At 39.7% G+C, this 144179-nt stretch overlaps 3 protein-coding genes across 4 annotated transcripts; 2 read left to right on the top strand and 1 right to left on the bottom strand.

The window, feature by feature from the left end:
- The first annotated feature begins 14672 nt into the window (after window positions 1-14672).
- NXT1 (nuclear transport factor 2 like export factor 1) lies at window positions 14673-17796 on the top strand. The gene is made up of 2 exons (XM_054572899.1): window positions 14673-14927; window positions 17109-17796. The coding sequence occupies exon 2, from the start codon at window positions 17169-17171 to the stop codon at window positions 17589-17591; it is 423 nt and encodes a 140-aa protein (XP_054428874.1). The 5' UTR covers window positions 14673-14927; window positions 17109-17168; the 3' UTR covers window positions 17592-17796.
- Window positions 17797-64035: 46239 nt separating this feature from the next.
- GZF1 (GDNF inducible zinc finger protein 1) lies at window positions 64036-73981 on the top strand. Of its 2 annotated transcripts, none has more exons than XM_054572898.1 (6): window positions 64036-64079; window positions 66263-67635; window positions 69008-69102; window positions 70628-70795; window positions 71557-71714; window positions 72361-73981. In XM_054572898.1, exons 2-6 carry the CDS (start codon window positions 66284-66286, stop codon window positions 72709-72711), a joined length of 2124 nt encoding a protein of 707 aa, XP_054428873.1. In that variant the 5' UTR covers window positions 64036-64079; window positions 66263-66283; the 3' UTR covers window positions 72712-73981. The 2 variants fall into 2 exon arrangements, with proteins under 2 accessions (XP_054428873.1, XP_054428872.1); XM_054572897.1 differs by lacking the exon at window positions 64036-64079 and adding an exon at window positions 64156-64283.
- A 2405-nt stretch (window positions 73982-76386) lies between these two features.
- On the bottom strand, window positions 76387-127950 carry NAPB (NSF attachment protein beta). The gene is made up of 11 exons (XM_054572896.1): window positions 127776-127950; window positions 104460-104539; window positions 100698-100814; window positions 98254-98300; window positions 98037-98114; window positions 90758-90819; window positions 90548-90632; window positions 81864-81968; window positions 81022-81090; window positions 80600-80650; window positions 76387-79631 (listed from the first exon to the last, which is right to left on the bottom strand). Exons 1-11 carry the CDS (start codon window positions 127871-127873, stop codon window positions 79521-79523), a joined length of 903 nt encoding a protein of 300 aa, XP_054428871.1. The 5' UTR covers window positions 127874-127950; the 3' UTR covers window positions 76387-79520.
- Window positions 127951-144179: the final 16229 nt, after the last annotated feature.

Genomic DNA, 144179 nt, shown 5'->3' with positions numbered 1-144179 from the left:
TGGGCCACACATTAAATTAAAAAACACGAACAAAAACTGATAAGCAAAAAAAAAAAAAAAGGTTTTAGGTAAATTTATGATTTTGTGTTGGGCCACATTCATAGCCATCCTGGGCTGCACACCTGATCCAATCTGTTTTGTGTTCTAAGAAGAGGAAATTAGGAACTGTTGGCGGTGTCACTAAATGGTGACACAGGAGGCCCCTCAACCAAGATAAAAAATTAAACTATCCAAAACAAAAATAATCCAGTTCTGGAACTGCTCTAGAGTCCACTTACAAAACTTCAGCAACACATCAGAACAAAAATACCTGAGAATAAGCACATAAAAAGAGAAGGAAGACAGCTACATTATGGCTGTATCATACCATCCCCAGACTGGCAAACTCAGCACCAGGAAGGATATTCCCAGCTAGAAAAGGCCTCTCCCAAAGAAAGGAAGAGAGGCTTTTGGGCACTGAGCTAATGTTTCACCTCAGTTTTACCCAACCCAGACCACTAAAGCAGAAGCACATAGAGAAGATTTGGAAAAGGAAAAAAAAAAGCAGGGTACACGATATCACCCATGCAGTGGGAGCAATTGCAATTCACAGGGATCTGCTCTACAGACAGACCCAGCAGATTATACCACTGAAGAAACTAATAGCCAGCACATCTTCTCTGGAGATCTAACCAGCTTTTGCCTCACAGGTCTTCAAGTTTGCTGACACATTCACCTGAGTCTCTCCCATTCCACTATGCTACCCTGCCAGAACCCAGGAACAATGCCATCCGCCATCCCAGGCCACTGGGCAGAGAAACTGGACAGAAATTATTGAAAAGAAGACACTCAACATCACTAATCATCAGGAAAATGAAAATCACAACCACAATGAGATATCACCTTCACACCTGTCAGAATGACTGTCAGCAAAAAGAATACAGAAAACAAGTGTTAATGAGGATGTGGAGGAAAGAAAATCCTTGTGCACTGTTGGTGGGAATATAAATTGGTATGGCCACTATAAAAAACAGTATGGAGGTTCCTTTAAAAATTAAAAATACAACTGTCATACAACCCAGAAATTCTACTTCTGGGTATGTATCCAAAGGAAATAAAAATTGCAGCATTATTCACAATACCTAAGACATCAAAACAACCTAGGTGTTTGTCAGAGAATGAAAGGATAAATAAGGAATGACATAAATAATATATATTATATATAAAATAATATGTGACCATAAAAAAGAAGTAAATCCTGCCACTTGCAACAAGAGGGATGGACCTTAAGGGCACTGTACTAAGTAAAATAAACCAGACATAGAAAGACAAATACTGTATGTTCTCATTTATATGTGGAATCTAAAAAAGCCAAACGAGGAGATATTGATCAAAGGGCAAAAGCTTCTAGTTATAAGATGAATAAGTTCTGGGGATTTCATGTACAGCATGGTAATTATAGTTAATAATACTGTATATATACTTGAAAGTTGCTAGGAGAGATGTTAAATGTTCTAATCACAAAACAAATGGTCATTAGGTGAGGGAGCTAAGATGGCAGAGGAGTGAATAGGAGTCATGCTGACCTCCTCCTAAGACCAAACTGGAATTGCGACTAAATAGTGGAGAAATCACCTGGAAAACTATGGAACAATAGAGAGAGAGGAGCCTTGGAGGCGGGGACAGACAGTGGATTCGACTCTCACACATCCCAATGGGTGAGAAGTGCGGTGGAGGCTCAAGAGGGTGGGCTGGGTGCCCACGGGAACCCAGAGGGACACTGAAACGGCCAGTTGGATCCCACTGAGAAGAACAGGGTCTGAACCATAAACAGGGACCCCTAGACTACAGCAGCTGAAACTAGGAAAACGCATAGACAAAACACAACCCTGAAAAGCTTAGGGGCGCTCTCTGCCAGAGACAGGCTGGCTGGGGATGCAAAGAGACATTTAAAGGGCCAACGAAAAATTTGCAGTGGCAGCCACCCTCCTTGATTTCTGGGTAGAGGAGGCAGCAGAATGGGCCAATGCCTGGGAAAAGATTGGTGAGGAAAACTTTGTGAAGAGAACTGAGATGGTGACTGGTGAAGCCCCAGTAACAACTCACCTCCCACTATGCAGCTACCATCTCGCTCAGGCATAAGGGAATCAATTAACCTGCCTTTTGTGCGTTCCGCACACAGCTTGTGTGCGTGTGACCTGCGGGGCTAAGTGCAGACAAGCTGGAAGAAATAACAGATTCTTGCCCAAAGGGGTCACACAGCTGCATAGAGAGCCTAGAGGACAGACTAGAGATGGAGGCACTGGGAAAAGAACGGGAGGAGGAGCAGGGGAGTCCCAACTCCCTCCCCATTCAGTAGTCTCCATTTTGTGCTGGAGGAAGCGCCTCCAAAGAGGCAGAAGCAGGGCATGGACGAGCCAGACGGCCCGCAATTACAAAGTGGTCCACAGAAATAGTGGACCCCTGGCTGAAGGGGTCACAGAACTGCCCAGAGACCCCTGAGGAGAGACTGGAGACAGAGGTGTTGGGGAGAGAATGGGAGGAGGAACTGGGGAGTCCAGACTCCTTCTCCTTTCCATAGTCTCCACTGTACGGGAACAGAACACACCCCCAAAGAGCCAAAAACTGAAAAGCACACAATAGACATCCCAAAACCACCCAGCAGAGGTGAGCATACTCGCACCGAGTGGCCGGCGAGGGTTGGTGAGCATGTGTGTGGACCTGCACGGGCAGGCGAGGACTTCTGCAGGTTGGCACTGAGGGGGCCTGCAAGGGAGTGCACAGATCGGAGGGGGGCAGGCGTAAACCGACCCATGCAGGCCCCCAAATGCAGGGAAATAGTGGGTCCCAGGCCGAAGGGGTCACAGAGCTGCCCAGAGTCCCTGGAGGAGAGACCGGAGACAGGATTAACCGGAGAGTCCTGGAGCTGACTTCCTCCCATTTCCGTAGTCTCCATTTGGCGAGGGCAGGCAAGCAACCAAAGAGCCAAAAGCGGGGAAAGCACACAACAGAAGACCCTAAACTGACCAGTGCCAGGGTGTCTGCCAGCCTGGGGTCCACACGGGTACCCGAGGTCGCGAATAAGCCCCCTGGGCTGGGGCAAGCACGTGGTAACCCAGGCAGGCGGGGGATCCTACCAGGCTGGGAAAGCGCTCAAGGACCTGGCGGGAAAATGCAAAGCAATCCACAGAAATAGTGGATCCCTGGCCAAAGGGGTACAGAGCTGCCCAAAGCAGGAGTCAGACACAGACAGTAGACTCCTGGAAGGTTCAAACAAACGACCCAAGGACATATAGGGTCCACAACTGACGTCATCAGAGGCAGGCCCCGAAAGAAAAGGAAAAAAATTAATAAATAAACAAATAAATAAATAATAAAAAGACCCGCCTACTACCATAGAAGTTTAATCCACAAAGTCAGGAAATCTAGACGGATCAATTGAAGCAGAAGAAAAAATAAATAAATAAATAAATAAATAAATAAATAACTTAACAGACTATCACAAAAGTGGGAATAATCTTGGACGACTTTAAAAAAGATATAGACAGCAACACAATGATAGTAGGCGATTTCAACACCCCACTGTCAAAAATAAACAGATCTTCCAAACAAAGCATTAAGAAGGATAGTGTGGAGCTGAATGATGCACTGAATCAAATAGACTTAACTGACATATATAGAACCTTCCATTCCAAAGATGCAAAATACACATTCTTCTCAAATGCTCATCGCAGTTTTTCAAAGATAGATCACATGATAGGACACAAAGTAAACCTCAGCAAATTCAGGAAAATTGAAATAATACCAAACTTTTTCTCGGACCACAGGGCTTGAAGCTGGAAATCAACCTCAAAGAAAAACTTCAAAAACCTGCAAACTCATGGAGACTGAACAGTACACTATCGAACAATGAATGGGTCAATAATAAGATAAGAGAAGAAATCAAAAAATTTCTGGAAACAAATGAAAATGAACACACAACAGTCCAAAATCTATGGGACACAGAAAAGGCAGTCCTGAGAGGGAAGTTCATAGCTATACAGGCATACATAAAAAAGAAAGAAACATTTCAAATAAAATTTCTACCACTACAACTTCAAGAAATGGAGAAACAACAACAAATAAATCCCAGAGCAAGGAGAAGGAAGGAAATAGTCAAGATTAGAGCATAACTGAATGACATAGAGACGAAAAGAACAATTCAAAGGATCAACCAAGCAAGGCTGGTTCTCAGAAAAGATAAATAAAATTGACAAGCCTTTAAGCAGACTCATCAAGAAAAAAAGGGAGAGAACCCAAATTAATAATATCAGAAATGAAAGAGGAGAAAGAACTACTGATACCACAGAAATACAAAGGATTGTCAGAAACTACTATGAATAATCATATGCCAAGAAATGTGAAAACCTGGATGAAATGGGCAAATTTCTAGAAAAGTATAATCTTCCAACGCTGAAGGAGGAAGAAACAGAAAGCTTGAACAGACTGATAACAGCTGGGGAAATGGAAGCAGTAATCAAGAAACTCCCGGCACACAAAAGCCCAGGGCCACAGGAATTCCTGTAAAATTCACAGGAGAATTTTACAAAACATTTAAGGAAGAGCTAACCCCTGTCCTTCTCAGACTACTCCAAAAAATCCAAGAGGAGGGAAGACTCCCAGACACTTTCTATGAGTCCAGCATCACCCTGATCCCAAAACCAGATAGAGACCCTACCAAGAAAGAAAACCATAGGCCAATTTCGCTGATGAACATAGATGCCAAAATCCTCAACAAAATATAGTCAAACCGCATCCAGCAATACCTTAAAAAGATTATCCAAGGGGGATTCATCCCAGGCATGCAGGGATGGTTCAATATACGCAAATCAATAAACATAATGCATCACATAAATAAAAGACAAAAACCACATTATCATATCGATAGATGTAGAAAGAGCATTCAATAAGGTACAGCACCCATTTATGATCAAAACACTCAGCAAAATGGGAATAAATGGGGCATTCCTCAACGTAATAAAGGCCATATATGAAAACCCTACAGCCAATATCATACTCAACGGGCTAAAACTGAAAGCTTTCCCACTAAGATTGGGAACACAACAAGGATGTCCGCTTTCACTGCTTTTCAACATTGTATTGGAAGTCCTAGCCACAGTGGTCAGACAAGATAAAGAAATAAAAGGCATCCAAATAAGAAAGGAGGAAGTAAAGCTATCATTGTTTGCAGATGACATGATAAGGTACATAGAAAACCCTGTAGACTCTACCAAAAAACTACTCAACTTAATAAGTTAATTTGGCAAAACAGCAGGATACAAAGTCAATATTCAGAAATCAAGGGCATTTTTGTACACCAGCAATGAAATAAAAGAAGAAATCAGAAAAAATATATCATTCTATATAGCCAGAAAAAAAATAAAGTACCTAGGAATAAATTTAACCAAGGAGGTAAAAGACCTATATGCAGAATACTATACAACATTAAAGAAAAAAATTAAGGAAGACACAAATAAATGGAAGCATGTACCATGCTCATGGATTGGAAGAATTAATATCATCAAAATGCCCATACTACCCAAAGCAATTTACAGATTCAACTCAATCCTTATTAAGATATCCATGACATATTTCACAGAAATAGAACAGACATTTCAAAAATTTATATGGAACCATAAACGACCCTGAATAGCCACAGCAATTTTGAGAAAGAAACGCAAAGTAGGAGGGATCCAATACCAGACATCAAACTCTACTACAAAGCCACCATACTCAAAACAATCTGGTACTGGCACAAGAACAGACCCATAGACCAGTGGAACAGAATAGAAACCCCAGAAATAAGCCCAGGTCTCTATGGGCATCTAATATTTGACAAAGGGGGCAGAAGCATAAAATGGAGCAATAATAGCCTCTTCAACAAATGGTGTTGGGAGAGCTGGACGGCTACATGCAAAAAATTGAAATTGGATCATCAGCTGACACCATACACAAAAATAAACTCAAGATGGATAAAAGACTTAAATATAAGTCGCAACACCATAAAAGTCCTAGAGGAGAACATTGGCAGGAAACTCTCAGATATCCCATGCAGCAGTTTTTTCACCGATTTGTCTCCTAAAGCAAGGGACTTAACGGAAAGATTAAACAAGTGGGACCTCATCAAAATAAGAAGCTTCTGCACGGCAAAAGAAAACATCAACAAAATCAAAAGGGAGCCAACCGTATGGGAAAATATATTTGCTAATGATACATAAGATAGAGGATTGATCTCCAAGATATATTAAGAACTCACTCGACTTTACTCCAAGAAGACAAACAATCCAATCAAAAAATTGGCAAAGGTCCTGGGCAGACGCTTTTCCAAGGAATAGATACAGAGGGCACAGAGACATTTGAAAGGATGCTAAGCATCACTAGCCATCAGAGAAATGCAGATCAAAACCACCATGAGGTACCACCTCACACCGGTCAGAATGGCCATCATAAACCGATCAACAAACAACAGGTGCTGGAGAAGCTGTGGAGAAAAGGGAACCCTAGTACACTGTTGGTGGGAATGCAGACTGGTGCAGCCACTGTGGAAAGCAGTGTGGAATTTCCTCAAAAAGCTGAAAATGGAACTGCCTTTTGATCCAGTGATTCCCTTGCTGGGACTATACCCTAAGAATTCCAAAACGCTGACTCAAAAGAACCTCTGCACCCCAATGTTCATAGCAGGACCATTTACAATAGCCAAATGTTGGAAGCAACCTAAATGCCCATCAGTAGATGACTGGATCAAAAAATTATGGTACATATATACAATGGAATACTATGCAGCAGAAAGAAAAAAAGAACTACTAAACTTCGTGACAGTATGGATGGAACTAGGGAGCATTATGCTAAGCAAAATAAGCCAGGGGGTGAAAGACAAATAACATACGATCTCACCTATAAGAAGAACCTAACCAATAATACAAAGATGCAAGGAAAATAAGCCCAGCAACAATGAAAGGGAAAGAAACCAACAGAGACAAGAGAGATGGAGGGAGGGCGGCACGGGGGGCGGGGGGGAAAGGAAGGGAAGGGGAGGGTTGGGGAATGTGTAGCAAGGTGTCATGGACAAAACCAAAGGGGAAGGACTGAGGGAGGGAGGCCGGGAGGGGGAAGGTGGTCGGGGGAAGGCAGAGACAAATATATTTGAAAAAATAAAGAGAATAAATGAGAAAAAAATGGTAATTATTTGATGAAATGATGGCGTTAGCTAATGCTATCTACAGTGGCCATCATTTTGCAGTAAGTTGCAAATGTTGTACACCTTAAATTTAAACAATGTTATATGTCAATTATATCTTGATAAAAGTTGGGAAAAAGCAAAAACAAATTTTAAGAAATAAAAGATTGTACAGACACATACCAGAGGGAAGACCATGTAAAGATAGAGAAGACAGCCATCTACAAGCCAAGGAGAGATGCCTCAAAAGAAACTAATGCTGCCAATACCCCAATAAATTTCTGTTGTTTAAGTCCAAGGTACTTTGTTATGGCAGCCTGAGTAGACTAATATACCTCTCAAACTAATGCCTTACCTTCTTAGCCTGAGTTTTCTAATCTTCAAAATGGAATAACCATGAAACCCATTCATAGAACTGTTGTGAAGATTTCTGTAAATTATGTATAAAGCCATACAATGATTACTTAAGACAGTAAAAACAGATTTTAATTCAGAATCTTGAGAAACAGTGTTCAGTTTAGAGCATCAACTTGCCCTTCTAAGAAAAATCTGGGAGGTGTTGCCAGTCAGGAAACCTGTCAGTGCATAATGATACGTTTGCAATCATTTTATAGTTCTTTAAAGTAAAATATTCTCTGATCTGATTTCCAAATTATAGGGTTTGTTTCTAAACAACAGGCATTTAAGAAACACTGACAAGAACAAAATCAGGGCTTCTGAAAGGGGATTCTGCATGTAAGTGGGAGTTGTCCTGATTGAGGTAAAAGCTGTAGCTGAGTGTAACCACCTTTATCACCACTGGCTACCTTCCATCAGGGATACCTTCTGCTCTTCTCCAGGGAGGCAATGGACCCCTGAGGCAGGCCCACAGAACTGGTGAACCATTTTCTTAATTATCTGAGTCCCAAGAACAAAGTCACCCAATGTCCCTACTTCTCTAAGCTCCTGGGACCCCGAGGCCCAATGAGGCCCCTTAGCTCCCAGCCATTGCTCCTGTTCCCAAAGTATCAGGGTTTCAAACACCACACTGTTATTAAGGATCAGGAATGCAGAGTCCATAGTGCTACCTCAGGCTTGTTGACCTCTGGTTTGTCAGGGCTTATGGGTTGGACAGACTTCCTCCCATGGGCTCCCCCAGCATCAAGACACATGCCCCCTCCCAAACTGAGCTGCCCTTGTGAAGCCTCCCAGATATCATGCACCAAGGTCCCACTGAAGCATTTCCCCTTCCCACCCTGTACCTTAGGAACTCATTCCTTCTTCATGCCTTCCGGGTGCCCCAGCAGACTCCCACTCAGTCCTCACCCCCTTCTCAGGCTCCCAAATCCATATTTTCAGTCCTCTTCCTCCATGGAAGTTCATTACATGTGAAGCCAACCAAACCCCTTTTCATTGCTGCTAAATTCAACAATGGACTCCAACAGTATAAAAAATGAGGTGAAATGAGGATGGGGCCCTTTCCTTGGGTAAGATAGATGCCTCTCCTTTGCCACCTTACCATGTACACCTATGCATTTATTTGCCATCTTCAGAAAAGATCAGGTCTTAGAGGGCTGACACAATACCTCAGTTAAAATTTTATCTGAAAAAGTGAGATGTTATTCTTGGTTCCATGATACATCCTGGATTCATTTTTTGTCACTACCACACAAGGCCTGAAGTTGGAAGAATTTCTCCATCAAAGATAATTTTGTGGAACTTAATCTACACTCCATTGTCAACAGTCTGGCACACATAGTTCAAGGCATAGTAAAACTTCACAAAGTGTAATGAACCTCATGGTGGTTTACAATGTCCCTGATGACCACCCACACACAGGCTGGCCATACTCGGCCTTGCTCCTTCCTCTCTTTTCATATTTTGTTTATTTTCCCCTTTATCAAATATTTATGACACGAAGCTACTTTACTCAGAGGCTGAGCTAAGCTTGTCTCCCACAAAGATGAAAGAGTTACCCATCCTCTCCTCAGATATGCTCTAGAAAGGAGAACAAACTGGGTCCAGAACTCAGAAAGCTGAAGCAAATCAGTGTCATCTAAAGCCTATTTCTTAAAATTCAAATCATGTGGATGGGAAGGGGCTTATTAAAAATGCAGATTCTAGGCCCTGCCAAGGCTGATTAAAAGAAAATGTCAGAAACGGGTGTTGGAATCTACAGTTTAAGCAAGCCCTTTGTGTAATTTGTTGGCCTACAGTTGCACACCACAGACAGTTTGAGAACCAAACTGTATACATGTAGGAAAACGCACATATGTGAGGGAGCTAATAGAGCAGCTCATGTAAAATGTATTAAATAGGAGGGCAGGGCTGGACTCCTGAAGATCAAAAAAAGCTTGCAGTAATCCAAGTGTGAGCCCATGAGGGGGAGGAGGGAATGGAAAAGATTGGGGACAGAGGTGAGAAATATGAAAAAGAAGGGGCTGAAACACCTATTTGAGTCAGGTCTCACAGAAGTACAGCCTGAGATGGGGATGTGAGTGCCCATGAATAGAGGGAGGACTCAGAGAAAGGAAGGCAGGGCAGGGCAAGATAGCAGCCAAATAAGGTCTGCAGCCTCAGCCTGGACTCAAAGGAGCACTGGGCATGAGTGCTGTCACAGTGTGATGCTTCTTGGGATGTGGGTGCTCTTTGCTGTCCTTTTGGGGTTGCTTGCCAACACAAAGAGCAGCTAGGGAGTGGTGTAATGACTGGTAAAAAAAAAAAACAAACTCAGGCAGGGCATCAGCAGTGTCTACAACATGCCCCTGGGACAACCAGGGCTTTCAAACTACCAACAGGCCCAGTTAGCAGCCAAAACACACTCCCCAAGATCGTGTTGGTGCTGGCCGAGCAAGGGGCACTATTGGTGTTAGGAGAAAATACTCCTTCTTCTAAGATCTGATGGTTTTGTTTGCATGTTTTTTCTTTGGTAGTTTTTTCCTAAGCAAAATATACTGGAAAATACAATATGAGATCCATGAAGCATACTGGAAAAGGGATGGAGGGAGAAGTGACCAATGAAATGTTTTAGGTGTAAGTGACTGGGATGACAAAGATTTCATTAGCAGAAATGGATGATACTCACATTATTTTCCTGTGTCTGAGATTCTCTCTAAAGCCATATCTGACCTGCTGAGGACCTTCCCCCAAGAACCCAATCCCCAAAGTATTAATTCACCCTTTCCAACCAAAAGCCCCATCAAAAGTCATCATAATAGAATTCTGACCAATACTTATTACTTCGTATTATAAATCTTAAAATACAGAAGACTCAGTCTCTTCATTTCTACATAGAAGAAAAGAGGTAGGGAGACAGGGAGATGAACAGAGAGAAAAAGTGGGAGAGGGGCAGAGAGAGGGAGAGAGTCTGGGAAGGCACAAGGAGAGGGACAGGGACAGGACAAGGATAGAGGAAGAAGGACAGGGAGAGGGAGAGGGACAGAGACAGGAAGAGGGAGTAGGATAAGGAAAGGAAAAGGGAGAGGGGCAGGGACATAGGGAAACAGAGAGAAAGGGAGAGGGACAGGGAGAGGCACAAGGAGAAGGATAGGGCCATAGGAAGAGAGAGAAAGGGAGAGGGATGGGGGAGAGATAGGGAGAGGGAAAGAGAAGGAGAGGGACAGGGAGAGAGGGGGAGACAGGGAGAGGGAGAAGGACAAAGAGAGAGAGACAGGAAGAGGGTGAGGGACAGGGAGGGTAGACAGGGAGAGGGAGAAAAGGAGAGAGAGTGATAGGGAGAATGACAGGGAGAGAGAGGGAAATCAACAGGGAGAGGTAGAGGGAGAGGGACAAGGACAGGGTGCAGGAGTGGGGCAGGGAGAGGGAGGGAGGGAATCTGGTAGAAGCCATCTCATTTTTTTGAAACTCGGCTGGCACTTCTGCCTAGATTCTATAGGAAAGAATACAGAGGCTACTTCTTTTGGGAGGAATTTCAGTCATGTAAGAGCAGGTAACATGAGAGGTCTATAACAGTTTGTCCACACATGACTATGAAATCTGCCATAGCACTTGCTGGAGATGCAAGGTAGTAACAGTTTTTGCATGCACATGCTGTCTTCCCGAGACTGGACACTGTGGGTGTCAATTTCTGCACAAGCTTCACACACAAGGCAGTTCTTTGATTTTGACAACAAATGTTGGCAAGGGTTTGTCAGCATGCTTGTCCCAAAATTTAAAAGCTAGGTATTGGAGGAATTATTGGCAAATAAGGAATGTGCTGTCAATGCAAAATGCCAAAGCATTTTAACATTTCTGAATGCTTCTTTTGTGGTCTGTCCTACACTAAACACCACATATTGTTTCATTAGCTCTTCACATCAACACAAGGAGATATATATTATTACTGTCCCCATTCTACAAATGAGGCAGCTGAGCGTCAAGGAAGTTAACTCACTTGCCACAATCATTCTGCTAGTATAGTAAGGCACAGAAGTTACCGTATTTTGCCATGTATAATGTGCACTTCCTGCTCACATTTTTGAGGGGGAAATAAGGATGTATATTATACATAGGTAGTACTAATTCTGTATCTATATAAATATTTTTAATTCTTCTATTTATGCTTATGCATTAAAAGTGTAACTCTAGGCAGCAATAATGATATCTGTATGCAAAATAATACCTTGGAATATGATAATTTGTTTTGTTTCTAAATATAAATAAATAAAAAACTGAATTGAAAAATTAAAAAAGGCTTTTTCCTGAAAGTTTGGGCCCAAAACATGGGTGTGCTTCATACATGGGAATGCATTACACATGGCAAAATACTGTAAGTTACAAAAGTACCTTTATGTTTATGGCCCAATTTAAGATAGTATTTTGAAAAGGAATTTGATGGCTCTTAAAACTGAGATATCCAAACTTCAGGGCTGATTTCATCCCCAACATGTCATCAAAAGTTTCATTTCTCCTTATCTCTCCTGTCTGTCTCATCAAGGGGCTTCCCTCTCAGGGAATAATATGGCTGCAGCAGCACAATCCACACATCACATGTACAGAAGGGAAACAGAAACAGCATCTTCCCTAAAATCCCCTATAAAATCCTCCAAACTTGGTAGTCCAAACTAGGCCCCTCACCACTCCACAACTGTGCTCAGGACATACAGTGCCTGTGTTTTGCTCCACAGAGCCAGGAATTTCTCTAACCTCCCAAAATCAAGGACCAGAGTGTTTTTAGAATAAAACATACTTGCTTCTAAGAGTACAGGAGTGACTTGTTAGAGGGGAATAATTACAACTAGAATGTTGTGGACCAGTGATTTGGACCCAGACTTGTCTATTCAAATAGTATTTATTGAGTTCTTGCTATGGGTCAGGCACAATTTTAGATGATGGCAACACAAATCAGAAAGGTTCCTGCTCTCCCATCATCCTGCTATTGGCTCTGCTGGCTCTCAGGGCTAAAGCCTTGCATTTTTACTAGATCTTGGAGCTAGACAAATGTTCTCCTAACCAGCTTTTTCAGCTTTGAAACAGGTCTCTCAGCCTCCTCATCTGTAAAATCGGTAATAATGATATCTCCACTAAAGTCATTAAAAACTAAATTTTGGGTTCCAAGAAGAAATATGGCCATCTGCCAGGAAGGGGTCCTCCTGGTTAATTGGCCTCAAATTCATAACCCCAATCTGGCAGCCATTGCTGACAGAAGCCTCTCATGCACACTGCATGTCAGGGAAGCACAGCAGATCAGGCTGCCAAGACTTTGTGCCATCAGAGCCAACCTTTATAAGGAAGTTTCTGGAATCATATTTTGACCAATGGGCCTGCCTGCCTTGTTCAATCAGAACTGTGCAGCTACATCCTCATTTACATGTTTACCAAACAATCAGAGAATCTCCATAAAGGTCAGTTAGGATGCATAATTCCAACCAATCAGGGCAGTGCTATGTGGACCAATCAAATTGTGTGGAATCCAATCAAATTTGGATTCACCATTTGGATAGAAATGGACTAATCAGGGACCAGAACAGACACTCTCTCTAAAAGAAGTGTGCCTTCCCTTTGGGAGGGGGTGGGGAGCACACTTTTTGGTTTCCTCCAGTGGCTGTATTTCCCAAGTTTGCAAACTGTTCACCTGAATAATGTCTCTCCTTTTACCTACCCCAGACTGTAGATTCCTGTTGGCACTGGGTTGGTGGCAAGGGCCATTTGTTAATAAAAAGGGCTATGTGGGAAAAATGAGGAGTCAAAGCAGTAGACATCCCATCAAGTGGGCATGTAATAAGTCAACTCTCATTCTCATTCCATTAATGCTATGATTTTTTTTGTATATTACATCCTAATTTTATTGTTTCAGGCTTTAGAAAGACATTTTAGTGTCAATACTCTCCGTAGATGCTAGTTTACCTCCTCTACTCAGCAGACAACTTAGTTTTTTATAATCTCAATTTTTCACCTACTGATTTAAGTGGGTGGGAGGGGTCACCCGTGTTAGAAAGCCCACCCAGTTTCTAAATATGTCCTGAAGTCAGAGAGCAAGAATTCTTAGAATGCAAGCAAATGTATGCCATTGGGTAGTTAACGAGGTATGAGCTGAATGCATGCACACTCTATGGATGCAGCAACATCAGTAAAAATTACATGCCCAGAGGGATCCCACAGATTTGCAAAGAACTATTCAGTCTTTCAGGCCAGTAGACAGACATGCGAATCTTGTCTGAAAAAACCAAAGTTTTAAATTTATGCTGTAAACTATAAGTTTCCCGAGTCCCATAATTGGTTGCATTCTATTGAGCCTGCTGTTTTCAGTCCAGGTTCCACATTAGCTGAAACGCAGCTAGTTTCAAAGACAGGGAACAGAAAGAATCATATACTAACCACGTTCTGAGCCAGAGCTGGAGGTGGTCTTCTTTGGCCCTTAACTCACAGGACACAAAAAGGTTAAGTTTCCCTATTTGGCATACTTTGGTTACCTCAACCCCAACCCACACCTTCGACTCTTGCACTTCAGTTTAATTTCCGATTTAACATAAATTGGTTTTCCTCAATGTGTACTTGATTGCCTAGAACACAACAGACGCTCTGAGCGCTTCACTCACAGACTCGTGGAGTCTCCCTGGTGGCCCCGCAGGACATTCTGATTCCCCACATGTTATTTTTGATGGAAAACGGGGGCGGGGAGGGGGGACATTGTGAGGGTGCACACACATTCCCCCATTTCTCATCAAGCCACCTCCTCCAGCAGGAGAGCTGACCCCTCACCCGCAATCTTCGTTCTCCAAGGACGGAACTTGGAAGTTTTATCCAATCAGGAATCCTACCTAACCAGTTGGCCGGAATCTGTGATCCGGTTAGACCAATGAAAACTCCAGTGATGATTTGCAGTGGTCTTCTGGGAAAGCGCCCTTCCCGGAAGTCGCCATCTCCTTTGAGCCACACCTAGGTGGAGCTAGCCTCCGAGAGCACCGTCCCACTGGTTGGCACAGCTGCCCTTTACCGGGACGTGGGAGCGGGCGGGGTGGGGGGGGTCTCCTGAGCGCAGAGCACCTTGGCAGCGTGGTGGAACCAGCGCAGGGTAGTGTCAAGTTCCCGTGCTCACAGTTCCTGCCGCCCAGGCGGGGCCTCTTCTTGAGAGAAGGGGCGAAGGGAGATTCTTCCGGTCTGTAGAAACGAGCCCGCCTGGCGATCTTCAGGGGCGGGCTCTCTGTAGAGCTGTGACCCGCGTTCGGGTCGCCGGAGAAGGGCCAGTGCAACCCACAGTGACCGGGGTGACCGAGGTCGCCACCCACGCCAACCCCGGCCTTTGCCGGCGCAGGTAGGTGATCCCCTGCCGGGCACTTTGAGGGACTCACTAGCTATCTCTCATGTGTGTCTCCCACGCACTCTCCATTGTCGGAATTAAGCCAGGTTTTTATCTTTGTCCAGGTGGCAGCATTTTAGTTCTGTATCAGGCTTTGGCCTGTGCGAAAGCTAGATCGTAAATTTGCATGACGACGAAGTGTCCCTGCAGAAGAGCAGGTATCGGTCCAAAAGATGGCTGGAGAAAGCGTGCTTTATCTTGTTTGGGTAAAAGCCATTCACTACCAGAAATGAGGCCTGTTTCATATTTTCTGGACCAGCTCCAAAGAACTATACGGCGGGGACCTTAGAAAGCGGCGACCTTCACAATCTCTTATTTCACTTCTTTTCGGTCTCGTTATCTCAGATTTGATGAACACGAGTTGGCCATAATTAGGTGACTGAACCACAGCAAATGGAGGTGGTCGTTTTATTAAACATCTAGCGAGGCAGGTTGTTAAAGCTGTTTTTGGAAAGCACACTTCGGCTGAACCGAAAATGTGAGCCTGGAACTGGGGTGGAGAAGAGGGGCCTTTCTGAGATTTAACTGAGATGGTGGAGAGACTGAAGAATGTCAGGGTGATGGATAATGGGGACCTTTGGTGGTTGTGAATTCCTGCAACAGAGAAACGTGGATCCTTGAAAGGAAAATTTCAAACTAGCAGTCCAGAAACTGTGCTCTTAGGGACTTGATTTCAGAAGTTCGGGAACTTAAAAAATAAGTAAAAGGACAGCATAATCTTGACAACATTTTCAAGGCCCATGCACATTCTTATAAATGACAAATTAGGAGTGTGCTTACTGCCAAGACCTTAATCCAAACCTAAGTTTTAATTTTCTTATTAGTATAGTTATTATCATAGTAATACCCTCTCTCATCCATTTGTGGAGACCATTAAATGAGGTAATGCGTGTAAAGCACTTAGCAAAATAACCAGCTCAGTGTTTGTAGAGGATTGACTTTAGGTTCATGAAGGGAACCAAAAAAACCAAAGTCTCCATCTGCTCCTGGAGCCGCTCATTCCTAGTACCATGCTCCTTCCCAGCCCCTTACAGTTCTGGACAAGAGGCAGAGGCCTCCACCTTTTTTAACTCTTAAGAGTATCTGACTCCTTCCCAGCCCAATGTGGAATTTTATCCGTCTCACTAAAAAAGATATGTGAAATGAAAACAATTGTTCAATATTTAATTTTGTAAGTCTAAACATATCCACTATTTTAGTAATGTCTTCTGTTGGATTTTTTTAGTGAAATATTTTAATCATGCAAAAAAGAATAGAGAACTATAGTTGTTGTACCATACCCTGGGTAGGAAATATATTTCTTTATGCTTTTGGACTTTTTAGAGGAAATCTGGCATCTTATCTATAGTTGAAATTCTTTTTTGCCACCCCTACTCCCCACAACCACCCCTTAGAACTTCTTCAATTCTGTCTTTCCATAGTGGCTCACAGGACATACCTGGTGGGTATTTGTGCTCACAGATGCTAACTTTTCTCCATTCTCACTCCCAGTCATCTGCTAGGTTTGCTGCTTATAGCTTATCATGAGGAATATGGCCATCAATTTGGTTCTGTCCTTGTGGCATTTGTTCTCTTACCCTCTTAAGAAACCTGCCTTTAAAAAACAAACAAAAAAAAAAACCCTCCAATATCTGTGGAATGACCTCATGATAGGCTGTTGCAGACTGTCACAAGCTGATGAGCATATGTCATCTGATTGGCTTTTATCAGGCCACTGTTCCCTTCAACAAGGTCCACTGTCTTTATCTAGGATAAATTTTCCTCACTTCTCTAGGGACAGGCACAATTGTTCCACACTTTTAGGAAAAAGTGACCTTCCAATAGTCAAGTGTACTATTTTATAAAATGAGATTTTTAAAATTCAGAGTAATAGCAACCATTTTCTGAGCATGTAGGTATCAGGCTTTTCTAACTAAGCACTTAGTATAGTCTTTAATTCTCATTACAACTATGCCACAAGTGGTAAAACTCCTATTTTAAAATGAGCAAACTGAGTAACATTAGGTGTCAACAGCAATTTCAGCCTAGAATGATCTCTGTACAGTATGTAATTATTTTGCCACCAATAGGAAAGTTGTCAGTACAGAATGAAGTTTGGCATTGACACGGGTTCTTTTCGACCTTCCTGCCCCACAGTCCCGGCTCCCTCAGGTGCAGGAAGCACCTGGGAGGAGGCCTCCTTCAGCATAGCCAGAGATGGCATCAGTGGACTTCAAGACCTACGTGGATCAGGCCTGCAGGGCTGCTGAGGAGTTTGTCAACGTCTACTACACCACCATGGATAAGCGGAGGCGACTACTGTCCCGCCTGTACATGGGCACAGCCACCCTAGTGTGGAATGGAAATGCTGTTTCAGGACAAGAGTCCTTGAGTGAGTTTTTTGAAATGTTGCCTTCCAGTGAGTTCCAAATTAATGTCGTTGACTGCCAGCCTGTACATGATGAAGCCACCCCAAGCCAGACCACAGTCCTCGTTGTGATCTGTGGAACAGTAAAGTTTGAAGGCAACAAACAACGGGACTTCAACCAGAACTTCCTTCTGACTGCCCAGGCTTCACCCAGCAATACGGTATGGAAGATAGCAAGTGACTGCTTCCGATTCCAGGACTGGGCCAGCTAGTAGAACTGGAGGGAAACACAGATCTCAAAATGTGGGTACACAAGTTCTTTTCTGTTGTAAGCTACACTGCCCAGGCTGAACTCTGCATTTATTTGAGTTCAAGGAGCCCCTTTCTGAGTATACTTACTTGTCATAGTTGCCTTTTCATAGTAGTAAAATTTTCTATTTTTCTACTTGTCCAGTAGAGACCCTGGTTCTGGAAATTCTGACAAATAAAACATTAATATAAATATTCCTTTTCTCTTGCCTGATGTGTCTGACTAGGTTTTAAGGAGAAGGCAGTAAGTTAAAGGCAGTAAGCTTTGTAAAAGGCACTTGCAGAAGTGTGAGATTCAAGGCCAAGCACCTGCACCAGGCACAGGTGTGGACCCAGGTGTAGTGGAACTGGGCTTCACAGCCATTCCCACACTGTAATTTCTTGAGACGTACTGAAATTATCTTTGCTCAGGCCACACATCTCAGACCAGTTATCCTGAATATCTGAAGGTAGAACTGGGCACTGGCATTTTTCAAAAGCACCCTAGGTGTCTTAATGTGTAGTTCACTTTAGAATATATTAGAATCACCTAACGGAGGTGGAGTGAGAGCAGGTGAAATACTAAAGAGCTCATAACTGCTTGTAAATGAAGCAGCTATATTAACTAATCTCTTATAAAGAGAAGGTGAAGAACTGCTTTTATGAGGAAGAAGTTCTGAGGTTGGGGTGGGAGAGGCAGCAGAATTAGAAGCTAGTCTTTTTGACACTGAAGAACAACTGTATAATTGCATTACTCCAAAGTAAAAAGAAGGGATAGAAAACTAGAACGTTTCATCATCCTTTGACCAGTAAGTGAGATCTTGTGGCTACATGGCTTCTCCAGTTAAATTTTCTTTGCCGGGTTTGGGGTGGGGTTGTGGGTTAAGATGTGGAAAGGGAAAATTGAAAAGGTAAAGAATACTGATGTATACAGTGGCACAGATAACAGTTTTCCTCCCAATACCCTTCCCCTTCTGTAGTTACTAAAAACCAATGTTTAGTGAGACAAAGTACCTACGTAAAAGAGGACTTCCCAGCTTGGTTTATAGCTGTTTGACATGTGACCACCCAGTCCCAGCCAATAATGTAGAAATCGAAGGGCTGGATTGGTAGGAGAGTCTTGCTTCAAAAGACTCTTTTTCCTCTGTCTTGCTGCCTGGAAGACAGCAGTGATGGCTGAACCACTGGTTTGTGTTGAGCTGGAGGGAGCCTAGGTCCCTGGTGATCATGTGAAACCACCAAAAAAATCCTATCTTTAAGCCATTACTGGTTCATGGCCTGTGTCATATACTGTAGCAAAACCTATTCCCAAGTGAGAAAAAAGGTGTGCAATGGGCATACAGTGGGTATGCCCCAGTCAGGGAATTGCTCTGCCAAGGCACTGTGGGGAACCAAAGTAGGCACAGGTGTGTTCCTTCCTGTCAAGAGGTCCGTAATCAGGAGGCAAGACACTGAAATGGTAAATTCAGTTTCAAAGCCACATAAAGGTTCAACTAGTCACATAGATGATGTGTGCATAATAAGAAAAGACAAGCAATTCGGCTGGGATACTGGTAAAATATCGTACATTAAGGAGACAGGAGAGTGAGGTTCCAAACCAAGATGTAGAACTGTCTGAGATCTTGGAGCACTGTCCCTCAGGGAGGAAGTTGGAGTGGGGTGGACACATTAGTGCAGAGATTGATTTGGAGGGAGATGCTGCTAGTCTTCAAATCTCAAATTCCTCTCCCCTTAAGGGACCAGGTAGAATGCCACCTTCATTAGCACAGGCCTGGATAGAGGACACAAGTCCCATCAGGCCCTGAAAGAGCTTAACATGAACTCCCTGGAGTCTGAGTCACTGGCCTGAGAAGCTTCAAAACAACAGCTGTTGTCTCCAAGGAGCAATAGATTTGGGAAAGATATAGGTGGCATATTCTGAAGGGCACTAGGATAGGCCTCAAGTGCCCCCCCCCCCGCCCCCAGTATCCATTTGCCTCTCCTTCAGGAACAAGGGAAAATGGGTTTTTGGCTCAGAAAATATTGAGAAGACAAGCCTTCCTTCAACCACCTAGTTAGGGTGGCCCTGCAACTCTGGACCAAGTAAGTTGTGACACACTTGAGGGAAGTCTTAAAAGATTGGGGCAGCCAATCTTCCCTCCCAACTTTAATACTGTTGTTTGGGAAGCAGTTATGAGGACTGATGTTCTAGCAGTTGTACAGGGTCATGAGGCCCATTTTGGCCACATGAAAGGGATGGAGGAATGGAAAGCAGGACCTACAGGACCTGTCAGCCTCATGGAGCTCCTCTAGCTTCTCTCAGAGGAGCAAGAAATACATTTATATCTTATTGTAGCCAGTGTTTTTCAGGGGCCTTTTTTAATATAGCAAAACCACCGGTGATAAACCGGAGAAGAGTATGTGCAACAAAGGACAGGCCCTATTTCCATAATGGCACAAGAAAAGAAATAGGCAAAGGAAATGATACATAAATTCAGTCAAGGTCTGCAATGGACACTGGTAGTTTCCCCACATCCATCCTTGTCACCATTGCATAGCAGCCACCTTGGTGATGGCAGGAGGTACCACACTCCCATCTGACTGACAACAGCAAGGAAGCCTCCAACTCCCCAGTGCTTATCAGGATGGGCCTCAATGCCAGTGTCTATTGCCTCATAAAGAGGGGAGGCAGGGTGTTTCAGGGAGAGATTTCCTGGGAGAAAGCCTTTCCCCTGCTCCAAGGTCCCTATACTATCTCCTCAGGAGGGGAAGAGTGGTGAGGTGCCATCTCCCTCGCCTCTTGTGCAGAGAGAAGGGACTTAAACAGGACCTGCTGAGTTAAGGAAAAATGGTCTGGAGTCTACGTGATCCCAATGAACACGGGACATAAAATGCAAACACCCCGCTACTGTCTCTTAAGGAGAGGATTTCTTGGGATGATAAGGACCACTGAAACAAGGCTGGAAAGACCTTGCTTTGACTTCCCAAGAAAACCAGGAGCCTAAGCATAAGATGGGTTTAAAATTACTCTTGAAAACAACATCTAATGTAAATGCAGATGTAGTTTATAGACATGAAGACATCTGCCCTGCCACCCTCCATTAGAGCCAGGACTCTACTGCTGCCTGCTTTCGGCCACCATCCTGCTCAAGGCTTTACAATTACTATTTAGTTGTCATCTCCCAGCTCTGGGTAAGGTGAGCCAGGTGGTCACTGGCTAGCATGAAGTGTATAAGATGACCCTATTCCCAGAACATTCTGTCTTTTAAGAGGAGAAGTGGGGCCAGAAAGGATAAAGTTTTAGACTTTAATCTCCCGCTTTAGGCTGAAAATGAGCTATTTCACTCTCTCTACGGTGGTTTGCAGGTCTGTGAGTGTGCGTGTGTGTGAATTCCTGTGCATGCAGTTCAGCCAAGGAACTTGGCCTCCTCTTGTCCCACCACAGGAGTCCCTCCCCAATACAAACCCCCAACAACCCCCAATCCCAAATACATAAAGCTGGCAACATTTCCACTGTATTTTTATTTTCAGAATTTCAGAACTTAGGCCTTTTATAGGGCAAGGAAAAAATAGGTTGGTAAAGGGAAGTAAACATAACATCAGACAGGCTACTAGTATGCACAGTGTGAACTGTGGCAGCCCCTCCCTCCACAAGGAAAACGTGGCTTCTACATTAGAAACCACAGGGAGGGTGCCTGGCGCCCACCACCTCCCTCAGCTGGGAGTAACCCTGCATGACCTCCTATTTCTGTGTGGTTAGACCAGGTAGCAGTTTCAAAATGAAGGTCTGGTGGAAGGTGCATTGTGAATGGCCCTCAAACTTCACTGTCCCACAAAGCACAATGAGGATCCTCATCTTGTCCATTTCTGAGTGCTTCACAGTGGACTGTGCTGACATAGAATGAGTTGGAGAGCAGTGAGCTGAAAAACTCACCCAGAGCTGCCTGCCTGGGGACTGGGCGTTCATCCCACATCAGCATGGCCTCCTCCACCTCCAGCAAGGACAGCTTGTCTCTGCTCATCCATGCTGGTGCGGTAAACATTGACAAGCTTGGTGGCAACCTTGCAACACTGGCTTGTGCATTCTTGAAATACAATGAAAAGATCACAACCTTGGGTGCTGGACAAGGCTGCCTAGGAAAAGCTTCCCATTTGGGACGTTAGAAACTACAAGCCTGGATGTAGCCCCAGATGGCATTTTCAAAGCCTGATCCCTATTTCCAGATGCACTCTAGAGACCTTCTAGACCAGTGCTTCTATAGACCATCACCTGGACATTTGCTAAGGATTCAGGTTCATGAGCCCCACCACCAACCAAACAAGCCATCCATGAAAGCTCTGATGCTCAAAAAGGCTGGAGGACCACTGATTTATTGGAACATTCACTCTTTTCTTTCACTGGGAGACTGATTTGTCAGAGAAGTGTGAAGGTTAAAAATGGGCATCGCAGAACCCCAGCTAGTGTCGCTCAGTGGGTTAGGTGCTGGTCTGTGAATGGAAAGGTCACTGGTTTGATTCCCAGTTGGGGCACATACCTGGGTTGTGGGCCAGGTCCCCCAGTTAGGGGCATACAGAGGCTGCCAACTGATGTTTCTCTCACACATCAATGTTTCTCTCCCTCTCTTTCTCTCTTCCTCTCTAAAAACAAATAAAATCTTTTTTTAAAAAAGTTAGGCATTGAAGAGACACCAACAAGGCCCAAATTTCAGCTGCTGCTCAGCATCTGAAGCTTCAGTTTCCTCTTCTGCATAGTGGGGCAGTATTATACCTGGCATAAGTGTTTGCAGTATTTGTAGGACAGAGCCTGCTATATGGATCACGGTCAACAAAGGTAGCAGGATCAGTGTGCACCTGCTGAGCCTGGAACTGACCACATTTAGAAGCTTCTTGATTTCTGGCACTTCCTTAACATTGAATCTGAGTTAAAATGGTTCACCAGCTCCCCCTCAGTTTTTCTCACTGTCCATTTCACACCCCACACCCCATTTCACTTCTACCAGAATGCTCCAAGTAACTGCCCTTCACCCCTTACCCTCCCCAGACCCAACTCTTGTCCCTCCCACCTCTGCCCATTCAGGGACTTACAACTTCTCCCTCAGACTACCCAAGACTTCCGTCAGCTCCCTGGCCACCCTTCTGCTCTGCCTCTGTGGCTTTTATCAAACTGAAACCAAAGCCACGGTAAGAAACCAACAGACTTTGCTTTGTCACAGCCTCCTAGCTTCACTGTTACCTGAGAGCTGATCTGTCTCAGGGACCTGGAAGTAACCAAAACCAGGAGAGAATGAAACACAGAAAAGTGAACCCTTCCCCTCCCCTTCTCCACACCATGTTACCATTAGTATTTAGCTAGGAATGGGGAGCAAAAGGAACTAGATTTTGAGCTTAATAAAATGGGGAGCACAAGCCTGTTTGCTTCCCCAGGAAACTACAGGTTTTTACACTCCAGGGGACCACAGCATTTCACCACCAAGGGGATTAACTCTCCTTCCTTTCCCCCTCCAGTACCAGATTGTCAGGGGGCATAAAGGGAGGTGCTTAACCAAAGAGGCTTGTCAGTCTAACTAGGTGGTGTAAACGCATCCATAACCCATGAAAGCTTGGGAAGATGAGTTCTTTTGAGAAGGCACCTGGTTCATCCCAAGCCCAAGCTAATATAATCCCAAGAAACAATTCTCTCTCAGACTTGCACCTGCACCATGCACTCACATGCCCTCTCTCCATAGCCACATGGCCTTAGGGGTCACGTGGCCCATGGCTGCATGGTCTCCATACACAGGATCAAAGAGGAGCCTGAATATTGTAACATAGCAATGGACTGCAGCTGGAAACACACAACTAAGCTCACAAGATGCTGGACTAGACACTGGCTTTCGTGCTGGCCTTGCTGGGGACAAGATTGGATTTTTTTCCATGGTGAAATGGATAGAGATGACACATTGGGAAGTCAGGAGGGGAACCCCCTTAATTTTACATCATCAATAAAGTTCAGCACGGAGCCACATCCTTGTGTGTGGGTCTTAGGAAACTCTTCTTCCAGACACCACAGGAACTTGTTTTCCACCAATAATAAGGTTTGTGGATTTGGGCCAAAATTAAAATGAACCCATATAGGGATTAACATCGCTCCTCAGCACAATTAATTTTTTAAGTAAACCTCAGAATTAGAATAATGTAAAATGTATAAAAAGTTGCAAAAATAAGAAAAATCATAACCACTTCATCTAGATTTGGCTTACAATTAATTTTCTAAACCAAATTTATAAATTCACGTCCACTTTTATCTGTATTCAAAGGCTACAAATATAAACGTGTGCACACCATTTGTTTCAAGGTTCCATTCCTGGGATGATGGCAATGGAAGGGGAGGGATGAAAAGACAAAATTCAGTCTTTCACTCCAAATTTTGTGAAAACCTTTGCCTGAATGTCCTGTAATCTCAGGAATGATGGAGGTGGGGGCAGAACTGGGCTACCAAACTGTATTCCTTTCTCATCCTGCTAGCTCCACTCCAACTTACAGTCCCTTCCCTGGCTCCAGCCCTCACTGGGAAGGACAGGGCTCTCTCCTAGGAAAGGCTGAAAAGCAAAAGGCTCTGGAAGGTCCAGCCTGGAGGCAGAGCACTGGGTGGATGGAAGACATGAAGGGACTCCTCCAGGTGGGCATCCCTGCTAGGTGGTATCTCTGAGGCTCCTAGGTGCTCTGTCTGGGTGTGTCCATGAGGAGTGGGCTCAGTGCATGTCTCTCCTGACTTCTGGTGTCTGGTCATGGCCAGGGCTGATCCTGTAGAAGGCTGCTTGCCTTCTGCATACCCAGCCAGATGGGAAGTGGGGACCCTTAGGCATGGGGTCTGACCCAGACCCTGGGGGGCTTGTGGCCTGGCCTTCCCACCACGTGGTTCTGCAGCCTCCTCCACAACCCCACAATTCATGGAGTTGTTGTTCCAAGCTTCCCTCCTCATAGTGGCCTCCCAGAGCACTACTCAGAACAAGCCTCTGACTGCCTGTCTCCAATTTTACAGGTATCATTTTGTAAAACAAAAATCTTAATTTCCAAGCCTTAAAGTCTCCTTAAAAAAAGGGGTTTATTGGGCCATTGCTAACAAGAAAAAGGACCAGGTCCTGGGGCATGAAGTCCAAACCGCCACCACCAGCACCAGCACCAGGTGGAAAAGGAGACATACATGTCCCCTGGTTCCCCATCCCGGAGTTGATGAGTTCTTTTATATATTCTGAAATATGTAAGTTGTTTTGAAAGATTTCACACTGACTACAGAGAAAGGGGGTGGGAAAAGGTAAAGCACAGTCTGTGGGAAAGAAATATTTAATACATTTGATTGGCTACAGGAAATAGTCCTGAAAGTTCATTCATATGAAGGATGCTGAGGCTTTTCATGGTCAGTTAATTGACACCTGGATGTTGATTCAAAGCTCCCATATACATTCAGGAATGTGAGCAGTCTTGCTAGCTGGCCCACAGCTCCTAACTGGTTAATTATTCCTGCTTCTTTCTCTCACTCTCTGGATACTGTAATTTAATTTAGAACATCTCAGAATTTTTTTTCTTGTGACCATTTTAGCTTTTCTATACATACTGTCCTATTCATCATGCTGTGGTCACCCAAGCCAGAAAGTGACACTGAGGGCCAAGGACTTGTCTCATATTTTGTTCATTTGACAGACACCTGATAGGTCCATGGGGAGTCATACATGCAGAAAACCTGCCCAACAGATGCCAGGATCCCTGGGCTGTACCCATAACATGTTCAGAGACCAAGCTGAGTACAGGGACCCTGGGCACAGGCTCCCAGCTTCACACCATACCAGCAGCTATGGGGTAGCGCCCACCCAAGTGTCTATAAAATCAGCAAGCCTTGGCAAAATGGAAAACTTGGAAAAGGACTAACACATGCAGATCACAAAATACAAAGGGCCTATTGATACTGAACAAGGTGCTCACCTAACCTCATTTTTAAATGCACATTATAAAGGAGGACTATAGTGGATGTTGTGGCAACTTCCTGGGAATACCACTTTGTAACATATTTTCAGGGGACTGAGCCCCTGCTCAGTTTTGAGTTGACTTCCTGAGTCTCAGGTAGAGTAACCCTATTGTCCTTGTGAGAGTGGCAGGCTCAGGAACCCAGGCTCAGCAAAAAGAACCAAAGAGCAGAAGGGAAAAGGAAGCTTTGAACCACTATAGGACTAAATCCCAAAGCCCATGTACACCTCTAGGTCTTTTGAGAGTCAATAAATCCCTTTTAACCTATAATACAGTTTGATGGGCCTTTCTACAACTTGCAAAGTTGTCCAACCAATATGAATCACCACTTTTCATTTATCACAGTGATAATGGACCAAAACATTTTGCTGTACTCCATGTTGGCCAGGGTCCATGAAAAGGAGCACCCCTGCTGTTTTTGTGGTGTTTATTGGTACAAGTTCTTCTGAGGGCAAATGACACTTAAAACTCATCCCCTTTATCTCTGCAATTCCATTCCTATATGTATTTTGCACATGCAATTGCCTGTAACACCCATCTTTATACAAGATATTTTAGTCTTTGTTATAATAGTGAAAGCACCCTAAGAGTCTGCCAATAAGAGATTAAACAGGTTACTCTATTTCCACAAAATGTCTTATTGTGTAGCCTTGAAAACAAGAGGCAGACCTGTCCATGATGTGAATATGAAACAATCTTTGAGATTCATTAGTAGTCAGAAAAGCAAAGTTCGAACTCTTTTAAAAATATTAACAATAGTTGTCACAGGCAGTAAGAACATCTCAAGAACTCTTCCATGTATTCTACACTATTTTTGACCATGTTTTATGTATGAAGAAATTGATTTGTTTTAAAAAGGGGCAGTGCTGAGATTCTGTATAGTATAGGCTTGCTCTGCATGCATGGACATTCTGGTAATACTGGCAAAAACTTAATGATGGCTGTCCTTAGGGATTGGATTCTGGGAGTTTAATGTGAGGACAAGGCATTTGTTGCCGTATGTACTCCTAAACTAGCAATTTTCATCTGGTGTGCTGCAGAATTTTAAAAATATGCAATACCTGACTATTTAGTCAGGGGCACTACCCTCTTTTCCTTTAGAGTGTTAAAAAAATGACAGTGGCCAACACAACAGTATCTGTCAGGTGTGAATGCCCTGTCTTGTACCATAAATATATAGGTCATATAATACAGATACATCTTATTGGTCACATCACATAAGGTTGCATCTGACTGGTTAATCCTTGGTACCAGATATCCTTATATACAAGTATAGGCACTGTTTTTAAAGTATATTTTATTGATTATACTATTACAGTTGTCCCATTTTTTTCCTCCCCTTAATTCCCCTCTGCCCTGCACCCCCCTCCCACCTTAGTTCATGTCCATGGATCATACATGTAAGTTCTTTGGTTTCTCCATTTCCTATACTATTTTTTACCTCCCCTGCCTATTTTGTACCTACCGTTTATATGCTTCTTGTTCCCTGTACATTTCTCCCTGTTCTCCCCCTTCCCACTCCCAGCTGATAACCCTCCACATGATCTCCATTTCTGTGATTCTGTTCCTGTTCTAGTTGTTTGCTTAGTTTGTTTTGTTATTGTTTTTACATTTAGTTATCGATAGTTGTAAGTCTGTTGTCATTTTACTATTCATAGTTTTGATCTTTTTCTTCTTAGGTAAGTTCCTTTAACATTTCATATACTAAGGACTTGGTGATGATGACCTCCTTTAACTTTACCTCATCTGGAAAGCACTTAATCTGCTCTTCCATTCTGAATGATTGCTTTGCTAGATAGAGTAATCTTGCATGTAGGTCCTTGGTTTTCATGACTTTGAACACTTCTTTCCACCCACTTCTTGACTGCAAGGTTTCTTTTGAGAAATCATCTGATAGTCTTATGGGACTCTTTTGTAGGTAACTGTCTCCTTTTCTCTTGTTGCTTTTAAAATTCTCTCCTTAATTTTAATCTTGAGTAATATAATTATGATGTGCCTTGGTGTGTTCCTTCTTGGATCCAACATCTTTAGGACTCGGAGCTTCCTGGGCTTCCTGGAAGTCTATTTCCTTTTCAAGATTGGGAAAGTTCTCCTTCATTATTTGTTTAAGTAAGTTTTCAATTTCTTGCTGTTCCTCTTCTTCTAGCACCCCTATGAGTCGGATGTTGAAAAGCTGTCCCAGAGGTTCCTAAGCCTCTCCTAATTTTTCTGAATTCTTGTTTTTTCATTCTGTTCTGGTCGAATGTTTATTTCTTCCTCCTGCCCCAAATCAATGATTTGAGTCCCAGTATCCTTCCCTTCACAGTTGGTTCCTTGTATATTTTTCTTTATTCTGCTTTGTGTAGCCTTCACTTTTTCCTCTATTTTGCAACCATACTCAACCATTTCTGTGACCATCTTGATTACCAGTGTTCTGAAGTCTGCATCTGATAGACTGGCTATCTTTTCAATGTTTGGTTGTATTTTTTTTGGAGTTTTGGTCTGTTCCTTCCTTTGCGCCATATTTCTTTATCTTGGTGCTCCTGTTACGCTGTAAGGTGTGGAGCCTTAGTTATTCACCAGGGTAGGGCAACCCAGGTTGCTGTGTTCAGATCTGTATGTGGGGGAGGAGTCAGAGAGGGGATTCTGCCACTTGTTCAGCTCTCGCCCCATTTTAAGTAACTACCCCCACTTCCCACAAGCAAACTGGGCCCTTCTGATTCTGGAGTGGATGGGTTTGTGTAAGTTCTGGGACCCTGTGGGTCTCTCCAATGAACACTCCTGTGAGAGTGGCAGTTTCTCCTGCTGCTGTAACCCCCACAGATTTTACAGCCAGAGGTTTTGAGGCTTTCTTTCCCCACACTGGATCCCCTGGTTGCATGGTCATTCTTGCTCCCCAGTTGTCCCTCCTGGTTTATCCACATGCAAATGTGGGACCTCTTGGTCCACAAGCTGCTTGCCTCACCTGCCCAGTCCTCCAGATGCCTCTTTGCCACCCATCCTCTACACCCTGGCTGCTTGTCTCCACCCCTCCTACCAGTCTGGATGAATGTTTCTTCTTTAACTCCTTGGTTGTTGGACTTCCATACAGTTTGATTTTCTGGCAGTTACGGTTGTTTTTTGGTTTTAAATTTGTTGTCCTTTTGGTTGTGTGAGGAGGCAAAATGTGTTATCTACCTACCCTTCCATCTTGGCTGGAAGTTGGCACCTGATTTTTAAAAAAGTCACTTTGAGATCTAAGAGGAATGGTGATGTGATAGATCCCCTTGGTCTTTCCCCCATGAAATTTCAACAAGTTGATCAGCTATGACTCAACAAATGATTCCCTGCTCAACAAAAAGGAACACCTGAGATATACACATTGAAGCATCTAAAAGTGGGCAAACAGAAACAACCATGGGATGTGAGAAGGCAGGAAAGCTCAGATGGCCATAATCACAACCCTGCAGCCCAGAATTTGTGGTGGGTTTGGTAAGGAAAATGGAGGAGGCCAGCTGTAGCTGGTGCTTCCTTCAGCCAGCTGGGAGGAGCAGAGTCTCAGTGTACACTCCTGCTGGAATGAGTGGTGTGAACTGCCTGAGCCAGCCAAAGGACATAGCACACGGCTTCTGCCACAACTAATAGCTACAGAGTGGTCAGTGTTCCAAACAAAGAAAGGGAGCCACAGAGCACTGATGCCTTTCAGACCCCCAAAACTCACCTCCTGTGGCCCTTGGTGTCAAGTTTCAGTACACATTACCTCCAAATCTGAGAACTTTTGTGTCAAATTGCTATTTCCCTCTGTGTCTGATCCCCAGCTGTGGGATGTGGCAGGGGACCCTGGGGAGGTCTGCGGTTGCCATTACCAAGAGGGCAAAACAAAGCTCACCCATACTGTGGCTATATGGGCTATAGTGATGGAAGACTCAGAGGTCAGCTTTGGGACTTCACAGAGCCTAAAAACTTGTGATTCAGTGCCATCTACTGGAAAGTAGTAGAAAGACCTCTTCATAGAAATCTAGTGAAGTGCAAATTAATACAATAGATGCCTAGACAAAGAAACCCATCCAATACCATGAATAACAAGGCAACAAAGGAGCTCAAAAAACATATGAACAATATCCAGAAAGCAAACTGGAACACATGGAAATATGTGATATAAATGACAGAGAATTCAGAGCAGAGAGGTAAGATGGCGGCAGAGTAGGAAAGTTTATCTCGCTCCACCTTCCAGAACCAAGCTGAAAGAAAGAATGAACAGGGGAATATCCACATGAAATAAACAACTGAGGACTGGCTGAGGAGGATATACTTAACCAATAACAGGCAGAAACCAACTCATGACTGGTAGAAAGTAAAAGGACATGAAAGGGGCCAGCACCACTTTCACAGGCAGCCAGCAGCCAAGGAGGTCAAGGAAGCTGCAAAGCTAAGGAAGCTTCCTGAGAGAGGAGTGGGGCCTGGACCTCCGACCACACTCTGAAACACAGAATATCAGTGTTGGGATCATCCGCCCACACAGCATCCAGCTGTGAAAAGGCCACAGGTCTTTTTTTGCCCATGGAGAAAGTGTCTGCCAGAGACAACATCACTTTTTTCCCCCTTCATTTTGTCTTAAGGGGTCAATGCACAGGTTTTGCATTCCCAGCCACTCGTCTTTGGCTTGGGCAAAGGGAGGACAGCAAAGTCTGCAGCCACATGAACAGAGTCTGGAGCGGAAGGCTTGGGGAAAAGAATGGGGAAACAGCCACTGAGTTCCCAGGCCTGGGATATAACACCAAGCCATAGCAGCCATTTTTCTTGAATAAAGCCAGCCTCTCCCAGGAGAAAAAACAATGACCTTGCCCTGTGGGAAAGCCTATTGCACCAGCCTCTGAAAGTCTCCTAGCCCTATCCTCTGGAATCCTGCTTGCCACACCCTTTGAAATCTTGCCTGCCCCACCCAGCATCTTTATTACTTTCCCCAAACTGTGTCTTATCCCCTTTTAAGGAGACAGTAACATAGGCAGACTGAGGGGTGTTAGAGGCTGGATTTAGGGCATGGTCATTCTATACACTTTCCTGGGAACCAGATGGGTGACTCCCCCTCACATGAGAGCCTAGTACAGCCATCAGACCCAAAGTCTGGGCCCTGGAGGTCCTACCTACTATCCTACTAGGGGCACTGCCCTGCTGAGTTCAAGAAAATAATCTGGAAAAGACTCAGATATTTGAACACACCCACCCTCTTCCCTGAAGTCTGAACAGCACCTGCCATAGGAGATTCAGGGGTCCCATCCTCCTGATTGCACCAGAAGCCCTCCCAGAAACAGACACCTCAGCACGTAGAATAAAACTAACAGGACTGAAGGCAGAGGCAGATGGAGGCAGTACCTTTGGTGATTTTTTCATTGGTTGATCCACCTGTGGGTCTTGTGCTGCTAAAAAGCCAGCAGTGCAGAGCAGTGAGGACCACCCCAGATGCAGCCAAGACAAAGGAGACAGCCACAGACTGTGAATCACCTGTAGCTTCAAACAGGCTTCCTAGAGCTAGACAAGGGTATCATCCAACAATGGCTTTCACCAGAATCACAACACCAGAGGCAGAGCCAGAAGGAGAAGCCAACAGGCAAGCACTGAACTCCGATGAGACAAATTCCACCTCAACTTTTTCATTATTTGTGTTATTTTTTCCTCTCATACAGCTTTTAAATATTTTTCTTCAATTTTTTCCTATTCTTCATTATTTTTAAATGTCAAATCTCATATTTTACTCTTCCCTTTTCATACTCAATTGGCCTTCTTCCTTCTCCTTCTTATTCTTGTTTTGCATTTTACTTTTTCCCTTTTCTTGTCTTGTTTCTTTTACTTACTCTTATTATTTCTCCTTTTATCCTCTCAAAATCATTTCTTTCTTGTAGTCACCTCATATTCTTCTTTTTCTTATAATATTCTTATTCTCTTTCCAACTTTATTAGTCTTGGTTAATTTCTCACTGATATTGCTGTTGCTGTTTTTCTTCAACTTTGTTCCTATTTTTCACTATTTTCAAATTACAAATCACATATTTTATTCCTTTTTTTACTTCATTTTGCCTTCTTCCTTCCCTTTCTTATTTTCATCTTAAATTTTATTTTTCCTCTTTCTTTGCCTTGTTTCTATTCCATACTCTTAATTCTCCTCCATCTATCCTTCCAAAATCATTTTTCTTTCCTTTAGTCATTTCATATTCTTTTTTCTTATAATATTATTACTCTCTTTCTACCTTTACTAATCTGTGCTAATTTTTTGTTGATATTGCTGTTGTGGCAGGGGGTGCATTACTGCTGGTGTAAGCTTTGTTTTTTGGGTTGTCTTGATTTATTCTGGAAACACCTGTACAACAGCATATAAGGCATGGTGAGAGTTGAGACTCTCAGCCAGCCAGCCAGAGGAGAGAACCCAACAATGAATGAGCCAACAACAATCAAAACCCAAATACAACAGGAAGTCCACATAAACTGCATAAAGGGCCTCTCTAGAGCATCCAGCTCAGGCGATCAAGGAGGCTGTACCATTGAGTCCCACAAGACTCAAACCACAGAAGGCCACTGATGAAGAAAGGGAGTCAAAGCAGATAAATCTAACACGTAAAAACAACAAAAAGAAAGAATCATGTAAAATGGGGAGACAAAGAAACTCCTAATCAAAAGGAAAAGAGGAATCCCCAGAAAAAGAGCTAAATGAAATTGAGGGAAATAATTTATCAGACACAGAGTTTGAAGTAATGGTTATAAAGATGCTCAAGGAACTAAGAACTACAAGGAACTTCATGGTAGGAACAAGGAACTTAGTGGGAATTACATCAGCATGAAAAAGGACATAGACACTATGAATAAGAACCAAGTGGTTCTTATTCTGGAAGGAATTAAAGGAAGGCTAGATGAAGCAAGCAATGGATTGAATCAGCAAGTTGGAAGACAAGGTAGGAAAAAACACCTAGTCAAAGCAACAAAATGAAAAAAAAAAACTGAAAAAGAATGAGGATAGAATAAGGGATCTTTGGCACAACATAAAACAACAACATTCACATTCTGGTATCATAGGGATACCAGAAGAAGAAAGGGAGCAAAGTATAGAAAACCTGTTTGAAAAAATAACGACATAAAACTTCTAAAGCACAGTGAAGGAAAAAGTCATCCAAGTCCATTAAACACAGAGTGCCAAACAAGATGAGCCTAAAGAAGCCCACTCCAAGACATATCTGAATTAAAATGGCAAAATCAAAAGACAGAGAATCTTAAAGGCAGCAAGGGAGAAACAGCTAGTAACATACAAGGGAGCTCTCATAGGGCTATCAGGTGATTTCTCAACAAAAACACTATAAGCCAGAAGGGACTGGCATGAAATATTCCAAGTAATGAAAAGCAAGGACCTGTAACAAAGACTACTCTATCAAGCAAGGCTCTTACTAAAAATGGAAGGTGAAATAAAGAGCTTCCCAGACCAAAAATAAATAAATAAATAAATAAATAAATAAATAAAAATAAAAAAACAGGGCTAAAAGAATACATGTCCACTAAACCAGGACTGAAACAGATGCTATGGGAATGCTTTAAGAGGAAGAAGAAATAGAGAGAGGAACACAAGCATAAAAGGGAAAAAATGGCAATGGATAAGTACCTATCAGTAATAACATTAAATGTAAATGGATTAAGTACTTCAATCAAAAGACTACATTGGGTAGCTGAATGGATAAGAAAACATGGCCCACGTATATATTATCCATAAGAAACCCCCTCAAAACAAAAGATCTTCACAGGCTGAAAGTGAACGGATGGAAAAAATATTCCATGAAAATGGGGTAGCAATACTTATGTAAGACAAAATAGACTTCAAAACCAAGGTCATAGCAAGAGAAAAAGAAAGTCACTACATAAGACTTAATAGAGCATCTAACAAGAGGATATAACCCTTGTAAACATATTTGCACTCAATATAGGAGCACCTAAACATATAAAGAAAGTCTTGGAGGACTCTAAGAAATAGATTGACAGCAACACAATCACTGTAAGGGATTTTAACACACCACTGTCAACAATGAATAGATCTTCCAAACAAAAAATCAACAAGGATATTGTGGCATTAATGATACTCTAGATCAAATGTAATTAATTGATATTTACACATGTCACCCCAAAGAAGCAAAATAAACATTCAACTCAAATGCACATGGATTATTTTGAAAGACAGACCACATGGTAGGACAGAAAATAAACCTTAACAAATTCAAGAATACTGAAATCATATCAAGCATCTTCTCACATCACAATGGCTGAAAATTAGACCCAAACTCAAGGGGAAAAGAAACCTTAAACATTAAATACATGGAGGCTGAATAGCATGTGGTTAAACAATGAATGGGTTAACAATAAGATCAAAGAAATCAAAGAGTATCTGGAAACAAATGAAAATGAACACAAAACAACCCAAAACCTATGGGACACAGTGAAAGCAGTCCAGAAAGGGAAGTTCATAGCATTATAGACTTACCTAACAAAGGTAGAAAAATCTCAAATAAACAACCTAACCATACATCTTTAAAAAACTAGAGGAACAACAAACAAAGCCCAAAGTGTGTAAAAGGCAAGGAATAATCAAGATCAGGGCACATTAAATGACAGAGACCTAAAAAAACAAAACAAAACGAAACGAAAAACATTTCAAAAGATCAATGAATCTAGGAGCTGGTTCCTTGAAAAGATAAACAAAACTGACAAACATTTAACCAGACGCATCAAGGAAAAAAGAGAGAGGGCCCAAATATATAAAATCATAAATGAAAGAGGAGAAATAACAACTGATACCACAAAATACAAAGGACCGTAAGGAATTACTATGAACAACTATATGTCAAGAAATTGGACAATCGAGATGAAATGGATAAATTCCTAGAAACATACAATCTTCTGAGACAAAATCAGGAAGAAACAGAGATCTGAACATATAGGTTACACCTAGTGAAGTTGAAAGAGTAATCAAAAAATTCCCAAGAAAGAAAAGCCCTGGACCAGATGACTTCACAGGAGAATTTTGCCAAACATTCAAAGAAGTGCTAACACCTTCCTCAAGTTATTCCAAAAAATTCAAGAGTAGGAAAGATCCGCAAACTCTTTTACAAGGCCAGTATTATCCTAATTCCAAAACCAGGTAAAGACACAACAAAGAAAGAAAATTACAGGCTGATATCTCTGATGAACATAGATGCTAAAACCAGATCCACAAATATATTAAAAAAGATCATACATCATGATCAACTGTGATTTATTCCAGGAACACAAGAATGTACAATATCTGTAAATCAATAAACATAATACATCAAATAAAGTAGGCAAAAATCACATGATCCTATCAATACATAAAGAAAAAGCATTTGATAAAATCCTGCATCCATTTATGATAAAAACTCTCAGCAAAGTGTAATAGAGTGACCATATGTCAACCTAATAAAGGACATATATGAAAAATGTACTGCCAATCCTGCTCAATGGGCACAAACTAGAAGCATTTCCCATAAGATCAGGAACAACACAAAGGTGTCTGCTTTCACTACTCTTATTCAACATAGTACTGGAAGCGCTAGCCACAGTGATCAGACAAATAAGGAAGAAAAAAAAAGGCATCTAAATTGGAGAGGAGGAAATAAAACTGTCATTATTTGCAGGTGACACAATAATGTAAATAGAAAACCCCATAGGCCCCACCAAAAAAACTACTTGACCTAATAAGTGAATTTGGCAAAATAGCAGAATACAAAGTAAATATTCAGAAATTAAGGACATTTTTATATACCAACAATGAACTATCAGAAATAGAAATCAAGAAAAAAAATACCACCTACTATAGCAGTAAAAATAATAAAGTATCTAGGAAAAAATTTAACCAAGAAGGTAAAAGACCTTACCTGGAAAACTTTAGAACACTGAAGAAAAAAATTAAAGATACAAATAAGTGGCAGCATATACTGTGTTCATGGATTGGAAGAATTAATGTCATTAAAATGTCCATACTACCCAAAGCAATCTGTAGGTTCAAAGCAATTTCTATAAAAGTACCAATGGCATATTTTACGAATCTTAAACAAATATTCCAAAAATTTTATGGAACCCCACATAGCCTCAGAAATCTTGAGAAAGAAGAACAAAATTAGAGGGATCGTAGTATCTGCCATCAACTATTGTATAAAGCCACTGAAATCAAAACAGTCTCGTACTGGCATGTAAGACACACAGATCAAAGGAATACAATAGAGAGCCAAGAAATAAACCCATGACTCCATGGTCAATTAATATAAAACAAAGCAGGCATGAGCATACAATGAAGTAAAGATAGTAGCTTCAGTAAATGGTGTTGGGAGAACTGGACTGGTACATGCAAAAAGAAAGGAAAAGTAGACCACCAGCTTAAACTATACACAAGAATAAAATCAAAATGGATAAAAGACTCAAACATAAGTCATGATATCATAATAATCCTAGCAGAAAACATAGGTAATAAAATTTCAGATACCTCACATAGCAATATTTTTGCCATTATATCTCCTAGGGAAGGGGAAGTAAAGGAAAGAGTAAAAAAATGGGACTACATAAAATTAAATAGCTCCTGCACAGCTAAAGAAGCCATCGTGAAAATGAAAAGGGAACTGACTATATGGGAGAACATATTTGTCAATGATACATCGTACAACAGTTTAATCTCTAAAATATATTAAGCTGTCATACAACTCAACACCAGGAATACAAACAATTCAATTAAAAAATAGACAAAAGACATGAATAGACATTTCTCCAAGGAGGATATATAGATGGCCCACAGACATGAAAAAATGCTCAAAATCACTAGCCATCAGAGAGATGCAAATTAACACCACAGTGAAATATCACTTCACACCTGCCAAAATGGCTAACATGAATAAATCAACAAACAACAAGGGCTGACAAGGATGTAGAGAAAAGGAAACCCTAGTGCACTCTTGCTGGGAGAACAAACTGGTGTAGACACTGTGGAAAATGGTATGAAATTTCCTTAAAAAATTAAAAATAGATTACTTTTTGACCCAGCAATTCCACTGCTTAGAATATATCTCAAGAATCTGGAAAAATCAGTTCAAAAGAATTTATGCACCTTTATGGTCATAGCAGTGCTATTTAAAATAGCCAAGGTTTGATCATCAGAGGCAGACCGAGAAATAAAAATAGCAGTCTCCTACCATAGAAGTTCACACCACAAAGTCAGGAAATCAAGACAGATCAGTATAAGAAGCAGAAGAAAAAAGGAAGAGTCTCACAAATAATGGGGAGACAAAGAAACACCCCTCAATAGGAAGGTAAGGAAAAATCCCAGAAAGAGAACTAAATGAGACAGAGGCAAGTAAACTATCAGATATTGAATTCAAAACTCAATATTGAGCTTTTAAGGAAGCTCAATGAACTCAGTGAGCTCACAGAGAATTACCAAAACCTACAAGGAAACTACGAGGAACTTATTGTAAACTATATCAGCATGAAAAAGGACATAGAAAATATCAATAAGAGGCAAGAGGAAATGAAGACTACAATTTCTGAATTGAAGAACACAGCAGGAGAAATCTAAAGCAGGCTAGATGAAACGGAGGATCCAATCAGCGAGCTGGAGGAGAGGGTAGCAAAAAAGCTCCCAGAAAGAGCAAGGAAATGAAAAAAGACTCAACAAGAATGAAGAGGCATTGAGGGAAATGCAGGACAACCTGAAACATAATAATATCCATATAATAGGGGTACCAGAAGGAGAAGAGGAGGAGGAAGGGATAGAGCACCTGTTTGAAAATGTAATGATGGAAAATTTCCCTAATTAGAGGAAAGAAAAACTTACACAAGTCCAGGAAGCACAGAGGGTCCCATTGAAGAGGAAACCAATGAGGCCCACTCCAAGACACATCATAATTAAAATGGCAAATACCAAAGACAAACAGAGAATCCTAAAGGAAGCAAGGTAGAAACAGGTAGTAATATATAAGGGAAGCCCAATCCTGCTAGCAGCTGACTTCTCAGCAGAAACAATACAAGCCAGAAGGGAGTGCGAAGAAATATTCCAAGTAATGTGAAACGAAGTCCTGCGACCAAGAGTACTCTACCCAGGAAGGCTCTCAATTAAAATGGAAAGCAAAATAAGGAGTTCCCAGGCAAAAGAAGGCTAAAAGAATACACCTCCACTAAACCAGCATTGCAAGATATGCTAAAGGGACTGCTTTAGGAAGAAGAAGATAAAGAGTTATGCGCACCCAGTTCCTTTCACAGTCTCCAATACTTGATATTACAAATATTTTTAATACATATTAATCTGATTGTGACAATGATGTGTTATTTTAATTGTTATGTTATTACTGAAACTAAACCTGTTTTTGTATATTTTTTGCCTATTTCTATTATTTTTAAAAATCTTTAAATGACTTTTTGGTATTCTTTATACATTTTTTTGTTTGTAGAATTTTTTCCCCTAAAAAACAAAACAAAACTATTAACCCTTTTTTAGATGTGTTGCAAATACTTTCCTATTTTATTACTTTCCTTTAACTTTTTAAAATATGTATATTACTGTATAGTCTTAAATGTTTAATATAGTCGTATTGTCAATATTTTACTTTATAGCTTCTGGATTTGAATATTTTACTTCAGGGTATGAAAAATATTATTTTGAATTTTCTTTGAAAATTCTTTATATTTTACATAATTATTTTTAACTCACCTTAATATTGTTTGTATAATGTGTGATATAGGGCTCTATATTTGTTTTATTTCAAGGAATAGTTGTCCATGCACCTTATTTGTTGAATAAGCCTTATTTTCTCCATTAACTTGAAATATCAATTTAGTCATATATTACATTATTAGACATATATACATTTGTTTCTAGAATGCTCATTATATCTCATTGATGTACTTGATCATTTCTGCGCTGGTGTCATGTTGAATTGCTGAGACTGTAAAATGGACTTTGACATTTAAAAAAATGAATAAATAAAATCAATCTGCATTTAAAAAAGACAGAAAGAAGACATTCCTACCTTTTGCAACAACATGGATGGAACTGGAGGATATTATGCTAAGTGAAATAAGCCAGTTGGTGAAAGACAAATACCATGTGATCTCACCTATAAGTGTAATTTATTCAACAAAATAAACTAATGAACAAAATAAACCACAGGCATGGAAACATGGAGCAGGCTGAAAGTGACCAGAAGGGATGGGGAAGGAGGACAATGGTGGAAAGAAGGGGAATGGGCTAGACAAAGAACATGTATGAATGAATGACCCATGGACATGGACAATAGAGTGGGAATTGACTGTGGGAGCGGAGGACAAAGGCGTAAAAATGGAGACAACTGTAATAGAATAAACATGGTTTAAAAAAAAATAATGCACTATCAAGCCATGAAAAGACACAGAGGAATTTTTAAAAAATACATAAATAAAAATAAAAATAAAATAAAATAGCCAAGGGTTGGAAACAGCCTAGGTGCCCATCAGTAGATGAGTGGATTAAAAACTCTGGTACATTTACACAATGGAATACTACACAGCAGATATAAAGACAGAATTCCTACCTTTTACGAGAGAATGGATGGTACTGGAGACTATTATACTAAAGTAAAATAAGTCATCAGTGAACGATAAATACCATATCATTTTACTTACAAGAGGAATCTTATGAACAAAATAAACTAGTGAGTAAAAGAGAACCAGAGGCACACAATCATGGAATAGACAAACAGTGGTAAGAGCGGAGGAAGGAGGTGGAGTCTGTTTGAAAGGTGAAGGGATTAGTCAAAACACATATAGGAAGGGCCCATGGAAATGGATAATGGTGTGGGGATTAAATATGGAAGTGGAGGGTGGGCTGGGACAAATAGGGGTTAATGTGAAAAAAATTGGGAAAACTGAAACAATATAAGAAATACATTATAAAATAATAAATGACAGAAAATTCAAGATTGCAGTTCTGGAAATACTCAACAAGATGCAAGAAGAAAATACAGACAGACAATTCAATGCTTTCAGAAAACAAATTAAGCAACAAAACAAGTACTTTACCAAAGAGAGAGAAGCTTTAAAAAAGAATCAGAAATTGAAGATGAAGCATTCAATAAAGGAGATCAAGAATGAGCCACTGAGCACAGTAAGCAGAACCGACCAGATGGAGGAAAGAATTCATGATATTAAAGATAGGAATCTAGAAATGATGCTAAGGGAAGAAGAGAGAGACCTGAACATTAAAAAAATAATAATAACAAGCTTACAAGAATTGACTCCATTAGAAATAGAAACATACTAATTATAGGTATTCCAGAAGACGAAGTGAAGAAGGGAACGGAGAACCTGTTCAAACAAATAGCGGATGAGAATTTCCCAGACCTATAGAAAGAACTAGATCCTTGAATCCAAGAAGCACAAAGAACATCTAGTTACTTTAATCCAAAGAGGCCCTCTCCAAAGCACATTGTATTAAAATTGTCAAAAATCAATGACAAAGAAAAAATTCTCAAAGCAACCAGGGAGAAAAGATAGCAACCTACAAAGGAAAGACCATCAGGTTATCACTGGACTTCTCAGCAGAAACTACAAGCCAGAAGAGAGTGGAACCAAACATTTAAAATACTGAAAGAGAAATTACCAGCCGAGAATAATACACCCAGCAGTTATCCTTTAAATATGAAGGAAAAATAAAAACTTTTGAAGACACACAAAAGCTGTGGAAATTTATCACCAGAAGACCTCCACTGCAGGAAATACTCTAGGGGGTTATTTTACCTGAAACAAAGAGCAAAAGGTCACAACACTACAAGATCACCAAAAATTTAAAAAAATAGAGTATAAGCAAGGATAAGTTGTGACAAAAAAAAATCATAAAGGGGGACAAGGCAAAGATCTGAGCCACCGAAGGAAGATGGAGATCAGATGCACTGAAAAGAAAAAAAAAAGCTACTGTATATGTGCAAGTTTCTTTTCCATAAGCCTAATGGTAACCACACGCACACACACAAACGAAACTGAGATACATAACAAAAAAAGAGAAAACAGAGGAATAGAGCATGAAATGCTACCAAACAAAATCAACAGATATAAACACAAAGGAAAAGAACCAATGGAGACACAGGACAATTCAATGCTTTCAGAAAACAAATTAAGCAACAAAACAAGTACTTTACCAAAGAGAGAGCTAACAGAAAACAAAGGACAAAATAACTGTAAGAGACACTCATACATCAATAATTACCCTAAATGTAAATAGACTGAATTCACCAATAAGAGGCACAGAGTAGAAGATTGGATCAAAAACCAAAACTCAACCATATGCTCCCTTCAAGAGACACATCTAAGCCGCAAAGACAAAGGTAGATTCAAAGTAAAAGGATGGAAAATAATTCTGCAAGCAAATAACATCCACAGCAAAGCAGGTGTAGCCATACTTGTATCTGACAAAATAGATTTCAAGATAAAGGCAACAAGAGACAAAAACAGATATTTTATAATGATAAAAGGGGCCCTACATCAAGAAGACATAATACTTCCTAATATACATGCACCTAATCAGGGGGCAGCAAACTATATAAAGCAATTAAAAAAATAAAAAGAGAAACAGGCCATAGTTGGGGATCTTTATACTCCATTGATAACTCTAGATATATCATTCAAACAGAAAATCATTGAAGAAGTATCAGCCTTAAATGACACATTAGACCGGGTGGACATAATTGAATATACAGAACCTCTCATCCCAGAACATCAGATTCTACATTCTTTTCCAGTACACATGGAACAAACTCAAGGATGGACCATATGTTGGGTCACAAAACTAGCATGAACGAATTCAAGAAGACTGAAATTGTACCAAGTATATTCTCTGACCACAATGCCTTGAAATTAGAAATTAACTGCAAAAAGGAAGTAAAGGAACTCACAAATATGTGAAGGTTAAACAACATACTACTAAAATAATTACTGTGTAAAAGAAAAAATTAAAGATGAGATCAAAAGATATATAGAGACAAATGAGAATGACAACACAACATATCAAAACTTCTGGGATGCAGCAAAAGCAGTAAGAAGGAAATTTATACCATTACAGGCCTATCTAAAGAAATGAGAGAAATCTGAAGTAAAAAACTTAACATTACATCTTAAAGGACTACAAAAAGAAGGACAAAAGCAACCCAAAGTCAGCAGGAGAAAGGAAACAATAAAAACTAAAGCACAATTGAATGAAATAGAGAAAAAAAATACTATACAAAAAAATAGAACAAAGAGCTGGTTCTTTGAAAAGATGAATAAAATTGATAAATCCCTGGCTAGACTGAATAAAAGTGAGAAAAAATCAGAAATGAAAGAGGAGGTTACCACTGACACCACCAAGATACAAAGGATTATGCTGGAATACAATGAAAGACTATATGCCACCAAATTCAATAATCTAGAAAAAATGGATAAGTTCCTAGAAATATATAAGCTTCCTAATCTAAATAATGAAGAATTGGAAAATCTAAACAGACAAATCACAGGTAAGGAAATAGAAGCAACAATCAAAACCCCTCCGAAAAATAAAAGTCCAAGACCAAGACAGCTTCAAGAGTGAAACAGAAGAAACATGCAAAGAAGATTTAAAATTTATCCTTCTCAAACTCTTCCAAAAAACTGAATAGCAGTATTTCCTAACACATTTAATGAGGCCAACATAATCCTGATACCAAAACTTGGCACGAATAACACACACACACACACACACACACACACACACACACACAAATTATAGACCAATATCTCTGATGAATACAGATGCAAAAACCCTAAACAAAATACCAGCAAATCAAATACAACCATACATCCAAAAATAATACATCACAATCAAATGGGGTTTATTCCAGGGGCACAAGGATGGTTCAACATATGCAAATCAATCAATGTAATATACCACATTGATAAAAGGAAGGATAAAAATCGTATTATCTTATCAACAGATGCAGAAAAAGCACTTGATAAGATACAACACCCATTTATGATTACAACAATAAAATAAGAATAGAAAGAAAGTACCTACACATAACAAAGGTCACATATGACAAACCCTCAGCCAATATCATACTCAATGGTGAAAAATTGAAAGCTTTTCCTCTAAAATCAGGAACAAGACAAGGATGCCCACTCTCACCACTCTTATGCAACATAGTTCTGGAAGTCCCAGCCAGAGTAATAAGCCAAGAGAAAAAAATAAAAAGCATTCACATTGGGAAGGTAGAAGTAGTGTCACCTTTTGCAGACAACACGATTCTGCACACAGAAAACCCAAAATACTCCACTAAAAACTACTAGAAACAATAAAAGTGCAGTAAAGTTGCAGGATACAAAATCAGTGTACAAAAATACATTGCTTTCCTGTATACTAACAACAAAACTTCAGAAAAAGAAATGAAAAAAATTTCCTTTTGGAATTGCAACCGAAAGAATACCTAGGAATAAACTTAACAAAGGATGTGAAAGACATATATACTGAAAAATACAAAGCATTATTGAAAGAAATAGAAAGATATTCAATGTTCATGGATTGGAAGAAGGAGCATAGTTAAAATGGCCATATTACCCAAAGCAATATACAGATTTAATGCAATCCCCATCAAATCCCCAATGTCATTTTTTAAAGAAATAGAACACAGAGATCCAACATGGCTGCAGAGTAGGTGGACGTTACACTAACTCCCACCCAGGACCAAACTGGAATTACAACTAAACTATAGAAAAATCATCCTGAAAAACCAACTGAACACTAGCTGGAGAGAGGCCTTATAATAAAGAATTTATGGAAGAAATAACACCACTACATGAGACTGGAAGGAAGAGGGCCCACAGGCAGCAGCTGAAGTTCTGAAGTTCAGCCACTGAGGAATTGTCCCTGAGAAGTGCGAGGTCTAAACCCCAACCTGGTCTCCCCAGCCTAAAGAAACAGAACTGAAAGGAACCCAAATAACATCTGGCTATGAAATACAGCAGAGTTTCTGTCTGCCAGGGAGAGATTACTAGAGATGCAAAGAGACTCTTAAAAAGCCAACACACAAAAATTCATTTGCATTCACTTACCCTGGACACTGGCAGAGGGAGGGCTGAGTGGACTACCGATGTATGAGGAGAGTCTGGGTTGGTAGCTGCACAGAGAGCTGAACAGTTAGCCACAAGGTTCCCTGTGCTGTGTCATTCCCCATACTGCAGAAGCCACCTTTCTCAGGCAAAGCACTCCCTTCCCTGTGGCACCAGCCTGGAAGAAAACAGTAGCCCCATCCACAGGAATCATTCTCACCACACAAGCCTGGCTGCTGAGGAGTACAGCTCAGAAATAAAGAATTCAATATCTGAAATAAATAATACACTGGAAAGAATAAACAATAGGTAAGATGAAGCAGAAGATCTAATCAGTGATTTGGAATACAAGGTAGGAAAAAACACCCAAGGAGAGCAGCAAAAAGAAAAAAAAAATTAAAAAATGAGGAGAGTTAAACATTTAGGACAACATGAAGCATAACAACATTCACATCATGGGACTACCAGAAGAAGAGAGAGTGAGCAAAGGACTGAGAATCTATTTTAAGAAATAATGACTGAAAACTTCCCTAACTTGGTGAATGACACAACTTGAGGAAGTGCAGAGAGTCCCAAACAAGATGGACCCAAAGAGGCTCACTCCAAGACACATCATAATTAAAATGGCAAAGCATAAAGACAAGGAGAGAATCATAAAAGCTGCAAGAGAAAAGCAGTTAGTTACCTACAAGCGACGTCACATTAAACTGTTATCTGATTTCTCAGCAGAAACATATCAGGCCAGAAGGGAATGGCATGAAATACAAACAAGGCTACTTTACCCAGCAAGGCTATCATTTAAAATTGAAAGAGGACTGAAGAGCTTCAAAGACAAGAAAAAGCTAAAGGAGTGTGTGAACACCAAAAGAGTATTGCAACAAATGTTAAAGGGCTTGCTTTAAGAAGAAAAAGTCAAAATAGTTAAAAAATTAAATGGCAATAAATAGCTATCTATCAGTAATCATTTTAAGTGTTAATGGCTTAAATGTTCTGATCAAAAGACATATGATAGCTGAAGGAATATGAAACAAGGCCTATATACAAGGTCTATCCAGAAAAAATCCAGCCATTGCTAATATAATAACAGTTGGCACAATATCAATGTAACCTGGCAACCAAGGAGAGTGCACTGGAATGCAGATGCATGAACAATGACTTCACTGTACTTGTCACTGGGCATGGTAGACACTGTTAAGTGAGCATGTGTACTGTGTGGCCTTCATATTCAAAAAGACTGACTGAGTGGAGCAATGAGTCTGCCATCAAATTTTGGAACATTCTTCCATGGATACTATTTGGATGACTCAGAAGTCTCCATCTATGGGCAACTGGTGATTGACACCTTCATTATAACAATGTTCCTACTCACACATCACGTCTTGTGCAGATTTTTTTTGCAAATCATCAAATCGCCCAGGTGGACTCAGCCCACTTACAGCCCAGACTTGGCATCCTGTGACTTTTCTGGCTTTCCCCTGAACCAAAATCACCTTCGAAAGGGAAGAGATTTCAGACTATTGATGAGATTCAGGAAAATATGACAGGGCAGCTGCTGGTGATTGGGAGAACTATGTGAGGTCCCAAGGTGCCTATTTTGAAGGGGACTGAGGTATCATTGTCCTGTGTACAATGTTTCATGTATCTTCTTCAATAAATGTCTCTATTTTTCATATCACATGACTGGATACCTATTGGACAGAGCTGATATATGCTGTCTCCAAAGGACGCGCCTCAGAACAAAAGATACACACAGACAAAAGTAAAGGGATGAAAAGAAATATTTCATGCATATGGAAAGGGAAAAAAAAGCTGGGGTAGCAATACTTGTATCTGACAAAATAGACTTTAAACCACAGCTATAGTTAGAGACAAAGAAGGACACTACATAATGATAATGGGAACCATCCAATGAGAGGATATAACCCTAGTAAACATTTATGCACCCAATATAGGAGCACCTAAATATGTAAAGCAAATCTTGATGGACATAAAAGAAGAGATTGACATAAATACAGTCATAGTAGGGGATTCGAACACCCCCATTGATTCAATGGATAGATCTTCCAGGCAGAAAATCAACAAGGAGTATGGGGGACTCTGGCCCACGAAGTCCCCCAATTCACCACAGACTGAAGAAAGAGTCTTTCCAGACACCATTTATCTGTCAAGGAAAAGGGAAGGCGATTCTCCCTCAAGGAGAATGCCCTGAGCCCCTGTGCTTAATGGCTTTTACTGAGAGGCTTTTAAGTGGGGGACAGGTAGCAGGAATCTAATTACATCAGTAACTTAAGCTTACAGAGAATAGGTGATGTTTAAAGAAGACAATGTCAGGAACACACTGAATTGCCTGGGTCCAACATAAGCAAACATTATGGTGCCAGACAGGATTTGGGTCAAGGTCCAGGAATTTTGTAAATTTCTTTCCCAGCCTTGAGCTGGTTATCTGGTATCAGATTAACAGAGCTTGAGGGAGAAACAAAGCCTGCTTCAAGGAGTGTAATTTACTTCTAGGCCTGAATTCCCCCGGGGGACCTTGCAGTTATTATCGGGTCCTGCCTATCAACGGCATTACCAGTGTCCCAGCCAAGTCTTATAGGGTGTCTCCCAGGCCCCAGCTTGCATGGGACTACAGTCCCCGATACCACTCAAAGCAGCCCCCTACAAAGAAGACAGTGGCCTTAAATGACACACTAGATCAAATTGATTTAGTTGCTATCTATAGAGCATTTCACCTCGAGCAGTAGAATATACTTTCTTTTCAAGTGCACATGGAACCACATGTTTTTCCAGCTTTTCTAGGATAGACCACGTGTTAGGACACAAAAGAAGTGGCAATAAATTTAAAAAGATAGAAATCATTATCAAATATTTTCTCTGATGAAAATGTCAGGAAAATAGACATCAAACACAGGAAGAAAACTGAAAAACACACAAAGACATGGAAAGTAAATAAGATGTTATTAAGCAATGAATGGGTCAACAATGAGATCAGGAAGTCAAAAGATATCTTGAAACAAAAGAAAACGAGAACACAGCAATCCAAAATCTGTGGGACGAAGGGAAAGCAGTCCAAAGAGGAAAATTCATACTACTCCAGGCCAACCTCAAGAAATAAGAAAAAGCTCAAATAAACGAGTTAACTTTACACTTAAAGGAACTTGAAAAAGAACAACAAACAGCCCAAAGTGAGTAGAAGGAAGGAAATAATAAAGATCAGAGCCGAAATAAATGACATAGTCTAAAATAAGAAAAGCAATACAAAAGATCAATGAATCCAAGAACTGGTTATTTGAAAAGATAAACAAGATTGACAAACCTTTAACCAGACTCATCAAGAAAAAAAGAGACAAGAGATAGGACCCAAATATATAAAATCAGAAATAAAAGAGGAGAAATAGCAACTCACAGCAAAGACATACAAAGGATTATAAGAAAATATTATGAACAACTATATGCCAACAAATTGGACAATCGGGACACAGTATATAAATTCCTAGAAAAATACAACCTTCCAAAACAAAATCAGGAAAAATCAGAGAATCTGAACAGACAGGTTACACCTAGTGAAATTGAATCAGTAATCAAAATACTCTGAACAAACAAAAGCCCTGGACTGTATGGCTTCACATGTGAATTTTACCAAACTTTCTGAGAGGAACTAACACCTTTACTCCTCAAACTTCTTTTAAAAATTCAAGAGGAGGGAAGACTCCCAAGCTCATTTTACACTGTCAGCATTATTCCAATTTCCAAAACTAGATAAAGACACTACAACAAAAGACCATTATAGGCCAATATCCCTGATGAACATAGACGCTAAAATCCTCAACAAAATATTAGCAAATCAAATACAGCAATACGTCAAAAAGATCATACACTATGATCAAGTGGGATTTATTCTGGAAATGCAAGGTTGGTACAACATCCACAGATCAATAAATGTGATATACCACATTAAAAAAAAATGAAGGGTACAAATCACATGATAATATCAACACATGCAGAAAAAAAATTTGATAAAGTCTAGCACCCATTTATGATAAAAAGTCTTAGCAAAGTGGGAATAGAGGGAACATACCTCAACATCATATAGGATATATATGACAAACCCACTACCAGCATCATACTCAACAGGCAAAAATGACAGGTGTTGCCTGTAAGATGAGGAATGAGACAGGAACGCATACTTTCACCTCTCTTATGAAACATAGTACTGGAAATCTGAGACATAGTAATCAGACAATAAGAAATAAAAGTTATTCAAGTTGGAAAGGAAAAAGTAAAACTGTCTTTACGTACAGATGACATGATACTACATATAGAGAAACCTAAAGATTCCACCAATAAACTACTACAACTGATAAATGAATTCTGTAAAGTAGTGGGATATACAATCAATATCAGGAAACCAGTTGCATTTTTATACTCCAATAATATAGTATCAGAAAGAAAAATTTTAAAAAACCCCATTCACAATTGCTTTAAAAAGAATAAAATACATAGGAATAAATCTAACAAAGGATATAAAAGACCTGTACTCAGAAAATTGTATGACATTGAAGAAAGAAATTAAAGAAGATACAAATAAGTGAAAGCACTTACTGTGTTCATAGCTAGGAAGAATTAATATCATTAAAATGTTCAGAAAGTGTGGGAGGAAGGCAGAGACAAATGTATTTGAAAAAATAAATTAATTAATTTAAAAAAAGTTCATACTGCCCAAAGCAATCTATAGATTCAGTGCAATTCCTATCGCTGTAACAATGACATATTTCACAGAAGTGGAACAAACAATTCAAAAATTTATATGAAACACAAAAGGCACCAAATAACAACAGCAATCTTGAGACAGAAGAAAAATGTTGGAGGACTCATGCTACCTAATATCACAGTACCCTATAATTAATTACTAGGCTATAGTAATCAAAATAGCATGTCATAAAAACAGACACATAGATCAATGGAACAGAATAGGGAGCCCAACAATAAATTCACACTTTTATAGTCAATTAATATTGACAGAAGAAGCAAGCACATACAATGGGCTAAAGTTTATTCGACCAATAATATTGAGAAAACTGAACAGATACATGCAGGAAAATGAAACTAGACCAAGTTCCTACACCACAAACAAGAATAATTCAAAATGGATTAGACTTAAATGTTAGCCCTGAAACCATAAAAACCCTAGAAGAAAACATAAACAGTAAAATCTCAGACATTGCTCATAGCAGTATTTTTTTTTTCTGATGTATCTCGTTAGGCAAGGGAACAAAAGAAAAAAATAAACAACTGGCAGTAAATCAAACTAAAGAGTTTTTTGCACTGCAAAGGAAACCATCAACAAAATAAAAAGACAACCCACAGAATGGGAAAACATGTTTGCTGATACATCTGATAAGGGGTTAATATCCAAAATTTATAAAGAATTTATGAAACTCACTACCAAAAAACAAAAACAGAACAATCCAATAAAAAACAGGCAAAGGACCTCAATAGACAACTCTCCAAAGAGGACATACAGATGGCCAATAGACATATGAAAAGAGGCTCAACATCACTAATCATCAGAGAAATGCAAATTAAAACCACAATGTGATACTTTCTTACACTGTTCTGAATGGCTATTAACAATAAATTAACAAACAACAACTTCTGGCAAGGATGTGGAGAAAGGGAAACACTTTTGGACTGTTGGTGTGAATGCAAATTAATGCAGCCACTGCAGAAAGCAGTATGGAGAGACATCAAAAAATTAAAAATAAACTGCCTTATAACCCAGAGATTCCACGTCTACATATTTATCTGAAAAAACCCGAAACACCAATTTGAAAGAAATAAATTCCCCTGTATTCGATACAGCATTATTTACAGTCACCAAGATATGGAAGCAGCCCAAGTGTGCATCAGCAGATAAATGAATAAAAAAGCTGTGGTATGACTGAAAGTGAAGGGTTGGAAAAAAATATTCCAAGCAAATGGTCAGGAAAGAAAACCTGGGGTAGCAGTACCTATATCAGACAAAATAGACTTCAAAGCAAGGCATAAAAAGAAACACAGAAGGACACTGAAGGGGCCAAACTTTAACACTAGGTCAAGCCTGGGCCGGAACAAGAAACTAGAACAAACAATACCCCAAGATGAAGGGAAGAATTAGAGCCCCCCCTTAGTAACAAGATAGGACAACGGCTGAGCCTTGACTCAGATAAATAGCCCATAAAAGCAGGGTCAGAGCTGAGGATAAGGGAGAAACAAATACCAAGAAAAACATATCAGGGTGCAGCCCCCATGCAGCTGGGCCAGAGTCGACAAGAATGAGGAGGTATAGGGCAAGGGTTGAGCCTTGCCTCAGATAAACATCCTGACCAGAGAAAGAGTAGGGGGCCCAGTAACAGCCTTGAACCTAATCAGCAAAAAAAAAAAAAAAAAGAAAGAAAGAAAGAAGCTGCCTATTGCTAACTGCCACTTCTCGCCCTTGTATCTTGCTTGCTTGCTCTGCTTATAAAAACCCGTGTACCCTTACAGCGGCGCGCCTTTTTCCTTTCGAGGGAAAGGTGGCCCCTGCGCAGGTAAAACTTGGCCAAATAATAAAGAGTGTGTGATCAAACTCTAATTTCTGAGCTCATACTTGTGGGGATCGTAACAGACACTTCATAATACTCAAGGGAAGAAGCCATCACGAAGACATGAACATTATAAACATATGCACCCAACATAGGAGCATCCAAATAAATAAGGAAAACCTTGGAGAACTTCAAGAAAGATATAGACAGCAACACACTTATATTAGGGTATTTTAACACCCCACTGTCAAAAATAGAGAGGTCTTCAAACAAAACAGCAACAAGGATATTATGGGACTAAACGATACATTGCATCGAAAGAACTTAACTGACATAGAACCTTTCATCACAAAGAAGCAAAAATACACATTCTTTTCAAATGCACATGGAACACTTTCAAAGATAGACCACATGACAGGACACAAAATAAGCCTCAAGAAATTGAAGAAAATTGAAATCATATCAAGTATTTTCTTGGACCAGAAAGGCCTGAAACTAGAAACCAAGCTCAAGGAAAAAACTCAAAAACACTCAAATTCATGGAGATCAAACAGCATACTATTAAACAATGAATTGGTTATAACGATGTCAAGAAACAAATCAAAAAGTTTCTAGAAACAAATGAAAATCAACACACAACAGTCCAAAACCTATGGGACACAGCAAAGGCAGTCCTGAGAGGGAAGTTCACTGTGATACAGGCCTATCTAAAAATGATAGAAACATTTCAAATAAATGACCTAACCTTATAGATACAAGAACTGGAGGAACAACAACAAACAAAGCTCAGAGCAAGTAGAAGGAAGAAAATAACCGACATCAGAGCAGAATTAAACAACATAGAGACTAAAAGAACAATTCAAAGGATCAATAATTCCAGGAGCTGGTTCTTTGAAAAGATAAACAAATCTACAAGCCTTTAAGCAGACTCATCAAGAAAAAAAGAGAAAGGACCAAAATAAATAAAATCTGAATTGAAAAAGAGAGTACAACTGATACCACATAAATACAAAGGATTGTAAGAAATTACTATGAACAACTATATGCCAAGAAAATTGACAACCTCCATGAAATGGGCAAATTTCTAGAAAAATATAATCTTCCAAAACTGAATGGAGAAGCAGAAAGACAGACTGATAACAGCTGGTGAAATTGAAGCAGTAATCAAAAAATCCCCTCACACAAAATCCCGGGACCAGAGAGTTTCACAGGAGATTTTACAAAACATTTAAGGAAGAGCTAACCCCTATCCTTCTCTGACTATTCCACAATATCCAAGAACAAGTAAGACTCCCAAACTGTTTTTATGAGGCAAGCACCATCCTAATTCCAAAAATAGGTAAAGACACAACACAGAAAGAAAACTACAGGTCCATACTGCTGATGAACACAGACACTAAAATCCTCAACAAAATATTTGCAAACCTCGTCCAGCAATACATTAAAAAGATCATCCACCATGATCAAGTGGGATTCATCCCAGGGGTGCAAGGATGGTTCAATATTCACAAATCAATAAACGTAATACATCACATAAACAAAAGGAAAGACAAAAAACACACGATCATATCAATTTATGGGGAAAAGCACTTGATAAGTTACAGCACCCATTTATGATAAAAACACTCAGCAGAGTAGGAATAAAGGGAGCATAACTCAACATAATAAAGGCTGCATATGAGAAACCTACAGCCAGCATCATACTCAATGGGCAAAAATTTAAAGGTTTCCCACTAAAATCAGGAACAAGACACGAATGTCTGCTTTCACCACTTCTATTCAACATAGTATTGGAAGTCCTAGCCACAACGATCAGACAAGAAAACGAAATAAAATGCAGACAAACTGGAAAGGAGGAAGTAAAGCTGTCATTGTTTGTAGATGACATGATAGTGTACACAGAAAACCCTATAGACTCCACCAAAAAAACTTCTCGACCTAATAAGTGAATTCGGCAAAACAGCAGGATACAAAGTCAATATTCAGAAATTGAAGGCATTTTTGTATACCAACAATGAAATATCAGAATCAGAAAGTAGGAAAAAAATCTGATTTGCTATAGCAATAAGAAAAATAAAGTACCTAGGAATAAGCCTAACCAAGGAGGTAATAGAACTGTAGTCAGAAAACTACATAACACTGAAGAAAGACATTACAGAAGGCACAAATAAATGGAAGCATATACCATGTTCAATAATTGGAAAAATTAGCATCATCAAAATGTCCATATACCCGAAACAATTTATAGATTCAACACAATCCCTATTAAATTTCCAATGACGTATTTCCCAGATACAGAACATTTCAAAAATGTATATGGAACCATAAACAACCCCAAACAGTCACAGCAATTTTGAGAAAGAACAATGTAGGAGGGATCACTAGGCCTGATATCAAAGTATATTATAAGGCCATGGTAATCAAAACAGTCTGGTACTGGCATAAGAACAAACACACAGATTGAAACAGAATAGACAGCCCAGAAGTAAATCCATGTCTCTATGGTTAATTATATTGAACAAAGGGAGCAGAAGCATAAAATGGAGTAAAAGAGCCTCTTCAACAAATGGTCTTGGGAGATCAGGATAGCTATATGCAAAACAATGAAACTCGACCACCAAGTTATACCATACATTAAAATAAACTCAGGATGGATACAAGATTGAAATATAAATCGCAACACCATGAAAGTCCTAGAGGAGAATATAGACAGGAAAATCTCAGATATTCCATGCAGCAGTATTTTCACCGATATATTCCCTAGAGCAAAGGACATAAAGGAGAAAATAAACAAATGGGACCTCATCAAAATAAAAAGCTGCATGGCTAAAGAAAATATCAGCAAAATGAAAAGGGAACCAACCATATGGGAAAACATATTTGCCTTTGATACCTCAGACAAGGGTTTGATCTCCAAAATATGTAAAGAACTCACATGACTCCACTCCAGGAAAACCAACAACCAAATTAAAATAAGGGCAAAGGACTTGAACAGATACTTCTCTAAGGAGGACATACAGAGGGCCCAGAGACCTATGAAATGATGTTCAGCATCACTCGCCCTCAGAGAGATGCAAATTAAAACCACAATGAGATACCACTTCACACCTGTCAGAATGGAGAAAAGGGAACCCTAGTACACTGTTGGTGGAGGTGCAGACTGGTACAGCCACTGTGGAAAACAGTTTGTAATTTCCTCAGAAAACTAAAAATGGAACTGCTCCACTACTAGGAATATACCCTAAGAATCCTAAAACACCAAATCAAAAGAACCTATGCACTCTAATGTTCATAGCAGCAAAATTTACAATAGCCAAATATTGGAAGCAACCTAAGTGCTGAACAGTAAATAAGTGGATCAAAAAACTATGGTACATTTATACAATGGAATCCATGCAACAGAAAGAAAGAAAGAGCTACTATTCTTTGCGACAGCATGGATGGAACTGGAGAGCAATATGCTAAGTGAAATAAGCCAGGCCATGGGTGAAAGACAAATACCACATGATCTCACCTATAAGTGGAACCTAATCAACAAAACAACAAGCAAGCACAATAAAACCAGAGACATGGAAATAAAGAACAAACTGACAGTAAACAGCCGGGAGGGGAAAGAGGGATAATGGGCGAAAATAAGAGAAAGTTTGTCAAGGAACATGTATAAAGGTCACATGGACAAAACCAAAGGGGGTAGGATGGGGGGTGGGAGGTGGGATGGGTGGTGGGAGGAAGTGGTGGGTGGAAAACAGAGACAACTGTACTTGAACAACAATAAAAAATAACAAGGACCATAAAATGAGTAGAATCTCTTTAAAAAGAGATAATGGAAAAGTGTTTTCATAGTTGGACTTGAAAGGGAATAATATAAAGATTTTTAAGGCAGAATTTCCCAGCTCTAATATTCTTAAGTGTGTGACTTTTTTTGCTGTTATTTTCAATTATTTGTGACAAATTAATAAGACATGGTCATATCTGAGGTATTGAATATTCAAAAAATATAACTAGTTTATAAGTAGGAAGACAAATTTTGAAAAGAATTGTGAGGTAAAAAAGTTATGTGATTTTAAAATGACAGGTAAATTTGGAATATATAAAGGGTTTAATGTAAATGTTTTAGTAAATAAATTATTTTAATCATAAAGGTGTGGTACATTTATACAATGGAATACTACTTGGGTGTAAAAAAATATTTTACCCTTTACAACAGCACTGATGGACCTGGAGAACATTATGCTATGTGATAAAAGACAGTCAGAGATAGGCAAATACCATATGATTTTACTCATATGTGGAATCTAATGAACAAACTGAACTAATAACCAAAATACAGACAGACTCATAGATAGAGAGCAGGCTGACAGCTCTGGTGTGGTGGTTAGGGGGTTGAGGGATCAAGTAAAAAGGAAAAAGGACTCATGGACATGGACAGCAGTGTGGTGATTGCAGAGGGTAGATGGATGTAAGGGGAATAAATAGTAATTGACCAAAAACCAAAAAAATTTTTTTAAAAGAACATTAAAAAAAAGAAACAGAACAAAATATCTATATGGAACCATCAAAAATCCAAATAGCTAAAGGGATTCTGAGAAAAAAGAACAAATCTGGATTTATTGCACTTCCTCACTTCAAATTACACTACAGAGCTTCAATAATCAGAACTGCATGGTATTAGAAGAATATAGACACACAGGTCAATGGAACAAAATTGAGAGCCCAGGCATAAAACCACATCTACATAGGCAAATAACTTTCAACAAAGGAGCCAGAAACACACAAGAAAGGAAAGCCTCTTCAATAAATGGTGCTGGGAAAATTGGAAAGCCACATGAAAAATAATGAAACTAGGTTACAGTTTGTCCCCAGGTACAAAAATTAATTCAAGTGGATCAAAGAGTCAAATTAAGATCTGAAACAAACTACATAGAAGAAAATAGAGGTACCAAACTTATGGACCTTGGTTGTGGAGAGCAGTTTATGAATTTGACTTCAAAGGCAAGGGAAATAAGGGCAAAGATAGATGAATGGGACTGTGTTAAACTAAAATGTGTCTGCACAGCAAAAGAAACTGACAACAAAACAAAGAAGCAACTGACAGAATGGGAGATGATATTTGCAAACAACAGCTTTGATAAAGTTTTCCAATATTCAAAGCATATAAAAAGAACTCATAAAACTCAACACCAAACAAAAACAGTCCAATTGAAAATGGGCAGCGGACTTGACCAGACACCTCTCTAAAAGATATACAAACTGTGAACAGATATATGAAAAGATGTTCAGCCTCACTATTAGGGAGATGCAAATGAAAACTATGATGAGATACTACCTCACATCTGTTAGAATGGCTATTATCAACAAGTTATAACAAGTGTTGGAGAGGTTGTGGAGAGGTTGTCTACATTCACTGCAGGTGGGACTGTAGACTGGTTCAGCCACTATGAAAAACAGCCTGGTGGTTCCTAAAAAAAATTAAGAATATGGTCACCATATGACCCAGCAAGCCCTTTCCTGCATATCTACCCAAAACACTCAAAAACATGTATGCGACCCTATGTTCACTGCAGCATTATTCACTGTGGCCAAGACATGGCGACAACCAAAGTGTCCTTCTAAATAGCACTGGATAAAGAAAATGTGGTACATATACACAACGGAATACAACTCAGCCATATGAAAAGACAAAATACTGCTATCTGTGACAAGATGGATGGATCTTGAGAATATTATGCTAAGTGAAATAAGCCATTCAGAAAAAGCTAAAAACTGTATGATTTCATTCATATGTGGAATATAATACTGAAACTCATGGACACAGACAGCAATATGGTGGTTGCCCAGGGAAGGGGTTGGTGGAAGGTGAAGGGGGATCGAATATATGGTGATGGAAGATGGGTGGTGGGCACGCAATGCAATATACAGATCTAGTATCACAGAATGAACACTTGAAACCTATATGATCTTATTAACCAATGTCACCTCAATAAATTTAATTTTTAAAAAGTTGGGAGAAAAAGAATAAAGTCACTTTGGAGCGAAAAGTGTAGATAAGTACTATTGCTTTTTTAAATAAATCAAAATTATACTTATTAAAGTATTTAAGAATTAGGAAATTTTTCACAAGCAGAAGTAAAGGACATTCAAGTTGTGGGCATAAGTGAGAAGGGCCTCAGTTCTCCCCACAGAACAGGCCAACCTGAGACTAATCTGAGCAATGACGTCTCCAAAGATGTTTCATTGACATATACTGGGGCGGGAGGGGGGAGGAGTGTCTCTTGAAAATATATATTCTATGTATTTAAAAAATAACCAACTAATCTTGTGATAACTTAAATTCTGCTAATTTGACCAAATTTAACTCAGATGAAGACAAGTAAAGTTCAAATAGGGTCTTGATTAACGCCTAAGTTTCCCTAAATATGCTTAATTTGATCTACTGCAATGTAACCTAATTTATAGAATTTCAGATCCTTGGAATCCGCCTATTAGAAAAATCAAGGTGGGTGTCTACCCACTTAGTGCCTACACTGCGCCTGTGGCTGCAGCCTCAGCTTTCAGCGCGGCAGCTCTATCCTGGCGGATGGGCGGAGTCTACCAACTACCAGGACGTCGGGCTTGTTGGGGTGGCATTCTGGACGCACAGCGCCTCCGCCTAGCTGGCTGACTGAAGGTGGGTTGCCAGTCCGACTGGGAACGTCAGGGGACTAAGAGCACCTCTGCAGGACTAGAAGGCTGGACCTGAACACCAGAATCATTCCAAGGTCCAGCGGCAGAAGCTTTTTACGCCCTCGCACACTGCTACTTAACTGTACTTACAATCTGGCGGAGGGCAGCTCAAGACCCACTCTTCCTCCCGGCCCTGCCCCTCTGCAGAGCTGGGGAGCGCTGTGGCTCAGACTGCAGGGCCAAGGGTGACGGCTCAGCAGGAGTGGTGGGGTCGCTGCGGATGTGCGAGCACAGGTAGGCGGGATGCTTTCTCCTGCACTCTTAGTGCAGTTTAGAATTTGTTGTAATTATTTTCAGTCTAGTTTATAGATTTGTTAACTTCGATCATTCCCTGTGTAAAATAACGTGGCCTTCTTTACTCATAATATAGTGAGCACTGTCCCATGTCATTAAACACTTTTCCAGCTTTATTGAAGTATAATCGACAAGAAAAATGGTCTATCTTTAAAGTGTACAACGTGACTTGATATATACACCTTGTGAAATAAATACAAGTTCCAGTGGACATTTTAAAACGTTATTTTAGTGACTGCATAGTAATCAGTGAATGGATGACAATAAATTAGTCAATGGTCTTGTGGGTGAGTAGGTTGTTTCCAAATTTTCACTAGTATGAGTGCATTGCAGTTAACACCCTTACATGAAAATTGTTTACTACTTCAGGATAGCTAAAGGGCAAGAATAGTTATACAAATACTGGGTGGGCCATTACATTTTTTTCTGTATGATGGCTCTAGTAGTGTTTAGTTGTCTTTAACTTCATTCAAAACAATTTTGTTAGATTATATTGTGACAACTGTCATATCCTGTATTTTTTTTAAAAAACATCAAAATTGGTGAATTTTTATGCAGTCATTTTAATATTGAAGATAGAAGAAAATCTGTGACATTTTCAGTATATTTTGCTTTATTTCTTCAAAAAAGGCAAAAATGCAAGTGAAACAAAAAAAGATTTGTGCATTGTGTAGAGAATATGCTGTGACTGATCAAACGTGTAAAAAGTGCTTTGCACAGTTTCTTGGTACTACTGACATTTTGGCCAAATAATTCTTTGCTGAGGGGCTCTCTCATGCATTGGAAGATGTTTAGCAGCATCCTTTGGCCTCTACCCACTAGAAGCCAATAGTAGAAGATAGCTGACATACTCAAAATACCCTAATCAATAGCTGGCCAAGATGGAGGTGTAGGTAAATATACTTTGCCTCCTCGTACAACCAAAAGGACAACAACAAACTTAAAAACAAAAAATAACCAGAACTACCAGAAAATTGAACTGTACGGAAGTCTAACAACTAAGGAGTTATAGAGGAAACATTCATTCAGACTGGTAGGAGGGGCAAGGATGGGCAGCCAGGGCAGAGGTTGCACAGCAAGGCGGTGGCTGGCAGGACAGGGGTCCCACATTTGCATGCAGCTAAACCAGGAGGAACAGCTGGGGAGCCAGACAGACCTCACAACCCAGGGTTCCAGCATGGGAAAAGAAAGCCTCAAAACCTCTGGCTGTAAAAACCTATGGGGGTTGTGGCAGTGAAACTCCCAGTCTTACAGGAGAGTTCACTGGAGAAAATCACAGGGTTCTAAAACCTACATGAACCCACTCACCCAGGAATCAGTACTAGAAGGGCCCAATTTGCTTGTGGGTAGCAGGGGTAGAGACTGAAAGCTGAGAGCCAGGCAAGTGGCATTGTTCCCTCTCAGACCCCTCCCCCACACACAGGGACACAACACAGCAACCTGGGTTGCCCTGCCCTGGCGAATACCTAAGGCTGTGCCCCTTCCAACAGAACAGCTAGACTGAGACACAAAAATATGGCCCAAATGAAACAACAGATCAAAGCTCCAAAAATAGAACTAAGTGATGAAGAGATAGCCAACCTATCAGATGCATAGTTCAAGACAATGGTCATCAGGATACTCACAGAAATGGTGGAGTATGGTCATAAAATAGAGGAAAAAGTGAAGGCTATGCAAACTGAAATAAAGAAAAATATACAGGGAGCCAACAGTGAAGGGAAGGAAACCATGACTCAAATCAACGATTTAGATCAGAAGGAAGAGATAAACATTCAACCAGAACAGAATGAAGAAACAAGAATTCAAAAAAATGAGGAGAGTCTTAGGAACTTCTGGGACAACTTGAAAAGTTCCAACATCCAAATCAAAGGGGTGCCAGAAGAGGAAGAGCAAGAAATCTTACTTGAACAAATAATGGAGTACTTCCCCAATCTAGCCAAGGAAACAGACTTCTAGGAAGTCCAGGAAGCTCAGAGTCCCAAAGAAGTTGGACCCAAGGAAGCACACACCAAGGCACATCATAATTACATTACCCAAGATTAAAAGATAAGGAGAGAATCTTAAAAGCAGCAAGAGAAAAGGAGACAGTTACCTACAAAGGAGTTCCCATAAGACTATCAGCTGATTTCGCCAGAGAAACTTTGCAGGCAAGAAGGGGCTGGAAAGAAGTATTCAAAGTCATGAAAGGCAAAGACCTACATCCAAGATTACTCTATCCAGCAAAGTGATCATTCAGAATGGAAGGGCAGATTAAGTGCTTCCCAGGTGAGGTAAAGTTAAAGGAATTCATCATCACCAAGCCCATATTATATGAAATGTTAAAGGGACTTATCCTAAAAAAAGAAGATAAAAAACTATTAACAAATGACAACAAATTCACAACTATCAACAACTGAACCTGAAAAACAAAAAAAAAACCTAAGCAAACTAGAACAGAAACAGGATTACAGAAATGGAGCTCTGAGGGGAGGGGAAGGGGAGAGAATTGAAGAAAAGGTACAGGGAAGAAGCAGCATAAATAGTAAGTAAAAATAGGGGGAGGTTAAGAACAGTATAGGAAATGGAGAAGCCCAAGAACTTCTATATACAACCCATGGACATGAACTAAGGTAGGGGAATGCTGGTGGGAAGGTGGATGCAGGGCAGAGGGGAATAAAGGGGCAGGTGGAAGGGATAACTGTAATAGCATAATCAATAAAATATATATTAAAATATAAAATTAAAAGATCCAAATTAAGTTATTGGTGAAAATGAAAACTCTTATGGAAAAAACCTAATGGACTTTTTGGCCAACCCAATACAAATATATATTTACTTCAATATCTATATATATTTCTCTCCTCCTACACCAACTGCCCCTGAGCTTGCATTTCCCACGCAAACTGCTTCATGAAACATTACATTTAACTTCGGGTCAATCTGTTATATTCACTGGTTTTGTAGTGCCGGCACGTGTTGTTTTATTGTGCTTCACAAATTTTTTTTTTACAAATTGACGGCCAGACCCTCCACCAGCAAAACTATTATGACTTTCTTTACTGCAATACTTTTTTATTTTGGTGGTCTAGAATTGAAACCTGCAATATCTCTGAGGTATGTCTGTATTCTATTGTCTCTGCCATGTGTACTCTTATTGGATTGTCAATTTGGCTTCTTTGCAAGTTTTATATTGGGCTTCTGGTGTTTTTATTTTCCTTACTGATTTCCAAAGTTTCTTTGAATAAGTTTGATGTGATTTCCACGCTGGAACCTGATTGTTTACCATTTCTAAAGAGAACTGAATATAACATTTATAATAATCATGTCTTGTTTCTTTACTTGGTCAAGCACTAAAAATATTATGACACCCAACTAAAGAAGTACTTTCAGCACTGAGTACTAACTAACTTAGAACACAGAATCCTAGCTTCTCTATTTCCATGTATCTTGCTTTTATGTCTACTAAGACTTTTAATACGTTCAAAATATTTCATGTGCTCTTTTAAACACTAAGATAGGATCCTTGATACTGACAAAAACTGCAGCAGTGTTGCAACAAGGTGTTATTAAAAAAAAGTTCTAGAAAAACTGGTGTATCACCTATTTTGATATTCTGTGTTGAAGAAAAGTTGATTTAAAAACATTTGTGGCTGGACTAATTTTATCGAACTTCGATGCCCTAATATAGAGCCAAGAGAAGTGAAAGCAGGGGCTCCAACACTTGTACATCAGTGTTCATAGCAGCATAATTAAGAGTAAAAAGATAGAACAACCTATTGACAAATGGATAAACAAGATGTGGTATATACATACAATGGGCTTTTAGTCAATTTTAAAAGGGAATGAAATTCTGATACTTTCTACAACATGGATGAATCTTGAGAACATTTTGCTAAGTGAAATGAGTTAGACACAAAAGTTCACAGTTTGTGTAATTCTACTTGCGTGATGTACCAAGAGTAGTCAAATTCATAGAGAGAGAAAGTACAATGGTGGCTGCCAGGAGCTTAGGTGAAGAGGGAATGAGAAGTTATTGTTTAATGGACAAAGAATTAGTATTTGGGATGATGAAAACTTACAAAGATGGATAGTGGTGAAGGTTGTAGTACATTTTGAATGTACTTAATGCCATTTAATTATACACTTAAAAATGGTTAAACTAGTAAATTTTGTCATGTACTTTTTAACACAATTAAAAGAGATTCATTTCAGAGCTATTGTAAGATGATTTAGGAAAATCTTTAAGGAATAGTGCCTGCAGTTTTGAAACACTTTTTAAAAGGCAAATGACCACCCTGACTGGTGTGACTCAGTGGACTAGATTTCATCCTGAAAAGTGAAAGGTCATCTTTTCCATATCCAATCAGGGCACATGCCTGGGTTGTGGGCCAGGTCCTCGGTCAGGGGAGTGAGGGAAGCAACTGATGAATGTTTCTCTCCCTTCCTTTCTTCGTCCCTTCCCCTCTCTCTAAAAATAACTAAATAAAATCTTAAAAAGACAAATGACCTTTTTCCAACTCCTTCATCTTTAGTGCTTAGAGTTCCTATCACCAATTTCTTAAATGCTTCTAGTGACCTGAAAGTCATGCAGCTATTGAGGGCAAAACTGGAAATATCTGTGAGCTTATGCTATAAAGCTGTGTCTTGCTCAGGAAGCTGGGGTTGGCTTTCCTGGGGAGGAGACAATAGAGTGGAGACTCAGGTCATGTGTTGGAAGAGGGAAAATCAAAGTAAGATGTGTAAATAGTCTGTGCTGAGGGGATTGTGGTCACTGCCTGTGTGGGCAGGTGAATGTAGAGGTGAGATGGTGGTGATGCAATTAAGCAGGTCCAGATCCTTGGGCTTTTACAAGAAGCTGCCATTTACCCTTTCTTTTCCCTTCCCCCCCTAGTATCTTACAAACAACACTTCTCCCTTTTGGATTCATGCAAACCAAGGACATGGAACTATTATGACTGATCTGATAAGAGACATCTCCTTTGTTCTGCTGTAGCTGGGGAGCTGGTGTGGTCTGGGCAAAGCTCATGGTGTGAAGGTTCAAATCCTGACTGTGTTTGTTCTCTGTAATCTAAGATAATTCCTGTGCCTGAGTGTCTTTATCCATACAATGGGGTTAATACCACACCTTCAAACAATTTTGCAGTAAGTGACTAATACCAATAACATGCTTAACATGGTGACTCACCCATCATAAGCACTAAACAAGTCTTGTCCTTATTTTCATTATAATTAACCTTAGCCCTAGACATAGGATCAGTTTGAGAGAAACTGCAGGGAGGACATGTGTAATTGGGCTGACCAGCTAGGTTAGCTTTTGGCTTTATCCAGAGAAAAAACAAACTTCTTATATCTTTACGACAAGTAAATTTTGTAATTTTGAGCAAGGCGCCCACTGAAGTTAGGCTCCTACCCTTTCAAGGAAATTGGGAAATAGGGCACTATCTCCCTAGATGTTTACATGTCAAAGTGATGGCTCCCTGCCATAAAATTGAGGCAAGGCCTAGATAGTCTTCAAAAGGATTTATGTACATACATTTCAAAGAGAGGGTAAACTAGTCTTGTGCCATTTATTGAGGAGACCAGCATACAGTCTGAGAAATGCTAATTAGGCGACTTCTGTCATGTTTTTGTAGCTCCTCAAACATCATATAGTGAACTCACACAAACCTAGAGAGGTGAACCTGCCACACCCCTAGGCTACATGGTATACCATTTTCCTATATGTGGTCAGTCGTTGACCGAACCGTTGTTATTTCGCACAAGGCTGCAGTTACAATCATCAATTTTCTGAAGTACATACTCAAAGAAAATGAAGGGGAGGAAAAATGATTTCCCTTATTTTCCACAGGGAGTATTAAGCCTCTTAATGTTTGTCTTTCACTCCCAAACATTACCAACACAATCTGCAGATGAGACAAAGCTGAGTGTATTGCTGGCTGTAGTAAAGGAGAATATGGCCTCGCAAAACTTTATTTAGCAGTGGCTACAAGCAGCATGCCAAGGACAGAATTAACAAAACTGGAACTTTGATTCCTCTCGAGTCTTACAAAGCTAGGTTTTGATTGGAATGGCTTAGGAACGGGTGGAAACATCAAGCGTTTGAGCTGAAGCATTCAAAGACTGCAAGGGCATAAACTGCCTTCCACTGAAGGGCTGATGCGTCTTTTGGGGAAGTTCCGTAATGACCAATCAAACTCCTGCTTGGCTGGGGACTCCCAAAACAATCCTGTAATCTACAGTAAGAGGATGCCCGCAGCCAAGTAGGCGCCCTCCCGAGCGTGGAGGTGCTTTGTCCGCTGCCCGCCAGCCCGAGGACGCCCGCCGGGCACCTGCCCCTACCCGGTACCTGGGGGACCGTGGTTCTCGTCGCTGACCCACCTCTGAACGGAGAACTCGAGCCTGGGCCACACGCAGCACGCAGGCAGAGGCAAACAGCTGGGATAAACCCAAACTAACCACAAGCCGCACCGCTCACGTGTCCTCCTAGGACTGCCCACCCCGTCTGCACCACGCTTCAGCAGCATTGGCGCCTTCGCTGCCTTCTGCGCAGGCTCACACTTTGGCTCGTGGCCAGTGACGCAATCTTGTACGGCCCGCAGGACGCGGAAACCCTGTCTCGGTCGGCTCACGTAATTGTGGCCGAACCGCCTCCACAGTCGGACATTGGTGCGTGTAAGCTGTGCTGCAGCCCCGCGAGGGGGCGGAGCCTCGCTGGGGCCGGGCAGGACCGGCGGCGGCCAATCGGCGGCGCCTGCGCTGGTGTCGCGCCCCGCCCAACAGGCCAACCAACCCGGCGGGCCTGGTCCAGCGGAAGCAGGGTGGCGGCGGCGGCGGGGGCGGCGGCGTTTGTTCCGAGGTGAGTACTCGGCCCGAGGGCCCGCCCAGTCCCTGCCTGCGGGCCCTCCCCGGAGGACCTGCGAGCCTTAGGGGTGGAGGAGCCGGGGCGAAGGGCACAGCAGGCGCCGGCAGAGAGGGAGGAACAGGCCCGATCGCGCGGTCGTCGCGTCTGCCCACGGCGTAGCAGGCACCCGGTGCGCCAGAAGGTGGGGCCCTGTCCTTGGTAAGTGTGCGGGTCGGAGGAGCCAAGGGGCAGTCGTGCGGTGGCAGCGAGCTCCCTGTGCGGGGCCGGGGATCGGCGCTGTCGGGCGCGGGGCCCACTCAGGCTCAGGCCAGGCTGGAAAGCCGCAGCCTTCTAGTATGGAGGGGAAGACCGCCGAGAGCTTCCCACTATAGGGCGATGCCCCGGGACAGAGGTGCTGCCAGTGTGCCAATCAGTTACAATGGGAGATGCCGTTGTCACCCAAACCGAAATGTTTCTGTTGGGATCGCTGTTTCCCTTACCCTATTCGGGGAAAATGGGAAACAGTGCCCAGACACCACTTTGACTTCTAAATCACTGTCAGGACGCCCCGTAATTTCTCACATCTGCTCAAGGGCCGCGTCGACAGAAGTTTGGGGAAGTGGAGGGCGGCTGGTGAGTATGAGCATCAGTCTAAGAGACGCATCTCTTGATCATTTTCCCAACACTGGGGGTGAAATCAGTGACAGTCCGTGTGTTGGCGTTCTGCCTCCCACATACCCCTCACATAGTCTTAACTTAGGTTTGGTCAGTATTTTCTGTTTACTGTGAAGTCTTAAGCAGGAGACTGTAGATATCATTTTCACAGTAAAATCTCAGAGTGCAGTCGTTTTTCATGTTGTAGGCAGGGTGCTGGTGGTTGAAAGGAGCCAGTTGTAGCCTCAGGTATCATTGATGGAACTGGAGAAGTGGGGATAGTTGAGACTGGTTTTCAGGGAAGATGAAGAAAGTTCTGCACTAGACACTTGGAGTCTGAGATGACATTTAAGATCTGGCTGAAGAAAGTTAGAAGGAAGGTAGGCACTTTGGATGGGTGGGTAGAGATTTAGGAACCAAGGCAAACTTGAAAAAGGAAGGAGATTGATAAGTAGAAGGCTTGGGAGTGAACCTTCAGGAAAAATCGCATATCAGGGAGTCTGAGGTGAGAGGAGAACAAGCAAAGCAGAAGAAATGATCCAAGATGGTGTAGGGTACCAAGGAAAGGAAGGAGAGGAGACCTCAGTGGGGTGGGTGTGAAATCTACAGTGCCCATGGTGGGACTTAAAGCAGCTCTTTGCATTTGGCAAGGTGGGATGAGGGGTATACTGAGCAGTTTCAGTGTGAGTCCAGAGTCCCATCAGGCCCAGGCTTGAGTTCCAGCCCCATCACTTACCTTGATAGTTCCCTTGTCACCTGTGAAATAGGGATAACAGCACACAGACTTGGTGCATGGGAAGCCTATACCAACTAGCTAGCAAGTTTCAGGTGTGGCTGTAAGCATTTGAAATGGTGTACTCATTGAAGCCTCACAATGACCCGCCAGCCTTCTACAAAGGAGCAAGCAAACTAAGGTTCAGAGAAGTTACTTACTCAAGGTAAAGTAGCTAGTTAAAGCTATGGAACTTGCATTACTTCAGTAGAGTAATGATAATTTAAGTTATGAGGTGTTTTGGGCTGTTGGAAATGGCCATGAATTGTTGACTACATTTCCATGAAGTTTTCCCCATGACAGTACTTTTTAAATAATTTGTTTTCAAAGGCAGATATGATTCTCTAAGGTTTGCTCCCAGATCAGCCATGTGTTTGGTTTGGTTTGGTTCCCTGATCAAAAACTAGACATTGTTGTTGCCATAAATTCTTTTATAGTTTTGGGGCTGTGTCTCTAAGCATATTTGAAAATGACCTAGCAAATTTACTGCTTTAATATATTGTCTTAATCATAGTTTTAATCATTTATGTTTATCCTTGGGTGAAATCTCAGTAATATATTTTTTTCACACAAATATTATCTTATCAAGGTACATCACGACTTCAGAAAACTGCTAATAATTGAAATGTGATTTCAATCTTTACATGAGAAAAGTTAGGTTTAGGTTGTTAAGTTTATATCTCCTAAAAAACTGAAATAATCCTCATAACTTTTAATCCTTTTCTTTAGTAGTTGCTCATACATGAAATAATTCTCGTTTTTGTTTTCAAAGCTGTTTTTAGAAAGAAGAAACATGGAAAGTGGTGCAGTTCTGCTGGAATCCAAATCCTCACCGGTTAACCTTCTTCATGAAATGCATCAATTACGCCTACTGGGTCACCTATGTGATGTGACTGTCAGCGTGGAGTATCAAGGTGTCCGCAAAGAATTCATGGCCCATAAGGCAGTGCTGGCAGCCACCAGCAAATTTTTTAAGGAAATGTTCCTTAATGAGAAGACTGTGGATGGTACTAGGACTAACGTCTACTTAAATGAAGTGCAAGTTGTTGACTTTGCTTCATTTCTTGAGTTTGTTTACACCGCAAAGGTACAGGTGGAAGAAGATCGGGTGCAGCGAATGCTGGAAATGGCTGAAAAGCTAAAATGTTTGGACTTATCAGAAACTTGTTTTCAATTAAAGAAACAGATGTTAGAGTCAGTACTTTTGGAGTTGCAGAATTTCTCTGAGTCTCAGGGGGCAGAAGGTAGCAGTGGCTCCCAAGGCAGTGTTACTCCTGATACTGGGGCAGGTGTGGCTGCAGACAGTCCTCTTGCCAATGGCCTTATGGACTCCTTAGACCCCCCGGTGCAGAGAATCAACAACGGCATGTTGCCAGATACGCCCCCAAGGAAGTCCAAGGAGAAGCCAGATAGGAAGAAAGATGTAGTTAAGTCTTCCTACCCTAAAATGAGAAGAGCTAGTGGAAGGCTGGCTGGCAGAAAGGTATTTGTGGAAATTCCTAAAAAGAAGTATACAAGAAGACTCCGAGAACAGCAGAAAAGTGCTGAGGATGATGCGACGGGTTACAGGTGGCCCCAAGAACCCAGCCCAGACACTGTGGGTACAGAGATGGGGCCAGTAACAAAAAATGAAGATTTCACTGCTGAAGTGGAGGTGGGGGAGGTGATGCAGAAGGTAGGGCAAGCGGGGGAGGAGGATGAGGAGAGTGAGGAGAAGAGGAAGAGCAACTTTAAATGCACTATCTGTGAAAAGGCCTTTTTGTATGAAAAGAGCTTCCTGAAGCACATCAGGCACTACCATGGAGTGGCCACTGAGGTGGTTCACCGCTGTGACACCTGCAGCCAGACCTTCGCCAACCGCTGCAACCTCAAGAGCCACCAGCGTCATGTGCACAGCAGTGAGCGCCACTTCCCATGTGAGCTCTGTGGGAAAAAATTCAAGAGGAAGAAGGATGTCAAGAGGCATGTGGTGCAGGTCCATGAGGGGGGTGGCGAGCGGCACCACTGCCAGCAGTGTGGCAAGGGCTTGAGTTCTAAGACAGCCCTGCGGCTCCATGAGCGGACACACACAGGCCACAAGCCCTACGGCTGCACCGAATGTGAGGCCAAGTTCTCACAGCCCTCAGCACTGAAGACCCACATGAGGTATGTGCAGCTGGCTCCAGCTGATTGTTGTCGGGAATAGCAGAGACCCTTTCAAAATACTTTCTCCAGAATGTGGCTTGTACTTAAGTTTTGTTGAAATGTGTGTCAGAAATTGAGGTAGCTCTAGGATTTGGACCAGTGTAGCTACATTTCACTTCATAACTTGTTCCCTCTAAGAGTTTGGGTAGAGTTGCTATCAGATGGCCTTGTTCTACCTACAGAAATCCCATAGTGTTCTGTAAGGCCTCAGGCTGATGAGGCCTTCCCAGCTCCTCCTGTCTGTGGTCACAGCATGGAAGCCTGGACACAGGACCAGGGCAGCAGACAACTGCTGAATATGCCAGTTCCTATGGGTCTTGTCTGGCATGCAGCTGAAGCCTGGGGCTCTCCCACTCCCAAAGGAGCCTCTGGTGTGTATTTTTCCCACTACACCTGAGGCTGATAACCTTTATTTTTCTTTTCCTGACTGGATTTAGAACGTGGGCTTGTAACCATCTGGGTCCCACAGTCCCATTAATGAGCTCAGCTCAGTGAGATGACATTTTAGGGCTTTAGGACACTTCTCTGGTCATGTTCATTCTCTGAGCTTGGAAACTGTATTATTGGTTAATCTAAACTCCAGAATTAGAGAGTCTTTTCTCTGTTAACTTTTGCACTATAGGAGGGTGATACTGTTTTTAAATGTTTCCTTACAGTGCTTAGTATTTGTTTCAAATCCAGTTTTCCACTCTGTCCTAGATCTGCCCCCAAACTTGTGCTAGACTTTGGGGTGGTACCATGGTGTTCACTTTTCTACTCTATATAAACAAGTTTAAAAACTTGGCTTATTAGGAAGTGCTCAGTAAATCATGGTTGATATCTGCTTCATACTAGCTGTGAAGTTAAAATGCTTATACATTTAATTCATTTTCAGAAACCACGTTTCTGCAGCATTTTGAGTTCTTTTTAGACTGGTTATGTCATACACAGTAGGAAATGATAGTTAATTTTTTGGTCATGTGGTTCTTCATAGTCATAGTTCTAGCTAGGGTGTTTGTGGTTGATTATTCTGAATAAGAAAACTTTACAAATATTATGTGATGCTCGTTAGCGTTCTTAAAAATATGCAAAGGCGTGGTCTCTGCCTGAATGGGTTGTACAAAATAAACCGTAAGGCAGGTGTGGGTGGACATTCAGTGTCTTAGGGGAAAACTCCATCAGTTTGTTGTCCTTGTGCAGACGTGGATATGGGAATGAAGATTGTGGGCTTCACTCCAGTCATTCTCATTGGGTATCACAGAACAAACTATCTTTGCAGGCTGGAGTGGAGATTGAATTGCAAAGTGAGGTTTGAAATACATCCTAAGTTATCATCTGAATGTTGTACTTTCAGAATTCATACAGGGGAAAAACCTTTTGTCTGTGATGAATGTGGTGCAAGATTCACTCAGAACCACATGCTGATTTATCATAAAAGGTGTCACACAGGTAAATACTCCTGCTGTTGTGATTGAATGTATTTCCTAGTGGTAGAGGAAACTGCAATTTATTGATTTAGAAGTTGGCATCTACCAAAGTGGTGCAGGTTAAAGCCATGGTCTGTCTTTCCCATTTAGAGAGAGCCAAAATGAATAAATAAAATATGATTGTGATGATGGCCTTTTACACACTAGGCAGTAGGAACTGGCATGTGAGTCTTATGTATCAAAAAGGTATGAAACAGTTCCTATTTCTTTAGCCCCAATTTCCATTTTCAGGAATCTGTCCTAAAGAAATTGTTCAGAGTATGAGAAAAGCTCTATTTTCCTTCTTCTTGCTATTTCTAATAACAGAGCATTAGGAACAACCTGATTGTCCAACCACAGTGGTTCAGTAAACTGGAAAATCTACCCTCTCCTGGCTCATGCCATGACCATTCAGGGTGAGATCTCTGAACATTATGAAAAACACCTGTACTTGAATATTGACTTGAAAAGTGCACAGTGAAGCATACAACCCCAACTATGTTGAACACCTGCACAGAAGACTAGAAAATAGTTATATGATGTTTTAAGGTGGGAATTACCTTATTTCCATTTTTGTGATATTTTATTATGTGAGGAACAAAATTTAAGTTGGCTTTATTCTGATGCAGCACAATAACCCAAAGGTTCAGAAAACTCTGTAGTTTGGCACATAAGTATACATAATCTGTTGTATACTGTAGTTATCATGTTAATCCAGTTCCTTATTTGCTTGTATTTTTAATTTTTTACTTCTGAACACTGTCATATGTTCAAGTTCAAATGCAGGTGAGACCAAGATGAAACATTTAATGATGTACATTACTAGACTAACGAGAACTGGTGTGTAATGGATGCTTTGGGGTAGAGGTGAAGTCAGGGCATACTGAAGGGTTAAGTTAGAATCAATCATTTGATGAAAATATTAATATAGTCTTATTTTATTAAATCCATTATTTTTATTTTGATGTTTGTGAAATCAGGAGTGCATCTAATAATCAGATAAGCCTGATTTGTAGAATTAAAGGATTCAAACTACACAATGTGAAGAGGCATTTAATCATATTTTTCTTGTCTTGTAATCCAATCCAAATTGCTTGGGAGTTGCCACTCTAGAATAATTAGGCATGTATAGCCAATGTAAACTTCCTCTCCCTTTCAAGAAGGACTTTTATTTTTTTTATTCTGAAAAAGATCCACAGAAGTGCTTCTTTGAGAAAAACCTAACAATTTCTCTAAACAAGTTGTACAATTACTGGTTTGAAATGACTAAATTTCCAAAATGTGAGCTGGCTCATGGAATCTTTCTTGGGATTTCCAAGGATATTTTACACCAATTTTCAGCAAGTAGCAAGCATCTTATATAGATGTTTTATGACAGTTTTTAACTAGAAAATGTAACAAGCTGCTTGTGCTTTTGGAGTTCATACGGGTTTTAGAGTTTGGACCCACTCTTCCTGTGTGTTCTAGTGCCTGTATCATTTCTAACTTTGTTTTATCTTTTCATGTAGGTGAAAGACCTTTTATGTGTGAAACATGTGGCAAGAGTTTTGCTTCTAAGGAGTATTTAAAACATCACAATAGAATCCATACTGGATCCAAGCCCTTTAAATGTGAAGTTTGTTTTAGGACTTTTGCCCAGCGGAATTCACTTTACCAGCATATTAAAGTCCACACAGGTATGGCTGCAATGTCACCAGAAAAGGCAAGTTCGGTGTACCAAGAAAAATATCCCAAAGGGTTTTTGAGTTACTATAAAACTTGGAATTTAGCTATAGGAAAAAACTTTAACCAAACTTTGCATGTCATAATACTATTTTTAAATTTTTGAGTTTCTAGTTTCTGGCTCTGAGAAACTGAAAAGGTATGGATGGCTGTGTGAACATTTTAACACTTTCAGATTAGAATAAGGGATAATCTATACATATTAGTGTATTTGCACATGCATACAAATTCAGTCGTGGGATGTGGGAATTTTACATTCCCTTACTATGGAAATAGGTGAAATTTCTAAAGGTGTAATACAAGCTACAGGTATATGGATTTGGTCCTTTTTTGGTATAGGGCATAAACTCTTGGTGTTACAGGGATTCCTGCTTTTCAGAAATTCGTGTTGGGCCACTTCACTTTTATGAAAGACGTACCTTAGTACCTGTTTTCACTAACTGAAAAAAGTGTAACATGAACTTGCAGAAAGTGGGGAATGCTCTTCACTTGCCATTTTGGCTTACAAAAGATTTCATGGGAACAGTGCTTTTGGATCAGGGAAACATGTATAGAGGGCTGAGTTGTACCTGTCAGTTGACCCTCCATTGATCTTCTTCATGGTGTAATGCTGACATTTTTCAGTGGTTTACATACAGCATTATTCCATTTTGTATTCACAATTAAATACACCAGGCTTAAGAGATCAACCAGTTTTCTTCTCTTCCTGACTCAGGGGAACGTCCCTATTGTTGCGACCAGTGTGGTAAGCAGTTCACCCAGCTCAACGCTCTTCAGCGTCACCATCGGATCCACACAGGAGAGAAGCCGTTCATGTGTAACGCATGTGGACGCACCTTTACTGACAAGTCCACTCTCCGGCGGCACACCTCAGTAAGCAACAGTATGACTTAAGAATAACAGATTGCTGGTTCTTAGGTATGCATAACCCTGGACAGTCAGAAATACATTATTCCATAAGATGGTTATAGAAGACAAAAAACAGGTATCTTCTTCCTCTGGTTTTTGTGTTGTGAGCACATTCATAGTGTGAATGAAGTGAAGAGCCAAGTCTTGAGGTCTGTAAACACTTTCTAAAAGTGACAATAGCGGTAGGTAGAAAGATACTTGGCAATTTAGTAAAGGGCATTTGTTGCAGTAGAAACTTAGGTTGGAGACACTATTGCTTTAAAAGATGCATTTAGTAAGTAGCTGTGGGCCTAGCCAGGTGGCTTAGTTGGTTGAAGCATCATCCTATGCACCAAAAGATTGCAAGTTTGGTTCCCGATCAAGGCACATACCTAGGTTGTGGGTTCAAGCCGCACTTGGGACACATACTGGAGGCAACTGGTTGATGTTTCTCTCTCATATTGATCCTGTCTGTCTCTCTCTCTATTCATCCCCCAATCCTTCCTCTATCTCTAAAACCAATTTTAAAAAACCCTTTGATGAGGATTTAAAAAAAAATACCTGTGAATTGGAAGATTTTACAGATATTTGTTCAAAGACACATTCAGTGACTGTTGTGTTTGATTCATAGGTACATGATAAGAATACGCCATGGAAGTCTTTCCTTGTTATTGTAGATGGCTCACCCAAGAATGATGAAGGGCATAAAACTGAACAGCCTGATGAAGAATATGCATCATCTAAACTTTCAGATAAATTGCTGTCTTTTGCAGAAAATAACCATTTTCACAACCTGGCCACAGTCCAAGGGAGTGTATCTACTGTGCATGAGAACAGTTCTGCAGATACAACCTGCAAGTCAGACAATTCTGTGGTGTCTCAGGATGCTCTGTTGGCCACCACCATCAGTGAGCTTAGTGAGCTGACTCCACAGACAGACCTGATGCCCACGCAACTTCACTCTTTGACCAGTATGGAATAAGAGCTGGAAACTACCTGCCAAGCAGGTCCCATCCTGTGTCTTGTGTGACAGTGTATGCAAGATGATGTCAGGAGCTAAGAAATACGCAAAGAATTGGGCAAGAAGAATGGCTTCTGAGTTTCCTGAATTTTGATAACTTGCACGTTTTTATCAAAGCATTTTTAAAGCTTTCCCTTAAAATCCTGATCTGCATGATCTCAGCCACACTTTATCAACACATAAGGCAATATAACCTCACTTAATTCTGGTAGGCTGCTATATGCATTAATCAATCTAATGCTTGATTATCTTGATGTTTGTGAAGTTTAGACAACTATTTACCTTAATAATAGAGTACATGGCATTGATCCAGCTCATGAATTTGCTTTTAATAGTCCCTCTGGTCTCTCAGCCTGCCTTATACTCCCATGTGGGTTTCTTTCTCTGATACTTTTAAGATATTTTTCTATCAAGCTGAAATAAAACTGGGGCCATATATTAATGTTTATTTCCTGTTTAATTGAAGCAAATCAGATTTGCTGTAGGGACCCTTGAATGGGACTGAAGAAATTAATTACTGGATTCATTTCCTTTTCCCTCGCCCCCACACTAAAATAGGAATGACACTTACAGTTAAGTATAACCTCTACTCACAGCACATACACAGCTAGGAAATTTGTCATAAAATAGCTTTTGAAATGAAATGTGGCTGTCCAGTTTCATTCCTAAAAACCTGATAAGGTAAAAGCTGCCCTACCAAAGATTTTAGTGACCATCAGTATAGCGGGTTTTTTTGGTTTGTTTGGTTTTTTGGCAAAGGTGTGGAAAAATTAAGCAAGAGGCTTTACAACACTTGAAACATTGTGTTGTTATTTTACTGACCAGTAGCAATGAGGTGATTATGGCCAATTTTGGAGCACAGAGTATTAATAATTTCTGCCTGGTTTTTCTAACTTAATTTCTGTAACTTTCAGAAACCCAAACTTTATTATTGCCAAATCAAGAGCTAGAAGCAGGCAAGTAAATGTCACACATTTTTTTCCTTAGTAGTATGTGAGAATATAGCAAAGGGACCAAAAGCCTTGGCACGCATCATTGATTATGCCTTAAAAGTAGACTGTGAAGAATCAATAATTTTTCTTAAATGCCCCCTTGGCTGTCTTATGCTGGACTTAATGAATTTGCAATGAAAAGATAATTCTGCTATATTTACTAAGCTTCATTCTTGGATCCATTGGCTTTTGTATGTGGCTGTGACTCCTATGTAATCCTAAACATATTAATTTAAAGACAGCCTTAACGGAAAATTCTTCTGTTCACCAGTTTTCCTACATTTTAATTTATTAACTTACTGTGAAAACACTTTCATTTCTAAGAGAAAGAACTTATCCATAAGTTCCAGGATGATGACAGCTACATCATTCCAGAAACTAATGAGGGAAAACTTTCTTCTTATGTGCTTATTTTGTTGGAGTTTGTAACATGTTACATACTATACATACTATAAGGTATGTTTTAGGTGCTGATAACATGTTTCACACCTGCTCTTAAAGAATAGCAGTATTGAACTAGTTCAAATTCAATTATGACAATATATCCTAGTTGTGTTACAGAACAAGAACTAGTGACTGTCACACAGCCATTGTATTCTTGGTAACAGAATGAACCCGTCCAACTGATAATACTGTTTCATGGAGTAAAGTCATTTTAATGAGAAGGAATTTAAATAATAGATTATTTTGTTACCTACTAGATGAATTTTTGTCTTGAATTTGTTTCTTTAGAAATTCTACCAAAAAAATTGTTTAATGTGTTAATAAACGTTTGCTTTGTAAAAGTTTTACAAATTGTAATGTTTTCTTCCCATTATTAAAATTTAGGCTTTGTAGATTGAAACAAGTATAATTTCCTTAATTTCATGGATAATGAAGTTTAAAATCAAGATTATAGTCCTAGGAGTAATCTCTTTATTTAGAACTGTGTGGACTGGACATTTATTCTTTAGAAGTAAAAGGCTTGTTGATAAGTAATACTAACCTGTTTGTATAGAAGTAACCTGTGCAGCTGGCGGTGTGGAGTGTGTAAGCACACTGGTTTCTTCAATGTCACATTTAAGTTTGCATCATAAAGATTTCTCCAATATATCTAGTTCTTTGCTTCCTGAGAGGGTAAAGCTGCCTCTAAGAATAGAAAAACCTGGAAACCCTGTGGAAGACTCATCACTGAGGGATTTGCGGGGCATCTCTCCCTATTTCTCTTAATCCAAGTACAGTCTCCCTGAGTGAAGCAAGCTATTGTATCACTATGTCAGTCCAGGATTGGAAAAGTGCCCTTGGTGCTGGCAGTGCTTCTCCTAGAGCCTCAGGATAGGCAATTAAGGGAGTGATTCAGTGTCTCAGCCACAGCATTGAAAATAGTCCAAACTCCAAAGATCTCTGCTGGCTGTTTACCAAAACTTTTGTTTTACAGTTTGGGAAAAATGGATCATGTGGTGGGAGAAGACCTTTACTAGAGGTAATTTTTACAGAAATGTGGTTTTGCTGTAGAATCAGATGACAATCTAAACCAACAGATTTGAGTATGAGTTATGATTTAATTCTAACGTGTTAAATTTATACCTTGTCACACAGGGAGATTTTTTGAGACCAAATGAATGATTATCCCTTTAATTAAACTGACAGTATGAAACTTGAAGTAACAATATTATTTCAGTAGGGGGAAGGCACCTGTACAAAGGACCATTTGCTCACATGTACCTAAATGGGGGCAGGTATGACTTAGCAAGCTACAAACACATGGGATCACCTAGCATGTCACCCAGTCAAGCAACAGAAACCACCCACTTACCTTTGCCAATGTGGACAGGACTCTTACCAAGACTGGCAAAACCTGGTTTTTAAACCACCATGTTGGCTCCTTTTTGTTAGGAAATAATGATTCTGAGATAAACTAAACCTTGAATGATCAACAACTTCTCAGAATTTCTAGGTTGGGATGACCTGTTCTACATTCTCCCGCCCCCGCCTCCCTCTGGCCAAAATTTGCTTTGAATTACCAATTTTAAGTTGTGAATATGCTCAATGACCTGAACACTGCTCTTAGGATGAGCTGACCCATACTACCACCCTCCATGGCACCCTCTTCCTCTGTAGAACTTGTAGCCCAAGTGGCCATTGGACCTGACCTTCCCCAGAAGTACATGCTAACCCTGTACAGACATCTGCAAGTTCAATGTATGCCCACACTGCCAACAGGGTTGAGTGGCTTCAGGGTTCCCTCTTCCTCCCTTCCTCTCCCCTCCCCCACCTAACAGTTTTCTATGGACCAATCCCCCCTCAACTTTGCAAGTCCAAAGGATGCAAGCAATATTCCTTATTGGGGCAACAGAAATGGATGAGACTGTGAGGGTTACAGAGTCAATGTGCAAATTTAGCAGACTAACAGCAGACTATAACCAGGCTTGCTTTCATAAACCCTCAGCTTGCAAAACCATTACAGTGCCCTGAATTTCCAAGAAGTAATAGAGATTTTAGCATAGTCAAACTCATGTTTCAAAGGATATTCAAATAGGCTAGAGAATATTAATGCTTATTGCCTTAAATTGAATAGGAATAAGTTCAAGAAAGGAAGCTACTTGTGATCCGTGTAAATTTAGGTAGAAAAGACCTGTCAAAATATTACTCATAATTTCCACTTTATTTACTGTACAGGTTCACATAAAACATACATACTCTTTTCTGCTAAAGTAGATTCATGGTTAGTTTTCATAATACAATCCTCTACCTGAGCATGAGAGAGGAAAACACCACAGGGACCAACTCAGAACTTCACAGGCAGGAACCTGCTAGCATACCACAGGTGGTGGCTCACAGGCAGCAATGCTGTGCTGGCAAACTCTCCAAAGAAAGCCACAAAGGTCTGCGTTTGGATATTTTAAATGCACAGTATCAAAGGAAAAAATAAATGTACACACTTTGGTTATAGTGACACCATTACAACAGTCACCACTGTGCAAAATACTTTTTTCAAATCATTACATTAAAAAGGAACTCACACGAGCTATAAAAATGTTGCCACAAAATGTAAAGCTTTCCTGTAAGAAATGTTAACTGACTTTGAACTAACCCCAGATTTGCTAAAATACAAGAACTGCAACATTAACAGTCATCATATTTTGTTCATGAATAACATCCTATAACATCCTATAAATCCTGAGAACCCTCCTTCAGTTTCTGAGTCATGGTACTACCCTATGTTCAACAATGGAACATTTCAAGGAAGATGTTTGGATACTATTAATGGGACTTTTCTCCTCTCATTTTCTTTTCACCTTCTAGCAGGTCTGTTCTAGTCAGTACACTTATTTTTACCATTTCGTGTGAAATATTAAAAGAATTCTGGACTCAGATGCTGATCTCACTGTTCATTTCAAAACAGATAACAAGATCTCTGACAAAACGAAATGTTGCCAACATTATTTTTAAAAACCATACCTTTTTTTCAGATGGGTTTATTAGAGGATCATGATAAAAGATAAACGGAATTGTGTTAAAAGAAAGCATTTGGTTTTTACTTTAAGTGATCAGGCCAGGAAGTTCTTTTAACAAGTGGAAACAAACCTTCTAGGCTAGTGCTAAAAGAAGCATGCTGGCTGGCTAGGATTTAAATGCCCTCCAGATGGCACAGACTTATGGCCAGAGTACACGGGCTACAAAAACTCCCCATGCCCCACTTTCAACAGAGGTGCATTTAGAAAAAAACTTTTACAAAGCGCATTTGGATGGTTGTGAAACAGATTAGGTAAAGCAACAGCAACCCACTTTTCTCTCTCTATATTCACAAGAGGTTCCAACAGGAAATAAAAAATTACCAAACGATCTTCATTCCAAATTATACTATCAGTGACAGCCAGCTTTCTTTTAAGAATTCGTTACTTCTGAAGGGAAAAAAAAATCCTCATCAGATTCCAGGGCCCAATGCCAGAGTGTCCATGCCTTCTGGTCCATTCCCTCTGCCCTCAGCTGATCTTCCTCTCCATCAGTCCACCTCGTGTACAACATTACTCCACAACTACAGCCAGAGAATCCTCACAGCCACCTCAGAAAGAGCCTCCACAATCTGGCCTCAGCTGGTCCTTTCAACTTTCTTCTCTGCTACTTTTCCTTTCATCCCAGATTAACCTATTCACCATTCCCAAACCTTCCTTCCCACTGTGCCCTTTGGGCACACCCACTCCACTTCCGGTTAACAAAGCCTACTAGCAATCACAGTTGAGGGCCAACCAAAAATGAAAACATCAGCCCTGACCAATGTAGCTCGGTTGGTTGGGTGTCATCCCTCAAAGTGAAAGGTCACTGGTTCAGTACCCAGTTAGGGCACATGGCTGGGTTGCATGTTCAGTCCCTGGACGGGGCATGAACGAGAGGCAGCCGATCGATGTTTCTCACCTTCTCTCCCCCTCCCTTTCCCTCTCTAAAATGAAACAAAATCTTAAGAACACACACACACACACACACACACAAAAACACAAATGAAAACATCACTTAAATACCAATTACTATAACATAAGATGGGGAATTTCATTACTTGTCACTAATGAAAGCAGCACAATTGAGAAATAAACATAGGCTATCTCTGGCAACAAATGCACATTAAACATAAATCATTTAAGCCTAAAAATATGCATATAGGAGATTCAAGAAACAAGGCCATGTCTAAAATACAATGTTAGCATGTAACATGTGATCAAGTTCATAAATCAATAGAGCACATGCTATTTAAACAAAAGGATAGAGTTCAAACACAGAAGATAATACAATTCCATCAACTAAGAGGAAAATCAAGTCCCCTCAGAAGCTAGTTGGAGGTATATAATAAACCTCTGTATCATGTTTACCCTACCTAACCCATAAGATTTAATAAATGGATAAATTACTGAAACACTTTCTCAATGAGGATGTACACATGACTGTGGCATAAAGGATCCCATCTCAATGGAAAAGAGTATGAACATGAAAAAACAGGTACGTGCCCATTACAATGCCTTTATGTGAATAAAAAGAAAGGGATTTTTACCCCAGCTAAAAGCAGAAACTGTCTAAGAAAAGGAAAAATTCTGTTTCTCACAGAGTTTATATATTTGTGAGGGTGTGCCTGTGTATATAAATACACAGCAGTCAAACCGACCTTGACATTCTCACACGCACAAGCAAGCACTGCCAGGAAGTTCCCTTTTTTCACAATGTGACACAGGCAGACCCCAGCTGTTCTGAATTTTAACATGCATGTTAGCATAGGGAACAATATCAAAAGCAAAGAAACTGGTCATTAGCAACATCAAAAGAATCACAAGATAACAACAATAAAACATTTCTAACAAAGTCATAAACTTATTGCTAACAGCCACCCTAAACTAAAGGCATACTCTTAGAGACTATATCCAGATGCAGATTTACAGAGAATATGCAAAGCATCAATTAGAACAATTGGGTTGGGTACTCAAGTTCAAGAAAAAGAACAGAAAAATATGTGGCAAAATTAAACATGGGTTCTGCAAATATTAAATAATAAGAAAATTGTGAAGTAGGTCTCAGAAAACTCTGGGGACTCTGGCAAGCATGAAATAGCCCATCATACCCACAGTATGCACAGGAGTTTCTTACTCATCCACTTAACAATGACACAAACACAGCAAACTTGAAAATCACACACATCATTTGGCTCATGTGCAACAAAATTATGCCATTAAATGGGCATCCCATAAAGATCACTTGGCCCTAAGAGGAAACTAAGGAGAAGTTAACTGCATGCCACAAAGACTTTTAATTGTTTCACTTTAGGTCTCCATCTCCTTCTCCATCCCCTTGGATGGACTTTTTGATACGAAGCAACATGGTAGTAAGCCACTGATCCAAGCGAGATATTGAGTCAAATTCCTTCACCTAGTTTAAGGTTAGAGGAATAGGAATTAGTCCATTGAAATACAATCAAAACAAAACAACAGCTGTTTAAACATATATAGTGATAATCTACCAACTTTCTTCATTTAAAATTATTCATTCCAGTTCCTAACTTTCTTCATTAAAATTTGTTTATTTTTTCATTATCCTCTGTCTATTTTGATGGAGCTATTGATAAGTTTCTATGCCTTTTATATTGCTGTGTATGCTAACTTGTGATGACAAAAATTTCTAACAGCCTTTATAACTGGAAGAAGAGCACATTTCATGTGACAGAGGAAATCAGACCATGTATAAGACTTAGAAGGGAACATGGAAAAATAACGGTGATCCAGTATTCACTGGATATACAAAAGCAGAATACCTTTAACTCATTTCAACACACTAGTAAAAGAAAGACATTTCAATAGAATGAAAATAGTTTTGTAGCAAAAGTTAAATGGGAAAACATTTCTTTCCACTATTGCTTCAAAGTCATGATGAATATATTAATGGCGGATACTGAGAAACTTTTGATTCTAAACATGAGAGCAAAAGATAGGAAAACAGAAGACTGATGAATATAAAGAAAAAAATTTACATTTATTTTATTCCAGGAATATAGCAAACTTTCACTGCTTTGTTTTTATATTTTAAATTGCGTTTAACTGATTTTATTTTACACTTATTTATGGAGCAGATTATTTTCAAAAGAAAACATTCAAAACAGAAAATTTTAACACTGTGTGTTTTTTTTCTTGAATTTGTCTCACAACTAAATTCACCATGGCTAATGAAACTCTATAATTGTATAGGTGTGTAGAATATATAAAACATGACCTCTGGAAAACAGAAGTTCAGTATAGCAGAATAATAAAATAAATATTCAGCATTTACACAATGAAAAGAAAAAGAAGTTTCTGTAACTTAAACCTTCAAAGAATGTACTTTATCACAAAGACATAACTTACTGCTTCAGTGTAAGCTTCACTGTTCTGTTCCTCATGAGCTTCTAGAAGTTTCTGATAACATAAACATGAAAAATTTAGTTTGGTAGGCTAGGAAGTTCCATTTATGAATAAAGATATTTTAAATACAGAAACAACCTTAGTATCACATTAACTGATATTGCCAAATACTTTACAAAATTGGAGAAATATTCAAGTATAAATACAGAATTGCCCAAGTCATGGATCTGGTATTTGTGTTAACATTTCAGAATTGCTTGCTTCAGAACTCAATGCTATGTCCCTGACTCTTAGTTGCATTTGAAACCTATTATGCAAAAGCAGGAAAGATTCTTCAGCAGACTTCACAAAATGAGAACTTCACTTTATACACAGTTCCACCTGACAGCAAAAGCTTTTTTCTTCAAAGTTCTAACATTACTTACTTTCAATAATTTACATTCTCTTGAATCAGTAAATGCTGGAAACATTTCCTCATATTTCTCAAGAGCAAGCTGAGAGAGAAAAACCACTTATTAATATTTGACTCTCTAAACCAGGAAACAAAGCTTTGAACATTCTATTAACTTCAATAAGACTCATCTACATCTTATTAGGTGTGTAAGAAGTGTGGTGGTAAATTCAACATCAGAATTAACACAGGAATCCTATTTATCTGATTTTCAATTTCAGTTAAGAATGAGATAATTTACTGAAAACTCAGACCAGTGTCTGTTGGAATCCATTAAATGGAGTTCATCTTCAACACTGTTCTGAGTCCCCCCAAAAATCACTTAGGCCATTCTTCAAGGCTTGAAGGAAGAATGCTTTTCCTTTTAGTGGTTTTAATGTTGCTCTTCCACCTCCAACTAAAAACAACAAGATTACTCAACTCTCTACCTCTTGTCTCAGCTTTCACTTAGCTTTTTACTTTCTCACAATCCCCATTCCAATTCCATTTCTAAGTTTTTCAAAAAGGAAGGCATTCTACTTTTATTCTCTCCCCCTTAGCTCCCTAATTTCTTCAAGGCAAAACTACTGAAGGAAATGTGGCTACCAGGGAACTTGAAGGGAACAGCTTAGGCACATGTTACAAGATCACAGCTGGGACACATACATCATTATTATTTTTTTTTTTAAATGTACTCAGTTTAGTCTTGCAACTAACGAATATCACCCAAAGGAAGTGATATCAGAACAACACAATACCTGAGTAAGGTATTGAGTGAGGCCTTCTCTCATGGGTAATGTGTATCAGAAAATTAGTACTGAAGAACTGACTCCTTACCTTGGCATTCAACTCATCGACTATGAAGTGACAGAGAGCTGCTTTAAAGAAGTAATCCTTTGCACTATACTTCAACAGAGGATTATCCATGGTGTTTGCTCCAACCTAGGCACAGAAAACGGAGTCAAATTTAAAAGGTTTGGCTTCTTTTTCTTTTTTCCTTTTTAATTTTTAAGTTTAATTTATTGAGTTCCTTTTTTCTTTCTGCTGCATAGTATGCCACTGTGTAAATGTGTCAGTTTTTTGATCCACTCATTTACTAATGGGCACTTAGGCTGTTTCCAGAACCTGACTATTATAAATAATACTGCTATTGGGGTACATAGATTCTTTTGAATTAGTGATTCAGGATTCTTAGGGTATAATCCCAGCAGTGGGATCACTGGATCAAAAGGCAGTTCCATCTTTAGTTTTTTGAGGAAATACTGTTTTCCACAGCTGCCACAACAGTCTGCATTCCCACCAATAGGGCACTAGGGTTCCCTTTTCCCCACATGCTTGCCAGCACTTATTGTTTGCTGATCTGTTTATGATGGCAATTCTGACCAGTGTGAAATGGCATCTCACTGTAGGCTAAAAAGAATAATTTAATCTACTGAGGTGACATTGACTAATAAAACCATACAAGTTTCAAATGTACAACTCAATAAAACATCATCTGCATACTTCATCGTGAGCTAACCACCCAAAGTCAAGTCTCCTTCTATCCCCATTTATCCCCATTTTCACTTCCCCCACCCTCCTTTCCCTCTGGCTATCAGCCTACTGTAGTCCATGTCTATGTGTCATAAATATATATTATTTTTTTAAGAGGTTTGGTTTCTTATATTAGGCATGCTGATTCTCATCTACTGCCATAAGAAAATACTTCTGTATCTTACGTTAGTTTAGCTAGGAAATACATTCTTTTAATATAGTATCATGAACTAGAAAATTTTACTAGAAAAATATTTAATAAAGTGTTGACCTGTTAAAAATGGCTCAAAAGACTTCCACTTGCAGAAAGATGGAACAGACATACTTTGCTCTGTCTTTCCCAAGTACAACTGAAAGCCCCAATTATTTTCTATAAAACAAATCTAAGACTGAAAGGTGAAGAGAAAACTACAGGCTGACAGGGACCCTGAGACACAAAGGAAAACATGACAGTGAATCTCCTGGGTTTTCTTTTTCATTCATATACCCTTGACTTTTTATAGAGAAAGCTAGCCACCTATAAAAGCCATTAGATGCAAAAGAAGGAAGGAAGAGGAAGGGAGAGGAGGAGAGGGGAGGGGAGGAGGGAGGGAAGGAAGGAAGGAAGAAGATTCACAAAAGTCTGCTGTCTCTAGCCAAAAAGACTAGCAAAGAGGCAGATTAGCAAGACAGAAAATGTTAATAACTGCTCACTACAGCCAAACACCACAAGAAAACTGTGGCCCTACCCCCACTCACATTATCAAAGGTCAAGGAGGAAACTAAGACGTCCATATTTTCCAGAATACAAAGAGGAGCTCAACATTCCTGCCAAGGTGGCTTCAGAGAAAGCCATAAAGGTAGCCAGGCCTCCATCCCTGCCAGCTAGTAATAAGCCCACCCTCTAACCCTGTCACTGAGGCAGTGGAAACCACATGAGGAACCTGGTTCCACCTCCATCCAGCAGGAACCAGATGTTCTCACCTCCCAGCTGGTTTCAGAAGAGGCCTAGTGGAGGGTTAAGATTTCACCATGACCTAGCAGTAGCAAGGACAACCCCAGGATAGAGGTAGCGGAGGGCAAACAGGAGCTGGAACAAAATGAGGGCCTATACCCAGATGTCAATGGAGGCCAGTGGGGAGCCTCAACTTCTACCTCCACCTGGCAGTAATGAGGTAACACACTCTTCCCCAACCAGAGCAGTGTCACAGAAAACCAGCTACAGAGAAGGTTTAAGTAATATCCAGTCTCATAAAATAATGTGAAAATGCCCAGTATTCAATTGAAACTGACTCACCATACCACCCCCTCAAAATAAGAAAAATCTTAAACTGAATGAAAAAAGACAACCCGTAGATGACAGCTCTGAGATGGAAGAAATATTAGAATTACCTAACAATGGTTTTGAGGGAACCTTCAGAAAAATGTTTCAAAATAGCAATACAAAAACACTTGAAAATTAAAAAAAAAAAAAAAAAAAAAAGGAAAGAAACATCAACCAAGTAAAAGAAATCCACAGCAAAAAAAATCCCAGAACACATAAAGAACCAAAAAGAAATTTTAGAACTGAAAAATACAAAATCCACATAAAAAGTGGATGGGCTCAACAGCAGGGACAGAGGAAAGAATCAACAAACTGACGACAGAATACAGAACATTAGAAATTACTTACTCTAAACAACATAGAGAAGACTAACTGAAAAAATTAAGTAAATAGAGCAAAGGGAGCTATGCAAGTAACATTGGGGTCCTCTGAGTCTTGGAAGGGGAAAAAGCAGCTAAAACCACACTTGAAGAAATAATGGCTAAAAACATCCAAATTTAGCAAGAAACAAAAGCCTACAGATTCAAGAAGTTTAGTGAAACCCAAACAGGATAAGAGCAAAGCTATCCATGCCAAGGCACATAAACTTCTGAAAACTCAAGAAAAAGAAAAACAAGTGAAAGCAGTCAGAGAAAAACATCCCTTTACTTACAGGACAAAAGCAACGTGAATGACAGCCAACTTTCTCATCAGCAACCACAAAGGGCATACATGGACCTTTTTCATGCACTAAAACAAACAAATCATCAACCCAGAATTGTATACCCATGAAAAACATGCTTCAGGAATGAAAAGGAAATCAAAACATTCACAGATGAAGGAAAACAAGAGGAGTATGTTGTCAATAGACCTATCCTAAAAGAATGGCAAAAGGGCATTCTTTAAACCGACAGGAAACAATAAAAGAAGAAATCTCAAATCATCAGGGAGGAAGAACACAGCAAACAAAATCTGGGTGGATACAATGAACTTTTCTTCTTTTAAGATTTCTAAATTATATTTGATGGTTGAAGCAAAAATTGTAATACTAACTAATGTGGTTCTAAAAGTATGTAAAGAAAATAAGACAATTATACACAGAAGCGAGAGAGAGTAAAAAGAGTGTAAAAAGATAAGATTTCTATATTTTACTAGAACTGACAAAATGAGGATAACATTAGCCTATGATAAGTTATATAAATATAATAGCTACGGCAATCACTAAAAAAGCCATTCAAAGATACATTCAAAAACACTACAGATAAGTCACTCACTGGAAAGCAGGAAAACAAAAAACACAGAAATGGAAAACATATAAAATGTAAAATGTAAGCCCTAATAGAGCAATAATTACAATAAATGTGGTCAAAAAACGCCAAATGACAAAGTAAATTAAAAAGCATGACTTAACAACATGCTGTCCATAAGACACTCACTTCACAGCCCTGTCTGGTGTGGCTCAGTGGATTGAACGCCGGCCTGCGAACTAAAGGGTTTCTAGTTTGATTCCCAGTGTAGGGCTCATGCCTGGGTTGCAGGCCAGGTCCCCAGCAGAGGACTCACAAAATGCAACCACACACTGATGTTTCTTTCCATCTCTTTCTCCCTCTCTTCCCCTTTCTAAAAATAAATAAATAAAATCTTTAAAAAAAAAAAAAAAGACACTTTAATGACATACAGAGATTGAAAGAAAAAGAGTACAAAAAAGTATAAGTAAACATTAATCAAAAGAAAGCAGGAGAGGCCATATTATTATCAGAAAAGTAGACTTCAGAGTAAAGAAAACTATCAGAGACTAACATTATACAGGGTGGGCAGAAGTAGGCTTACAATGGTGAGTACACAAAACACAGAATTTATTCTTGTATTATTATGTATTAACTACTGTATTATTTTCCATATGAACTGTAAACCTACTTTTGCACCACCCTGTAAAATGATAAAAGGGTCAATCCACCAAGAAGACACAGCAATTCTAAATATCGATGCAAGCAACAAAGTTGCAAGATATGTGAAGCAAAAACTGATAGAAATGAGAAATAGACAAACCCATAATTTGTTGGGAACCGTCCCGCCTGGTTTCAGGAACTGTAGCTTTGCCGACAGGCGAGATGGCCCCATGGCTGGAGCTGAGCAAGGAGGCTTTGGGAAAATAGGCCACTGGGGAGAAAAAACCTGTCCCCCTGCCTCCCTCACATCACCCTGCTTGGCCCCAGAAGATGGCTGGTTAGTCAGTGATGGGTAAGACCCTTCGATGACAGGAGCAACCTAAGACAGGCACAGTTGCACAGGGGCCATCAGGGAAGGACTTGGGAGACACAGAGAAGGAGCAAAAGACCCTCACCCCTCGGTTTTGTCATGGTCAGAGTCCTCATTCTATCTGAAAGAAGTCTCCTTATCTCTTGGCTGCTCTACTCCACCAGCCTGGATCAGGCTTGAAACAATACTAAAGGTAGATACAGCCCTAAACTGGATGACGTGCCAATGGGGACAATTAGGCCTAGAAAAGGAATGCATTAAATCCTATGAAACTTACTTTGCTAAGAATGCCCTCGAGTTAATGAGTACTGATATTTGGGGTCAAGCATAGAATGTGATCAGTTTCCCATGTGATCAGTTTCCCAGGTTTCAGGGTTGAATGGGCACCACTCTGTCTACCAGACCCTGCCCTGAAGCAAATCTTTGTGTGTTTTCAATTGTTATCTAGGATCTCTGTTTTCTGTAAACATAGCCTTTTGACATTGATTGATGAGCTTTGCATTCAGGCTGTATATCATTCTCAATAAAAGCCACTTAAAGAGAAGGGCTGGGGCATTCTCCACTAGAGGGAATTACCATCCCCTTTTCCTGGCAGACAGAGAAGTGTCTGGAATGACTTATTTTCCTCCATCCGCGGTGACCCAGAGGGACTCCGCAGGAATAGGGTACACCCATTATCTGGCACCCAATGAGGAGCCCCCCTATATCTGATGGACTTGAACTTCAGAGAACTTTGTAGGCCGAGTCTCCCTTAATAATTATAGTTGGAGACATCAACATTCCAAGCTGAACAATGGATATATATAGAAAGAAAACTGACAAATATATAGAACTCAACACCACCACCAACCAAAAGTATCTAATTAACATTCATAGAATGTCACCCAGGAGAGCAGAACTACAGAACATATGCCAAGAAAGACCATATTGTGGGCTATAAAGCCAAATGCAACAAATTTATCGAAAGTGAAATCTTAGTGTTCTCCAGAAACAATGGAGTCAAATAGAAGTCAGCAACAGAAAGATAACAGGAAAATCTCAAACACTTGAAAATTAAACAAAACCCATGGATATCAATAAATCCAATGAAATGAATTTTAAAAAACAGACCAATGTAACAGAATTGTGAATCACCCCAAAAGTGCTAACAGGGAAATTGATAGCACTAAAATTGCATGCACACAAAGAGGAAAATCATTAAGCCAAGTTCCCACTTTAACTTGCTACCAAAAAAGCAAAATAAATCCAAAAAACCTGGGAGAATGGAATTAATAAAGGTAACCATGACAACCAATAATTGAAAAACAGGAAAAAAATACAGAAAATAACTGAATTCTACCAAGTGTTTAATGAATGAACGCTAATCTTTCACAAACTCTTCCAAAAAAAATAATAACAAGCAAAAAATGGGAATTATTTTAAAAAATAAGAAGAAATGAGAGTACTTCCCAACTCATTCCATCAGGTATTATTACCTTGTTACCAAAAGCAGACAAACACATCTCAAGAAAACAAAATTAAAGATCAATGTCCCTTATAAATATAAATGCACAATCCTCAACAAAATACTAGCACACCAATTTCAGCAATTTACAAAAAGAATTACATAACTATAAAGTTAAGGATTTTGTCTAAAGTGAGGTCTGGCCTTTGTCGATGACTCCTGGGAGGTAATCTCTTAAACCCTCGGAATGCCCTGACTGGTAAAAGTGTTTTGGTTTACTTAGGGGCCTTGGGCAATGTGGTTGAACTCACCTTGTGGAGGAACTGGAGGGACTGAAGAATATGGTCAGCCACATGCATGGTCAACCACATCTACATGACTGAGCCCCAATAACAGCTTTAGACACAACATTCAGGTGAACTCCCCTTGTTGATGACACTCTAAGCATATTTTCAGACACTCTACACATATTTCCACATATTGTTCAACGAAGCAGTGCTATCTGTACAACTCTACCTGGGAGGACAATAGGAAATTCCATACTTGGAACTCTCCTGGATCCTGCCCTATGACACTTCTTACTTTAGCTGATTTCAATCTGCATACTTTTTATAGTAAACCATAACTGTAACAGCTTTCATTGAGTTCTATGAGTCCTAGGGAATTACTGAACCTGCAGGTTTTCTTGGGGACCCCTAAACTTCACAATGACCAATTATGATTTGTCCCAGGAATATAAGGTTGGTTTGACATATGAAAAACAATGAAATATACCATCTTAATAGAATTAAAGGACAAAAACCACATGATCCGCGCAACAGATGTACAAAAAGCACTTGACAAAATGCAATACCCTCTGATGATAAAATACTGGGAAAAAAGGGAACATCCTCAAGCTAATAAAGAGCATATATTAAAAAACCCACAGCTAACATCATATTTAATGGTGAAAGACTAAAAGTTTTCCTCCTTAGATGGGAACAAGAAAAGAATGTCTATTCTTGCTACTTATATTTAACACTGTATTGGAAGTTATAGCCAGCACAAATGACAAAAAAATGAAGTAAAGGAATTCAGATGGAGATAAATTAGTAAAACTATTGCTATTGGCAGATGACATGATGTTGTATATAAAAACATCCTAACGAATCTACAAAACAAACACTGGAGCTAATAAACAAGTCCACCAATGTTTCATATATAAAACTAGTAATTAACAATCTGAAAAGGGAATTAAGAAAACAAATTCCATCTATATTAGCATCAAAAGAATAAAATACTTAGAAGTATATTCAACCAAAGAAGGGCAAGGCTTGCACACTGAAAACTATAAAATAATGAACAAAATTAAAGATATAATAAATGAAAAGTCATCTTATGTTCACAGATTGTAAGACTTAATATTAAGATGACAATACTTTCCAAATTGGTCTACAGAGTCAATGCAATCCCATTAAATCCCAGCTGGTTTCTTAGCAGAGGCAGACAAACTGTTCCTAAAATTCATATGGAAATGCACAAAATCCCCAATAGCCAAAGCAATCTTTAAAAAGAAGTTGGAAGACCCACGTGTTCTGATTTCAAAATTTACTACAAAGCTACAGCAATCAGTGTGATACTGGCATGAAGGTTGACATATGGATCAACAGATTAGGACAGAGGGCTCAGAAATAAACTTTTGCATATTGATCAAATAATTTTCAACACAGTACCAAGACCATTAAATGGCAAAAGGGCAGTGTATTCAACAAACAGTGGTGGGAACACTGAAAATCCACAGGCAAAAAGGAATGCAGTTGAATCCTTAACTAACACCATATATAAAACATTAACTCAATATGGATCAAAGATCAAAAGCTAAGAGCTAAAACTAAAAAACTCCTAGAAAAGCTTCATAACCTTGGGTTTGGTAATTTCCTGGATACAACATGAAAAAGACAAGCAAGAAAAGATAGAGAAACGAGACTCAATACAAATTTAGAACTTTGTGCATCGAAGGATAACTAACAACGGAGTAAAAGGGCAAACCACAGAATGGGAACCAATATTTGCAAATCACTTATCTGATAAGGGATTAATATCCAGAATATATAAAGAACTTCTAAAACTCAATACCAAATAACTGATTCCAAAAATGGGCAAAGGAACTGAATAGACATTTCTTGACGGAAAATATATGCATATGAATATTCAATAAGCACAAGAAAAGATATTCAGCATCGCTAATCATTAAGGAAATGAAAACCAAAAACAAGATGTTGTTTCACATTCATTAAGGTGATTATTATTAAACAAACAAACAGAAAACAAGAAGTATTGGTGAGACTATGGAGAAACTGGAACCCCTGTACATTGCCCGTGGGATGGTGAAATGGTGTGGTAACTATGGAGAACAATTTGGCAGTTCCTCAAAAAGTTAAAAATGAATTTACCACATGACCCAGCAATCCCAATCCCAGGTATATAGCCCAGAGAAGTGCAAATATACCTCCCCCCAAAAAAAACTTGGTCAAAAGTGTTTATAGCACCAAGGATTCATTAATAGCCCCAAAGTGAAAACAACCCAAATTTCCATCAAATAATAAGTGGGTAAACTGTGTAATATTACTCAGCTATGAAAATGAGTGAAGTATCAATACATGTCACAACGTAAGTGAACTTTGGAAAAAAAAGCTAAGTGAAAGAAGCCAGTCACAAAAGCCACATAGTATATGATTCCTTACATGTTAAAGGCCTAGAATCAACAAATACATTGAGACAGACAACAGACGGTGGTTTCCAGGGACTGGGAGGAGGAGAAAATGGGGATTCTTTTGAGGATGATAATGTTTTGGAATTAGGAAATGGTGATGATTATACACACTCCTTTGTGAATATACTAAACACCATAGACATAGTACTCATTAAAAGGATGAATTATATAATATATGAATTATATCTCAATAAAAAAAAAAGATCCAGAGTAAATTTTACCAGAAATTAAAGAGGCAGCAATAACCTCACCTGCTCATAGATCTCGATGGCTTTCTGATATTGCTCAAGCTGGGCAGCATATGCTGCCACCTTCAGCAGACATTTATTAGCTGAACTGAAATCAAGAACCAGAGTAGAGTAAGTAACAAATTGACAGAGAAATAAAAAGATATCCCAGTATACCTTCATTTGATAGAGTACAATACATTCAGAGTATAGTGAAGATTTGTTTTTTATCACACTTGCCTGTTGGATTCTTCTCCTTTGTAATAATCTGCCGATTGTTCATAATGTGCAATAGCCTGAAAACACACACATATATTATTCTAACTACTTGTTTAAAAAGCTGCATTTAAAATATTACATTTGCATAGGTAGTTTTCTTATAAATAAATCTATCCCAACCGTAAACCCTTCACAACTAAGCCGACTTTATTTAAGGAACAAAAATACATGCAGCTCTGGAAGCCTGGTAGCAGAATGCTGGCAGTTTAAAGTTTCTTCTCTTCTTCCCCCAGGGCAAACCCAGCTATACCATTTTTTCCAGCTTGTAGTCCTTTTAGGGTAGCCACAAGACCTATTCTTTCCAATGGAATGTAAATAGACACGTTGTAAACTACTTCTAGACTTGGTCCATACATCTGACTGCAATCTTTCCCAGGCCTTTTCTTTTTCTTATGAGCTAGAATGTCAATGGCCAAGTCTAGGATAACAATGGAAGCCAAAAGCTAAAGATGGTATAACTTTTGTCTGCCTGGATCCTAAGTAATTACAAAGGGCAGAATGGACCCCAACCCCCATGCCTCCACCACTGCTAAACCCAGAACAGCTACACTGGATTATTAACTTTGAGATCTGTGGAGTCCTATTAAATTTAGATTTATGGCTTGCTAAAGACTATCTTTAATCATAGCATAAGTCTCATCTGAAATAAAGGTGTTGTTTAAAATCTAAATTGTGTGGTGCTAAATAAACAGTGAAATGGAGAGGAAACAGAGGTTGCAGGCTTGGAAGCTAGAAGCTCTTGTCCTGTTGTGGCATAAGACTTAGTAAAATCAAGCATGTGACAACTAAAAAGGCAAAACACACACCTACTGGAGCTGGAAACTCTGTGGAAATAAAGTCTATGGAAAGAGCCAAATGACAGTGTGCACTACTATTTCAGCAGGGTTTTATAGGAAAAAAAAAACCAATTCAAGCAATTAGTCATTTTATGGATAATTATGAAGGGAAACATACAAAGTGCAGAGAAAGGGTCTCATAAAATTGGAAAGGCCAATACTCTAATAGTAAGAGGTAAGTCTGAACAATGTTTTAGATTATGGGTCTAGAAAACTTTTCTGTATCAGGCCAGATAATAAATATTTTAGGCTTTGTGAAGTATAGATTCTGTTTTCACTTCTTGTCTCTCCTGTGGTAGCACAATTATAGCCACAGATGATACATGCATGAACAAGTGTTCCTATACGCAAATAAACCTTATTCATGGACAATAAAATTTCAGTTTCATTTAATTTTTATGTCAGGAATGCTTTTCCTTTCAATGATTAAAAAATGTGAAAACCACCTTTAGCTTGCAGACATAGAAAAACAGCTGGTTGGTTTGTAGATCCCTGCCTTACATTTCAAGAGTTTTCCAGTAAACCTCAAAGAAGCCTATGTGAAAATCAGATTACAGGTGCTGCCAATCAGTTCAATGGCTTCATAGTAGCCCTAATGAGTTAAGAGAGGCCCAGAGATAGGAGGTAGGTGGAGTTCAAGGGCTGGCATAAATATCACCCCCATTTTTTATTACAAAATCATAAGCATGGACTTCTATAACGTAACAACATCACACTCAAGCACACCATATGACATTTTAGGTGAAATGTTCAAACTAAAACTATAAATTGTTACACCTATATTATTACTCTACCAACCACACTCAAGCAGGCTTTATTTCTGCTGGACCCTGTATATTGGGCTAGTCAAAAAGTTTGTTTAGTTTTTTTCCAATACAATGGCTCTAGTAGTGCTTAGTTGTCTTTAACTTCATTCGAAACAATTTTGTTAGACTGTATTGATTGTATTATAGTTGTCATATCAGGGTACATTTAAAAAAACATCGAAATTGGTGAATTTTTATGCAGCCATTTTAATACTGAAGACGAAAGAAGATACGCAACATTTTGGCATATTATGCTTTACTATTTCCAAAAACAATAAAAATGCAACTGAAACACAAAAAAAGATTCATGCCGTATATGGAGAAGGTTCTGTGACTGACTGAACATGTCAAAAGTGGTTTGTGGTTTCTTGGTACTATTGACATTTTAGCCAAATAATTCTTTGCTGTGGGATTGTCTTATGCATTGGAAGATGTTTACCAGCACCCCTGACCCCTACCCACTAGAAGCCAATAGCAGGAGATAGCTAACATACTCAAAATATCCAAATCTATAAAGTTTTTATTGAAAATGAAAAATGTGTTTTTTATTTTACGGAAAAAACTATGGATTTTTTGGTCAACCCAATAACATGCTAGGAAACTGTATTAGGAAACCATTCTGGTATAGTTACAGGCACAGGGACTGACTGGAAGCAAACAGACCCGGCCCATAAAGCATAAGGTCCCTTTCCTGCAGGTGGTAATGGTAATAACAAAGAATGCAGAGCCACTGGCTAAAAGGGGCAGAGCCAATTATCAGCCTTGACTAGACTGCAGTTTTTGACAAAACCGTAAGTTTTGTGAAACATAGACACTTCTGTGTTTGAGCAATTATGCTTTGGGTCTATTTGTTTCAGCCGCTCAGCCTACCCAAAATAATATGCACCCCCTTCACCCACAAATTTTCTCAGCATTGTTTATAATAGGAGAAAAACTGGAAACAATTTAAGTAGTCATGTATAATGGGCTACTGTGCTATGATTAAAGGTAATGGATAGAAAATTCAATATAGAAAGTTCTTTATGAAATATTAAACCCATAAAAGAACAGGTATATTAGTCATCTTTGTACAACTATATAGACACATCCAGAAGACATGAAGACATCTGGTAGAACATATTCCCTTGATGCACATGTCAGAGCTGTAACATACATACACATGTAGGCTTATATGATAAATATACATCTTCTTCCACTAAAATATAAGCTCTGTGAAGGCAAGTCTCATGATGGTTTTGCTCACCATTATGTCTCTAAGCCTTCCATAATGCCTACCACACAGTAAGTGCTCAATAAACACTAAGGAAGTGAATGTAAACTGCATTTCAAATGAAGGCCCTCTATCAAACTATTGCCAATAGTTTGATTGCTTTGGAATACCCAGGAAAGCTTTTCACTGAATTTATGATTAATCAAAAATAATCTCTTTAAGACACTACAAAATGAAAAAGGGAACAATCCAACAATAGGATATTAACCCTAGTAAACATTTATGCACCATAAAATATGTAAGGCAAATTTTCATGGACATAGAAGGGGAGACTAACATAAATACAGTCATAGTAGGAGATTTTAACACCCCATTGACATCAATTAAGAGAAAATCAACAAGGAGATGACAAGCTTAAATGATACTAGAATAGATTATCTTCAGAGCATTTCACCCCAAAGCAGCAGAATATACATTCTTTTCAAGTGCACACGGAATGTTTTCTGAAATAGACCATTAGTTAGGACACAAAACAAGTCTCAATAAATTTAGGAAGACTGATATATCAAGCATCTTCTCTGACCAAATGCTATTAAGCTAGATAGAAATCAATGACAAAAAGAAAACCAAAAAACACACAAACATATGAAAGTTAAATAACATGTTATTGAACAATGAATGGGTTAACAATGAGATCAAGGAGGAAATCAGAAGCTTCCTTGAAACAAATGAAAATGAGAACACAACAACCAAAATCTGTGAGACAAAGGGAAGCAGTCCAAAGAGGGAAATTCATAGCATTATAGGCCTATCTCAAGAAACAAGAAAAAGCTCAAATACACAATCTAACTTTTACACCTAAAGAAAACTTGAAAAAAAACAACAAAGCCCCAAATGCGTAGAAGGAAAAAAACAATAAATATCAGAGAAGAAATAAACAAAATAGAGTCTAAAAGAACAATACAAAAGAACAGTAATTCCAACTTGTTCTTTGAAAAGATAAGCAAGACTGATAAACCTTTAACCAGACTTATCAAGAAAAAAAGAGGACCCAAATAAATAGAAATGAAACAAGAAGTAACAACTGACACCAAAGAAATATAAAGGGCTGTAAGAAAATATTATGAACTATGTCAATAAATTGGACAAATGGACAAAATAGATAAATTCCTAGAAACATACAATCATCCAAAACTAAATCAGGAAGAATCAGAGAATCTGAATACACAAATTAAAACTAGCAAAACTGAAGCTGTAACCAAAAAACTCCCAACAACAACAACAAAAAAAAGCCCTGGACTGAATTACTTTAAAGGTGAATTTTACCAAAAATAAGAGATCTAACACATATTCTTCTCAAACTACTTCAAAAAATTCAAGAGAAGGGAAGACTCCCAAGCTCAAATAATGAGGCCAGCATTATCCTAATTCCAAAACCAGATATGGACACTACAAAGAAATAAAATTAAAGGCCGATATCCCTGATGAACATAGATGTTAAAATCCTCAGAAAATATTAGCAAACTGAATACAGCAATACATCAAAAAGATCATACACCTTGATCAAATGGAATTTTTTCCAGGGATGCAAAGTTGGTACAATATCTGCAAATCAATAAACATTAAGATACCACATAAACAAAATGAAGGGTTAAAACCACATAATCATATCAACAGGAGCAGAAAAAGCATTTGATAAAATCCAGCATCCATTTATGATAAAAATTCCCAGTAAAGTGGGACTAGAGGGAACATACGTCAAGGTAATACAGGACATACATGACAAACCCACTGCCAGCATCATACTCAGCAAGCAAAAATTACACGTGTTCCGCTTAAGATCCAGAATAAGACAGGGATGTCTGCTTTTGCCACTCCTATTTGACAGAGTACTGCAAGTCCTAGCCACAGCAATCAAATAAGAAATAAAAAGCGTTCATACTGGAAAGGAAGAAGTAAAACTGTCATTGTTGGCTGATGACGTGATACTCTATATAGATAATCCTAAAGATTCCACCAAAAAAATACTAGAACTGATAAATGAATTCTGTAAAGTAGTGGTAAATAAAACTATTATCCAGAAATCAACTGCATTTTTATACACCAATAATAAACTATAAGAAAGGGAAATTAAGAAAACAACCCCATTCACAATTGCTTCAAAAAAAGAGTAAAATACCTAGGAAGAAATCTAACCAAGGATATAGAAGAGCTATACTCACAAAATTATAAGACACTGGCCATGGCTGGTGTGGGTCAGTGGACTGTAAACCAAAGGGTCACTGGTTTGATTCCCAGTCTGAGGCACATGCCTAGGTTGTGGGCCAGGACCCCAATAGGGGGCATGCAAGAGTCAACCACACATTGATGTTTCTCTCCCTCTCTTTCTCCCTCCCTTCTCCTCTCTAAAATTAAATAAATAAAATCTTTAAAAAAGTAAAAAAAATTGTAAGACATTGAAGAAATTGAAGAAGATACAAATAAGCACAGCACATATCTTGTTCATGAATAGGAAGAATTAACATCATTAAAATGGCCATACTACCCAAAGCAGTCTACAGAGTCAACACAATTCCTATCAAGATACCAATGACATATTTCACATAACTAGAACAAATATTTCAAAAATTTATATGGAACCACAAAAGGCCCCACATAGCAACAGCAATCCTGAGAAAAAAGAACAAAGTTGAAGGAGTCAGTCACACTACCTAACATCAAACTATACCATGAAGCCACAATAATCAAATCAGTGTGGTACTGGAAAAAAACAAACAAACAAACAAAAAACACAGACATACAGATCAATGGAAAAGAATAGAGAGGCTAGAAAGAAACCCAATCCTTGCCATGACTGGTATGGTTCAGTGGGTTGGGCATTATCCCTCAAACCAAGAGTTCAATGGTTTGATTCCTGGTCAAGGCACATGACTAGGTTGCAGGCCAGGTCCCTTGTTGGGGGACTGCTAAAGACAACTGATCAATGTTTCTTACACATGGATGCTTCTCTTCCTCTCTTTCTCCCTCCCTCTGTTCCCTTCTCTTTAAAAATAAATAAATAAATTCTTTAAAAAAAAGGAAAGCCCACAACTTTATGGTCAATTAATATTTGACAAAGGAGTTAAAAATATACAATGGAATGAAGATAGTTTATTCAATAGATGGTGTTCGGAAAACTGGACAGGTACGTACAAAAAAATGAAAGTAGATCACGTTTTTATACCACACATAAGAATAAACTCAAAATGGATTAATGACTTAAATGTTAGACTCAAAACCATAAAATTCCTGGAAGTAAACATAGGCAGTAAAATCTCAAACATTGCTCATCTTTTTTTAGACATATCTCCTTGGGCAAGGGAAACAAAAGAAAAAATAAACACCTGAACTACATTAAAATAAAAAGGTTTTGCACAGCAAAGAAAACCATCAACAAAATGAAAAGACAATCAGTAGTGTTTCAGTAGGTGCTCAGTGTTTTTTCCTTTCTCTTTTCTTCTGCTATTACAGGCATACCTCATTTTATTTCATTTCACTGATACTACATTTTCATCAACGTCGAAGCAACAACTTCCCCCAGCAAATAGATTAGGACTCACTGAAGGCTGAGATCATGGTTAGCATTTATTAGCAATAAAATATTTTTAAATTAATATATGTACATCGTTTTAATAAATATACTGCTAGTGCACACTTAACAAACTTCAGTAAGTCTTCACTTAATGTTGTCAGTAGGTTCTACCACCTTAACTGAAATGACATATAATGAAACTAACTTTACAATAGGCCAATTGACATATTTCATCAGTTATAATTGAACAACATTGAACAAATGATGCTATACAAGGACATACTGTGTAGTCTAAACATAGCTTTTATAGGCACTGGGAAACCAAAAAATGTGTGACTTTATGATTTTTCCTTTATAGTGGTGGTCTGGAACCAAACCCACAATATCTCTGAGGTATGCCTGTATAAACCAACACTTAGAAAGCCAGACTTGAGTGAAGTGGACACACGGCCAAGTTAATATTCACCTACCTTCTTTCCCAGGATCAAGTTCTGAAGATAAGGGTGTACAAATGCCCAAAGTACTTAAGCGTCCTTCCCAGGGTCACAGAGGCATCACCAAAAGAAATAAATATTCTCCTGACATGAATCACAGGAGCGGAAATAGCAAGTAAATCTTATTAGCTCTCATCTTAAACACTCACTCCAGGAAAACAGCCCATCTACTCCTTAGCCACCAGGCCCCTAAAACTTCCACATGAAGCCATGTATGATTGATCACTCTACTCAGCTCCGCTGGAAAGAGGGAAGGGTCTCTGGAGTCAACTATCTGCTTCACACCAAGTTTATGAGGAACTGAATCCATTGCTTACCTTCTCAATGTCTACAAGTTCAGTCTCATAAATCTCAGCAATGGTAATGTGGTGTTTGGCTGCGATTGTAAACCTTCCCTGGGGGGAAACAAAAAACAGTCACCTCACTGTTTTACCTATTTTAATGCCAATCAGTTTAGGAGCAAGAAAAAAAAGACAACTCTAAACCATTTTGAGGAGTCCACCCCACAGCCACTCAAGCAAGGCAATGTCTTACCATGTCTGTGTAAATGTCGATGGCTGCATTTAAGCAGTTGATAGCCTCTGAAGCGTAGGCATTTAAGAAAAACAATGAAAAATCCATTCAGTCAAAGAGGGTTCAAGTGAGCCTATCTTTTTGGCTGCTACTAGAACATTAAGGGGGTCCCACTTGGGGCAGAGGGTAGGCAGGTTGGTTAGTGAGAAGCAAACATGAATCAAGCAAAAGTCCAGACCTCCTCACCGTGCTCTGTGCACAGCAGCTGCAACTTAAAGAACTGGAGCTACCATGGTATTGGCTCAGCTACTCTTAACCTAAGAGTGAGGACTCCACCCAGGGGAGTGATTGCATTATGAAGAAAACAAATAGGGGTTGTCAACAACAACAGTCATCTATACCTGCTACAATACAAATGTAATTCTTCAGTGGCATCGTGTGTGTGTGTGTGTGTGTGTGTGTGTGTGTGTGTGTGTGTGTGTGTGTGTGTGTGTGTGTTCATTTTGGAAGACAGTAGTTTATAAGAAAGATGACTTTAGTAGGCTACTCTTCATGTAGCCAAATCAAAAACACTTTGAAATCCTTCTTCAGACAACTCTTAAGCAAAGTCAACATTTTGTACAATGTTAAAGGTGCTAAATTTTGGTGTACTAACATAAACACAAAAGGAAGGAAAAACCTAATAAATGGCAGTATTAATAAAGTATATAATTTTCTAAAACAGCGAGTCAACACACCATCACAAAATGGTGGTGTTTTTAATTCTGGCATTTGTTTGATAGCCCCACATTTACTGCTTCAGGAAAAGAGGCCGCAGAGTAAAAAGCCATGACTAAAGAACAGAAAGTTGATTAACAAAAAATAAAAGCAGTTTCCTCCTAAACTGTGTAAGAAATGTGGAGTCATTGTCACACCTTTGAAAATACAAAGAATGAATGAATGAATGAATGAATGAATAATAAGCAAGCAAGCTACCTATAATCCCCCTCAAACCACTTGTAGTATTTGATATGCTTTGCCTTTTGTGTTTTCTAGATGCATTTCTATGTGCACAGACTTTATTATTAATTTGAGATCTCAATTCTCATGGGGTTCTTTAGTTAACATGTGAACATTTCCAGGTCACTAAAGAGTCTCTGAAATCAGGGATTGTAATGACTACATCATATTCTACAACACTGATGCATTCTAACTATTCTCATCTTTTGCTCATTTATGGTTTCTTCAGTTTTTCGCTTTTGGAAGTAAACTGTGATCAAAATCTATGCAAAAGCCCTTGAAAATATCTTATTTTTGTATTATATAGTCATAAAATTTGGAATTTCTAAGTTAAAATGGACTGCTAAAAGAAAAAAAGAGAACTCCATAGGTAAGAGTGCATGTGTAGAAAGAAATTAATACTTTTAATCACTAAGTGTGCACTCCTCTAATTGAAAGAGAAATAACATTTGCAAAATTTTACCACTTTTAAGGAAAGAATGAAGTTGGGTACTTAAACAAATACTTTGAAAAACACTTTGAAAAGTCAGATGACTATTGTGTGAATAAGTTGATTTTAACCATTGGGTATTATAATCTCGCATTAACTGGATCTTAAAACTCAGTAGGTATTTAGGAATGAGGGAATATGGGAGTTTCCTTTAATAAGTAATATGCATATTTATAAAGTTAGGGTATAAGAAGTCTTAAATAAAATTAAAGCTAATTTCCAAAAAATTCTCCAAAATGCAACATATATGAAGTTTAAGAAAATGAAATTAAGCAACTAAACAGCCAGGGTAAATTTAACATATCTTGTCATTAAAGCTCCAAATGATTAAAGAAAAATTTCTACAGTTACCAAAATCTCTATTATTATGAAGTACAAAACTTTATTTTTACCAAGGCTCAAAAGGTTCAGCAGTATAACCTGTGAAAAGGTCACCAACATCAGCCCCAGTGACCAGTGATTTTCATCCTAGACCAGTGATTTTCAACCTTTTTCATCTCGTGGCACACATAAATTACATACTAAAATTCTGTGGTACACCAAAAAATATATTTTTTGCTAAGCTGACAAAAAATAGTTATAATTTGATTCATGCACAATAGATAGCTATTGTGTTGGCTGCTGTCATTTTTTTATGTTTATTTTTTTTAAGATTTTTATTTATTTATTTTTAGAGAGGAAGAGTGGGAGAGAAACATCAAATGTGCAGTTGCATTTCATGCGCCCCCTGCTGGGGACCTGGCCTGCAAACCAGGCATGTGCCCTACACTGGGAATCAAACCAGCAACCCTTTGGTTGGCAGGCAGGCACTCAAACCACTGAACCACACCAGCCAGGGTTGTTGTCATTTTTTGATTTGACAATCTAAGGGAAAAGAGGTCAGTGCTCCTGACTAAACAGTCAGTTATTGAATGTTTTAAAAATTCTTGTGGCACACTAGTTGAAAATCGCTGTCCTTGACAGAGGTGTGGCTTACCTTGAGGGTCTGCCTTTTTGTAAGCATTCCCAGCATCCACAAAGCTGGTAGCAGAGTCATGCTTGCTCTGAAGCTGCATATGGAGTTTGGCTGCCTGACAAAATGCATTTCCTGCAGCTGAGGAAGATAAAGTACTACAATTAAACAGAGAGGAACAAGTATGCCCACAGAACAGCTCATGCCCTAAGGTCTAACTGCTAGCCCTAGTCCTAGAAAGTTCTATTCCACTGAAAGAAAACATTCCAGTCAAAAGCACATGAAAATGTTCTCTAGTGCATCTTAGGTGTATATAAAAATAAACGGAATCAGTCAAACAGTGATGAAAATTTCTCTTAGCCACAGAGGACCTCCCAAGTGGCCCCTGAGCAATAAGCCTCCATTTTATAGCAACAGCCTAATCCTAGGCTGTTCAATTCTGTTCCACAGAGTATACTGAAGAATGACTGGCAGATTTAAGTTACTAATGTTTAAAGAAAGGTAAAAAACACTGAGGTCAAGAATATTTGGTCATCTTTCTATCTTACAGTGTCCACTGGACTTAGCTGTAATTGAAGAAAACTGCTAATGAAGGCTTCATGGACAAAAGTTTCTACAAGAGTGATAATTAGCCTACAATTATGAAGTTCAAAATTTTTTCTTAAGTTTATGACACAATATGACTGCAATTTATAAGAGGTTTAATCTGTCTGTATCCCACTTAGTCTGAAAACTCATACTACTTCCCTGCAGAATCACAGATGGATTTCGTTGTGGGGTGCTACCCAGATCTTCACTGGGACCTAGTACAACGTGAAAGATTTGTGCACTAAATTTTTTTCAGAAAAGGTTCTAGATCAGGGACTATGAATTCTGGAGTGGCAAAAAAGAATGAGGGAAGGAATGTCTAACAGAGAAGTCACACAAACAAGGCACAAATGCTCTGAGGCAAGAAAGGACTGAAACTAAGCCAAAGACAAGCCTGTGTTGCCTGTGGGAGGAGGAATGAAAGTGCAATGGCAGTGGAAATCAAGGCTGATGATGCTGAAAGATCAGTTCAGGGAAGGCTTTAAATGTTAACATGAGAAACCTGGACAAGGATGAATCTACTTCAACATGAGGTTCTCAGTTTGGAGAGAGCACAGCACCACAGCAGTGCCTCAGAAAAATGAGGACCATAGACTGAGGAACACAAAAGCCTATGGAGACACAGTTCAGTAAGAACTGGAATAGGGAAGTCAGTGCTGATAGGAATGGTGGGGAAAGAAAGTGTCCCACTAGGAAAAGCACAATTAAGGATATATCACAGAACGTTTCAGTATTTTTTTTTTTTAAAGCATTTCAAAAACATACCGAATAATGTGTCAGATGTCTAACTACCCACTGTTCGTATTAAGTACCCACTGTTCGTATTAAGTGTTTACCTTAAATTTCTTTTTAAGAGAGAAAACATTCCTTTCCATTAAAGCTTCACCTGCTGTCCCTTGTCCCTATCCCTTTCCAGAGGTAACCACGTAATTCCCACTTGAGTTTCTGGACTTTCACTTAAGAGAAAAGAGGCAGTACAAAATCCACAGCCAGCCTGCCCAGGTTTAATTCTTGCTCTGTACAAGATAGAAAGAGTGCCCAAGCAGTTTTGAAAATATTTAACTACAAGCATGGAACAGAGAATCCCTGCCCACCAGGCTTTAACTCTTTAACTCAATATTACATGCTTTGATTTTATAGCTTCATGCTCTCACCTTCCAAAACTAGTTGCTGGCTTACTTTTTCATGGAACACTCATTCTGATCACTGCTAACAAATGCCAGCGTGATTTCTCCGAACTTAAAAGTGTCTTTAAAAAAGCATATATTCAACTAAAGTCATATACCTTCTCAAGCCAAATTTCTTCATCTGTAAAATTGGTCTAATACTTGCCAGAATTATCTCTCAAAAGCTCAGTATCAAACAAATTAGCTTAATCTTTATAAAAGAACTTTTAAAACTATAGAGGTACAGTGGTGCTAGGATAACCACTGCTGCAACAGATAACTAATTTCACAGGATCTAATATTTATTCATTTACTACACGAATATCCTGAGCATCTATCATGTTGCAGGTACCAATCCAGGCCCTGCAGGTATGCAGAGATGAAACACAGAAACATCCTGGCCTTTTATGAAAAACATTCTAGTGAGGGGACAGCACATAATAAAAAAACATACACAATATAAATTAGTAAACATTTTTCACTTAAATTTCCTAGATGGCATTGCAGAAAAGGGAAGGGTACTTCCAAGAAAAATAAGATTGCTGTCTTTAAAAGGGGTGGCCAGGGGAGGCCTGAAAAGACATTTCAACGAGATAAGGGAAACAGAATCAGCCACACTCTGTTTTGTGGAAGAAGAGTGTAAGAAAGGCTCTGAGGAGGGATCCAGGTGAATGAGGGGAGTGGGTAGATGAGGTCAGAGACAAGAAGACAGGGATCAAGGTTCAGGTAGATCCTGAAAGGCCACTGTCAAGGATTTTAGCTCTTATTTTAAATGACATAAGCTGACTTATGGAATTTCCTTAGGGTTAGAACATATGATTACCAGATAAAATAAATAAGTAGTCTTTTTTATTTATAAATAAACAAGAGCACTTTTCACCTCTGATTATAGGACCTGAACAAAACATGTGAATGCTGAGATAACACATTTTTTCACCTTTCTTTCTTTCTTTCTTTCTTTCTTTCTTTTCTTTCTTTCTTTATTTCTTTTTCTTTCTTTTCTGCAGTACATTATACTTCAGGCATAAGTGCATTTTGAAAACATACAACCTTATAAAACTTAACTTATAAAAGAATTTTAAAGCCAGATAAGACCTTTCAGATTCATCTAGTTCAACAGCATTCTCTTTATTGAAATGATATTAAAGAGTTAGCCTTAAAAGCAATGGGTAAATCAAGACATTATACACCTCAAACTTACACAATATTTTGTGTCAATTATATCTCAATAAAGCTGGGGGTGGGAAGCAAATGGGGAAACCCTGGAAAGGCCAAGGACCCCTTTCTGTAGGTCATGTAGCAGGTACAAGCTGGGGCCAGAGACCATGCCCCTGTTCTGGTTGAAGGCCACCTCCATTTCACTACCCTGAAATACCTTACCATGACAAGCCCCTTTTTCTAGGGGTGAGGATAAATTTGTTTCTCAGATCAATGATAGAGGGAGACATCCCCTATCAGACCAATAAAAACAGTAATTCTGTTGATTTTTTTTTTATGTGTAATTACACTGGGTGGAAAGCATTATTTTAAAAAATGGCAGTAAGTCTGTTGGCGTTTATATAAATAACACTCCCATTGTCATATTTCTCCAAAGAACCATAATCAGTTATCATAGAGCTGTTCTCAGAGTAAGAATAGAAGTTCTCTACTAATGTTTACGTAAAGAAAAACAAGCATTTTTATTTATCCTACTTGTTTCCATTGAGTTTTACCACAACTTTCAATCTTTATGCCAACAAATTTACTTAAGCACATTAGTAAGAAGGAAAAATTACTCTTACTGTATGAAGGGGTTTACAGAAATTAAAACAGACCCAGTCCTTATGTTTAAATTTTATGTCAGGATTTCAATTTCATTCACTAAATCAGGGTCCTTTAATCCAGTTCATGGTGGCCACACCAGTTATTCAGCGCTGACACTTGGCTTGAGGCCAAAGTCTTATTCTCTAAGGGGACAGCAGTCATATCCTCCTTCAAAATAATCTTAAAGTTACCTGCATGAAAAGCAAACAAACAAAAATTGTATACATACCACTCCAGTTTTTAGCCATCTTGAACATATTTGCAGCTCTGGTATACATTTCACAAGCCTCTTCTATTCTTGTGTTTCCTCTGAGAAAAATTTAAAAATGACATTAAGTTTTACTATAACAATCATACATGTCCCTAATCCTCAAACAATAATTTATTTAATTAGCACATATAATATTATGTGCCAGACAAGTGGTATAGTAGAATCTTAACAGCTGCTCAAAGGGGATATTCTTATTCCTGTTTTCCAGATGAGGAAACTAAAGCATACAAAAGTAAAGTAACTAGCCCAAGGTCACGTAGTAAAAGATGCCACAAAACTAAGATTCAAATACTGATCTGGCTGACCCCAGATATTTACCCTTAACCAGAGTCCTCTCCATGCATGCAAACTAAAGTTCATATCAATCTAAGAAATTAGAAGTACATGTTTCAAAGGAGATTAAAATTGGAAGGATAAAGACATCTTTACCACGTTAATATACAAGAGTTAGGCACTATACTTATTCAGACTTAAAAGTAAAAACAAAACCTGAAACCAGAGCATATAAGAAAGCACCACACTGTTCTATGTCTATATTATCTGTCAGCTGTGTGGTAAGGAACAAGCCCTTCCTCAGTTTGGAAGGGGCGGTAAGTTCCAGCCACTCACCTGGTGTGGAAATGCATTTTACAACACCCTGAGAGGAGGCAACTCCACCTCTGCTTTCAAAACACACTTCTGGGAAGTTCTTCAGCAGCTGATTCCATTAAGGAAAAGTTTTAGCTGCTTATAAATTTCTTCTTACATAAAAGCCAAAAATAGCCCTCTATAACTTCCACCAGTTTTTAAAATCAAACTTGTTTTCACTAAGCTAAGGTCCCTCTATTTAAGATGCTTCTCCATCATGTCTATCCGTATTATAAACACAGAATAACCAGACATTATACAGCACACATAATAACTGAAATTGAAGTATGCACATAAAAACTAAGTGACAGGAGAGGTCAAGGCTGAAAAGAGTGGCCACAATATGAACATGAGCAAGGGCATCACATATGCCAGGAACTCAAACAGGTTTCCAACTCCAATTTAGAGGCATGCAGCTCAGTCAATATAGTCCCATTTCAGTGGAGCTGGTAGGCCCAGGTGTGACTTATACCTTAGGCAACAGTAACTACTGTGTGATGCTAGGTTATTTCTTTAGTTCTCTGGGGCTCTGTTTTTGCATGTGTTCTGAGGACATTACCTATACCTTTGGGTTATTATGAGGATCAAAAGAAATACTTGACCAAGAGTATATACTCAATCAGGATAATCAATACAATTAGATTCACGTCTCAAAGGCATAAAATCCTTTATGGACGTTTGTACATCATGTCTAATAGGGACTTGTATCCAGAATATATAAGAAACTTGTACAACTCAATAATAAAAAGACTAATAACCCAATGAAAAAATAAGTAAAGGCTCAAAACAAAAATTCCAAGTATATATACAATTCGCCAATAACATACAAGAAGATGCTCAACATTAGCAATCATGGAAATGCAAATCAAATCCACAAACAAGGTATCACTTCATTCCCACTAGGATGCCTAGAATCAAAAGGCAGGTAATAACAAGTGATAGTAAGGATGTAGAGAAATTAGAAATGTCACATATTGCTAGTACAAATATAAAAATGGTTCAGCCACTTTGGGAAACACTTTGGTAGTTGCTCAAAAGGTTAAACACAGTTACTCTATGATCCAGCAATTCTACTACTAACTATGCAACCAAGAGAAATGAAAACAATGTCCACAAACTTGTATACAAATGTTCACAATTGCATTATTCATAATAGCCAAAAAGTGGAAACAACCCAAATGTCCATCAACTGAGACTGAATAAATAAAATGTGGTATGCACACAGAATGAAATTTTATTAGACAATAAAAAGGAATGAAGTCCTGATACATGATACAATGTCGATAAGCCTTGAAAGCATTATACAGGCCCAACACAAATAACATCTTTTTATTATAAAATTCTTCATTATATAATCATAAGCATGTAATTCTGTAACATAACAATATCACACTTAAGCAAACCATATGACATTTTAGGTGAAATGTTCAAATTAAAACTATAACCAGAGGCACTGAAATAAATAACAAACTGACAGTAGCCAGAAGGGAGGGAAGAGGAGGATAATGGGGGAAAAAAGGGGAATGGCTGTCAAGGAACATGTATGAAGGATCCATGGACAAAGCCAAAGGCGGATAGGACTGAGGGTGGGAGATGGGGCTGGCTGGGGTGGAGGAAAGTGGTGGCAGGAAAATGGAGACAACTATACTTGAACAACAATTTAAAAAAAGGGGGAAAAAACTGTAAGTTATTACACCCATATTATTACCCTACCAACCACATTCAAGGAGGCGTTACTTCTGCCAGACCCTGTACGTTAAGGGAATGAGGCTGTAATGGGATTGAAGAGCATGGGTCCCCTGAGAATCCCACAATCTTTGATTGGGGAGATGGGAAGACTAAATAGTACAGCATTTAAGATACACTGCATAACAAAAGGAAGTTAATCGCCATGCCCTCCTGAAGAGAAGAGGGCTACCACCCTGGGAGAATTGTATACATGATTTTTAGAACGTTCAGGGACTCCTGACATAGCCAGAGGAGGCAGATGCCCACCCTGGATGCCCGTGTCACTGGGAACTCTTGCCCTGACTAAAGACGGCAGCCAAAAGATGATAAAAGACATTGGGAAACTGACAAAAGTGGTGGACACTAATGTATCATAGAAAGGCCTGGATATGAGATCGCATAGGAAGTTCCAGGCCGAGCATTTAAATTAGGGTGGGCTGAAGGTTAGGAAGAGAGAGCCACCAGGTCTGCAGTGGGAGAGTTCGACTGGGAGGTCTGAAAAGTCAGTGAGTCTGCCACAAGGAAGTTGGCCAGGAAATCTGTCTGGAGAAGACAGTGGCTGAGCTGACAGAGCTGCAGGGACCTGCCTAGCCACCCAGATTCGCAAAGAGATGCTTGGAGCTGAACTGTCACTGGGAATACAGAAATGCAGACTTCTGCTTTTCTGAAAGACCGTACCTCGAATGGCATATTCTGAAACTGGCCTAGTTTGGAAAAGAGAGGAAGGACTATATGTTTTTGGGTGTTTTTAAAGGGAGTGGGACTTAACAGCAGAAATCTGCCATTATTCTAAATCTGTTATAACCTTTAAAAAAGAAACCCTTTCCTTTTTCACCAAACTCTTGCCTTGGGAGTTACACTTCTTTGCGGTGGGCAATCGAACCCCACAGCATTGGTAGGGTTCTATAACAAAGCCAGTCACAAAAGAGTTCATACTGTATGATTCCATTTATAGGAAAGGTACAAAGTAGGCAAATCCATAGAGACAAAAAACAGATTACTGGTTGCTTAGAGTGGGGCTGTTGGGGAAAAAAGGAGATATGGGGGAACAACATTTCTTTTTTGGGTTATGAATATGTTCTAAAATTGATTGTTGTGATGGTTACCTAGCTGTGAAAATGCTAAAAATGACTGATTTCTACATTTTAAAGGAATTAATTTTATGATATGTAAAATTATATATTCACATATGAAAAGCAAACAAACCTTTGGGGGCTATGTCACACAGTGAATGATAGGATGGCAACAAGCCGTACCAAAAGTGCAAGTGTCAGAACAAGCAAAGCCTTCTCTCACTCTCTCCCCTCATGTTCCTTTTCCTCTACTTCAAATCAATCTCTCTCTCTCTATATATATATATTTATGTATATAATATTTATATATAAACATATCTTTATATATTATATAGACATTTTAATATAGAGATAAATGATATAGATATATATCTATATATAATTTTTGTATCTATTATATATAATGTTATATATAATTTTTATTTATTCATTTTTAGAGAGAAGAAGAGAGGGAGAGAGGGAGGGGTAAAAAGAGAGAGACATACACATCTATTTGTTGTTCTACTTATTTATGCATTCATTGGGTGATTCCTTTATGTGCCTTGACTGGGATTAAACCCACAGCCTTGGAGTAACAGGGTGCTGCTCTAACCAACTGAGCTACCAGGCTGCGGGTGTGTGGGGGTGTGTGTGGGGGGGGGGGGGGTGTGTGTGGGTTAATTTATATTTATATTTATATTTATATTTTAAACAATTAGCTAATTTCCACAATGGAAAATTCCTAACATGAGAAAGTTTCAGTCTTAATCATGACTCCTTGAGGCTAATAAAGGCTTGCCACGTTGTTAGGTCTTGTTTTTCCACAGAATACCAGGAATCTTTAACTGCAATTATAGTGCAATCATTCTTATTAAAGGCTTCCAAATAAACTTGCTTAAATACATCTTTGTATTGTTGGTTAGGTTCCCCTTATAGGTGAGATCCAGCAACACTGAAAGGAAAAGAAATCAACAGAGACAAGAGGGAAGGAGGGAGGGGGGGCGGGGAAAAGGAAGGGAAGGGGAAAGTCAAGGAACATATAGCAAGGACTCATGGACAAAACCAAAGGGGAAGAGCTGAGGGAGGGAAGGAGGGAGGGGGCAAGGGAAAGTGGTGGGGGGGAGGCAAAGACAAATGTATTTGAAAAAATTAATTAAAATAAAATTTAAAAAAAATCTTGCTTAATTAAAATGTACTTTATCCTGCTGTTGTCAGAGATAGCATGCCTACACTATGCCTGGTTTTAGGCTGAACATTTCCACATTATGTCATTTTCACTGTTACAACTATGATGAAAGATGCTATATTAATTTTACAGAAGAGAAAATTATATCTGGATGCTAATGGTTTGCCCAAGATCATTCAGCCAAGGTCAGTGATGGAGCTGACACCCAATTTCAAGTTTAGTGATCATTATAAAAATATTAAGTGAATGTTTCTATACTCTAGACCCTCATCTCTCCTAAAACGAAAGTATTTTTTTTAAAGTACTAGAAAAACTCACTTGTCATAAATACAACTTAAGTTTAAAACAATAAAAAATGTACTTTTGAAATTATTCCAAATGCCTTCTCTTTTATACATATGAAAGTTAATTTTTATAAGTTTAAGGACAAATTTTCAAAGTTCACATTCAAATAATTCAACTGATTGTTATCCAGAGACCACTCAGTGAGGTTGAAGATCCTAGAAAACAGAAACAAGTTTCTCTGAGAATCTGCATTATAGTGTTACAATGTACACACGTAGCACTAAATTGACATTAGGAGAGCTAAACTGAACCAGGTTGACTATTTTTTGGTATTATTGTACCTTGACTTTGAAGAAGAAAACTTTTTCCACCATGAAGAAAAAAAAACGACCAGTCTGCTTAAGAACCACCAGCAGTGGCCCCACCCCCAAGCAACCCCAGCCAACCTTTCCCCTTCCATCCAATTCCTTGGGCAAGGCGGACTTCCCTCCTTTTTTTGACCATGCTTATTCAGGAATCATTCACTCAGATCAGTGTGTGCCAGAAAACAAAGTTCCTGCCCACGAGGAGATCATAATGCTAAGGAAAGAATATTAAACCTCAGGTTAGAAAAAAAATCAGGGTGCCCAAACCTGACCCCCTTGCCCACCGTGGTCCACTGAGGAAGCTTGGTCATAGCCACATGTCCCACCAGACACCAGTGAATAAGGGAGCTGTGTATTGAGTTCTTGAGTCTGTCCTGTGAGTCCCTGGCTCCTCTTCACTATGCTATCCTGTTCATTCCCACTTAGATGATTGGGGTGGGGGTATGTGAATCAGCTCAGGAAAATTGTAGCCCATTATTTCAGAGAGCTCAGGTGATATCTACATGCAGACCAGTCACTTGTCTTTTAAAAACCAATTAATCATCAAATAATTTAAAGTCCTGGTTTTTCCTTATGAAACTAAAGGAAAACTAATCTAAAATGGAGTTGGGAAGCCCTGAAAAAGGACCATCTCACCCACCTACCAATTGTTACAGCCTGAATAACCAGAAGGAAAAGGAAGAATTATTTTAACAAGGGAGAACATTAATCACTTGGAATTTCATCTCCTACTTTTAAGACAGAGGAGGAAGGTTCCACCCTGCCCCAGGAACAACACACTAACAACTACTTATGACCAATGAGAAACCACCAAAACGTAAATTTTTGTTCTTCTCAGTGACCTTTTGTTTAAAACCACCCTCCCCAATTTCCTCCTAAAACCTAATAAAAAGCAAACCTCTCTCCTTTGTTCTTCAGACTGGCCTATGGTTTTGCCATAGCTTGCTTGTCCCAAATAGCAATTCTCTGCTATTCTCAAATAAACCCAGTTTGCTTATAAAATAACTATTGTTTTGTTTCCAAAGTCAACATTACTCCCCAGAATAATAGCTATTTTGGAGCACTGTGAAACACTGGCAACTACAGTACATGCTCTTTTAAAACTGTGGGTGGGAGGTTGGAGACGTAACAGCAGAATTGATGGGCAAAAATGGCACACACATCATAAGATGTGTCCAAAAGAAAAGGTAACAATTGCTGAGGCAGTAATAAAGCCGATTCTAAAATCCTAAGATATTAGATTATAAATATCATAAAAAGTGACAATGACAATGCTGTGATGATGTGAAAGCAGAACTAGGGGCAAAATTCAGGTCTATCATCAGAATACCCTAAAGAATGTCAACCTATGTCAAAGTACTGAAAACAGGGGTCATTTTTAGTAGTGCTGAAGGCTCTCTGGGGAAAACCCACCAAGCAGGATAACTCCTTCTTCTCATTATTTATGAGCAATGTTCCTTTAGCCACTGGACTGATTCTCTGTGGAGAGGGACCAGCAGAGGGTCTGGCACACAGGCCTCAGAAGCAATGCTGATTACTCAATGTCTCAGTGGAAGAAACTATATATATGATTTCTTAGAAGGTTTCCCCATGTATCCCTCTAAACAAATAAATACAGGAAAGAAGTGAAAAATCCAAAATCTGCTTAAAATATCTCTACCATTAAAGGAAAACACTCTCTACTCACAAGGTTTCTGACACCAAATGTATGGGCTTTGCACACCAAGGAGCACTCCAATTTTCTGTGACCACCAGCTGGGTGTACTAAATTTACAATTCTGATAGTAACTATCCAGAGTTACTACAGACCCCACAGGTTAAGGGCTCAATCTCACAAGACTGTCCCCCTCCCTCCACGTTAGACACCAATCACAGTACTAGATCCCCACAGCACTCACACCTCTAAGGAGTATAAATCAGGGGCCCTACACCTGTTTTAAATTCAGTAATTTGCTAGAATAGCTCCCAGAATGCCAGGAAACACTATTTACCACTACCAGTTTATTATAAAGGATATAACTAAAAAAACCACCACATGGAAAATAAGTAAGTCTATATATATATATATATATATATATATATATATATATATATATATGATAAGGTATGGGGGAAGAGGGTTTATGGAGCTTCTATTTCCTCTCTGGGTGCACCACCTCCCAGTACCTCTACGTGTTCACCAGCCCAGAAGTTCTCTGAACCTTGTCATTAACAGTTTTTAAGGCAGTTCATTGCACAGCATGATTAATTAAATCATTGGCCATTGGTGATTAATTCAATCCCAGCCCCTTCCCATCTCTGAAGATTAGGGGTGGGACTGAAAGTTCCAACCCTGACATCACATAGCTGGTTCCTCTGACAATCAGCTCCCGACGCTGTAGCCATCCAGGGACCCACAATTATTCATAAACTCAGGTATGCTTGAATGGGACATACGACAGAAGATGCACTTCTCTCACACTTATCACAGAGGATCTTACAAAGTTTTTCTGGGTTCTGTGTCAGGAATCAGGGATGAAGAACAGATATATATCTCTTATTATATAATCATACCACAACCATATTTACTCTGTGATATATTTTACCCACCATAAGCAATTTATTTTCACCTGATACTTTATTTCTTTAATAACAGCCTATAGAAACTTGGGAGATTTCCTAGATAAATGTAACCCTTTCAAGATTATTTTATTTCTGGGTTTAATATATTTAGAAACAGTCCAACTTTTCTCACACAATGTAGGAAGCAGAGATAGTGGCAGCAGGGGAGATGCAGAAGCCCCAGGAAGATAGTTTCTGAATGCTTATTTGAAATCTTACACTAAGTGCCAGAAACCACTAGACTGAGGTCCTCTGTTTCTTTACAAACCTGTAACAAGAAGTGGACTGATAAGGATGAAGGCTCTGGATTCGGACTACCTACAAATTATTGCTGTCATTTATTAGCTGTGTACTTCTAGAAAAGAACAGGACATTTCCTTCCAAGCCTCATAGAAATCCCACCAGAGCAGCAGGCAAATGCCAAGCAGGGAGACCATGACTTTACCGACCAATATAGTCTCAGTGCTCTGGCCTGAACCCTGGGATTCAATTTTCTGGGAACTTTTCACTTTATTTTAGAGAAAAAATCATCATAGATTCTCAGACACAGGAAACAATCTGAGACATTTGAGGAATATCTGACAAAAGTATCTCTATTTAAACATAATTTCCTGAAATAAAGTTTAAGAGGACATGTATGGCAAAGAAAATTAGTTGGACTTTATTTTGGTAATAGTGCCAGTGTCTCAAATTGATATGGGGGTTCACCTTTCTTATAGAGGGGAGATATGTATAGATTGGACCTATTAATAAAACAAAACCCAGATACTTTACACAAGAAAGCTAAGAATAGTAATTATATGATTAACTCAGAAATGACTACCACACATTATATGATTTGCCAAGAGAAGGTTTTAAATTCCAAATTCTACAAAAATTCAGTAATTGAATCTCAATCTTTAAAAAATACTGGTAAGACTTGCAATACCCATAGGATAATGGCGGTTACCTAAATACAAATTTGTCCACACATTCTCCAGAACTCATACTGATAAATAAGCAGCAAACACAACCAGCCATAATCCATTCTGACAGCAAAACTAGGAAAAGATTTCATTTAAATATAATTGGAGAAATAAAAACCCAAAACTGGCAACGCCAGAGACAGTCTCAGCTGAAAGCCAGGAGGCATACCTGGACACAAGATGGTTGCATAAGGTCCTAGCAATGGCAGTTCACAGTAACCCCCAACAAGGATGGACCACACAGAGTAGGGGAACACTGAGGCCAGGTGTGAGACCAAAAAGGCCAGAGCACTAGAACTGGGGAACTAGGAGGGTGTCTTGGCCACAGGCGGCAGTCTCCAGAAGACACTACTTCTCAGAGAGGAGAAGGAAGCTCTGTGGAAACTTGGTAGTAAAAGGAAAGAAAGCACATGATGGAAATAAACTAAGAGTCTTATTGAAACAAAGATCTGAGGATCACAGAACTGAGTGTCACACCCCCTACCCACCACTCCATGGCACTATGCATTAAAGAAATCTCCCTTAACAGTACTGATAGAAGAGAACATTCAGACTAAGAAATTTGTGAGCCACCCAAACCCCTCTTCCATCACAGAAATGCATGCTATTGTAGGCCCAAGAAACTAATACACTCTAAATAGAAAAAAACAAGCAGTGTCCATACCAAGTCACTACATATACAGCAATAAAAACACTGTAATGAGAAAAATGTTCCCCCAAACCACCACAAGGCAGAGGAAAACACTCCTGTATAACTTAAATATTACTAAATAAACATTAACCAGTGTGAAACTACATCGTAAGTCAGAAATTCAAAACTTGGAATGAACCACATTGCATGTACCATGGTAGGCCACTCCAAAATATGCCACTTTGATACAAGGATTATTGTGAGCTGAAGTCGAAAGAGAATCTGCAGATGCAAAAAGAATCTCTCTCAGAACTTCCTCTATCTGACTGAAAGCAGAAACTTCTGAGACATGAGAAACTTCCATAAATCCCTTCTCCCATTCAAGATTTATGGCTGTGAAAACAATGAAAAGTTGGTACAATTGGAACCAAGATGAACCTGCACTAACAAACCTTACTCCATTTGTTTCTCAATTTGCTGCTCTTGGAAGCGAAAAACTGTGTCTTGATACTCTCTATAAATGTATTGTTCTTTAAGATGTTATAAAGCCAAAGTTCTAACCACGCTTCTGATTCATCACTGCACATGTTTAATAAACTTTTTTGTTAATATGTATTTTGTTGGTCTAATTTGCAGGGCCCCAACTGGAAAAGCTATGAGTATAGAGAAAAGAGGTTAAGTTACTCATCTCCTACATGCACACAAAAAATAAAACAATAAACTTGTTTCAAATTCTAGAAGGAAAGAAAGAAAAAGACCAAATCATCTCAGAAATTTTAGTTATGACATACTTAAAGGGAGAACAAATTCTACTGATACTAAAGAGAAAAACAAAAACAGCCAAGAAAATAAAAATTAAATAAAGGAGGACACAGGATCAGAAAAAAATAAATGATATAAAGGATAGGCAAAGCCATGCAATTGGAGTCCCTGAGAAGAGGGAAAATAATGAAACAATATTTAAAGTTACAATCTCAGAAATATTTCCAGATATGAATGAAGATCTGAATCTAAATACTGAAAGGGCCTGAAATTGGGTGCAAAATGAAGGGACCCTGAAATAGAGCATATCACCTGCAGCCCTTGGTTGGGGAAAGGGAGAGCAGGTGATAGGGCTTAAGATACTTTGGATAATTATAGCGAATCTTTCCTGAAGGGAAGTTGTGCTGCCACCCGGGTAAAAGATCTACATGACTTTCAGAACATTCAGTGCCCAGTTTGAGGTCATGTAGGAAGCTCCGGGTCAGGATTTCAAATAAGGGTGGGCAGTCATGGAAAGCACAGCCATGGGGGTAGCAGCCATGCAGTTTGAAAGGATGTAGAAGGGCCCCTCCCTGTCTACTAAGAGGTCTGGTGTGTGAGGTGCCACGCGGTTTTGGATTAAGAGCTGGAGTAAGAAAGAGGAGACCTGCTCAGAAACGTGCCTGGAGAACACAGCAGCACGGTTGATGGTGCTGGGAATTGCGAGGACCTGCCTAAACAAACACGGATTAGTGGGTGATTCCTGGAATGAGCCACAGAATTCTGCTTTTCTAAAAGAAGGTACCTCTGAGTGGTGTAATTCTGAAACTGGTCTAGTTTGGCAAAAGGAGGCAGGATTATTTGTTTTTGGGTGTTTTAAAAGTGAATGGGACTTAGCAGAAATCCGCAATCACTCTGACTCTGTATAACCTTTAAATAAATCACCCTTTTCCTTTTTCATCAAACTCTTGCACTGGGATCCACACTTCTTGGCAGCAGGGCATCAGACCCCACAGCTCTTCCAGAACAGTATAGGTAGGGTTCTGTAACAGACCTACCATATACTGGGAAAAGTGACCCAGAATAGTTTAAGAACCTCGGACTATTCCAGTTTATATTAGGTTAGCCAAAGATTCATTAAGTTTTTCATACGATGGCTTTAGCAGTGAGTGATTAGTTGTCTTTAAGTTCATTTGAAAAAATTTTGTTTGACTGTGTTGTGACAGCTGTCATATCAGCATGCACTAAAAAATAAAAACATCAGAATTGGTGAATTTTTCTGTAATCATTTTAGTATTGAAGGCTATAGAAGATATGCAACATTTAGGCATATTATACTTTATTATTTCAAAAAAGATAAAAATGCAACTGAAAAGCAAAGAAAAGATTTGTGCAGTATATGGAGAAAGTGCTGTGACTGACTGAACATGTCAAAAACGGTTTGCAAAGTTTCTTGGTACTACTGACATTTCAGCCAAATAACTCTTTGCTGTGGGGCTGTCTTATGCATTGGGAGATACTTAGCAGCACCCCGGCCCCTACCCACTAGAAGCCAATAGCAGCAGACAGCTGACATATTCAAAATATCCAAATCAATAAAGTTATCAGTGAAAATGAAATATGTGTCTTTTAAAGGACTTTTTGGCCAACCCCATAGGTAAAGGAGGCCTCTGGTCTTACCAGCAAAAAGACAAAGTCTCTTACAAAAATAAGAATATCCAGTTAATAGCAGACTACAACAGCAACATACAAAGCAAGACAACAGAGGACCATTTTTCAAGAAACTCAGGTAGATAGAGTATGACCATTTTTCAAGAAACTCAGGTAGATAGAGTATGAGCCAGATTATACAGTCAGCCAAGTCATCCATTATGTACCATGGATAGCTGTAAGAACTGAAGGATTATTTCCCTGGCTGGTGGCTCAATGGACTGAGCGCTGGCCTGCGAACCAAATGGTCACCTGTTTGATTCCCAGTCAGGGAACAAGCCTGGGGAGCAGGGGGTGTGCGAGAGGCAACCACACATTGACGTTCCTCTCCCTCTCATTCTCCCTGTCTAACAATAAATAAAATCTTTAAAAAAAAAAAACTTAAGGAATATTGCACTAACTTCCAACTAAGAGATGACTAGGAAACATCAGTAAAGACTGATAGTGGCAGTGCTGAGTATGTTTTATTAGAGATTTAAGACTAAAAAACATAAGGACATGTGCAAATGAATAACATGAAACATCTGTTTTGATAAAGTACAAATAACCATCTTCCCCTCATCCTACACTCATACCCTGGAGAAAGTACAGCCCTGGCTGGGGTGGCTCCATTGGCTGGGGCGTCATCCTGTGGACCAAAAGGTCACAGGTTTGATTACTGGTCAGGGTATATGGCCCAGTTGCAGGTTCAATCCTGGTTGGGGTGTGTATGAGAAGGTAACTGATCAATTTCTCCCCCACCCCCCAAAATGATAAAAAACAAATGTACTTGGGTGAGGATAAAAAGAAAGAAGGAAGGAGAAAATGCTCACAGATTGGCACATAGATAATGAATGTTTTTCAGAATAAACAGACAAAATACTAGATGCCTAAGTAAGGAAAAGCTAAGCATATTTCAAAAGATTCATAGTATAAAAGTAACCAGCACTGACTAGTGTGGCTCAGTTGGCTGGGCGTCAGCCTGCAAAACAAAAGGGCACAGGTTTGATTCCCAATCAGGGCACATGCCTAGGGTGCAGGTTCAGTCCTGGTTGGGGTACATACAAGAGGCAAGATCAATATTTCTCTCTTGCATCAGTGTTTCTCTCCTTCTCCTTTTGCCTCCCTTCCCCCTCTCTAAAAATAAATTATTTAATTATAAATAAAATAAAAGTAACCCACAGAACATTAATTATAAAATTTCCTACTAAGTAAAAAGCAAAGAGATCACATGAGAAATTGCAAATAAAACATAATACATAATAAATATAACAAAGTAGGAAGACATAATTTAAAACCAGTCATATACCAGTCAAACTAATAATGTAAATGGGCTGAAGATTTTTATTTGTTCACAAAATAAAAACCAACTCTGTGCTCAAACAGCAGAGCTACAACTAAAATAAAGATATTCTGAAAGGCCAAAGATAAAAAGATGGTCAAAAGTATATCAAATATATTAACCAACTTTTGTTAGATTTGTTCCAACAACCCTAAAATCTCCCAAAGGGCTTCCCTGTTGTTCACTTTACCTATTATTATTGCAGACTGGTTATACCTGATAGTTTCTTTTTCATGGGTCATCTTTCTCTATCCTGGAATGCAGCCGTTATCTAAAATGTACTCTTCTTAAGACACGGGGGCCGGGGAACCATCACGGAAACATGGGTGGCCCCTGCAGCTTCTACTCAGAGACAGAATGCATCTGTTCCATTCTCATTCCCTCAGTCAAAGACAGTCACTGAACAAGACGTGCAATGAGAAGAGGTAGTACATTCCTCCCAGAGACAGGCAGCACAGGTCAATACCAACAGGCAGAATATACAACCCTCTTACAAAATACAGTCCTAAAGCAGGTACACACAAAAAAGAAAGCAGGGACTATTACCCTGGTATTAGACAAGGTAGAATTTGGGCTCAAAAGTTTCAAATGAGATAAAGAAATCTACTTCATAATGCTAAAGATACAATCAATAATGAAATTACATTAGTTGTGAATATCTATGTGCCAAAACATAGTGGCCACCTTTATAAAGCAGAAATTACACGAGATGCAGGCAGACTTTCTGTCAAATGGTGGCATAGGCAGACACAGCTCACCTCTTTGCAAAACCACATCAAAATCCCAACTAAAATACAGAACAATCATCACGCAGAACCATTGGAAATTGAGCTGAATGGAAGTCTGACTACTACAGAATTAAAGAAAACAAATTCATCCAGACTGGTAGGAGGAGCTCAGATGCGGAATGAGCTGGTCATTCACCCACATGTGGTGGAAAAAAATTCAGGAGGGATATCTTGGGGTCAAGGAATCCCAGCACCACATCAGGCCCCCCAGCCCAGGGTTCCAGGGCCAGGAAGATAAGTCCCCATAACTTCTGGCTGCAATAAACAGCCGTGATTGAGTCAGTGGAAGAAACAACTGGAGCCCCAAGCAGTTCTTCTTAACGAACCCACACATGGACTCACCTACTCACACTCACTCCCTTTGAGCAACAGCCCCAGCATAGCAGCTTGAAAGGCACCAGAGGTACAGGGAGAAACTGAAGAGTCTGGCTAGCAGAGGCCAATGTCTCTCTTCTACACCCTTCAACCACAGAGCTGGCAAGCTGATGCCATATCTAAGACTCCATCAACCTGGCTAACACTATTTGACCCACTTTGGAGAACCCCAGAGACTCTGCCCAACCCAACTTCCAGGCCCTACCAAGCTGCTTTTCCATATGAATGGCTGGTCCTGGCTCAAGCTTAACAATTTCCTAAATCCTTTATCAAATAAGCAACAGCTGGCCTCAATGAGCCCCAGGGTGGGCACTAGCCACAGCTAGCCTAGACTCACAGCTTGGCTTCACCTGGGAAATCGCCAAGCCTAGCACAAGTAGCAGACATCTCAGATTGCTTTATAGCTCAGGCAACGTGGCCCCAGGTGGGGACTGACCTTGACTTGAACCACTCAGGGAATCCCAGGGCCAGCACACCCAGTGGACAGCTACAGACCACATTGGAGCACCACCACCCTGCCCCTGCACAGATGATTCTCCACAGAGGGCAGAGGTTGGTGGTAAAGTGGTCACAGCCAATCCTTGCAGCTGACTGGCCTAGCTAAATCCCTCCCATTCATCTGCCAACAGCAACCAAGGCTCAAGTACAAGAGGAGGGTGTACTCAGCGCACACAAAGGGCACACCTGAAGTACCCAGCTTGGGTGAAAGGGGAGGCTATGCCACTGGACCCTACCGAACACCTACTACATTAGGCCACACTACCAAGACAGAGTCAAAGAAGCTCTACCCAATACATAGAAACAAACACAGGGAGGCTGCCAGAATGAGAAGACAAACATGACCCAAATGAAAAAACAGATCAAAACTCCAGAGAACGAGCCAAACGAAATGGAAATAAGCAATCTATCAGATGTAGAGTTCAAAGCACTGGTTATAAGGATGCTCAAGGAACTTAGTGAGGACTTTAGCAGCATAAAAAAGATCCAGTCAGAAATGAAAGATATACTAACTGAAATATATCCAGTTGGGATGAACAACTGGAAATGAAGAACAATTTACTGGGAAACAACAGAATGGATGAAACCAAGATTCAAACCAATGATATAGAACATAAGGAAGCAAAAACAACCAATCAGAATAACAAGAAGAAAAAAATCCAAAAAATGAGGATAGTATAAGCATCCTCTAGGACAACCTCAAGGATTCCAACATTCACATTATAGGCGTACCAAGAGGAAATGAGAAAGAGTAAGAAACTGGAAATATATTTGAAAAAAATAATGAAAGAAAAATTCCCTAATTTGATGAAGGAAATAGACATGCAAGTCCAGGAAGCACACAGAGTCCCAAACAAGATGGATGCAAAGAGGCCTACTTCAAGACACATCATAATTAAAATGCCAAAGGTTAAAGATAAAGAGAGTATCTTAGAAGCAACAAGAAAAGTTAGTTACCTACAGAGGAGTAAGACCGTCAGTTGATTTCTCAAAAAAGACTTTCCAGGAAGAAGGATTGGCATGAAATATTCAGTCATGAAAAGCAGATACCTCCAGCCAAGATTGCTCTACCCAGCAAAGCTATCATTTATAATTGAAGGGCAGATAAAGAACTTCCAAGACAAGAAAAAAATAAAGAAGTTCATCATCACAAAACTATTATTATATGAAATGTTAGAGACTTATTTAAGAAAAAGATCAAAACTATGAACAGTAAAATGGCAAAAAAATACAAATCAACCAACAACTGAATTTAGAAAACAAATTAACCAAACAAGAAAAGCAGAGACAGAACGTGAGGGAGTTTGGTGGGGGTGGGTGAAAAGGTGAGAGGATTAAGAAGTACAAAGAGGCAGTTACAGAATAGCCATGGGGATGCAAAGTACAGTATAGGAAATGGAGTAGCCAAAGAACTTATATATATGACCAATGGACATGAACAATGGTGAGGGGACTGCCTGAGGGAATGGGGGATGCTGAGTGGCAGAGGGGCAATGGGAGAAAAAATGAGGGTAACTCTAATAGCTAATCAATAAAATATAATTTAAAAAAGAGATGCAAGACAAACTGAAATGCACTTATAAAAGGAGTCAGCAATATATCCTTTTAGTCCAAAGGAGTTCAACTGAGCAAAAAATAAACACAAACATGGAAGACGTAGACAACATAATCAATAACTAGATCTTATGTACCTCTATCAAGACATACACTCTGATAAGAGGAAACTACCTTCTTCTCAAGTGCACACGGACCATTAATGAACAAGTCTCACCTTCCTCTAGGTCTTGACAGAGCACAATTTAGGTTGCTACATGAATCTGTGACTAACAGTCTGTGGCTCCTTTTGCTCAATGTTTTTTATTCTTTATTACTAACTAAAATTAATTTTGATTTACATACTTACAAAGACAAGAGCATAGGAAAAAGAAAAACTTCAAATTCTTTTTATGAGGCATTTGTAACATCAATAGTTCAATCTGATAAAGTCTATATGCAAAAGAATTAGAAATAAAAGAATCAGAAATAAATGCAGAATCCAATAGCCCATTAAAAAAATACATTATAATCCAGAGGGTTTATTCAAGGAATGCAGGAACAGTTCAGTATGAGGAAATCTATGAATTAACATATTAATAACAAAAGAGAAAAATCACATTTATCTCTACAGATATTGAAAAGGCCTTCAAATTATAACTCTTCATTCAATCCCCAATAAAAACATCCATTAAAACAGGAATTAAAAGATGCTTCCTTACCATGAAAAATATACTTGAATCCAAGAAAGAATTGACTATTAATTTGTTAGACTTTAATGAAATACCATTCTTAAAATGTTTCATTTAAACACAGGAATGGCTAACATATGAAATTCTCTTACAAAGTTTCCTTACTGTGAACTCTATCAGTGACTGAAATAATTTTGAAGGTGCAAAAGCCTAACTGATTTTATCATCTAATCAAATAAACACAAAATGAAAGCATAAAAATAGATTATAAAGTCTCCTATAACTAGGATGATTCTGACTCTTGGTTGTATGAACACTCTTGGTTTAAATCTATTTTCTCAATACCTCAAAAATATCCGAGTTTGAACAATATCTTCATGGCCACTCTATCACCCACTGAAATAGGAAAATACTTTAAAATTTTTTAAAGTACAGTTACAGGTTTAAATGTAACTTACATATAAAAGGTAATAGTTATATATTAATAATTAACTAAATAAAATCAGGAAGTAAAGGAGAAAATTCAAGGCCATGTAAGCTATGCTAAATTAATTATTTTTGGCAGAATCAATAAATACTCTCTAAAATTAATCAGATTGTATAAGTATTCTAAAGTTATTTAGAATTATGGTGGTAATTCATCAGAAGAATTAAAAAGATTTAAAAACAGTCACTTCTAAGGAGTAATATTTAGGAGGGAATATTTGGGGACAATTTTACTTCTCAACTGAAATCTTTCTGTATTCCTTGCCTTTTTCTACCATATGTAGCTATTACATTTATAATAAACAAATATTTAAGTAAAACATAGAAGTGACATGAACTCTCCTTCATGTTGTTTCCTTTGCTTTTGAAAACTAGTCAAAAGAATTTTAAAAAATCAGCATTTGTATTAGCATTCACACATGCATTCTCTTCACCAATATTCACCAAGTGACTACTGCGTAATATGTGCTGGGTAAGCATATAGAGCAACACAGAGTGGACATTTTGGACATCTTTGGCAATTCAATAATGGAGTCACTGTCAGCTACAACAGTTATGTCAAGTGCCATGTCAAGACTGAGGTAATGAGCTGTAACAGGAATACTATTAGGAGGGGCCAGAAATACCCAAAACCTCAGGTCTGTACATTTGGATAAGGGCTCCATCTGGACGCTGATATAAGTGGGACCTCCACCCTTTGTGGGCTATACAAACTCAGAGCTCTGACCACCCAGCACTTGAGCTTAGCTACACTATGCGTCATGCTCAGAGCCCTACCAGGCTTCCACTCCAGTGGAAACATGCCATCACTGTAGCTACCTGGCTTGAGACTGATGGCCAGCTCTCTTCTTCATGCCAGACCTTGCTCAGCTCACTTCTATCACATAAGCTCCCCCTCTGTGTATAATCTGAATGTGACTCTATTGGCTTACTGTGGAGTTCTCCCCTAATTAACCTGGAATTGTGGAAAGACACAATTATGTGTGAGTGACTTCTTTCCAGGATGCTCCCTTGCTCACCACAGTGAGGTGTGCCACAGCAATAAAATAAGACAGACTCCCCAGGAACCTACATTCTAGAGCCACATACCACCGCTGGGTCACCCTACCTTTTCTAAACAAGTCTGCATCTCACAGGGCTCACAAAAATGAGAGAATAAATGGTGAACACTGCAAAAATGCAAACAGAAAAAGAAGAATCTGGTAACAGTTTATTATTTGATATACAAATTGTAACTTTACACTGTAATTTGAAAACCAAATAACTATAACTAATAGTAATATAGCTCTGTGCAACTTAACAAGCATTCTGACACCTCATTCAATCTTTACAATTCTGAAAAGTAGACTATTTACCTCTGAACATTTGAAGACTGAAAAAAATAAAAATCCCCCAAGTCCCAAGTTTTAGGTATAATTTACTTGGCCAGGGTCACCAAATTAGTAAATGAGAGAATCAGAGTTATATTTGCTACTATAGTTCATATAAAATATGTATTATATAATATGTAAAATTGCTACCCAATATATGTTATTCTATTTCTTATATTAGTACATAAGGAATAATATACTCTCTAACTGAATGTGAGCTAAGGACTTTTTTAAAAGTTCTATCTGCATTTGAATATCTATTGTAATTCAGGAAGACCTAAATTCCTCAAAAATAGTATCACAAATCCCCACCTTATTTTAGAAAAAATTAAAATCTTTGTCAAAACAAAGCTGAGTAAAGAATACTGATAATTAATGGTATACAATGATTAAGAATTCTCCAGCCCTAGCTGGTGTGGCTCATTGGATTGAATGCCAGCCTGAGAATCAAGGGGTTGCCAGTTCGATTCCCAGTGTAGAGCGCATGCCTGGGTTGCAGGCCAGGTCCCCAGTGCTGGGCACGCAAGATGCCACCACACATTGATGTTTCTCTCCCTCTCTTCCCCTCTCTAAAAATAAATAAATAAAATCTTTTAAAAAAAAAAGAATTACCCCCTATTTGCACAAATAGATTAAGAAATTATAGGCTTGTAATTATTTCAAAATAACCCAACAGGGTTATTTCATTAAATGTACTTCGACATTGCCAGATTTATGTCTCTTTTATAAGCTTTGAAATTGGGGAACATTCAAAAGCAAGAGAAGAAAGCATTTACCATCCAGAAGGTCTTCCCACTGTCATTCTTAAGTAGCCAACTCTCTTTTATGTGCACTGTGTAAACTATTCCCAACCTGGTCTCCTGGTAACAAGACTGAGAGAATAATGAGAGGTCTTAGCCACTCAAAACTAGCTTACTGTCAAACCCAGGTGATACCAAGCAGTTCATTAAGAGATCATACTAAACAATCACTAAGATTCTAAATTGGAATTTGAAATCAAGTACCAAATTCAATAGCTCACTTCTGTAAACACATGAAATGAAAACACTACCTGTTTGCTGATAGTTTTGCTACAGTATGTGAACTCATTCAGAAAAGTGAGTTTTAATTTAATTCCACAACTACAAAAACACATCACTGCTTAACTGGCAGTCAAGAGGGAACACAGAACAACACTAACAGTCTAACAGTGGTTTCCTGTGAAGGCTGAGTCTCCTTGGCATCTCTTGTCCTATGGGGGGATGTGGGGAAAGAACACTTGACATTTCTAAAACAAGCATGGGACTCGTACCTTACACCTAAAAGAATACACGACTGACTTTTTCTTGGGAACATACATGCATATTTCCATCTAATTTTACTGAATGCTACAAAAAAGAGTTAGGGAACAGTTGTAAGGACACAGTATTGCCACAAAATCATTGTGGGTGGTAGATAAACACTGAGTGAAGATGAACTCCTAATAGGTTTTAATCTGCAGTTAAGACTTGAGTCCATGATGAAAAATATCTGCACAATGTTGAGCATATTTTAATGGCTGCCACATCTGCAAAACAGCATCACCTGTTCCCTTTAAAAACTAGCTGCTCAGCTCTTAAATATACAGGATCAAATGATACTGATGATACTCACGTCACTTTGTATGTTTTGTTAATTCAGGAGTCTGACATGGAGAACTACACTATGATTTAAACAAAGGAAAACAAGTACCTGGGAAAATTCTATAGCTAAGGGAAGAAAAGTAATGTGGAATAACATGTTCCAGCCAAGAAGGATGATGATGTATGCAAATAATGCCAAATATAATGTAAGATTCTAAATATTTAAAATTAATACAGAATCTGTCTTCCTATTGTAACAGGGAGAGAAACTAGGCCTGGTTTTTTGGCTTCAAATAATTATACACTACCATTAAAACTCACAGAACTCTTGAGTATTCTTCTTCTCTAAGCTTTCCTGGAACCGAGAATTACTGAAAATAATGCAGTCCTCTATAATATAAATAATACTTATATGGTACAGAGCTCTTTCAAATATTTTATTTCATTAGAAGACCAATGATCCAGCTGCAAAGGTATTTAGGTCTAAAATATTGGCAAAATCACTTAATCTGTCTGGCTCTCTGCTTCCTTGATAAGTAGCTAGGGCTGATCAGTTTGAAGGATATGCTAATTATTTCCAACAGGTCTAAATGTTTTACGAACAAAAAGTCATTGAACTCTTACTAACTTGAGATGTACTATTATTACCCGCTGTTACAGTAGAGGAAACCGAGGGACAGAAAGCCTAAGCCACTGGCCCCAAGCACCCAAAACTAGGATAATAAACTGAACTGCTGTATCCAGTCAGACCTAGGATGGTACAAACTGAATGTGAAAGGTGAAGATGAAAGTCTCCCTACATGGCCTATCAGTGAAATATGTGATCAACAGCCAAAGAAAAAAAGAGCCACTGGTGTGGCTCAGTGGATTGAGCACCAGACTGTGCACCAAAGGGTCACTGGTTCAATTCCCAGGCAGGGCACATGCCTGGGTTGCAGGCCAGGTCCCCAGTAGGGGCTGTGCAAGATGCAACCACACATTGATGTTTCTCTCTCTCTCTCTCTCTTTCTCCCTCCCTTCCTTTCTCTAAAAATCAATCAGTCAGTCAATCAATCTTAGGAAAAAAGGATGTTTCTTTCAAAACAAAAAAGCTTTTCAAAATTCTTTTAGGATAAATGACAAGATTTGGCCTAGTTACACACACATACACATACACACACACACACACACGTACGTAATAATAATAATGCAACACTTCTTCAAAATAAAGCAATGTGCTTCCCTGAAACAGCATCAAGTGCTGTAATGCTCTTTTCTTCTGCCAATCACAACTTATCATCCAGGGAAGGACATCCTGGCTTGAAATACGCTGTGACATCAAATCATGTCCTGGCATTAGGTCCCATGACATTAAATTTTATCTAAATAAATTTTAAACATTTTCTGAATCAGAGAAAGGAGCTACTGTTGGGTATTGTCATCAAGTATTAGGCAGTGTTCCTTATGTACTGTGGTGACTTCTAAAGGGGAACAAACTTAGAAATCGTTGTATTTCAAACTAAACATCACATAAGAAATTTAGAACCCAACTGGGATAAACGCCCTCTAAAAGGTTCTTGAGGACAGGAATCCTTACCTTCATATATCTTTGTATCCCACACTGCTGTGCATTGCGTGAAACCTGCCTTTAAGCAGCTCCCGGAGATGTGTTAACAATGGTAAAGTATTATAACCAAAAGAATGAAGCTGGAAAAATAGGCAGATTACAAACTGCTTTTGTACAAAAATAAAACCCCGTCCAATAATACAACGGCTAAGTTTGGGCCACTTGTCCTTCTCAAGAAATAAATAAACATATATATATATGCTCTTGGTGTCGGCAGAGGATCTTTCATTTTCAAAAGAAAAAAAAAAATAACACGAAATTTCTGCCCCTCTAAATCCTAAACAGCTGAATCATTCACATACTCAAATACCCATAATTCTTCCAAGAACTGCCATTGCAGGCTTTGTTTTTTGGAAAGTCCGAATTTAAGACCTTTCACTGTAACAGCATGGAAGAATTACAAGAAATTAAAGTTATTCCCAAAAGACGCAGGCTTAAAAAGGAACTGCGCTATCCTTGGTGAAACAGGAGGCCCCGGCTATTCATTAATCCCTGGTGAAGGAAAAATACTATGCTATAAAACGTCTAACGAGTATTTATTAAATGTATACTTGGAGCAAAGCAAATGGGCACACGGATGCTGGGATGGGGGCACTGAGAAACATCCATTCCTCCGTGGGGCGCAGGATTCAACCGGACATTCCTTAAATGCGGGCGCCCAGGGTCCCAGGACCCGCCCCTCAGGCTTTTCCCGGCTGCTACACGCCGACCTGACAAATGCCTCCTTAGCTACCGCGGTTCAATCTTGGCGAAATGAACAAATCAGTCTCGCCGCTGCTGGTAGAGCCAACGCACACCCGGGGCTGCGGCGGTTCCGTAAGGCAGTGGGACCCCCGCGCCAACGCAGGTATAGCGCCGTGCGAAAGGGACACGGAGAGCGCGGGGGCGAGGGATAGGGGAGTAGGGACAGGTGGAGGGACTGTGGGGGCCCTAGAGAATCTCTGGAGGGTGCGTTGGGACTGTGGGCTCGGGGCTCTCCCAGGGTTTTGGAGATGGCGTTGTGGTGAGGTCTGGAGACCCTAACGGCTTTCTGAGGGGCGCGTCAGGGGAACCCGGCCGGGAATGGGACCCAGAATGGAGATCCCGTCAGGGGACGGGAGGTCTGACGCTCACCCAAACAGCCCTCGGAGGAAAGAGTGGGAGGCCTTAACTCGCTTCTCGGCCTCCGCCATTAGCTGGACTGCCTCACGCTCCTTCCCTGCGTTGTCCATGTTGCTTGACGCCGCTGCCACAGCTTCCTCAGCTAGCTGGGGCACACCTTCCACGCCTTCGCTCTTTCCTCGGCCGGCTGGGAGTGCAGGCGCCGAGCGCAAGGCCTGCCGGAATTTGTAGTCGCAGACCTACGCTGGAGGGGAGCGCAGGCGCAGCGCGCACGTTCTGACAGGATATGTAATCCCAGGCCCGGCCCAGGCAGTGGGGGCGGGATGCAGGAGGCATTGCGCACAGGTACCAATAGCGTGCAGAGCCAGGCCGGGTGCGTTCGGATCCCGTTGACAAGCAGCGCCTGAGCTGGCAGTGCGGAGCGGTGGGGCCTTGGATCGCTTTGAACTTTAATCCTTTAAATACCTGAGAAATGGAAAATGACTCCTGACTTCGGTAAGGATGACCTCAAATACTCAGCCCTACTCTACTTAGCAGGACTGACACATGGCAATGGAATGGATGAAAAAAAGGGATCAACAGAAGGAATGCTCAACCTACTGGAAAGTTCTGCAAAACGAATCTAAAGCAGCCACAGAAAATAACTTCATTAACTATATGGTGCCCATTCACCCACTCACCCACCAGCAACGGCTGTCAGAAATGTAAGGAGGCACGACCAGGGCCCCCTCCCCCACAAAGGGTATTTGTAACGGGGTCCAGAGATTGGGATGTCCAAGAAAAATATATTCTCCCCCACCCCAGGGCGGGCCGCCATAGGGGATGAAAGCCTTGAACAGGGCCACGGAGAATCATTTTGCATGTCAAATGAGGATAACAGCATAGCTTCATTCCTCATTTGAAGAAAGGGTTATTTTGCCTATCACAAAAGCTAATCAGGAAGACTAAAAAACACTTAATACAGAATGTAACTGGGAGACAAAGGAGAGACAGGGGCCTGCAGGAGAGACAAAGGGACAAAGACTCTGGGGACCAGTGTGAAGACCCTGCGGGAAGAAAGAGGGGAGAAAGGACTCTTGCTAGGGGGCCAGGAGAAGGTGCCACATGGTTATGGATTAAGAGCTGGAGATCACCGTGACACAGTGGATGGTGCTGAGACCCATGGGAGGCCTGCCTAGCCGAGCCCTGGACTTCTGTTCTTTTTCTTCTGAAGGATGGTACCCTGACTGGGCAAAGGGGGGAAGGCAGGATGGTGTGGCGCTGGTGATTGTTTTGAAGGGATTTTGAGTTTTAAAGGTGACCTTTAGCCATTAATCAAACCTGAATAACTGTTGAATAAATAGTTCCTTTCCTTTTCACCAAATTCTGTCATTCAGAGCCATAATTTCAAGGGCGGCAGGCAAAGGACCCACAACCGAGGGACCCCAGGGAAGGGGGGTGTCATTTCAGTAACAGCATCTGGGCACCGCCCCCACCCCCACGGGTCCATTTGTTTGGTAACAGAAAGAGCCATTTTTATCTCCAGAGCAAGGCATTTAAGACTGTATCATTTCCCTCAGTATAAATTGTTATGCTTCAGCCTCGCCATATTGCAACCTTCTGTTGCTCCTCTCTTCCTTGGTTGTAATTGAGTTGCATATATGCAATATATGCATAGTCCATTCTTTTTATTGACTGAATTCTTTTCGATGGATGTGACCCACTGAGCTCTCTTATCCTTTACATAATCTTGTCCACAGGGGGGACACAATTTCTGCCTACCAGGAAGTATTCTAATCTCCTAGAAGTATCCATAGATAGATGCTATCAGCTGCCAAAGATTTCCAGGATTGTCCCAGAGGGAGTTATTTTTTAATACAAAGTCTAGTCTAGACCATTTACATTTGGCAATGCTAAAGCAGAGGTGGTGAAATAAACTTAAAGATAACTGCCAAATGAAAACTTGTGACAATTTCAAACTATTAAGTACACTGTGGGCACTGCCACATAAAATATATATAAGAAAATGTAGTCTGCTTTAGAGAGCAAGGCAAGAGGGCCCAAACTCCTAGAAAGACAGATAACTAAAGCAAATGTCACAGTTTATGCATTTCAGGACTCCAGAGACAAGGAAATCTCAGGTCTTCAAGCAGAGTTTATTATTTACTATTACTGTTAACAGGACACAGCCAGCCCCCCCACCAAAGGGGATTTGTAATGGGGTCCAGAAATTGGGGTGTCCAAGAAAAATACAGATTATTCTCACCTCCCCCTTTCCCAGGCAGGCTTCCATAGAGGATGGAAGACAGGGAGCAGGGCCATTGAGAGTTACTTTGCATGTCAACAACAGGAGGATAGCTTTATACTTCATATGCAAAGATGGTTATCTTGCATATCCACAGAAGTTTTGCATAACTTTTACCTAGGAGGAAACTGGGAAACAGCTCCCCATGTTACAGCAGTGCCTGCTGAAGGAGTCAGAGATGGGATTGTGGTGGAGGATTCATGCAGAGGTTTAAAACCCAGGCGTGGCAGCCATGCTAGAGGCTTTATGACCACACGGCTTAGGAAGCAGGATGTAACTGTGAAGGGGACACGGGGCCTGCAAGAGAGAGAATGGGACACAGACTCTGAGGAACAATGTGAAGACCATGTGGGAAGGAAAGGGGAGAAAGGACTCTTGCTAGTGGGCCATGAGGAGGTGCTATGTGGTTTTGGATTAAAACTGAAGATCACGGCAACACAGTGGATGGTGCTGGAACCTTGAGAGGCCTGCCTAGCTGAGCTCCAGACTTGTGTTCCTTTTCTCTGAAGGATGGTACCCCTGTCTGGCCTAACTGGGCAAAGGGGGGAAGGCAGGACTGTGTGTGTTGGTGGGTGTTTTAAAGGGATTTTGAGATTTTTAACAGTGACATTTAGCCATTATTCAAAACTTGTATAACTTTTGAATAAATCCCTTTCTTTTTCACCAAACTCTGCCATTGAGAGCCATAATTTCAAGCAAAGCAGGTAAAAGACCTAGAACTGAGGGACCCCAGGGAAGGAGGGGCATTGTTACGGGAATAGGATCTGGGGTTCTCCCACAATGGATCCATTATTCGGTAACGTTACTATGTGAGTTAACATAGTTGCCTACCTAATTATTAATAAGAAAGGAAGGGAAGGAAATTGGACATTGTTTAACATAATCAACCAGGGAGTATGGGCCTATTTGCTTCACACCCCAGGGAATCATAACATTGCCTCTCCAAGGATTAACACTCCTCCCTTCCCCTTGCAGTACTATTGTTGCGGGGAGGTAAGCACATTGGCAATAATAGTCAAAATGGTGTAGGGAGAGGTGCTTGACCACGGAGGCCTGTTAGTGTAACCTGGGAAAGGAAAGGGATCGCTAGCTAGTGGGTAGGCCCATCAGGAGCCCACAGAAGCTTGGGAAGTTGATTACTTATTTTGAAAAAGACTCCTGGTCTTTTGTAAGCCAAAAGGATATATCTGCAGAGGAACAAAGAATAGCTTATTTTGTTCAGTGACCCGAAATCGCCCCATTCATTCGTGGGTTCTTTCTCACCTAGGAACTTCCGCAACTCTACAGGGCTAGCAGCCACGTGGGCCTGCAGCAGACTGTGGACTCCAAAGAGCTAAACTTAGTATGAAACAGACTGGACACCGGCCTTTGTTTTGGCCTTACTAAAGATGCAGTTGGAGTTTTTCCATGGTGGGATGGAAGGAGATGGGAAATTAGAAACCCAGGGGCACCCTGCCCGAATAAACGTTGCCAGAGCACAACTTCCCAGGTGTGGATCCCTACAATGCTTTCCTCATATCCCATGAAAGAACCTGATTTCCGCTGGTAACTCATGAACTATTCTAACTTGTATGCTTTTGGGGCAGGAAATTGTAGGTGGCAGTAAATGCAGGAGTAAAACAGCAAACTAAAAATAAACAACAAACATAAACATTTGAAAAACAAGCAGTCTATGAGAGATTCAATGGAGCTGGGCCAACTAAAAACCTCTGAAGTATAGCATCAGTATGTTAATTAAAGCAGTTTCCAAAACTGGCTTCAGTGTGGAAACTCTAAAGGATGTTTAAGAAATACTGATTCCTAATTCACTAGCTTTTTGCATCAGAATCTCCTAGAGTCAAGGTCCAGGAAGTATACATTTAAACACTCTCCATGACTGAAGCTTACAATTTTAGATTCTCAAATAGAGTCAGCAGGAAAGTAGGTAGAATGGACTGCCTCCTCTACACTAAAACTTGCTATTTAAAGGTTTCAGGGTTATGTGGTAAAATTTTTTATATTTCTGGTTATCTCCTCATTTTCTTTTTTGTTACAGGAAACCTACAAGCACCCCCAGTCTCCCCCTGTCCACAGCCAAGTGGGAGAAAAATTTTCAAACCTTAACACGTAAAGTGAGTGTTTTATTTCCCCAAGAGGTTAGGTGAGCAGAGGTGACAGGGCAGAGAAAAACCTGGTAGAGTGAGGACTGACTAAAGAAACAGATGAGGAATCCTCGAAGGAAGACGGAAAAAGAGACCTGCTCTGGTGTGAACTAGAGAGGGAGTGAGACCCTCAAGTAAAAGCTGTCCTGGAATAGGTCCAAAGGACCCATGACCTACACCTGTTCCGACTAGGATGGTGGCTACTTACCACAAGAGACCATTTAAATTTAAATAAAAATATGAAAGTGTAAAATTTTATTCTTCAGCAATACTATCCACATTTGAACTGCTCAATAGCCCTCATGTAACTAGTGGCTATCATGTTGGATTGCACAGATATAGAACATTTCTGCCATTACATAAGATCCTAGTGGACAATGCGGGCCTATATGTAACAGATGTGGAACTAGGTCAAGAACTTGGAGTACAGGGTGAGAAGCCACAAAACCCCTACTAACCCGGCTGGGGGAAAGGGAAGTGGAGCAGGGCCATTGAGAGTTACTTTGCATATCTAAACAACTTGGCCAGTGTTTTAGTAATGCTAATAGCTGTGCCTGCTGGGCTCTCTAGAGCCAAAGAAATGGGAGTGACTAACCAGTGAAGCAGCAGGGAGGCATCCCTCTGCAAACCAGAATACTGGCAGGTATAACCCTTTGTGGGAGGAGTTGGAAATAGGGTTACAAGGAAGATCTGTGCCGGGATTTAAATTCAAGCATGGAGCAAGCCATGTGGTCTTGGCCAAGCAGTTTGAAAGCATGCAGAAGGACCCCCACCAGCCCACCAAGAGGGGCCATGCAGTTTTGGATTAAGAGCAGGAGCCTAGCTGAGCACAGACAATGGGGAGAAGCCAGACGTCAAAATGGGAATCTGCCTACCTAAGCTACAGACTTCCATTTATTTTCCTGAATGGCCTGGTATGGCAAGGGGAGGCAGTACTGTGTGTGTTTCTGTTATTTTTAAGGGAGTGGGATTTAATGGAAAAATTCCGCCATTATTTTAATCCTGTATAACTTTTGAATAAATAGTTCCTTTTCTTTTCATAAAACTCTGGGATTGGGAGTCACAATTTTTTTCAGCAGCAGGCAATAGAACTCAGAAGGTTTCTGTTACATATATACCTTTGCCTTTCAGCAGCTGTGGACACTTGTAAGAAAAAAAGAGAGAGAGAGAGAGAGAGAAGGAAAAAGCGTTCAGATAGTTTTAGAGAAAATGGGGCAGGAAAGAAAGAGCCTGTGCCCTGAATAATACAGAACCAAACAATATCTGCTGGCCTTTTCCTATGAGCAGATTAGGGTGAACACAGACCTTTAGACTGAATGAAAACAAGTGGATAGATTAAAATATTGAATGTCCAACTATCCTCCCTGAGAAGTGGTCTGCAAGGGCAAAGCTGAAGCCATTTGAGAATACTCAAGTCTAAGAGAAAGAGGGTCAGAAAATGACCTATGTGGAAAACAAGGTGTGGCAATTGCATGTGCTCATTGAAGAAGGTACAGCATGTGCGGTGTCCAATGTAGAATCCGGCACTGAGGGAGAATGCTGTGGGTACAAAGGCAGTGACTTCCAGGATTGCTGGATCTGATGTCCTCACTGGCCTGCACAGGTGCCCAGTGCCCTGGAAAAATGCCTGCCATATATCTGGGTGAAGCTGGCTCTCACTACTCAGTGTTGCAGCCTCAGCTACTAGTTACTAATTTCACTTCTTATCACCTAGTTCCTCTCCTTCTGATTCCAGTCAGTAAAAAACTTTATCATGACTAGCACTTAATATTCCCATGCCTGCTGCCAACAGCAATTCTCCTGTAGGTTTTCTTTGGACTTCCAGTCTGCTCCGTTTGGATGCTAGCTAGAGAAGTAAGGAGGTGGGGGGAGAGTGGGTGCTTAATTAGCTTTTTGATAGGGGAATTAATACCTCTTTGCCTATTGGGAGTAGCCCTCAATCAATGACTGTTGGGAAGTTAGAGTATAAATATCATTCTGGTGGGATAACTCTGAGCAATGTTTTGCTGTCTCCCAGAGGTCTCAGTGGGAATGAGCACCTGTTGTTGACAGTAGAAACTGACTTGTTTTGTACACTTTATTGGCTTCCTTCCCCTCTGTGCCCTCCACCCATACTGGTGGTGAGCAGTGTCATCTCCAATAAATTGCTTTCACTAGAATCCTTGTCTCAAGGTCTGCTTTTGGGAGGACAAAAACTAAGACACGGATAGTATGCACTGAGGAACAATAGGTGTGCTCTGGTCCCCGTGGACAGCCAGTGTTCATTACAAATTCATAAATTGGCATTCTTATCTACAGGTAACTGTATACAGGGTTCCAGTTCTTACTTCAGTATAGTGGCATACAACAGTTCTTTATTATTATCACTTGTGGTTCTAAGGATTGACTAGGTTCTTACACAGGGCCTCTCAGTCAGGTGGTAACTGGAGCTGGGGTCAACTCGCGTTTCTTGCTATACACACTGGGTGCCTAGAGTGGGAAGACTAAAAAAACAGTGATAGCCAAGGCTCCTCACATCTCTCTCTCTGGCCTCATGTGGTGACCAGGTCTCTAATGATGCTGGGGGAGGAGAGCTAGGCAGCAGCTGGATCACCTTTATGACTTAATCCTCAAAGTTCTCAGATATCCCTTCTGCATCTTTGAAGCAAATGATGCAAGTCACTCATATTAAAGAGGAAGGTCTCAAAGGATTTGTGGGTTTCTAAAACTACTACAATTAGGTTCAAGGGAGCCCCCCCACACCCTAGTCCACTCTGGTTGCGTTGACAAAGACGTGAAGCAGGAGCTCCCAGGCTAGCTGAGGGGCCCAGCCCATCTTCAACTGCCTCCTCTGATAGCATCTCAGACTCACTTCAGTCTGAAACATAAAAGTTGCTCAGAGACGTCTTGACAAAGCCAAGCGTTGTGCAGTGTGCTCCCCATCAGAAGATAAGAAAAGGAAAGCCAGCTAGAAGGCTTTTCCTTTGAAACTGTTAAAGTAATGAATTCATGAAAATTAATGTTCTTTGTTCATGTTAATGAAGTTGGGCTTCTGTACTTTGTCAACTTTAAGGATAAAACTTAACTATTCTATTTGTAGTTGTTCTTCTCATCTTCCTCATGGACATACAAAACCCAGGTATATTTGAATGGGGAACTTCAGAGGAGTAAATAGATATCTTTAAAATTACAAATACTTTTTAAGACAACATTAATTTGTATGTATATGTGTGTTTGAGACATTTCACATCATGTCAATATTGCTATAAATATTCCCAAAGGCAACTTTGTTAATACTATTTAGCATTTTCTTAAGAAAGTATTCTATAAAATTTAGAGCAAAGAACTACAAAAGAAAAAATTAACTATACACAAATATCTGTTAGAAGAAACATGGAAAATGGTAAAATTAAAATACTTATGAGAAAATAATATCAATGTCAGTAAATGTTATTCTTTTATTAGTTGAAATGAAATTTCATAAACACATTTGAAACTGACTCTCTGCTTTTTAATTATAGCAAATAGGCATAAAAACAAAGATGACACAACTTTTATTTATTTGATATACTCTAAAACCTTCTTTATTCTTAAAGTTATGGTTCTGAAGTACAAATGCAATAGCTTAAAGGAAAAAATTGTTTATTTTCTGTACTGTCTTTTGACTTCCTTTCAGATTATTATTTAATGGGACATTATAATAACTTTTAAATTGCTGAGGGGGATGGGTAGAGGTGGAAGAAGATTTGGGAGAGATAAATGGTAATTGAAAAATACAAAAAAAAAATAAATGAAGAGACTTTTGGTCAAGATGGAGGCATAGGCAAACACAACTCCTGTCCTTGCACAACTATAGCAAAAATTACAACTAGACTACAAAACAAATATAACCCAGTATCATCAGATGATTGAGCTGTATAGAAGTCCAAAAACCAAGGATTTAAAGAAGCCACATTCATCCAGGTGGGTGATAGGGGCAGAGACATGGAGTTATGTGGAGAAGTGGAGAGGTGACGAGATGTGGCAGGGGCAGTCCCACATCCACATTTTGATGATATAAATCAGGAGGGCTGCCCCAGGAGTGAGGGATCCCAGCCCCAGACCAGACCACCAGCCCAGGGTTCCAGTAACAGGAAAATAGGTCCTCATAACTTCTGGCTGTAAAAACCAGTGGGGGTTGGGGTGGTGGAAGAAACTGACATTCACAGGAAACTCCTCTTAAAAGGTCCACAACTGACTTAGGACTTACATAGACTCACTCCTTTTGGGATTCAGCACCAGGGCAAGTGCCGGGAGACAGCTTCCTCCCAGGCAAAATTCCAGAGGCCAGGCAGCAGCATTGCCCCCCCTCTGAGCCCTATCCCACACAGAGCCACAGAGTGGTGATATGGGTTGTCCCACCCTTGCAATTACCTAAGGCTCCTCCCCATACAATTTGCACATATGTTTTCTACAATAGGCAATGCTACTAAGACAGGCAGTCTAAGCAGCTCTACCTAATACACAGAAACAAACACAAGGAGACTGACAAAATGAAGAGATAAAGAAGTGTGACCACAAATGAAAAAACAGAACAAAAGTCTAGAAAAAGAACTGAAAAAAGTGGAGATAAGCAACCTATCAGATGCAGGGTTCAAAACACTGGTAATCAGGATGCTCAGAGTATCACTGGGTACTGCAATAGCATAAAAAAGACCCAGGTAGAAATGAAGGTTACATTAAGTGCAATAAAGAAAAAACTACAGGGAACCAACAGTGGAGGAGATGAAGCGAAGAGTCAAACCAATGATTTGGAACATAAGGAAGAATAATAATTCAATAAGCACAGCAAGAAGATAAAAGAATTCAATAAAACAAGGAGAGGCTAAGGAGCTTCTGGGACACTTTCAACATCTGAATCATAGAGGTGCCAGAAAAAGAGGAAGAGCAAGAAACTGAAAACTTATTTGAAAAAATAATGAAAGAAAACTACCCTAACTTGGTGAAGGAAATAGACATGCAAGTCCAGGAAGCACAGAGGGTCCCAAACAAGAAGAGTGCAAAGAGGCCCACTGCAAGACACATCATAATTCAATTGCCAAAGGTTAAAAATAAAGAGAGAATCTTAAAAGCAGCAGGGGGAAAGCCCATAGTTACTTACAAAGGAGTCCCTATAAGACTGTCAGCTGATTTCTCAAAAGAAACTTTGCAGGCTAGAAGGGATTGGCAAGAAGTACTCAAAGTGATGAAAAGCAAGGACCTACAATCTAGAGTACTCTGTCTAGCAAAGCTATCATTTAGAAATGAAGAGCAGATAAAAAGCTTCCCAGCCAAGGAAAAAACCAAAGAAGTTCATCATTACCAAGCCATTATTATATGAAATATTAAAGGGAATTACATCAGAAAAAGAAGAAGATCACAACTATGAACATTAAAATGGCAATAAATTCACAACTATCAACAACTGAATCTAAAAAACAAACTGAGCAAACAAGTAGAAGAGAAACAGAATCGTAGATATGGAGCTAATTTGGAGAATTATCAATCGGGAGAGTGAAAGGGGAGAATTGGGGAAAAGGTGCAGGGATTAAGAAGTACAAATTGGTAAATAAAAAATAGGTAGGGGCATGTTAAGGACAGTATAACAAATGGAGTAGCCAAAGAACTTATAATTATGACCCATGAACTAAGGGACAGATTAGTGGGAGGAATGAGGGTACTGGGTGGAAGAGGGCAAAGGGTAAAAAATAGGGACAACTGTAATAGCATAATCAATAAAATATATTTAAATAAAAGAAATTTTACCCATATTTCTATCAGGATTATTTTCATTTTTTATGTATATGTGTTTCTATCAAACTTTTATCCATCAAATCTACAAATACTCAGGTATTATTATTAGGGTGTGTTTATGCTTTTATTTTGTTTTGAAAACATAAGCATTTTCTCTGTTGCTCCAAGTCTTTGTATTGACTCCATTATTAATGGACTCAATGCACCATTTGGTTCGATACACCAAATTTTACAAAACCTTTTGCCATGTGTCATATTTGGGTTTCATCATATTTGGTATCACCAGAATATTCAGGTCTGTTCCAAAAAGCACAAAGGGTTTATTTAGAGTGTGAAAGAACTGAGTCTCCATAAACCTACTCTGTGCTGTAGTGTGTTTTTTGAAGAAAATTTGAAACTATGGTTGATACTCATTATTCAGATTCTGTATTGCAAATTCGCCTATTTGCTAAAATTTGTTTGTAACCCCAAGTCAATTCTTGTGGCACTTTTGCTGTCATTCATGGATATGTACAGAAGAGTGAAAAGTTTGAGTGGCCTGGTATATATTTTACAACCTGGATAAGGCAACACTCGGCTTTTTTTTCCCTCTTTTAGTCTAAATAAGTGTCTTTTCTGTGATATATTTAGTGCCACATTTTCCCCCATATTTTTGTACTTTTTATTTGTTATTTCACTTTTTTTTTTTTAATCAGCTATTTCATGATCCTCAGCCTTTTTTCGCTTAGAATATAAATGATAGATTCAAAGACAGAAACCTTAGGAGGACTCCTGGTCTTAAGTTGAGAGTTGCTCAAACCTTCTTTCCCCACAGGTTTTTATGTAAAATATAACCATTTGGCCTCTGCTATTAGAATTAGAGCATTAAGTGCTTTAGCTGAACTTTATCATTAAAGATTCTGTTGATTCTGAATAGAGTATCTATTTGCCTCATTTGTCTCAGTTCCAGTCAAACTACATGCTGCATAATGCATAAAAGTTATATTTATTTATAGCCTATTAGTCACACAAGCTCTCATGTTATTTCACTTTTTAAAATGACCTCCAAGTGTATTGATGAAGTGTTGTCTATGGTCCCTACATGCAAAAGGCTTTAGAATATGTCTTATACAGATAAGCTTTGTTCAGGCATGAGTTACAGTGCTGTTGGCTGTGAGTGCAATGTTAATGAATCAATGATATATGTCAAATAAGGTGCCTTTAAACAGAAACACATATAAAACTTATATATGTTTTGACTAGTTGACAAAAATTTTGTGACGAGTCTCACAGGAACCAAACCTGTATTTCTGTTAGGAGTACTTGTTCAACATTTGTTAATTCAGTATTTGTGGCTACTTTATAGAACATAACTACCTAGGATGACGAGACTCAAATATACATTGGAAGGGTGTCTGGATAAGGAAAATGAAATGAAGCCAGACCATAGAATCTCTCTTTCTCAATCCCTAAAATCAAAAGACAAAATAGTAAAGTACTAACAACTCTTCCAGATAAGTAAGACAGGGGAAAATCTCCCTATGCTAAATCACTTGTTTGACCCTCAGCCCCACTGATACCCTTCTCTGTGCTGACCCCTAGTACTGGCCTGTATGGACTTCATCAGTAGGGCTCCTGTGGGAAGAATATTCCAGTAGGAAGAAAAATAATTCAATAAGCACAGCAAGAAGATAAAAGTCCTCTGACTTCCTGTTGCATTTGGCCAAAAAGGTGTCCAGAGTGAGGTGGAGAGCAGAAGGTGACTGAAATGATGGTATTTGTTCCCTAGTCCCTCCACAAGCGGGCTGGTTGAGGTTCCCTGACTCCTACATTGCTCCCTTCATCCTTCAGGCCCCTAAGTGCTAGCATTGGGGCCTCAGGATGTGTTTCTATCACGAACCTGGGCCCCAGGGTTTCCTTGCACCTGCAGCATTGAAAATACCTGCTGTAAATAAATTCTCCTATTACAAGTGTGCCTCTGTTTACTACAGGGACCCTGACCAAAATGTTCTCCAGAGCATTGTATGAGGCTGTTATAACCTAGAAACCCAAGCCAGAAAAAAACAGTATGATAAAGCACAATCTTGGGCCTGTCTCACTCATAAACATGGATACAAAAATTCTGAACAAAATGTTAGCAAACATGCCATCCACAAAAATCTAGACGGTTATGGACATAAATGTGAAATGCTAAGCTTTAAACCTTTCAGAAATTTTAAATGAAAATATAGGAAGGTGGCTTTATGACTTTGATTTCCTACATCAAACCTGAAAACTGCAAATTATAAGAGAAAAAATTGATACATTCACCCCACTAAGTTTAAGAATTCCTTGGGAAGCACCTTTCTAGTTGCTAGGTGGGATTATGCTGCCCAATTCATGAGATTTATGAATTGTTTAATAAAGCTAATTATGTCTTCAAAAAAATAAAAACATAAAAATAAAAAAATACAAGGAGCAAGTACCTCACACCTGTCAGAATGGCCATAATCAATAAATCAAAAAACAACACGTACGGTGAGAAAAGGGAACTCTTGTACATTTTTGGTGGGAGTCACGATTGGTGCAGCCACTGTGGAAAGCAGTATGGAGATACCTCAAAAAATTAAAAAATGGATCTGCCTTTTGACTTAGCAGTCCTACTTGTGGAAGTATATCCAAAGGAACCCAAAACACTAATTTGAAAGAATGTAAGCACCTCTATGTTCATTGTAGCATTACTTAACAATTGCCAAGACATGGAAACAGCCCAAGTGTGCATCAGTAGATAAGTGGATACAACTACAAGACTTTTATACAATAAAATAATACTCAGTTCTAAGAAAAGAAAAAAATTTCACCCTTTGTGGCAGCATGGATGGACCTAAAGAACATTGATTTAAGTGAAATAAGCCAGTCAGAGAAAGCCAAATACAATATGATTTCACTCATATGAGGAATCTAATGAACAAACTGAAGCTAAGAAGCAAAATAGAGACAGGCTCATGGAGAGCAGATGACAGCTCTAGGGAGGGGGTAGGTTAGGGGATGGTGGGATTGAGCAAAAAGGAAAAAGGACTCATGGACATGGGCAACAGTGTGGTGATAGTGGGGTGGAGGAGGGTATAAAGGGGCTAAATAGTAATGGAAAAAATACAATAAAAATTAGAATTTCTTTTTTTACCAATATAGCATCACTCAAATGAAAAGACAAAAACCGCAACCCATAAAAAGATATTTACAGCACACATACCCAAAAATAGTTATAATTAAGGATATAGAAATCCTGCAACTCAGTGGAAGACAACCAACCAAATAGAAAAATTAGCAAAGACTTGGTCCTCTTCAGCCTTTGCTGCATATTACTTCCAGAGCATGTATGCTCATAGAAAAAAGGGAAAGATAGCAGGAACAGGAGAGCTGTCACCTGCAGACCCCCTGTGCTTTTTTTTTCCTTTCAAAAGTGGGAGCTGAAGGCTATTTAAAGCCTGTTTAGGAGCTGGCAAACCAAGTTAGGTTCCCAGGGCTTTTCCTAACTTCAATTACAGCCACTTTGCTTTCACAAAAAAACGTATATTAGTACCTCTTTTCACTAACAGGAAGAAATCAGAAAAGGATTTTCGTTTTTGCGAAAAAAGGTAAAAAGCTTCCATGTTTGTTTTGTGAGCCATTATAGAGGCAGTGTGCACGGGTGACCCTGCCAAAATCCTTGCGGAAGAACTACAACTCAGGATTTCAGCACTAAGCCTTTGAACTGTGTCTGTGAGTATCTGCACTTTATCTCAATTTGTGTTGTGTATCTGTTAGCAAGATGTGGTCTAAGGGATGAAAAAAGCCTAAGAGAACTTCTAAGAGTGTTAATGCTTAGTGTAGAACTAGACATCATTAAACATTTCATTTGTGGTGAATGAAATAAAGATATCTGTTTGCGCTGAACTTGCCTGCATCCACCATTTGTACTATTTACATGCAGAGAAAAAAACCTTGAAAGCTGCTTAAGTTATTATTGGTTCTGCTAGTGCAAAGTGGTCTCTTTTGGGCATCATCCAGCAATGAATAAAAGTGAAAAGTCTGTTGTTTGAGTAGGTTTATCGGTGTACAAATCATGGTAAGTATTATATCATTCCTACTATTAACACATGTCAGTATTATTTTAGGTTTCATATGTTGTTTGGTATGATTTGCTAAGTTATTTTGTGGTCTGAGAACTCTCCAAAATTTTTCCATATAAATTAATGGTAATGCCTCTTTGCTTCACCATTTGAGCTTATATAGTATGTCATAGTAGTGCTTTACTTTTGGATAGTGGGGGAAACCTGAGAAAGCATCTGCAGAAAGGAGACTAAAGGCTGCATGAAGACAATGGTCTGCCAACAAACCCCTGTACCCTCAGTGGCCTTATTCATCTCTAATCCCCAGGTGGGAATCTCGTAACGGGGCACTGCCAGAGCCCCCCCGCCCCCACAGATGGGATTTGTAACGGGGTCCAGAAATTGGGGTGTCCAAGAAAAAGATGAGATATTCTCCTCCCCCAAGATGGGCCACTGTGAGGGATGGGAGTTGTGGAGCAGGACCATTGAGAGTTACTTTGTGTATCAGTAACAGGCCAGCTTCATACCTGAAGTGGAGCAGGGCCATTGAGAGTCATTTTGCATGTCAATAACAAGATAGCTTCAGACCTCATATGCAAAGATGGTTATTTTGCATCTCGACAAAGCTAATCAGGAAGGTCTGAAAAAATTTTAACACAGAATGTAACTGGGAGAGGGAAGACAGGGCCTTCAGGAGGGACAAAGGGACACAGACTCCGGGCAACAATATGAAGCCCACGCGGGAAGAAAAGGGGAGAAAGGACTCTTGCTAGTGGGCCATGAGAAGGTGCCACATGGTTTTGGATTAAGAACTGGAGATGGCCGTGACACAGCTGATGGTGCTGGGAACTTCCAGAGGCCTCCCTAGCTGAGCCCCGGACTTCTGTTTTTTTTTTTTCTCCTGAAGGATGGTACCCCTGACTGGCCTGACTGGGCAAAAGCGGGGAAGGCAGGACTGTGTGTGGGTGGGTGTTTTAAAAGGTGGGTGTTTTAAAGGGATTTTGAGATTTAAAGGCAATATTTAGCCATTAATCAAGACTTATATAACTTTTAAATAAATAGTTCTTTTCCTTTTCACCAGACTCTGCCATTGAGAACCATAATTTCAAGGGCAGTGGGTAAAGGACCTACAACTGAGAGAATCCCAGGAATGGGGGGGTGTTGTTTCGGTAATAGCATCTGGGCACCCCTTGCCCAGGCCCATTACTTGGCAACAGTCTTACACACATGTTGGGAACCATCCTGCCTGGTTTTGGGAACTATAGCCTTGCCGACAGGCAAGAGGGCCCCAAGGCTAGAGCTGAACAAGGAGGCCTTGGGAAAACAGGCCACTGAGGAGACAAAACCTGTCCCCCTGCCTCCCTCACATCACCCTACTTGGCCCCGTAGGATGGCTGGTTAGTCAACGATGGGTAAGACCCCCTCGATGGCAAGGGGAACCTAAGACAGGCACAGTCACATGGGACCATCAGGGAAGGACTTGGGGGACATGGAAAAAGCGCAAAAGATCCTCACTCCTCGCCTTTGTCATGGCTGAAGTCCTCATTTTATCTGAAAGAAGTCTCCTTATCTCTTGGCTGCTCTGCCCAGCTGCCTGGCCAATTAGTGAAACAATATTAAGGCAGGTACAACCCTGAACTGGATCGGGCAGGCCCTGAACTGAATCCGGCAGTTCCTGTAGTCAATTAGGCCTGGAAAAGGAATGCATTAAATCCCATGAAACTTTCTTTGCCAAGAATGCCCTGGAGTTAATGAGTGCTGACGTTGGAGACCGCTTTGTGAGGCATGGGGAACTCTAGCCCTGCAAAAGAATACATAGTAGCCACTGAAGCTTGCTCTGCTTAGCACTGTCCTGATAAGGAAAAGCCAGGTGTTTTACTTCACAGCAAGGAGATAATTTCTGAGTCCGGAAAACTGTGCCTTAATGAGCATCTGGCACCAACTTGTCTGATGGACCTTGATTTAAGGCAAGCCTCTGTATTTCTTCAATTTATTATGTATAGCTTTCAGATGTAGATTGATAGGCTTTGTATGCATACTGTATACCCCTGCGCATATCGTACTCAATAAAAACCACTTCTAGGGAAGGGAAGGGATTCCACTAGAGGGAATCGCCAGCCCCTTCTCCTGACAGGCAAATTGTGTCTGGTATAGTTTATTTCCCCATCTGTGGTGACCCAGAGTGGCTCTG

Source organism: Pteronotus mesoamericanus, unplaced genomic scaffold, assembly GCF_021234165.1.
Source record: "Pteronotus mesoamericanus isolate MK-2021 breed Mesoamerican mustached bat unplaced genomic scaffold, CSHL_Meso_final contig_245, whole genome shotgun sequence".
NCBI lineage: Eukaryota > Metazoa > Chordata > Mammalia > Chiroptera > Mormoopidae > Pteronotus > Pteronotus mesoamericanus.
This window is presented reverse-complemented; position numbering and strand designations above follow the sequence as displayed.

What these genes read in the sequence shown, in the direction of transcription:
- NXT1 (XM_054572899.1), top strand. Translation starts at nt 17,169, where the DNA reads ATGGCATCAGTGGACTTCAAGACCTACGTGGATCAGGCCTGCAGGGCT.
- GZF1 (XM_054572898.1), top strand. Translation starts at nt 66,284, where the DNA reads ATGGAAAGTGGTGCAGTTCTGCTGGAATCCAAATCCTCACCGGTTAAC. An exon ending in GCACTGAAGACCCACATGAG is followed by an intron (nt 67,636 to 69,007) that starts GTATGTGCAGCT and finishes TTGTACTTTCAG; the next exon opens with AATTCATACAGGGGAAAAAC. An exon ending in CTCTCCGGCGGCACACCTCA is followed by an intron (nt 71,715 to 72,360) that starts GTAAGCAACAGT and finishes TTTGATTCATAG; the next exon opens with GTACATGATAAGAATACGCC.
- NAPB (XM_054572896.1), bottom strand. Translation starts at nt 127,873, where the DNA reads ATGGACAACGCAGGGAAGGAGCGTGAGGCAGTCCAGCTAATGGCGGAG. An exon ending in CAAAAAGGCAGACCCTCAAG is followed by an intron (nt 98,301 to 100,697) that starts GTAAGCCACACC and finishes CCTACGCTTCAG; the next exon opens with AGGCTATCAACTGCTTAAAT. An exon ending in CCATCGAGATCTATGAGCAG is followed by an intron (nt 81,969 to 90,547) that starts GTGAGGTTATTG and finishes TTCTGTGCCTAG; the next exon opens with GTTGGAGCAAACACCATGGA.